Consider the following 144,179-nt stretch of genomic DNA (forward strand, 5'->3'; position numbering starts at 1 on the left):
GAGAAGGATGAAGTCTACTTGCTAGATCAAAAACCTATGTAAACAATTTAACACAAAAAAATGAATCCAGTCATTTTTACTGTGGGCTCCACAGTACAAATAGCATGGAAAGATGCAAGTATTTCCCAAACTACTGAATTTTTTTTCACTGATGTACTGCAATATTAAAATTGGGAACCTGTCCATTCAACTGGGTTGCATTAATGCTGGCTCATATATTCAAAAAAATTGAACACAACTGTACAAACATCCAATTTATTTGGGTGTAATGGGATGGGGAAAACCAATTCAATTGACAGCTTGGTTATGTATACTCCAAGAGATACAAGCTACATTCAGACTAGGACTTAAATTGAAGAATAAACACTATATAAATCTGAATATCTTGCAGAATAGTGGTATAAATAGGATGCACATAGTTAATGGATATGGAGGCACATTCGCTACAGTATAGCCTACTCAATTTGAGTAGCTGATAAATAGCTTGCTTAAATAAATGAAATGTCACTGAACAAATTATTTTCTAACAACTTCCAACATCTAGATTTGCAATCTGTATGCAAATAGGCACAGCTAATTTTGGTGGAGTAAAATTATTTTGTTCTATTCTGTCGATTGTTTTAAACTTAAGTTCAGCCTTAAAAAGACCAAATCATGGTCTGTCCCAAGTGGCATCTGTAGATTTTGACCTCCGATTCTCCGTGCTTTCTCCATCTTTTTCCTTTGTACTGTCCTGTTGTGCAGGAGATTTTGACTCTGTATCCATAGAGGCTGAAAGATAATGGAACAGAGTTCCAGCTGCATGCCATCTGTTTGGAGTGGGTCCTGTGAAGCTGACCTGGCACTGCTGCTGTTCCCCTGCATTGGGAAAGTATCCAGTACACAACTGGCTGCCATAATCTTCGAATACACTCGAGATGGCTGTGTTTGCCGTTCTCAGTCAGTCCCCAAGATGACCTAGCTGCAGACCACAGCATCAGGCCTACTGCTGGGGTGGTTCCCCCGAGCTGATTATTTGGGCATGTGATGGATTGAGAAATTGGTGGGGAAGGTAGACGTGCAGGCTTCCTGTGCGAACAAGTGCCTCTCAGTGACTTCTCAGTCATTCTCATGACTGAATATCAGTACTTGGGGATCTGAAAGGGAGCAGACATCAGAAGGACTGAGACAGGACTGAAGTCCTTATTGATGCAAACACTACAAAACATGCTTAGGTGGTCAAACCTAGAGCCTAAATGACGAGTTATACAAAATTGCATGCAAGTGGTCTGAGCTGTCACCACTCACTCAATTCATTTCACCACCTCATTCGTGGAGTTCCATGGCCCAGTGCACTATATTGAGAATATGCATAATGATTCCCTGTACTGTCCAACATGGTGCAGAGATTGCTGGCAAGCTAGTTGATGCATCAAATAATTGCTAATACACATCCATCAGCCTACTTTTTATAAGGTTGGCCCCTGGAAGTGCCCTCTCCAGTAGAGCAAGCAAGTCCTTCAGGATTGTATCCAGTATCAGAGTGTATACAGTATCACCCTCACTACTGCTTGTGTGTGGGGCAGCTTACTCAATGCAGACCCGTGAAGCTCATTGTCTAAAGTACGGAAAGTGATGATTTCTGAGCTGCTCTTTACACAGGATGTTTTTCCATTAAAGGTTGCCCTCTGTTTTGCTATAGCTGATCTCAAAATCTGATAAGAATCTGGACAGGGGAAAAACAGATAAGAGTTAGCACTTCATGGCACTAGAAAGCAGCAGATGGAATGAGAATTCCATGGCTCACCCATTTTGTCATCTGGAGGGAGGGGGAAAAGAGGTCAACGTCAAAAATGGTGACGACCAAATACCATTTGGGACACTTAGAAATCATAGGAACCCTACAGTGCAGAAGGAGGCCATTCGGCTCATCGAGTCTGCACCGACCACAATCCCACCCAGGCCCTACCCCCACATATTTTACCCGCTAATCCTTCTAACCTACGCATCTCAGGACTCTAAGGGGCAATTTTTAACCTGGCCAATCAACCTAACCCGCACATCTTTGGACTGTGGGAGGAAACCGGAGCACCCGGAGGAAACCCACGCAGACACGAGGAGAATGTGCAAACTCCACACAGACAGTGACCCGAGCTGGGAATCAAACCTGGGACCCTGGAGCTGTGAAGCAGCAGTGCTAACCACTGTGCTACCGTGCACTTCTTCCAGTCTCTCAACCTGTCACACAACAGGCCCAAATACTGCCTCATGGTGCAAACTCCTGCAGCATACCACCTTACTGGGTAAGAAGAGCAGGAAAATGCATGTGTGTGGTTGTTGAAGGGATACCAAGTTTAGCATGGGAAAAGAAAATAAAGCAGTATGCATGGGGAAGAGGGCCCAGTCATTGAGGGTTGCAAGTGCAGAATACACAAATGTAAACAGAAGGAAGCAAATGTGTGGCTGTAATTGGAGGGAGAGCTGAAAAGCAGCTGGAACATGAGTGGCAGTGATACTGGCTATGCAGATTGTAAGAAAGGAGTGAATTACAGTCAAGTATTAGTAAATGGAAAATTTTACATCAGAGGAATGTTGGAAAGTTGAAGCAATTTCCAGAGGACTGTGACATATTTCTGAGTGGTCCCTAAAATAAATAATTTTAAGTTATTGTAAATGTACAAGAGAATTCTGGCAGAGGGAGTATAGCATACATGGGCATACGCTGATGTTAACTTAGAGCAAATATGATTCATGTACAATAAAATGTGTTTTAGTCTTAAAATGTGAAAGCTTGTGTAGTTCTATTGGTTAAATCACAGGGTGTTTGTATTTCTCTTCAAATATCAGTGGCTCTGTCAAGTTATTGAATTTCTTCCTACATTGATGCCAGGATCAGTGTGGTCAGATTCCTGACATTCATGTGCCCTGCTATCTCTGCTCACTGTTGTGTCTGGCTATTTGGGAGTGCACAATGCCAAGTTGCAAGGACCCTGCTCTTCCTTCCTTTTGATCACTTCTTGCACCAAGACTTCTACAGCATTAAGAAACAGAGGGCTGTGTCACCAGACATGTTTTTATGTAAGCACCAGCTGCCAATCACCATCTAATAAAGGCATTTTCCCTTTCATGAGGTGAAGGTTGCCTACCAATTGCTGGATGTCTCATGACCTTATTGGCAAGCTGCCAATTAGCACAAGTTGCATTGACAGCTGCTGCTTACTGTTCACAACCTTGCCCCTCACTTGATGTGATGATCCTCAGGTTAAATCACCACTAATCAGTTCTCCCCTTCAAAGGGGAGAGTGGCCCATGGTCATTTGGGACTATAGCTACTTTACATTTACTATGGGAACAAGGGACAAACTTCAAAACAGCATGCGCTTCACATCATTGCAGGAGGTATAGCCACTTCACATCTGTTTAGCATTGTGAGAAATGTACCTGTATCTGGTTAATGGAACGTGTGATGGTGGTAGAATAATTAGCAGGGCGAGATCATAACAGACTGGGAAGCATAGCCATAAATAGCTTCCTTTTCAATACAGGTTCTGTTATGTATTCAATTAATTTAGCCGTGATATTCTCTCATATCCCATAGATCCTTACAAATTCAGACTATTATTTCATACTAAATTGATAACCATCACGTGCCAAATCTACTGATCATTCATACCACATTTACTCATTAGTAATTTATGATTTTGCAATTTAAACCTAATTTCTGAGTAAGAACTAGCTATCACTGACATTTTACTACAGCTGTACAAAGCCCAGCCACAACTGAAGTACAATTCTGAGCACAGTACTTTAGAAAGGAAACATTGGCATGGGAAAGAGCACAGTACAGATTCACCAGAACATTGCCGGAGCTTCCAGGGTTTGTTTGAGGATAGATTATTATAAACTACGATTATACTCGTGAGTGAATGGGTAATTTGTTAGAGGATTTTTAAGCTTCTAAAGCATTTTGTTGGGACAGGCGAGGCAAAATTAACAATGTTGGCGAAGGAAACTGCAAGGGGTTTAATCTCAAGTCTAACCTTAAATCAGAGACAGGCTACAGGGGAAAAAATTAGGAGACATTTCTTGACACACAAGTGTGATGCACTTTCTGATGAAAAGCATAAGTCTAGCTCAATACAGGATGGATAGTTCTGTGCTTTGGACCAAAGAAACGTGGGTAAAGTTAGGACACAGTGACCACGATCTCAATGAAGAGGAAAGGTCAAGGAGCCGAAGGGTCCATTTTTCCATTCCTACATCACATTATAGTTACTAATCATTTTTCTAATATAAATAATACCGGGTTTCTCACACCAGAGGCAGGGTGCTGGGTAGAGGAACTCCCAAAATGGACATTTCCTTACCCATACCCTGAGATGCTGCTGCAGCAAGTACACTGCCCCATTGTTGCAGTCTGGATTTTCTGATACAAAAACAATCCAGCATAGCAGCAAATTAGGAGGTGGAAAGGAGATAGGAACTTGGTGAATTAAAATCTCTAGTGACGCGGTACTGATTGAGCTGCGGGTTGACAAGTTTTCGGGTCCTGATGGACTTCATCCTCGGGTCTTAAGAGGTGGCTGAGGTAATAGATGCATTGATGTTAAAATTGCCTAGATTTTGGAAAGGCTCTAAGTAGCAAATATAACCTTTCCTTTCAAAGAGACAGACAGAAAACAGGAATCTAAGCCAGTTAACTCTACCTTTGTCATGGGAGGATGTTAGAATTGATTAAAAAGGTTAAGGGCTGGGCATTTAGAAAACACAGTAAGAAGTCGCACAACAACAGGTTAAAGTCCAACAGGTTTATTTGGTAGCAAAAGCCACTAGCTTTCGGAGCGCTACTCCTTCATCAGGTGAATGGGAGTTCTGTTCACAAACAGAAAGACACAAACTCAATTTACAAAATAATGGTTGGAATGCGAGTCTTTACAGGTAATCAAGCCTTAAAGGTACAGACAATGTGAATGGAGAGAGGGTTAAGCACAGGTTAAAGAGATGTGTATTGCCTCCAGCCAGGACAGTTAGTGAGATTTTGCAAGCCCAGGAAAGTCGTGGGGGTTACAGATAGTGTGACATGAACCCAAGATCACAGTTGAGGCCGTCCTCATGTGTGCAGAACTTGGCTATCAGTCTCTGCTCAGCGACTCTGCGTTGTTGTGTGTCGTGAAGGCCGCTTTGGAGAACGCTTACCCAAAGATCAGAGGCCGAATGCCCGTGACTGCTGAAGTGTTCCCAACAGGAAGAGAACACCCTTGCCTGGTGATTGTTGAGCGGTGTTCATTCATCCATTGTCGCAGCGTCTGCATGGTCTCCCCAATGTACCATGCCTCGGGACATCCTTTCCTGCAGCGTATCAGGTAGATAACTTTGGCAGAGTCACAAGAGTATGCACCGTGTACCTGGTGGCTGGTGTTCTCACGCGAGATGATGGCATCCGTGTCGATGGGCATGGAGTCTACGGAAATAGGGCAAACAGGTAGGGAGGTCATGGAACCTTTACAGATTAAAGGGGAGGAGGTGCTCGCTGTCTTGAGGCAAATCAGAGTGGATAAATCCCCAAGACCAGACAGGGTATTCCCACGCACCTGGAGGGAAGCTAGTGTTGAACTTGCAGGGGCCCTGGCAGACATATTTAAAATATCAGTATTCACGGGGGAGGTGCTGGATGATTGGAGGGTGGCTCATGTTGTTCCGTTGTTTAAAAAAGGTTCCAAAAGAAATCCGGGAAATAAGCCAGTAAGTTTGATGTCGGTGGTGGGCAAGTTATTGGAAGGTGTGATAAGGGATAGGATCTACAAATATTTGGATAGACAGGGACTTATTAGTGAGAGTCAACATGGCTCTGTGCGTGGTAGGTCATGTTTGACCAATCTATTAGAGTTTTTCGCGGAGGTTATCGGGAAAGTGGATGAAGGGAAGGCGGTGGATGTTCTCTACCTGGATTTCAGCAAGCCCTTTGACAAGGTCCCTCATGGGAGGTTAGTTAGGAAGGTTCAGTCACTAGGTATACATGGGGAGGTAGTAAATTGGATTAGACACTGGCTCAATGGAAGAAGCCAGAGAGTGGTTGTGGAAGATTGCTTCTGTGTGGAGGCCTGTGACTAGTGTGTGCACTGTAAGAAGTCTCACAACACCAGGTTAAAGTCCAACAGGTTTATTTGGTAGCAAATACCATAAGCTTTCGGAGCAATGCTCCTTCGTCAGATGGAGTGGTCTCTGTTCTCAAACAGGGCACAGACACAGAAATCAAATTACAGAATACTGATTAGAATGCAAATCTCTACAGCCAGCCAGGTCTTAAATGGACAGACAATGTGGGTGGAGGGAGCATTCAACACAGGTGAAAGAGATGTGTATTGTCTCCAGACAGTACAGCTTGTGAAATTGTGCAAGTCCAGGAGGCAAGCTGCGGGGGTTACTGATAATGTGACATAAATCCAACATCCCAGTTTAGACCGTCCTCGTGTGCGGAACTTGGCTATCAGTTTCTGCTCAGTGACTCTGCGCTGTCGTGTGTCGCGAAGGCCGCCTTGGAGAACGCTTACCTGAAGATCCAAGGCTGAATGCCCGTGACTGCTGAAGTGCTCCCCCACAGGAAGAGAACAGTCTTGCCTGGTGATTGTCGAGCGGTGTTCATTCATCCGTTGTCGTAGCGTCTGCATGGTTTCCCCAATGTACCATGCCTCGGGACATCCTTTCTTGCAACGTATCAGGTAGACAACGTTGGCCGAGTTGCAAGAGGAGGTACCGTGTACCTGGTAGATGGTGTTCTCACGTGAGATGATGGCATCCGTGTTGATGATCCGGCACGTCTTGCAGAGGTTGCTGTGGCAGGGTTGTGTGGTGTCGTGGTCACTGTTCTCCTGAAGGCTGGGTAGTTTGCTGCGGACAATGGTCTGTTTGAGGTTGCGTGGTTGTTGGAAGGCAAGAAGTGGGGGTGTGGGGATGGCCTTGGCGAGATGTTCGTCGTCTTCAATGACATGTTGAAGGCTCCGGAGGAGATGCCGTAGGTTCTCCGCTCCGGGGAAGTACTGGACGACGAAGGGTACTCTGTCCACCGTGTCCCGTGTTTGTCTTCTGAGGAGGTCGGTGCGGTTTTTCGCTGTGGCGCGTCGGAACTGTTGATCGATGAGTCGAGCGCCATATCCTGTTCTTATGAGGGCATCTTTCAGCGTCTGGAGGTGTCTGTTGCGATCCTCCTCATCCGAGCAGATCCTGTGTATTCGGAGGGCTTGTCCGTAGGGGATGGCTTCTTTTACGTGTTTAGGGTGGAAGCTGGAGAAGTGGAGCATCATGAGGTTATCCGTGGGCTTGCGGTACAGTGAGGTGCTGAGGTGACCGTCCTTAATGGAGATGCGTGTGTCCAAGAATGCAACCGATTCCGGAGAGTAGTCCATGGTGAGTCTGATGGTGGGATGGAACTTGTTGATGTCATCATATAGTTGTTTCAGTGATTGCTCACCATGACTCCAAAGGAAGAAAATGTCATCGATGTATCTAGTGTATAGCATCGGTTGAAGGTCCTGTGCGGTGAAGAAGTCTTGTTCGAACCTGTGCATGAAGATGTTGGCATATTGAGGTGCGAATTTTGTCCCCATGGCTGTTCCGTGTGTCTGGATGAAGAACTGGTTGTTGAAGGTGAAGATATTGTGATCCAGGATGAAGCGGATGAGTTGTAAAATTGCATCTGGAAACTGGCAGTTGACGGCATTGAGTACTGAGGCCGTTTCAGCAATGCCATCATCGTGGGGGATGCTGGTGTAGAGTGCCGAGACATCCATTGTGACGAGGAGTGCTCCTGGTTCAACTGCTCCATGTGTGTTGAGTTTCTGTAGGAAGTCCGTAGTGTCGCGACAAAAGCTGGGGGTTCTTTGTACAATGGGTTTCAAGATGCCAATACACGAGGCAAACACACTCGGCCGTCCCATCGTTTCAGGAAACGGAACCCTGTGCAAGAACCTCTCCGGCTATGTCGAGGGCATCTTGAAACCCATTGTACAAAGAACCCCCAGCTTTTGTCGCGACACTACGGACTTCCTACAGAAACTCAACACACATGGAGCAGTTGAACCAGGAGCACTCCTCGTCACAATGGATGTCTCGGCACTCTACACCAGCATCCCCCACGATGATGGCATTGCTGAAACGGCCTCAGTACTCAATGCCGTCAACTGCCAGTTTCCAGATGCAATTTTACAACTCATCCGCTTCATCCTGGATCACAATATCTTCACCTTCAACAACCAGTTCTTCATCCAGACACACGGAACAGCCATGGGGACAAAATTCGCACCTCAATATGCCAACATCTTCATGCACAGGTTCGAACAAGACTTCTTCACCGCACAGGACCTTCAACCGATGCTATACACTAGATACATCGATGACATTTTCTTCCTTTGGAGTCATGGTGAGCAATCACTGAAACAACTATATGATGACATCAACAAGTTCCATCCCACCATCAGACTCACCATGGACTACTCTCCGGAATCGGTTGCATTCTTGGACACACGCATCTCCATTAAGGACGGTCACCTCAGCACCTCACTGTACCGCAAGCCCACGGATAACCTCATGATGCTCCACTTCTCCAGCTTCCACCCTAAACACGTAAAAGAAGCCATCCCCTACGGACAAGCCCTCCGAATACACAGGATCTGCTCGGATGAGGAGGATCGCAACAGACACCTCCAGACGCTGAAAGATGCCCTCATAAGAACAGGATATGGCGCTCGACTCATCGATCAACAGTTCCGACGCGCCACAGCGAAAAACCGCACCGACCTCCTCAGAAGACAAACACGGGACACGGTGGACAGAGTACCCTTCGTCGTCCAGTACTTCCCCGGAGCGGAGAACCTACGGCATCTCCTCCGGAGCCTTCAACGTGTCATTGAAGACGACGAACATCTCGCCAAGGCCATCCCCACACCCCCACTTCTTGCCTTCCAACAACCACGCAACCTCAAACAGACCATTGTCCGCAGCAAACTACCCAGCCTTCAGGAGAACAGTGACCACGACACCACACAACCCTGCCACAGCAACCTCTGCAAGACGTGCCGGATCATCAACACGGATGCCATCATCTCACGTGAGAACACCATCTACCAGGTACACGGTACCTCCTCTTGCAACTCGGCCAACGTTGTCTACCTGATACGCTGCAAGAAAGGATGTCCCGAGGCATGGTACATTGGGGAAACTATGCAGACGCTACGACAACGGATGAATGAACACCGCTCGACAATCACCAGGCAAGACTGTTCTCTTCCTGTGGGGGAGCACTTCAGCAGTCACGGGCATTCAGCCTTGGATCTTCAGGTAAGCGTTCTCCAAGGCGGCCTTCGCGACACACGACAGCGCAGAGTCACTGAGCAGAAACTGATAGCCAAGTTCCGCACACGAGGACGGTCTAAACTGGGATGTTGGATTTATGTCACATTATCAGTAACCCCCACAGCTTGCCTCCTGGACTTGCACAATTTCACAAGCTGTACTGTCTGGAGACAATACACATCTCTTTAACCTGTGTTGAATGCTCCCTCCACCCACATTGTCTGTACATTTAAGACCTGGCTGGCTGTAGAGATTTGCATTCTAATCAGTATTCTGTAATTTGATTTCTGTGTCTGTGCCCTGTTTGAGAACAGAGACCACTCCATCTGACGAAGGAGCATTGCTCCGAAAGCTTATGGTATTTGCTACCAAATAAACCTGTTGGACTTTAACCTGGTGTTGTGAGACTTCTTACTGTGCTTACCCCAGTCCAACGCCAGCATCTCCACATCATGACTAGTGGTGTGCCGCAGGGATCGGTGTTGGGTCCATTGTTGTTTGTCATCTATATCAATGATCTGGATGATAATGTGGTAAATTGGATCAGCAAATTTGTTGATGATACAAAGATTGGAGGTGTAGTGGACAGTGAAGAAGGTTTTCAAAGCTTGCAGAGGAATTTGGACCAACTAGAAAAATGGGCTGAAAAATGACAAATGGAATTTAACGCAGACAAGTGTGAAATATTGCACATTGGATGGACAAACCAAAGTAGAACGTACAGGGTAAATGGTAGGACGCTGAAGAGTGCAGTTGAACAGAGGGATCTGGGAATACAGGTACAGAATTCCCCAAAAGTGACGTCACAGGTGGATAGGGTCGTAAAGAGTGCCTTTGGTACATTGGCCTTTATAAATCGGAGTATCGAGTATAAAAGTTGGAGTGTTATGGTAAGGTTATATAAGGCATTGGTGAGGCCGAATTTGGAGTATTGTGTACAGTTTTGGTCACCTAGTTACAGGAAGGATGTAAATAAGGTTGAAAGAGTGCAGAGAAGGTTCACAAGGATGTTTCCGGGACTTGAGAAGCTGAGTTACAGAGAGAGATTGAATAGGTTGGGACTTTATTTCCTGGAGCGTAGAAGATTGAGGGGAGATTTGATAGAGGTGTATAAGATTTTGATGGGTATAGAGTGAATGCAAGCAGGCTTTTTCCGCCGAGGCGAGGGGAGAAAAAAACCAGAGGGCATGGGTTAAGGGTGAAAGGAGAAAAGTTTAAAAGGTAATATTAGGGGGGGGCTTCTTCACGCAGAGAGTGGTGGGAGTGTGGAATGAGCTGCCGGATAAAGTGGTAAATGCGGGGTCACTTATAACATTTAAGAAAAACTTGGACGCGTTCATGGATGAGAGGGGTGTGGAGGGATATGGTCCAAGTGCAGGTCAGTGGGACGAGGCAAAAAATGGTTCGGCACAGACAAGAAGGGCCAAAAGGCCTGTTTCTGAGCTGTAATTTTCTATGGCATGTCTTGCAGAGGTTGCTGTGACAGGGTTGTGTGGTGTCGTGGTCACTGTTCTCCTGAAGGCTGGGTAGTTTGCTGTGGACAATGGTCTGTTTGAGGTCATGCGGTTGTTTGAAGGGAAGAAGTGGGGGTGTGGGGATGGCCTTGGCGAGATGTTAGTCTTCATCAATAACATGTTGAAGGCTCCGGAGGAGATGCCGTAGCTTCTCCACTCCGGGGAAGTACTGGACGACGAAGGGTACTCTGTCCGCCATGTCCCATGTTTGTCTTCCGAGGCGGTCGGTGCGGTTTTTCGCTGTGGCGCGTCAGAACTGTCGATTGATGAGTCGAGCGCCATATCCTTTTCTTACGAGGGCATCTTTCAGCATCTGGAGGTGTCTGTTGCGATCCTCCTCATCTGAGCAGATCCTGTGTATACGGAGGGCTTGTCCGTAGGGGATGGCTTCTTTAAGTGTTTATGAGAGGTGGAGCATCCGTGGGCTTGCAGTAAAGTGAAATGCTGAGGTGACCATCCTTGGAGATGCGTGTCCAAGAATGCAACCGATTCCGGAGAGGAGTCCATGGTGAGACGGAACTTGAGGTCATCATATAATTGTTTCAGTGATTGTTCACCACGAGTCCAAAGGAAGAAAATGTCATCGATGTATCTAGTGTACAGCATTGGTTGAAGGTCCTGTGCGGTGAAGAGGTTTTGTTCGAACCTGCGCATGAAGATGTTGGCATTGAGGTGTGAATTTGGTCCCCATGGCTGTTCCGTGTGTCTGGATGAAGAACTGGTTGTTGAAGGTTGAAGACATTGTGGTCCAGGATGAAGCGGATGAGTTGTAAAATTGCATCTGGAGACTGGCAGTTGTCAGCGTTGAATACTGAGGCAGTTGTAGCAATGCCATCGTCGCTGGGGATGCTGGTGTAGAGGGCCAAGGCATCCATTGTGATGAGGAGTGCTCCTGGTTCAACTGCTCCACGTGTGCTGAGTTTCTGTAGGACATTCGTAGTGTCGCAACAAAAGCTGGGGGTTCTTTGTACAATGGGTTTCAGGATGCCCTCGATGGTTCTCACACCGTGTCCCATCGTATCGGGCAATGGGACACTGTGCGAGAACCTCTCTGGTACGTCGAGGGCATCCTGAAACCCATTGTACAAAGAACCCCGAGCTTTTGTCGCAACACTACAGACTTCCGACAGAAACTCAGCACAACCTGTGCTTAACCCTCTCTCCACTCACATTGTCTGTACCTTTAAGGCTTGATTACCTGTAAAGACTCACATTCCAACCATTATTTTGTAAATTGAATTTGTGTCTTTATATGCCCTGTTTATGAACAGAACTCCCACTCACCTGATGGAGTAGCGCTCCAAAAGCTAGTGCTTTTAACCTGGTGCCGTGAGACTTCTTACTGTTTACCCCAGTCCAATGCCAGCATCTCCACATCATTTAGAAAACCTCAGTAATCGAAAGAGTCAGCATGGCTTTGTGAAAGTGAATACATGTTTAACCAATTCATTAAAGTTCTTTGAAGGAGTAACATGTGCTGTGGATAAAAGCGAGCCTCTAGACGTACTGTACTTGGATTTCCAGAAGGTATTTGATAAGGTGCCAAGAAAAGGTTATTGGGAAAAAATAAAAGCACATGGCATTTGGGGTAACATATTAGCATGGATGGAAGATTGGCAGAGCATGCATAAATTGGCCTTTTTCTAATTGGCAGGATGTTGCGAGTGGAGTCCTGCAGGGGTCTGTGCTGGGGGCTCAACCTTTACAAATTCAATGACTTTGATCAGGAGAGTGGAGTCATAGTAGCCTAATTTGCACACCAGTTGGAAAGTATGTTGTGAAGTGGACATAAGGAGGTTAAAGGGCAAAAGTCTGGGAGATTGAGTATAGTGTGGGAAACTGTGAAGTTACTCACTTTGACAGGAAGAATAAAAAGTACTACATAAACAGAACAGCTGCATAATTCTGAGGTGGAGGGGGATAGAGGTGTACTTGTGTAGGAGTCAAAAAAGTTACCAAGGATTGAACATAAAATTAAGGATTTATGCTTCAGTTACACATGATATTGGAGAGAATACATCTCGAATACAGTATACATTTTTGGTCTCTTTATTTAAGGTTGTAAGTGCTTTGATAACTGTTTGGAGGTGGTTTACTTTGATACCTGGAACGAGCACATGGTCTTAAGTTTGGTTAAACAGATTGGATTAGTTTCTACTGGAGTTTTGAAGAGCGAGGGGTGACTTGATTGAAGTGTATAACATTCTGAATGGTCTTGACAAGGTGGATGTGGAAAGGATGTTTTTCCTTTGTTTGGTGGGGGGAGGGGGGGGCGAAAAGAGTCCAAAACTAGGGGGGCATTGTTTAAAAATAAGGGGTCAACCCTTATTGGACAGAAATGGAGAAATGTTTTTTGGGGGTTGTGCAACTTTGGAATTCTGCCTCAGAAGGCAGTGGAGTCAGGGTCATTGGAGCAGAGGTAGATAGATTCTTGTTGGGAATCTAAATTTAGTGGGGGTAGATGGGAATGTGGAATTCGTAACTGATCAGTGGGCAGAGCAGGCTTGAGGGATCAAATGGCCGACTTCTGCTCCTATGTTTGTATAGGAGGGTAAATGGAAACTTAAACTGCAACTGTTGAGCATTAAAGTAGCTTCCAGAAAGCTGGCATATTTTTGGGTAGCTCTAACAGAAACAATTTTAAGATATTGTAACGTTGAAGAGAATTAAGAGGGAGGGGGTGGGAGTAAAGAGGTAAACCAAGTGCATAGCAGTAGCATAGGGGCAAGAGCTCAGGCTAATGTACTGAGTTTTAATCCCATCATGGCGGCTGGTGGAATTTAAAACAATTAACAAAAATCTGAAATGAATAAAAAGTTAGTGACCATGAAACCATTGTTGATTGTGTAAAAAACCATCCGTTTCCCTAATGTCCTTTATGGAACAAAATCAGTCATTCTTACCTGAGCTGGCCAACAGGCAACTCCAGAAATGGTTGATTCTAACCTGCCTCTGAAATGGCTCAACAAGCACTCAGTTGTATCAACTCCTATAGCATAAAGGGATCGAAAGTGGACAGACCAACCAACATCAACTTAGGTACTTGAAATGACAAACAGAAAACCCAGCCCTGTTGATCCTGCAAAGTCATCTTTATTAACATCTGGGGACTTGTGCCCAAACTGAGAGAGCTGCCCCACAGACTAGTCAAGCAAAAGCCCGAGTCATACTCACCAAATCGTATTTTACAGATAATGTCCAGGACACCACTATCACCATCCTTGGTTATGTCCTGTCCCACCAGAGATGGCAGCACAATTGGGAGGGAGCTGTCCTGGAAGTCCTCAATATTGACTCTAGATGCCATGAAGTCCCTTGGCATGTCAAACATGGGCAAGGAAACTTCCTGCTGCAGACCATCTGCCCCCTCAGTTGATGAACCAGTACTCCTCCATATCAAACATCAACTGGAAAGAACAGAGGTGGCAAGGGTACAGAATATTCTGTGGATGAGGGACTTCAACATTCATCACCAAAAGTAGTTTGGTAGCACCACTACTAAGTTGATTTGAGTCCTAAAGGACATAGCTGCTAGACTGGGTCCATGGCAGGCAGTGCAGAAACCAAGAGAGAAAAAATCTACTTGATCTCTTCCTCATCAACCTACATGCGTAGATAGTATTGGTAACAGTCTTTGTGGAGACAAAGTCCCATCTTCAAACTGAGGAAACCCTTCATCGGGTTGTATGGCACTACCACTACGCAAAATAGGATAGTTTCTGAGAAGTTTTAAAACTGGAGAATGAGGTACTTTGGGCAATCAGCAGCAGAATTGTATAGGAATAGCATCTGGAGCATCAAGGCCCAGGATATCCCCCACTCTACCATTGCCATCTAGCCGACAGATCAACCCTGATTCAATGAAAAGTGCAGGAAGGCATGCCAGGAGCAGCACCAGGCAAACTTATCAACCTGATGGTGCTACATAGGACTACTTGGGTGCCAGAGAAAGCAACATGCAATAGACAAAGGAAAGTAATCCCACAACCAATGAATCAGATCAGAGCTCTGCAATGCTGCCATGTAAAGACATAAATAGTGAACAATTTAATTAACTGGAGGAGACATCTCCACAAATATCCCCATCCCAGCACATCAGTGCAAAAAACAAAAGCGGAAGCAGCTTGAAACCATTTTCAGGCAGAATGACCAAGGCCATCTTGGCCTCCTCTCGAGGTCCCCAGCATCACAGATACTAGTCTTCAACCAATCTAATTCATTCCACATGTGTGATATCAAAGAACTAAAGGCATTGAATACTATAAAGGTTATGGGCCAAAACATTCAAACAATAGGACTGAAGGCTTGCGACCCCATCTATTCCACTACAGCCACAACACTGCAGGGGAAATGACAATATGGAAAAGTGCCCAGGTATGGCCTGTCCACAAAAAGCAGGACAAAACTAACCTGGCCAATTACTGACCTAAAGTCTACTCAGTCCAAAGATGTGTGGGTTAGATTAATTGGCCATGATAAAAATTGCCCCTTAGTGTTAGGGGGATTAGGAGGGTAAATATGTGGGGTATGGAGATAGAACCCGAGTGGGGTTGTTGTCTGTGCAGACTCGATGGGCCGAATGGCCTCCTTCTGCATAGTAGATTCTGTGGTCAGTGACGTAAGGGGTGGTTGACAGTGCTATCAAGAGACTCTATTCAAAATGAAAGTTGAACTGTGCAGTTTCAGTGGGTATAGAAATATACCTGGGTCACAGGAAGTACCGTTCCAGAATTGAAGGGAAGGTTTTCCAGCTTTTGAACTCAAGTCAGCCTTCCTCTTCAAACACAACCCTCATGTTTGGTTCAAACATGGACATAAAGCTGAAATCCAGAGGCTAGGATGAGTGTGAATGCCCTCGACATCAAGGCAACATTTGATACTGTGGCATCATGGAGCCATGAATCAGTGACCTCTCCATTATAAGGTAAGAAGTGGGTACGTTCGCTGATGATTGCACAGCACCATTCAAGACTCCTCATACCAAAGAAATCCTTGGCCATATACAGCAAGACCAGGACAATATTCAGGCTTGGGTTGATAAGTAGCAATTATTATTTGTACTACAGAAGTGCCAGGCAATGACCATCTCCAAAAGAGAGAATCCAACCATCTCTTGACATTCAATGGCATTACCATCGCTGAATCCTCCACTGAGCAGGAACAGAACTGAACCAGCCATATAAATACAATGGCTACAGGAAGCGAGGGGCTGGCAATTCTGTGGCAATTAACCAAGCTCCCAACTCTGCAAAGCCTGTTCATTACTTACAAGGCACAAGTCAGGAGTATAATGGAATATTCTCCACTTGCCTGGATGAGAGCAGCTTCAACAACATAGGCAGTTCAACATCAGGAACAAAGCAGCACGTTTAACTGGCAGCCATCCACCACTTTCAACATTTACTCCCTCCACCAGCAACACAGTGGCAGCAGGGTGTATTGCAGTAACTTACCTAGCCTCCTTCGACAGTACCTTCTATATCCAGGACATCACCTAAAAAGACAAGGGCAATAGATGCATGGGGACACCACCACCTGCAGGCTCCCCTTCAAGCCAGGGCTTGGAATGATAGTCATTCCTTCAGTCACTGGCTTGAATTCCTGAATCTCCCTTTTTAATAGCACTATGGCTCTGTACCTAATAGCACTGTGGCTGCACCAACAGCACATGGACTGCAGCAATTCAAGGCACAGCTCATCAGCTTTCAGGGCAATTAGGGATGAGCAGTGATGCCCATATCCCATTAAACAACAACCTATGTGGGTGCAAGCTAGTGCTAACTTAATTGTATTTGCTTTGTTCAAGACACAAAGTTTGCGTTTTTGTTTAAATGCGTGGTATCTTGTGTAGTTGTGTGTTAAATCACTGGTGTTCATATTTTACATTAGAAGTTAAAAAGTCCCTAACCAGATTGATATAGCAAAATCATAAATACTTTGGCAGGCTGTCGTACAGAAGATCCCCACTTGTCAAATATAGCCAAATCCCTCTTTCAGTATTGCCTCTAGTGCATGCAATGTTTCTTATTGATCTGTGGAATTCCAAACTATCTGCTGCTGCACACACAGGCCATGAACTAGGGCTGTTGCCTTCAAAGAACGAGCCTTAGACTGGGATCTTGCAGTCCTTCCTGCCAGCAGGATCCTGTGGTTCCACCAAAACAATCCTCACCCCCGACAGGTGAGCCAAGCCATACAAAGCGCCATCAACTTCAGTGGGATTGGAAAATTCCACCAGTGAAAAGCTGTCTCTGCTGCAGGAAAGCCAGCTATGGTGAGGCTGAAAAATTTTGCACTTATTATTTTTAAAGCCCTCCACTTTCTTGAAATAAAAAAATCCTGCTGCATGATCAGCAGATAGTGCTGCAAAATAATGAAAGTAATAAGAAAAATGTTAAATATAATGAATTAGAAAAGAATATGGTAAAAGCTTTGCGTTTGGAAAAATTGGTAGTGCAGGCAGAAGAGTTGTAATGAAGATGACAAGGTCTGATAGCAAGTTATTTTCTTGAATCACACAGCAAGGGAGGCCACTCTTGGAAAAAGTATAGCCACATTTTCCTATTCTTTTCCCCATCACCCTATTTTAATTTTGAGTATATATCCAATTCCCTTTTGAAAACAATTAGGGAATCTGCTCTCAGCAGTGCACAGATCATAGGAACTTACTAACAAAGATCTCCATCTTGATCTTTATTCAGTTCACTTAATCTGTGCCCTCTAATTAATGAAATTACCAACAGGGCAAGCAGTTCCTTTCTATGCAATTGTATCAAGACATCTAAACCACTTAAACATGAGAACATGCTAGCTTATCTATTCTCTACACAAAACTGCAGCCTTTCCTCCCTTGTTTCATTCCAGTAAATCTCCCCAGCACCCTCTCCAAAATCTAAAACATCCTTCAAAAACAGGGTGCCTATTATTGGGCTGAATATTGAAGCTACACTTAAACAATAATAAATGTTTGGTATAAACTTCAATGCTTTTGTACTCCACATCCATTGTTAAATCATATGGGATCCTTGAATTAACAGCCTATCAACTTGTTCTGCCACTTTAAAAACATTTGTGCTCCTAAATCTTTGTCGTCTCCATCCCTGCACCTCATTTAATAACGTACTATTTAGTTGATATTACCTTTCATTATTCCAACCAAGCTTTGCTGTTGTGTATGCCCTTTCCATCAGTCTCTCAGCTGCTATGCTCCTCACTGTTTACATCTATATTGCAAATTTGTAGATTACAATTGTGTGCTGTATACTCAAGGCCAGTTAATATGAACAGAGTAATGGTCTTAATACAAACTCCTGCCAGACACCACCAAATACTTCCCTCCAGTTTGAAAAACAACGATTCAGCATTTTTTCTATCTCTTAACTAATTTCATATCCAAATTGACATCGCTCTTCAATTGCGGCATTTTATTAAACGTGAACAGGGAGCAAAGCCTTTTTAGGTGTTTGCAAATTTGAAGGGCAAGAAGGATTTCTGATGTTACAAATAGGTTCCCCACCAGGAAGTCAACCCGACAGTCAGAGAATGAACATAGAAAAGCTACAGCACAAACAGGTCCTTCAGCCCACAAGTTGCACCGAACATGTCCTTACCTACTAGGCTTATTTATAACCCTCTATCTTACTAACTTCCATGAATTTATCCAAAAGTCTCTTAAAAGACCCTATTGAATCCGCCTCCACCACCACTACCGGCAGCCGATTCCACGCACCCACCAGCCTCTGAGTGAAAAACTTACCCCTAACATCTCCTCTGTACCTACTCCCCAGCACCCTAAACCTGTGACCTCTTGTGGCAACTATTTCAGCCCTGGGTAAAAGCCTCTGAGAATCCACGCTATCAATACCTCTCAACATCTTATACACCTCTATCAGGTCACCTCTCATCCTTCGCTTCTCCAAGGAGAAAAGACCTAGCTCTCTCAATCTATCCTCATAAGGCATGCCACCTAATCCAGGCAACATCCTTGTAAATCTCCTCTGCACCCTTTCTATGGCTTCCACATCCTTTCTGTAATGAGGCGACCAGAACTGGGCACAGTACTCCAGGTGGGGTCTGACCAGGGTCCTATACAGCTGCAGAATGCTGGAGGTTGTGGGTCTGGGTGGATTGGGGGGTGGGGGGGGGGGGCGGGGAAAAGAGAGATGTTGAAAGGACATGTTTCGATTGCAGGGTGATTTACAAAGCAGGTACACTGGATCCAATAGACAAGTGCAAACACTTATCTCTTGGTTCCATAAGCCCTTGTTTCTTCACCTCTTCTCACTCCCAATTTATGTTGAGGACAAGTGGACAGGGTTGGAGTCAGGATTCAGAGTTAACATTTTTGACCTCCCACCTGTTTCTGGGATTAAAATTCCCCCATTATCTCAGTTTATCACAACGGCAAACTTGAGACAGTCCTAAATTTGCTCTTTGCACCTGATGGATTTCAAGCCTGATTAGCAGTTGGGAACGCTGCAAAAGATTTTATTGCCAAAATTGGGAGGCAGAAAAATAGAGTAAATGTGATTAGATTTTTTTAATTTAAATTCTGGGGGCGATTATGTTGGTATCCAGTGCAGGTAAAGAAAGCTGCGTGTGTCCTGATGCATTTGGAAGGAGGGATGATGAGTGCGAGTTCCAAATAAACCTGTTGGATCTAAAGTTTCCATTGAGAGATGTGTTTTTTTTTTAAAAAAGCTGTTGAAAGAACATTTGTATTTTTACAGATGTTCTATTAGTGAACAGAAAACAATATTTTTATTGGCCCTGAAAGTAGAGGCAAAAATCCTCAAGTTCAAAGGGTTGTCTGAGGACAATAGAAACCAAGAAGAAAAGGTAATAGATAAAGGAGGATGTTTAACTGAGTGGTGGGATCAACTTCAGTGGGATCAGTGAAAGCAAAGAAGATCAGCTCCTTTGCATGCAAGCTGTTGAGAGTTTTGAATTTGAGGCAGAATAGTCTCTGTACCTCCTTTTGGAATTTCACATCAGGATGGAAGTATTCAAGAGGTCAAAAAGTATACATTTACTAACGTTAAGGTCATTGCCAAGATGTAGTTGTGTGCTTTTGACGGAGCAAATTTTATAGGGGTTGTTCAGCAAGACAGTCTTAACTGTAATTTTAATCGATTTTTTTGAAATAATTCTAATTTTAAAATTCTAGGAGGTGTTCCAGGCTTTTGGGATCAGCAGCTCTTCCTCCTCAAGGATGAGCAGTTTATGATCAGTGAGATAGACCTCACTCTGGGATCTGGCTTGCACCAGTAACACCTACTGTGATAACAACGGCCATAATAAAAAATACAAGTGACCATTAGGACTTTCCTTTTCCATTCCTCTCGGCTTAAATGCACTAAAGCAAGCATAGAGGGATCACTTGGCCAGTCAAGAACACCGAATTGTTTGTACAATTTGCATGATGCGTCATCCTTCATTTCAAAGGTCACAGACAAATTGCATCAGTTGGAAGGCATAATTATAAAATTTCAACTCAAGGGAAGAAGTGATAAATTCCTGGACTTTACTAACTCACTCTTTGTTATGCAGAACAAAGTTAGAAATGGATTTGAATCAGTTTGGAGATCCATCACCATGTTCTCCACAAGGACCGGGGGCAGTGTTGGGACTGTTGCAGTTCACTGTTTTTAAATGATTTAGATGTGGTACTTGGGGAATGCAATTTTAGTCGTCTCACATGATGGGTGGAGGCGGCTTTGGAAGCCACAGGAGCACAAGATTCATGTCCAATTTAACTTAAATCATTAATTACCAAAGGACTCAAAAAGCTGTGCTTCAGTTTCAAGAGGTCAACAGATCAAGTTATGCAAGGCCGGAAGTTGAGGGCTGTTCTTCACCAGACAGTAGTTAGTGCATATAGCCAGCTCATGCGATGAATGTTCTATCATTCAAGCAAGAGCGGGATCGGTTTCTGGCTGGAGGCAGAGATAATTTCTTGCACCGTAGGGATGAACAGTCTCCTGAACTAGCTTCAGTTGACAATGGGGTAAGGAAGGGTTTGTAGTATAAAACTGTAAAATACCATGGATGCCAGAAATCTAAAAACAGAAGATGCTGGAAAGACTCAGGTCTGGCAGTATCTGTTTCAAATCTGTATCCGACTCAAATGTTAACTCTTTCTCTCCCAATAGATGCAGCCAGATCCACTGAACCTTTCCAGCATTTTGTTGTTATTGTTTATAGCACAGAGTTAACATAGGACTGGCTACAGTATCACCCACACAGTGATGCAAGAGAACATGACAGCACTTAGGGGTCAGTGTGGTGTTGGACAGAGCCTTTTTAAAATTCATTCATGGGACATGGGCGTCGCTGGTTGGCCAGCATTTATTGCCCATTGCTAGTTGCCCGAAGGTCAACCACATTACTATGGGTCTGGAGTCATAGGCCAGACCAGGTAAGGGCAGCAGATTTCTTTCATTCCCTCAAAGGACATTCGTGAACCAGTTGGGTTGTTCCGGCAATTCACAATGGTTTCATGGTCATTAGTCGGTTCCTAATTCCAGATAATTTAAAAAAATTTAAATTGCACCATCTGACATGGTGGGATTCGAACCCGGGTCCACAGAAGGTTATCCGAGTTTCTGGATTAATAGTCTAGCGATAATTCCACTAGGCCAGCACCTCTCCTGTGTGTAGAAGCAAGCGTGGAGATAAGGTCCAAGCTAGGAGCTATGTATACACTGACTAGTGGTTAATAAATACTTAACTACAAAGACTACAGATACCCAAAATGAGCTACCAAAACATGCCCAACACAATACAGCATGGTGGCAATGAGTGGCACAACTCGCATCCTTAAGACTCAGAATTAAAATCTTGGAAAATTGAAGGGAAACAAGAAAATAACAAGTCAAAAGAAGAATTCTAACCTTAAGAAAAGCTCAAGGAACAAATGCAAAGAAGGAAATCGCTGGAGAAAAAGATCCAAAGAAAGACTTGGAAGCTGAAGGCAGAATTTAAATTCCTCACTGCAGCAAAATAATTAGTTGAATCCCGTGGAAGCCCAGCTTTAATACTCAGTATGCAGAGTCAGAAGACCTAGCAGGGTGAACCAGAAACTTGAAATTCCTGGACAACACAAGTCCTAAAAGAAGTCAAACACTGCAATGGTCAGAAATTGTTAGAATTGCAGATTAGAGTTGGCATCTGAACATGTATTAGAGCTCCCTCTGAAAACAAAATCACAACTCAATAGGCAGCTTTAAAAACACAGCAGAAGCCAGGATTCGATGCTTCCAAGACCTGAGAACATGGTGCTAAAGCAGGGAAGGCTCAGTTGATTTAGGCAGCCATGGTTGAACAAAATTTAAATGCTGAGATCATGAACGCCCTTACTGTGGGAGTCTGTCAAAACCAGCAAGTGTAGGAAAACCCTTTGTGAAGTATATGGAGGCATCATTCTGGACTTTCAGAACCTCTACTTTTAAATCATGGATCAGAAATGCACTCTTCCAGATCAAGTTGGACTTGGTCCAGATTAATCACAAAATTGGGGACTTTGAAGAAAGATTCCTTAGATACATAGTTGTTTCAGCTCTGGATAGAAAGACAGAAACTGAACAAGTTAACACTGCTGTATTTGATAGAATTGATATCCAATATCCTAATAGCTAGATGAGGAATCAACGAATCATCTGCAAAAGTTGTAGTTTAAAATCATTTGATGCTTATTTTAACTCTTTCAAGGATTAAATTTAATAAGTGTCCAGCAGCAAGGGAGAACATGTCCACTCTAATGGCTGAAATCTGAGTTAATCAGGAATAGAATGGCTGTAGGATCCACGGTTGAGGGACTTATGGTGGGCCTAGACCCATTGGAGTTTGGAAGAATGGGAAGTGATTTTATTGAAACACAAGATCCTGAGGGGATTTGATGGGGTAGATGCTGGAAGAACCACTTAAGACTTAGAAGCAAAATTTTCTAACAGTAGTCAGTATGAGGAATTCTCTTTTCCAGGAAGTCGAGGTTGGGTCATTGAATTTATTCAAGACAGAGTTAGACAAGACTTTTGTCATCTACCCCCATAATCTATCAAAAATGGAGTTGAAACAAGGTCAGTCATGATCTTATCGAAGGATAAGAGTAGAGCAGGCTTGACAAAGGAACAGGAATAGGCCATTCAACCCCAAGTTCTACACTATGTTCTCATGCTTCAAGTGAAAGAAGATCTAATCCTCGAGAAAGCCATCCAGATTGCAAGGCAATCTGAAACCTGCAGCACAGACCCATCTTAAAGAGGAGAGAAAGCAAATAGCGCCACAAAATAAATCCCACTGTCTTAACCAGTGAAACAGCACAGAAACAGGGACACTCCAGACCAGAGGACGCAATACCTTAATTGACCAGCGCAGAGATTATGCCAACACTGGAGCAAAGCACCCCCGCAGGCATGATCAGTGTCTTGCAATTTCAGCCTAATGCTGTCAATATAATTGAATAGGACACTTTGGGAAGCTGTGCAAAGTCAAAATATCAGAACATACAAAAGACCCCATAAAAGGATTCATGAGGTTGAGATAGCACACAAGTACGCTTCTTGGGCAAGGTCAAAAGATCCTGGATTTTCATTCTGGAATGTGGATCTCAAACTTTGGACATGGCAGCCTATTCTATTGAAAGAACGATTTGTGACTCAATGGTTGATGCCACCCACAATACACCCGTACAGAGCAAGAGCAGGAGGCATCAAACTCCTGGTGAAAGTACTCTGCAGACAATACTCAGGTACAAAGAGGAAAAGAATTAGAGACCCTGCTCGTGGTCCACATAAAAATAAGGACTGTTCGCTCCCCAGACAAAAAGCCTATGTCAACCTTGACCATGTCAAACCATTTTCTAAAAAAAATATAAAAATGGGAGTTCCCAGGATTGAGATGACTGAAAAATGCATACAAGATCAGTGAAGGATGGTGCTGAACTCATAGGCCTGTTCATACTGCAGAAGATTCCCCACTTACATCCAGCTGCTGCTGCATTTGCGTAACGACAAACATGAGTCACCTCCCCAGTCACATAACCAACTGCATGGTCTTCCAGGATGGATCCAGTCTTAAAACTGACCAGATCCATCTATATTTGTGTCGATTTGACACAGCTCAAAAGGCAGACAGGTACACCCGATGATCTTAGTGGATGAAAGCCTGACTAAACACCAAGAGCAGAGTGTTTTCAAAACAGTGTCTATTGGCAACTTCCCCTAGGCAAAGGATCCAAGTTACTTGCCACATTCATTACCCTCTCTGGGAGATTCTGCTTCAACTGCCTGCTGTTTGAAATATATCCAGTACAATGTCAGCCATTTTGCAAGGCCTACAGCAGGTCATTTGCCAATTGGACAATATTTTAGTTCATGGCACAACAAGACTCATGGGAGTCCTAGTCATCTGCAGGGCTGACACTGAAAGAGAAAGAAGAGTTTTCCAAGACATTACTCGGAAACTGCCAACCCACTGGAAGCAAAAGAGCTATTAGAGTGTTCCCAATTCCAAACCTTAGAAAGGCCAGGCGCATCAAGAACAAGCATTCACTTGATCAAAACAAACCAACATGCTAGCTGACGATGGCCCATTCCTGCTTACCGCCACAACGGATATTTCATCCGCAGGTGCCGGAACACTGCTATTTCAAGAGCATCTGGACTCAAGTTGACCGGTGGACTGTCACCTTATGTAGTTAGAGAAAGGATGCCCCTCACAATCAAGTGGCACAAGAAACTTTCAGACTATATCATTGGCCAAAAAGGTCACAACTGAAACAGATCAGAAGCCACAGGTCGCATTGCTAGAGGAGGAGCTGGCAAAGATGCCACCCAGAATCCAGAGATTCCACCTTCAATAGTATACATCTAGGACAAAAACCAAGGGAAGACACTTTCCAGGCCATAGTGGACCTTCTGTCAAAAGATGTCGTCAACCTAATTTAGGAGATTTGAAACATACTCCAACTGACAAGGAGCACCTGCAGGTGACTGCAAGTAAAGCCCCAAATATTTATCAGGAACAAACATGAGATGAGGTAATCATCCACATTTAAAAATAAAGCCATTTATGGGATGTGGGCATCAGTGGCTAGACCAACATTCATTGTCCATCTCTAGTTGCCCTCGAGATGGTAGTGGTGAGCTGCCTTCTTAAACTGCTGCAGTCCGTGGGATAGGTACACCCAGTGCTGTTTCCAGGGTTTTGACCGAGTGACAGCAAAGGAACGGTGAAATATTTTCAAGTCAGTGGAGAGTGACTTGGAGGCAAACCTCCAGGTGGTGTTCCCAAGTATCTGTTGCTCGTGTCCTTCTAAAATGGTAGTGGTCTTGGATTTGGATGCCGCTGGCCAAGGAAGCTTGGCGAGATCCTGCAGTGCATCTTGTAGATGGTACACACTCCTGCCACTGCTCGTCAATGGTGGAGGGATTGAATCTTTGTGACAGGAGTAGCAATCAAGCCGACTGCATTGTCTTGGGTGGTGTCAAGTTTCTTAAGTGTTGCTGGAGCTGCACTCATCCAGGCAGGGGGAGAGCATTCCATCAAAACTCTTGACTTGTGCCAGGTAGATGAGGAACTCCTGAAATGTCCTGGAGCTGAAATGATCAATTTCCAAATCAGTACAACCATCTTCCTTAGTGCCAGGTGTGGCTCCAAACAGCAGAGGTTTCCCTAATTCCCATTGACTCCAATTTTGCTAGGGCTGCTCGATGCATACTCTGTCAAATGCTGCCTTGATGTCAAAGGCAGTCACTCTCACCTCACCTATTTAGCTCTTTTGTCCACGTTTGGACCAAGGCTGTAATGTCAGGAGCCAAGTGGTCCTGGCGGATCCAAACTGAGCATCCGTGAGCAGGTTATTGCTAAGTGCCGCTTGATAGGAGTCATCAACAGCGCTATCATTTTACTAATGATCAAGAGTAGACTGCTGGGGCGGTAATTGGCCAAGTTGGATTTGTTCTCTGTGGGTTCAAGACATACCTGGGCAAATGTACACATTGCCAAGTAGATGTCAGTGTTGTCGCTGCACTAGAACAGCTTGGTTAATAGCATGGCAAGTTCTGGAGCACAAGTCTTCAGTACTATTGCTTAAATGTGGTCAGGACCCATAATCTTTACAGTATCCAGTGCCTGCAGATGTTTCTTGATATCATACAAAGGTGAATTGAATTTGCTAAAGCCTGACATCCATGATGCTGCGATATCTGGCGGAGGCCGAGATGGATCATTTTTTTAACTGAAGATTGTGCAAATGCTTCCTTCTCTTTTGCACGGATGTGCTAGGCTCTCCCTCATTGAGGATGGGGATATTTGTAAAGTCTGCTCCTCCAGTGAGTTGTTTAACTGTCCACCATCATTCAAGGCTAGATGTGCCACTACTGCAGAGCTAAAATCTGAGCCGTTGGTTGCGAGATTGTTTAGTTCTGTCTGTTACTTGCTGCTTATGCTATTTGGCACTCATGTAGTCCTGTTCTGTAGCTTCACCAGATTGACACCTCATTTTCTGGTATGCCTGGATACTACTCTGCATTCTACATTGAACCAGGGTTGATCCCCTGGCTTTGTGGTAATGGTAGAGAAGGGAATGTGCTAGGCTATGAGGTTACAGATTGTGGTTGAGTGCAATTCTGCTCCTAGTGGCCCACAGCATCTTATGAATGCCCAGTTTTGAGCTGCCCGATCTGTTCGAAGTTTAGCCATTTAGCACAGTGGTAGTGCCACACAACACGATGGAGGGACTTCGTCTCTACAAGGACTGTGCAGTGGTCACTTCTACTAATACTATCCTGGATAGATGCATCTGTGACAAGCAGGTTAGTGAAGATGAGGTCAAGTATGTTTTTCCCTTTTGCATCACCTGCCGTAGTCCCAGTTTACAGCAGTGTTCTTTAGGACCCGGCCAGCTCAGTCTGTGGTGGCACTACCGAACCAGTCCCGATGATGGAGAGAAAGCCTCCACCCAGACGACATTCTACACCCTTGCCACCCTCAATACTTCCTCCAAGTGGTGTTAAAACATGGAGTACTGATTCAGCAGCTGAGGGGGGTGGGGGAACAGTAGGTTCTCTTCCCAAGTTTGATATGGTGCTATGAGATTTCATGGGGCCCAAAGTCATGATCAGGACTCCCAGGGCAATCCCTTCTGTAACCACTGTGCCACCCACCACTTCTGCTGGGTCTGTCACCATCCTTGGGTAAGATTTGATTAAGTTAGGTTGTTGCTTGACTAGTCTGTGAGACAGCTCTCCCAATTTGGGCACAAGCCCCCAGGTGCTAAGGAGGACTTTGCAGGGGTAGAGTTGGGTTTACTATTGTCACTTCCAGTGCCTAGGTCAATGTTGGGTGGTCTGTCTAGTTTCTTTCCTTATTGTTCCATTTTTAGTGGTTGAATACAACGGAGTGGCTTGCTATACCATTCCTGTGGGTCTGGAGTCACATGTATGCCACAGCAGGTTTCCTCCCCCCGCCCCCCCCAAAAAACGGACGTTTAAAAAAGCCCATCTAGTTCACAAAAGAAATGACAAACAACAATAATTTCATGTTAGACTAAATTCCACTATCTGCCTGGATAGGATTCAAACCCAAGCCCCCAGAGCATTACCCTGGGCCTCTGGATTACTAGCAATGATAACACTGTGCCATTATCTTCCCGTTGCCAACAAGGAGACCAAGCAACGGTACGACGAAACCTTGGTTCAAACAAAAACACTTGTCATTGAAAATCTCCTGGTCTCCAATAAGCAGCTGGTTATCTTTATTTCCTTTTGGCCAGAGATCCTCCAAAAAGTACACCTGGGCATCACCAAGTGCCGGCCATGGCTCAATTTGTCATCTGGTGGTAGGTATTTCCCAGGCAATTGAGAAAATAATTAACTGCCAGGTGTATAAATTGGCCAAACAGAACTGAAGGCAGTCCCTTATCCCCACACAGTTCCCCGCCAGACCCATTAGACATCAATTTATTTAACGAAGCATTCCTCATTGTGGTGGATTACTTTTCCAGATAGGTTGAAGTGAAGCAATTGCACACATCAACAACAGATGCAGTAGTTAAATGACTGAAAGATGCTCCAGGCTGGATGAGATTGTCTGGTAACAGCCCACAATTTCCAAGTGAGTACTTGGCCCAATTTGCCATTATATCCAACTTCCACCACCATAACAGCTCCCCAAGATACCTCAGACAGATAGCTAGGAGGAAGACACCCAGACGCCAGAACAACCTCCAATTCAACAAAGTTCACCTGCAGCAGCAGAGCTAGTGTTCACTCGCCAACATTAGTGAGAAGAAATGGAAGGGCTTGGAAGCCTCCAGACTCTCAAAACCTATGAACTCAATTTGGGGGGTGGTGGTGGGGGGGGGAAGAGAGGAGAGAAGAGGGGCCGTAATGATGCACATACATGGGGATAACTTGCAAGTATTTTAGATAGACAGGGGTCTGGTATAAGGATCTGGCACATTACGGGTTAACGTGGAACTGAGTACAATGCCGCCCAGAGTAATGCAAGAGAACACATGACCACACCTCGGATTAGTGCAGCGTTGGAGGGTACTGTGTAGAAGCATGGCGATATCTCCTAGCTTGGCCCTTTACTGTATCTCCACATAGTTAATAAATCCTGTTGAACTACCCAAGACTACAAGTCCTCGAGACCCACTGAACTACACCCAACAGGGGTTTTTCCCCCCTTCCCCCACAATTGTTCTGAATTTTCACCCCTCAGGAAATTACATGGCCTTCAGACATGATCGGATACAAATGGGTCTTTTGCTGTTCACCACTATAAATCATTATGTTTATATTATTTGATCCTGGGTAGCTGCATCCTATTTTGAATATACAATGAAATATTCAATTCCATAAAGGAGTCTGTTTATCCTGTGATGGAATCAAACAGATTTAACAATTCACGTGCATACTGAATATCTGGAAACAATTAGCTAGAGTTGCTAGATATTTTGATATCTTAGCTGGAGGGTCAGGTAGAAAATTTAGCAGAACTTTCCTTTAAGTGTATCCATGATGATGCCAGTTGCACTTGAGCAGTGAAGAAAGATGAAAATGGAATGAGTATTCAAGTGGAATTAAGGATTTGGAATGAGGCATGTTGAAAATAGGAAGCTGAACTTCTGAAACAATGGAGAGCTTTGAAGTTCATTGTGAAAATACTTCCTGATGAAAAATACTTTGTTAGAATGCTATTGGAATTGAGGTATTTTTAAAATCATCTCCAGAAACTAGAGGAAGTGGCAATATCCGTTAAATGATTTTAAGTACGCCCAACCTGTTTCAGCATTCTCCAGTATTCTTCTCTACCACAATTAAGACATCCATTACAACTCACTACAGATTAAGAGTGGTCATTCTATCACCTTTTCTGTAAGGCCAAGAGTTTGCAGCATATTTCACTGACCTTTGACATCAGCTGGAATATTAATTTTCAACTCCTTTATCAAATCAATTCAGTGTTCTAATCATATGGACTTCAGGTAGAAATCTCAAGAACTGGTCATACAGCAGTCACCATTTTCACTTAAGACCCAAATGTAGAATACAAAACTTCAAAAAATGGTGTACAAAAGGAAATTATGCTCCATGTAATTTAAAATTTTCATTGATGCACGTTTTCAACAGGTACAACTGAGCTCAACAGCAATAGGCCACAAAGTATGTTATTCCATATTTGATGGAGGTTTTGGTTCTGCTGGAGTAAGGCAAGAGAAGAGAGAAGGAAAAAGCTTGCCAATGTAAATAAAAAGATTTTTCCTTTTCCTAAAACTTTCATCTATTTTATAGGACGCACTTTTTCTTCCAAAGGCGAACCCTAGTCAGTTTCTCGGCCTTACTTCCCCGTCCCAGAAGTCTCACAACATCAGGTTAAAGTCCAACAGGTTTAGTTGGAATAGTGAGCTTTCGGAGCACTGCTCCTTCATCAGGTGAGTCACCAATATGGGCAAAAATAATAATGGGCGTTAAAGAAGAATCACCAATATTGGGGGAGAGATTGTTGGCGACTAGCCAGTCTCTGGCAATATTTTGTTTAAACTATTTTTCTAACAAATTTCTATGCTAAACAGCCATTAATTCCAAAATTCATAGCCGTCAAGTTTGATTTCTTGCATGAGAGAGAAAAAAATGACGCTTGCAATCAAAGAAACAGTTTCTAAAGATCATGCTCAAACCCTGGGAATACTTGTAAAGAAAAATCTATTCCTTTGCCTTTGGATACTCCATAGAGTACACGGGTTTCTTTTGCAGTTGCGAGTTTGCATCGTCTTGGGACAATCAAATACATACTGGCAAGAGAATTGGTGGTGTTGGCTTGGGAGTAGTTAAAATGGAATACTTGAGTTAGAAGTGTAGGATCTGAATTAAGACGATAAAAGAATGAAATCAAAGATTTTGTTCTATGGTACAAGGAACCAAAGCTTTCAAAGTTTAAGGTAATTGCTGTCAAATTCTTCCATGCAGGTGAACAATATTGCGCTGAAGGTTAAGGGCAGATCATAGTTATATAACAGTTCATACCACTTATATTACCCGAGAGACAAATCTCCAAGAGGAGATGGTATCCGTGATTGCATCTCAAGTGTTACATTGTTCACATTTCACCAAAATCCTGCACAAAACATCTTCAAATCAATTTTAAAAACTGATGGCATTTTATTCTTCCAGGCCTTTACAAAAGCAATTAATTCAATGTGCAATGCTGCAAGCACTCGAAGCGAGCCAGTACAAAATAGATGGATGAAATGATCTTGAATCAAGCGTGGGGGCATAGCCACAACTACACTGTCTCTTTACCTCCCGAACTGCAGCTTTACCATGTCTTTGAACCAACCCAGTATTAAAATCTGACATGAAAAGTCAGAAAGGAACATAATTCATTCTAGAAATAGGATTTTAAAAAAGTGTACTGCCAAATGTTTGAGGATAAGAAATTTTCAAAAGTACTTCAGATGGGCTATAGGCTTCTCACTGGGTTGTTAATGTTCACTATCATGACACTATGGGAAGTTCCTTCAACATACAAGAACCCTGTATTCCATTAGAGCCTTCAATATAATAACATTCAGACAGAACAGTGGGAGGTTGGAGTTGTTCCCCAAGAAAGATTAAAAGAGGGGTTGGACAACTAAAGCAGAATAGATCTGGGGGCTATGGATTAGAGATTTTAGCAAGAACCAAAAAAGGTATTGGTCTTATGGTTCAAGATTTTATTAAAAGCTCAATTTCACCCATTTATCCTGTTATGTTACATTGAAATCCTCTACCTACCAGTTAAATGTGTACAAAACAAATAATATAGGTTTAGTGTAGCACAAGCAGAGTTATATCCCAGACAGAATTTTAAGTTGTTTCAACTCATTCCTGCAGCAATTAAACTGGAACCCTGCTCACTGGGATATTACCCATTGACAAGATACTCCATTCTCCGTTACCCCAATCCCACATTCCTGGCAAATAAAAGTTGGGTTCAAAGCCAATAATTAGGTGTACTGAACCTTAAAACAAGTTTTCATTCCCTTCAACTTTTGTTTATTGATGTACTGAACATGAAAAAGTACAAATGATCCAAACACAATATAAGGAAATAAACATGTACAGCCTCTTAAATACTCAAAAGAACATACATTCTATTCAACCAATGTAAATTTAGTCATACTTTACAACTTCAAATAAATACAGACTTACATTTTATTAAGTGCTATGATAAACATCGTAAAGTGAAGACCAATTCACATGCTTTCCCACTAAATTTGCTGCATTTGACTAGGCTACAAATAGGCTATAGGCTAGAACATTCATGTTAACTATCGGCCTTAATATCTAACCGAAAGTCTGTTTTTAAAGCTGCACGTGGGTTCTTTTGCAACCTTTTTTGTGCAAGGCCCGAAGATTAGTTCTAGGTGACAGCAACGAGTGGGTTAGCATGAAAACATGGGTGCACACTTTCACGTGCTTCACAGTATATGTACTTCAACTAGGCTGAGAATTTATAACTACAGTATTCAAAAGCAATAGCAAAGATAAATGTACAACTGTTATGCATAGCACATTGCTTGTTCTAAGGGGAAGAGCACATGAGCATTTCAGTTTACACAAAGCAGGACATTTAACTACAGTTATCAGTGCACCTGGTTGAGGACTGCAATTCCACAACCAATTTGTTCTTAGAAGAATAAGTTAAGCTAGATGCTTCTCTGAAAATAGAGTTTTTCAAATTTATTCCTGTTATGATAAAGAACTGCTATATCTCCCCATAGTGATTTAAGCATTAATTGCAAATTTACTTTAACGTTTCAACAGGATATCTTCCTTTTTAGTATGAAAATGTAAGCATATTTGTTCAAACTGTGGCTTTACCCATTGTACCACAAAATGCATATATAACAAAAGCAGTGTCACTATAGTTTTAAAGAGCTGCAACAAGACTATCTACAGACCAACAACAAACAAATCTGATGCACTGCAATTCTGGTCATTAGGACAACAAAACAAGTAAACTTCAAGTAATGTTAATGCAGTCTACAAGAAACAAAAAACATACAAAGCATTCAGGTTCTTTTAACAGCACTTGGCATGTAGTCAAAAACAAAAAGCAGAAAAGGTCCATAACACAAGGACTTATTTACATTACACAATGCTCAGGTGCAGTCTATTATATTTTTGCATTTTCTAAATTTATTCCGACTGCTTTGAAATCTGTATTGCAAAGCAAATCCAATCATTTTTCCACCCAATTCCAGCACAGACAATACAGCAGGAGAGTGTACATCACTAAACACCTTGAGCTTTAACAGAAGGGAATACTTTCAGGAAGAACATATTTCCCCCAATTTTCAATAATTGATATATTTGCATGCACTGTCTCAATGTTAAGCCTCTTTTTAATTCTTGAAATCACAATTAAACGTGAGCCATTTTGCCACAAATAACCAGGATGATCCACTGATTATACAAATGAAACCCACAGTGCCCATTGGTTCTACATCTTGGTAATACAAAGGTCTTCAAGGTAATCTCTACATCACAAGTCTTTCCAATAAATGCCAGCCACTGGAAATTTCCTGGTTTTAATTTTTCAAAAGCTCACTAGATGTCGTATGAAGAGATTCTTAAAGTAACCAAGTCAAAATATTTGTTCCAGGTCCTGTAAAAAGTTTCTCCAAATTTCTTTTATAAAAATAGATGCTTTTTTTTTAAACCCACTTCAGCAAAGAGGCTCTCTCTCTTTGGCAAGGTACTGTGTTACGAAAAGAAAGTTTTTTTCCAAGAACCTTACAATAAGGTATAATTGCAGCCCACCCTTTCCCAATCCAAAATCTTATCAAAATAAAACTTCACTTAACATGTAAATAAAGAAAACAAACGTAAACCAACATCTCTTTGAAACTGATCACTTAAATGCAATGAATTTAAAGGCAAATCAAATACTTGACCAAAATATATTTTCTTCTAAAAAAGGAAAAAGAAATAAAGCCTCACAAATTCACTTTATGTACTGTTTCAAGGCAGTTGTGTAAAAATCTAGGAGTCTTTCTTCCTTCAGCTGAAACAGTTTCTTTTTAAAAGGTTCACCTCCTTCAAAAGGAGGTACTAGAATGTTTTGTGACAGGTAAAAAAACCCTGCACCTCTTGTCTATTTTCAAAACATAAAAGCTATGAAAGAAGATTTAATGCAAAGTTACCAGCAATATAAAACCCTCTCATATTCTTAGGATGCTAAATAGTCATACATCTGTCTTAACACTGACTTACAAAGTCTTTGCACTAGTATATAAAGTTTTGCTTTAACATGTCTTTTTGAATAGCTATATAACAGTTATGTTACATATTAGGCTTTGTGCGTTTTGTTGGTTTTGAAGGAGACCTGCAGTACTCTGTCCCCTAGACGGTATCCATTTAAACTGGCTATTGCCATGGCTGCTTCATCATAGTTGGTCATAGTCACAAATCCAAAGCCTTTACACTTATTTGTGTTAAAGTCACGGATAACTTTCACATTGGTCACTGCACCAAATGGTCCAAACATTTGCCAAAGAATACTCTCATCTGCATCAGGTGCTAAATTGTAAACAAAGATACACCAGCCTGTTCCAGCATGCCCAGGGATATTGATGCCTGCCAAACTGGTCATTCCATCAATGGTCATTGGCGAAAACCTGCCAAAAATTAAAAAGCTACAATGGATCCTCGTACAAGGTTGGAAAGTTGAAATAAAATACAAAAGAGTGACAATCACTTTACATTGGGACACAAGATCAATAAAATTTAGATTGAATTCACAAGAAAATTTGCACAGAATGAAAAGCATTCATTTAAACAAGTTGTATTCCAAACTGGTAAATCATCCAATTTTCACACAATGGAATTGAGAAAAGTGAGTTTACAAAATAGCATTCTGACCTTAGCTTCGAATAATTTAACCTGTTCAACCAAAATTGATTCACTCTCTCAAGACTTGAGGATTACAATTTTTAAATATAGAAAAACAGGAAAAAAATTCACCTCAATTTAACAAACAGCATGACTAGAAAATAGACAATTACCTCTTCACACCGTAAGCCATATTTAGAAGATTGTCCAACCTGCAAGAAACATTTTGCAATTCAGATGTGCATAAACCAAAGCCACACCTCCCCCCCCACCCCCCAAAAAAAGTTTCACATTCATTGCAGAAGATAGGGGGCCAGAATTCTCTGGTCTCGCACACCCTGCTGCCAGCAAAACACGGAGATTTTGGCACTCAAGTCAAATCTCCGTTCACAGTAGCAGGACCAGAGAATCCCAGCTGCAGACAAGGTCAAAGAATTCCAGCTAGAATCTCAACTTAAATACATCTGGTAATCAAAACATTTTGCATTGTTGAATCAATATTAAAAACTGAAGATATTACAGGTTGTCTTCAAAAGCATCCCAACACCCACCTTCAAATAAGGCTCACCATTGTGCTCAACAAAATGGGGTTGGGAGCAAGGCAGGAAAAGGGGAGAGAAAAGGAGAAACCGTGATATATTAAGAAATTGGCACTTTTGTATGCCCAGTGATCTCAGTTATACAAAAAGCCTCCTTCTTAGTTAGTTCTTTGATTAGGTTTAGCTCAAGAGAATAAGCAACAAGACTAGTAAATCAAGTTATTGCTCCAAGCCGATAAGTTTATATATATATTTGTTCCACCTCCATATACAAATGGGATTACTAGTGCAAAGATATTTAGCTGATCAAGATTTACACAGGCCAGCTGGCAAACCAGTAAGAACACAAATTTAGTTTACCAACACAAGATCCAATATGTCAAGATAGGATAGGTTGATCTCCAACAGAGATCCAAGTTTAAAACCTAGAGATTGAAGTAATGTAGATTAGCATAGTCAGCGCTAATCCAAATCAAATGAGAGTTAGCCAATAATTTCACATTTATTTAGTTAAACACTGCCCAAATCCGAAATTACTGATTACAGATAATTCAATATTACTATCAGTGGCTACAAACTTGAAATCCCTAAGCATAGCACCGGTCAGTAAATTGCTGATGTGTTAAGGAAAGTTCAATATTCCTATACCACATCTAGATAGTCATGCCACAGTTGGAGACTTACGCATGTTGCTGAACGATGGTGGTCCTCCAGATGTTGGGCCCCAATTTGTCGGAGGCAGTTTTAGAACCAAATTTTTCAATCAGTTGGGGGGGGGGGGGGGGGGGGGGTGTGTGGATGATACAAGAGGGAGGCTTTGGGAAAACACTTCCTGTAAACTCCAATAACTCATGCAAATCTAGTCATGACTACCACTACTAAATTATGACAATCTGTTTGGACTCCGACTTGAATGCAATATTGTATACAGGGCATATTAAAACCAAGTGAGAGAAAATTTCATCTTTAGTTCGGATGAAGTGCTCAAGACCTACACTAAAATTTCTCCCATTTAGGTATGAAACTCTACACATGCTCAACCAAGCTACTTTCTGAAAAGATGTTTGATCTAAATATTTACTTCGAGGAACTCCATTATTTGAACATGGTTACTTGCACTTCAACCTCAAATGCATTTTTCTATTTTAACAAGCTTCAAGGCATCAGGTCCAAAGAATAATTTGCTCAAAACGTATTTCGTTAGAAATGAAATTGCCAAGTAAAGAACAGACTTCACGACCAGTGACCATCTAACTATTTTATGCACCATTTAATGGAAGACTTATTCTTCACTGGATTTTCCAGTTAAGATCAGTGGTCTGTCACACTGAAGGTGTTAACAAAGGCAACAGGCGACTTTAGGGACCACAGATTAATCAAAGTTCTCAGCTTGAAAACAAGTATGTTTGCCTCGGGTTACAGCAAGGCAATCCGTGCCAAATTGGATTTGGAATCTGTAGTATTACAGTACAACCGTCTTAAATGATACAAGCCATCCAGCATAGCTTAGAGCAAAACCTTCAGAAAATTCTTTCACATACAACATCTCTCGCAAATGCTTGCAGGGAACCTGAAATTATAAATCTTTGCTTTGTGTAAACTTAGGGGCTTCAAAATATTTTGAAATAGCAGAGACTGCTCTATTTACTATTCTTAGATCCAGAGAAGCCAGTTTTAAAAACACCGTCTTCCCATTGAAACATCAGCATAAGGAGCTCAAAATCACTTATGACTTGGTGATCAACCCAAAACATTAAACATTCCTCTCTTCCACCTCCACCCCCAACTACTGACTTGAATATTTTTTTCCCTTGTGTTTCAGATTTTCAGCATCCAGAGTTGTTGCTGTTGTGTTTCCAAAATCTACTGGTTCATGGCAATATGATCCACTAATTCAATCTAGAAATAGAAAGGATAAACTGGGCCAATGCAAACTGGTTCGGATTGTGTGTGCGTTTAGACAAATAAGGTTGGTGAGCTCCAGACACAAGTTTATTATGTGGTATGATGATATGGTGACAACAGTCCTGGTTCAAAGACAGGAGAATTAGAAACCTCATTTTTATTTTCCTGAATACCTTCACAAGGAATAAAAGGGTGACAAAAGCTATTATGTATTCGCATAGCCAAGGGGTCAAACTATATGGTTAGAATTATCAATGGAGAAAGTATTACACTTCTGGAAGTACAACTTGAGGAGCAGCTTTCGCAGGCAGATTGCTAAAATGTGAGATATTGGGTGAAGACTTCAATTATCCAAAAATATAGCAAATTAGTGTAAAAGGGCATAAAGAGTGCTATTCTGAGGCATGTACGAGAAACTTAATGATTAGTGCTTCCAATCCCACAAGAAAAGCAGCACTGGATCTAGCTCTGGGGAATGAAGAGAGATGTGGAGATGCCAGCGTTGGACTGGGGTAAACACAGTAAGAAGTCTCACAACACCAGGTTAAAGTCCAACAGGTTTATTTGTAGCAAACGCAAACGCAAACGCCTTGTGGCTTTTGCTACCAAATAAACCTGTTGGACTTTAACCTGGTGTTGTGAGACTTCTTACTGAATGGAGAGAGTGTCAGGGGAGGATATTTCAGTGGGGAAGCATTTGGAAAGTGATCTTAACACCTGGTTTTGCAATAGTTCTGGAAAAGGCATGAACAATCAGGAGTAAAAACACAACTGGAGGGTGGCTAATCTCAGTCAATCGAAAAGAACCCAGGTGGATTGAAATCAAAAGTCAGAAAGCAGGAATTGAACAATAAAGTTTAGTTCAGGTAGAGTGGACATTGCCATGAGGGGGAAAAGGACGGACAAGGGCATCTGAAATGGTAGGTCGCTGGATGACTAAAGTCAAATGAATATGGGGAGGAAGAAAAAAAGGGTGGCAATGACAAGCTCTTAATACAGAATCAAGATGAATAAAGGATAGGGATCTGAAAAATGAATAAAAAGTATATTGCTTTATATAGCGGGGCGGCACGGTAGCACAGTGGTTAGCACTGCTGCTTCACAGCTATTCCCGGCTTGGGTCACTGTCTGTGTGGAATTTGCACATTCTCCTCGTGTCTGCGTGGGTTTCCTCCGGGTGCCCCGGTTTCCTCCCACAGTCCAAAGATGTGCGGGTTAGGTTGATTGGCCATGCTAAAATTGCCCCTTAGTGTCCTGGGATGCGTAGATTAGAGGGATTAGCGGGTAAAATATGTAGGGATATGGGGGTAGGGCCTGGGTGGCATTGTGGTCGGTGCAGACTCGATGGGCCGAATGGCCTCTTTCTGTACTGTAGGGTTTCTATGATTTCTTTCTATGATTATATACAAAGATATTAGAAGCTATTAAAAGATTTTTTTGAAATATACAAATAAAGCGGTAGACCAAAGCTATAGGAGACAAAAAAATAAAATCTTAGGGAGGCAAAGGACATGGTTGAAGTAGATATAGTGACATTCTAGGGGCAACAGTACAAACGTCAATACTATTGGTACCAAAGGGATGAGATTAAGTACACAAACAAATTCAAGACCGCAATGGTTCAACTAACCACCTTTTGTCAGTCTGCATCCAATCAGACTTGTAACCTCTGGTTTGCAATTCCAGACATATTCCTCCTCAACCCAGTGGAGTCAAAATAGCCTCCAAGTGCAAACACAGAACTACAAACTATATTATAGCTGAACCTGCAAAATAGCAGTACCAGCAGGAAGCAAAGCATAATCAAAAATGTGGAATCTCCGATTTTCTGATATGTATTTGCACAAGAGTGCTGGATCACAATCACTCATACTTTTGCACAATTCAGCCTTACACATCAGTGCACAAATGTGTTCAAAAATGTACACTGATGCATTGGCCCTACCAAAATCATCGCTCACAATCTTCCCATCAGCTGTCACCTTTAGAAATTACCTTTCACAAGCACATCGTTATTTTGCAAGTTCATGATAGACAGCAAATACAAAAGCACACCTTTGAAGGCATCAAGTTAGAAGAGGAATATGTAGAGAATCAGTTACGTACAAGTTTTTTAAAAACATTATTCGAGATCCTCATGATAAATCAGATAAAGCAAGAAATAAAGCTAATTTTATTAAAAAAAACTTCTGTCAGGTAACTAAAAGGTGAAGAAATTAAGCCAAGTCTGAAAGTTCAGGCTCAGTTACACCACAATCAGTCTTGGATGAATCGTGTTCGATCAAACTATTGGCCTGATGCAAGTACTGTGACCATAACTTGTGAATATTAACTCTTACTGCCAAACACTAAATTTGATGGCCTAATGAAACAGAGTTCAGGTTAAGGAGGCTATTCTTAGATTTGATCCTCTGCTTACACGTGTAACATTGCTGCAGCAGCAGTCAATTGTAAAGGGTTATACAGGGCCAGAAACAAGCACTAAGCCATTCAAAAGCATCAGTATAAATTGTCAGCATTACAACGAAGTACAGTGACACCAGATCATGCCCAGCAGGAACATAAATTAAAGCCTAGATTGGCAACTAGGACTAACACCTTATCAACTATTTAGTTTGAGCAAACACTCATGAATAGTTTTACTTAGTTGCAGCAGTAGGAACTAAAATTCTGCCTGTGGTTGTTGGTTGCCACCAAGGATCTATTCCATCCAGATCTTGGAGCTGGGCTTAAAGCACTGACAGAAGTGGAATTAACCAGACACCCACTGGTTAACTTAGGAATACCATAATCAAAAACACTTCAGTCTGAAGTTGGGCGATGTCTCAAAAGCAATCAAGATTTTACAAAAATGAATACTATTAGTAACATGGGAGGATCAATTGAGTAATAAACATTTCCTGTTGTGAATTACAGACAGAAACTGTGAAGGTACACTGGGCTGGCTAGGTAAAGACCATGTGTAGTGTCAAATAGATAGCATCAAATTGCATACTTCTCTAGTGTCTTTTCCTGGATGATACTTGAAGACTAAACAAAAAGAATGATAGTCAAGAGTTGAGATGATATTCTCTACTCAGAACTGGTAGGAAATAAGGCATTAAAATCAGAGGCAATAGCATTAGAACACATTACTGGCAGTAGTCAAGTATGGCCCAATTTTATAACAAAATGGTTGTAAGCCATCATAAAATTATTGCGCTTCAACATAAATTAGCAGGGTATCAAGACTACATCTTTATCCATATTTCACTTTCAACATTTGATACACCTGAATTTACATTATTGTACCAACTAACATCCAGGTGACAGTCACTTGTTCAAAATTGTTATTTCAGCAGTCAGTTTTACTTAATTCTGCCTCTTGGCAAACTCCATGAAGCATTTGCTCTTAATTGGTATTAAACAGCTGCTTTAAATTGCAACAGGGCCTAATGGCAACATTTACATACCTTAGTCTTTGTGCCTGATGATGAAGGGGCCCTGGGTATCGTCTATTTGGGGACTGGTACAGCTGAGATAGGATTGCCTGGTTGGTTTTCTGACTTGGATTGTTGGCAAACTTAACCGTGATTGGTTCTGTGGCACCTGGAGGCTTTTGCCCATTCAAACCTTTGATTGCTTCCTCAGCTTCCACTCTCTTGTCAAACCGAATGAAGCCAACGCCCCTGGACACCCCTTAAAAAAATACAGGCCCAATTAATAATCCATCACCCTTTTCCTCAATTAGAGTTCAATGATCTGAACAATTAGAATTTGCAGACAATGTTAACCATCCAGGTCTTCTGCTGAAATGGCACTGAAAGCAAAACAATTAGAAAAGATACAATTAGGGTTCAGGAAAAACACTAAAGAGCAGCTGGAATCTATAGATTCCTAACTTCACAAACCAAGAATTAATATACTTCATTAAGCCCCACCATTGAGATTTCTGCAGTAGCTCCAAATCTAACTCTTTTTCCTGCAGCAATCAGTACACAACCACTTTTAAAATGTGCTTGTAAGTAATGTCTCAAACAGATCAAAATGTGGTCAATTTAGCAGCACAGTAAATATTTCGTGACATGATCAATTGTCATTTTAGCCTAACAAATTAATGTTTTTCTTTACTTTTGAGATATGAAACTTCTACCCACAATATTACTGCAGGAAAAAAAACAAGTTTCTTTAAATCTCTTTCCCCCTTAGTCAGACAGCCCTCACTGAAACCCAATATGTTGCACCAGGTCCTAGTCAAATCTCAAACTTTCAAATTCATTTCATCTGATTTGGACAAAAGCTAGCTAGCAAAATATGTCACCTTGATTGCATAGCCAAAAATGGATAAAATTCACAGGTGATCGTGTTGCACAAAAAATTGCATTACATTAATTCAACATTCAAATCACAGTCTATCTCTGGACTGAACAGTGCAGAATTTCATGGAGCTAAGACTTCAGAGACACATGCAGACTCTGATGCACCCTACAGATTTGACACAGTTCATCATGCTTCCTTTCTCCTACAAGTTGGCTTTAAACCACAGGTTCCAAACTAATTGCATGGTTAGAAAAGTCCACTGAAAAATAGTGTTGCGATCTACTTCCTTGTATGAAATGGACAAAGCCCATGATAAAGAACACAATGCGCAGCTAAACCCCAAGGCAGGCTGGCAAGATTTACAGTTCAAAGATGGAGTTGAGCCACACAAGGGTGCAACTTCTGTACCTGCCAAAACATGTAGAATGTTCTACAGGTCTGAAGCATCTCCAAAGACTCACGCTCTAAACCCAATATTTTGGTGTTCTGCACTGGAATTAAAATTTAGAGTCCTACACTGGTCACCTTTGCCACCCATGTACTTTAGTGTGATGCAGTCTGACAGGTTCACATCAATGTTATGCTTTGACAGATCCCTCATTAAATGGCAAAGGCAGGGAAGCATGATATATAATGCCCAAGAGATCAAAACCACCTAGAATGTATTCAAGCATAGTGATCACCTAAAACCATGCAACTGAAGTTTACCACAAGTACTGATAAAATGTGTGCAAGTACAGAAACAAATACAGTACTTCAACAGGATTTTGCTTATTTATACCAAAGCACGACAGGTCAAGTTGTATGCATGACCAATGAAGTGCTAATACCTGAAGATTGCATGTTGAAAAGTTCCCCCCCTTTATCCAAGCGACATTGCAATGGTGCTAGAATGCATTTAATTTAGAGATTAGTTTTGCAATGTTCGCCAGGCATTCTGCAGGTTTTTGGAATACCAGGCAAATAGATTGTGGATGTTAGACTGCCACTAAAAATTGTTAAAACACAATGATGAAGGCAAGGAAAAATGTCAGTGATTAAGAAACAAAATTGCATTTATATAGCATCTTTAATGTAGTAAAAGAAATAGCGATACAAGGAATACTAGATTACCTTTGGATTTTAAAAAATCTACTATGTACAACTTCAGGCACCAACTCAATGACAACCTAGACTAGTCAGATCAGCTGTATGAAAATTATTGCATGATGTTAAAAAATTGAAATGCCAAACAAGTGTCCAGGCACAAAAATACCACAACTGCAGAGGCTGGTAACAGTCAGGCATCATTCAATGAGAAGCAGCTACATTCAAACAAGCTCTAAACTGTTGGCTTACAGTACAGATTCTCTATTTACCATGCAAAAGGAGCCTCAAGGGTTTAACAAATTTTGCCCATTTAAGGGCTCATTTAAACTAATGAGTGCGCCCTTATAATGGCGAAACCTCGAGGGCTCCAAAAGGTATAATATTGTAGTCATTGTGATGAACAAATCACCTGTCCCTAGTAAGGTACTCTGGGTTCTGAGCCACATCTCTGTTCAAGAGGCAGGTGAGTACCAAAACTAACAAGTTTAATCCAAGGTACAAGGGAAATAGTTCATACATGGAAATGTCACAAATAATTAGTCTCATTTCCCATTTGTTCAGATCCTGCAAACTTCAATTGTCCAGAGCAACAAAATCAAGAGATGGGTAACTAGCTCAACATTAAAAGTCAGCCGCAAAGCAGGAGATTGAGAATACATTGATGTATATTACTCAATATAGTGACATGCAGACACTGCTGAAAAACAGATTAATGCACAAGAACCATGGACTGAGTGGACAAAGTGGGATGGGATGGACAAAGATGGTTTGGCAAACAACTGGTCATAAATAGGTCAAGAATCTCTACAAAACATGACTTTGTGGCCAATACCATAAAGATGATTGGTATGATAGTCATTTTAGCCACCTGCCATATTCCTCCACTGTCCACCAAGTCAAATTGCCCCACGTCTTAGCCTTTAACTTCATCTATTCTCTCCCTATTGTCCCCCTCCTCTTCCAAAAAAATCCACCCTCAACCCCTCTGTTCTCACTCCTACCCCATCTGCAAAATCCATGAATGTGCACTTATGACCCAAGCTCTGGAATTCACTTGCTAAACTTCTCCACCGTCCCTCTCTCCAAAATAAGTTCTTCACCTTTGAGAATGCTGTCACCTGTCCAAATATCTTACATCAATCACCTGTGTGTTAAAATGCAAGTTGGTGTTTGTTGGCAACTTTATCTTATGGAGCTTTGGGGGAATGCAAGGTAATCTCGGTGAACCTTAATTATAGCCAGGTAGTATACACTTTGGCATGGCAACTTCACTTGATTCACTGGTCATGGCCATACCTTCTCTATTATGCGCTATAAAGATCAATTGTCATTTTTAGCTATAGCTTCCCCAAAAATCAATCCACATTGTAGCAACTTTTCATTTATCAGTGACAATTCTTTTCCTGAAAACAAACAAAATTACTTCAACTTCACCATGATACACAAACAATCTTAATCATTCAATTTGCACTCCTTCCCCTGCAATCTCCAGATTTAATCAAACACCCATATAAAATACAAAAATTCACTTTGCTGGCTCTACCACTCACGGGTCTTATGGCTTTAACCCTTCACTTACAAGTTAAAGACTATAGTCAGAAGATTGGGAAGGCTATAAAAACAAACAGAGGATAACAAAGAGAGAAATAAGGAAGGAGAGGATCAAATATGAAGGTAGGCTAGCCAGTAACATTAGGAATGATAGTAAAAGTTTCTTTAAATACATTAAAAACAAACGGGAGGCAAAAGTAGACATTGGGCCGCTCCAAAATGACGCTGGTAATCTAGTGATGGGAGACAAGGAAATAGCTGAGGAACTTAATAAGTACTTTGCGTCAGTCTTCACAGTAGAAGACATGAGTAATATCCCAACAATTCAGGAAAGTCAGGGGGCAGAGTTGAATATGGTTGCCATCACAAAGGAGAAAGTGCTAGAGAAACTAAAAGGTCTGAAAATTGATAAATCTCCGGGCCCAGATGGGCTACATCCTAGAGTTCTAAAGGAGATAGCTGAAGAAATAGTGGAGGCGTTAGTTATGATCTTTCAAAAGTCACTGGAGTCAGGGAAAGTCCCAGAGGATTGGAAAATCGCTGTTGTAACCCCACTGTTCAAGAAGGGAACAAGAAAAAAGATGGAAAATTATAGGCCAATTAGCCTAACCTCAGTTGTTGGCAAAATTCTAGAATCCATCGTTAAGGATGAGATTTCTAAATTCTTGGAAGTGCAGGGTCGGATTAGGACAAGTCAGCATGGATTTAGTAAGGGGAGGTCGTGCCTGACAAACCTGTTAGAGTTCTTTGAAGAGATAACAAATAGGTTAGACCAAGGAGAGCCAATGGATGTTATCTATCTTGACTTCCAAAAGGCCTTTGACAAGGTGCCTCGCGGGAGACTGCTGAGTAAAATAAGGGCCCATGGTATTCGAGGCAAGGTACTAACATGGATTGACGATTGGCTGTCAGACAGAAGGCAGAGAGTTGGGATAAAAGGTTCTTTCTCAGAATGGCAACCGGTGACAAGTGGTGTCCCGCAGGGTTCAGTGTTGGGTCCACAGCTGTTCTCTTTATATATTAACGATCTAGATGACGGGACTGGGGGCATTCTGGCCAAGTTTGCCGATGATACAAAGATAGGTGGAGGGGCAGGTACTATTGAGGAGGTGGGGAGGCTGCAGAAAGATTTAGACAGTTTAGGAGAGTGGTCCAAGAAGTGGCTGATGAAATTCAACGTGGGCAAGTGCGAGGTCTTGCACTTTGGAAAAAAGAATAGAGGCATGGACTATTTTCTAAACGGTGACAAAATCCATAATGCTAAAGTGCAAAGGGACTTGGGAGTCCTAGTCCAGGATTCTCTAAAGGTAAACTTGCAGGTTGAGTCCGTAATTAAGAAAGCAAATGTAATGTTGTCATTTATCTCAAGAGGCTTGGAATACAAAAGCAGGGATGTACTTCTGAGGCTTTATAAAGCACTGGTTAGGCCCCATTTGGAGTACTGTGAGCAATTTTGGGCCCCACACCTCAGGAAGGACATACTGGCACTGGAGCGGGTCCAGCGGAGATTCACACGGATGATCCCAGGAATGGTAGGCCTGACATACGATGAACGTCTGAGGATCGTGGGATTATATTCATTGGAGTTTAGGAGGTTGAGGGGAGATCTGATAGAAACTTACAAGATAATGAACGGCTTAGATAGGATGGACGTAGGGAAGTTGTTTCCATTAACAGGGGAGACTAGGACGCGGGGGCACAGCCTTAGAATAAAAGGGAGTCACTTTAGAACAGAGATGAGGAGAAATTTCTTCAGCCAGAGCGTGGTGGGTCTGTGGAATTAATTGCCACAGAGGGCTGTGGAGGCCGAGACGTTGAGCGTCTTCAAGACAGAAATTGATAAATTCTTGATTTCTCGAGGAATTAAGGGCTATGGGGAGAGAGCAGGTAAATGGAGTTGAAATCAACCATGATTGAATGGTGGAGTGGACTCGATGGGCCGAATGGCCTTACTTCCGCTCCTATGTCTTATGGTCTTATAGTTGCTACAACTAGTTTCTCAAATGGAATGGATCAGACTGCACCCAGGTTGTATACTTTAGAAATGCAAAGCATGGTGGCATCTATATTGCAAAGACCTCCAGGACAACCAGGTTAAGATGGACTGCAACTTGTTACAATCTACTCTATCATCTTTGTTACTGGACTTGATATTCACCTGAAACACTGTCTGCCTCTGTACTATCTTCAGCAACTCACCTAAACTTGCATGACAAAAAAAAACTTTCCAACCCCACCTCTTCCCATATGATGATCAAGAATCATCCATCTCAAATTACACAACACCTTCCAGGCTGCTCCTTCATAGTTGCCTGGTCAAAGGCTTCGCATTCTCTACCCAATGATTGCAGGAACACCATCAGAAAGATCACCAGCAATTTGGGGCAGTGGTACACCTTCTCAAATTAGTAAATGGACAATAAATTCAGCCATACCAGTCCAACCCACAGAACAAGTAGACAACTGTGCAAGGGGTGGTGGTGGGGGAGGGGGTGATGGCCTAGTGGTATTATTGCTAGACTATTAATCCAAAAACTCAGCTAATGCTCTGGGGACTCTGGTTCGAATCCCAACATGACAGATAGTGGAATTTGAATTCAATAAAAAATCTGGAATTAAGAGTCAACTGAAGATCATTGTTGGAAAAAACCACCTAGTTCACTAATGTCCTTTCGGGAAGGAAATCTGCACTCCTCACCTGGTCTGGCCTACTTATGACTCCAGAGCCACAACAATGTGGTTGACTCAACTGCCCTCCAAGGGCAACTAGGAATGGGCAATTAATGCTGGCCAGCCAGCCACGCCCATGTCCCTCGAATGAATAAAGAAAGTTGTTCCTGTGCAAAGAATCTAAAGTTCAAGATTGCTGAACAGCCAAAATATGAATCAGATGACAATTTAAAGAGACAGCATTTCAATCAGAGGGGAACTCCCAGGGTTAATCCCCAAAACCAAGTTTTTTTTTTTGCATCCCTACCCAACTAGCTTCCATCTGACATGGGGTTCTCCGATTTTATTCCCAAATGCAGATTTAATACAGAGTTAGCTTTTACCCCCTCATTGGCCATTTCTACAAAAGTTGTGGAATGTTTGAACTTTGCACTTGGGGATTCTATATCTGAAGCTTTAATGAAGCATTTCAAAGCCACTGTCTGGCTAGATTCCCACCCACCATTCACTGACGCTATTTTAAGCAACTTGCTACTTTTTGCCTCTCAAAAGTCTTTTATTTCCTAAGCTTTTAATAAATTCTTTAAAAAAACGAAAACACCTCTTCCACTGCACTCAGTAACATCCTAGAAGCCTCCAAAATCTTGAGCACCACCCTCCAAATTTTGCTGGTTTTCAGTTTTTGTAGCTTCACCCCAAGGTAATTTATTAGTCAGAAGGTTTACATTAACACTGCAATGAAGTTGACTATTACCTCACTTCTTCCCACAACTGCAACTTCTAATCGTGTGCGCTGATGCACCTCCTCAGTCAACTTATCCTAATGGAGGGCAAAGTTGCTTTCAGTCAAAAAGATTTGACCAGATTCCAGAAAGCTTTCTGGAGTAACACATTCTAGAACCAAGGTAGTAAGCCATACTTGATTTAGAATGTATAAGTTGTCAAATTAGGCAAACAACAGAAAAGGAACATTTCTAATAATCACATCATAATCAAACGGAAAAGTTTAACCTGATCAAACTTCAGTTAAGAGTCTAGATTTTAGAAACAAAAACAAGAAAACTAAAGGAATATGAAAGAATTACTAAGGGTATCAAGCTTAGTAGTTCTTAATTATGCAGAGAAAGGTGGACAAGAACGGGTTTTATTCTTTTGCAGAATATGGTAATTGCTGGCTAGGTTAGCTTTTATTTGTTACCCATTCCTAACTGCCCCCGAGAAGGTGGTGGTGAGATGCCTTCTTGAACATCTGCAGTCCATGTGGTGCAGGTACACCCACAAGAGTTCCAGGATTTTGACCCCATAACAGTGAAGGAATGGTGATAGTTCCAGCGATGTATTTCCAAGTCAGGATGGTATGTGGCTTGGAGACAAAGTTCCAGTTGGTGGCATTCTCATGGATCTGCGACCCTTGTCTTTGCAAGTGTCATAAAGGTCACAAGTTAGGAAGGTACAGTCAAAAGGAGTCCTAGTGAGTAGGTGGTACACACAGATGCCACTATACATCGATGGTGGATGAACTGCCAATCAAGCAGACTGCTTTGTCCTAGATGGTGTCAAGTTTGAGGATTGTTGGAGCTGCACTCATCCAATTCCATCACACTCCCAATTTCGGCTTTGCGGATGGTGGCCAGGCGTTGGGGGATGCAAGAGGCCAGTTACTCACAGCAGGCTTCCTAGCTTCTGACCTGCTCTTGCAGCCACAGTATTCTCACTTGCTGGAGATATTCATGTCAAACAAGCGTCAGGCAGTGACCATTACTTGTTACTTATCAACCCAAGCTGCACATGGGCACAGAATGCTTCCATAATGTGGGTCTTATACAGAGATTGTAAACAGGTTTGAATAGTTAGTTCTGTCAGCTTTCACACCAGGAGAGGAAAGGGACAACAGATTTAACATTTCCAAAAAGGAAACAAATAATGGAACAAGGACTGGAGCTCACTAAATAAAAGAAACAGTATTAAAGAACATGCACTGAAGACCGAAATCCTAGGAACTAAAAAAAGCTCCCACCCCAGGAAAATGGTGAGGGAAATGCATGGAGATGAATGCCTTCTAGAAGGCACATATGCTAACAAAGGTAAGAGAATCTGGATTATGGTCTGTCCTCAAACTAAAAAGTAATTAGTGGAGAAATGATGATTTAAGTAATGAAATAGAGCACCATATATACAGGTTTGCAAATAAACATTGGCAGAGATGGCACAATAAAATTAAGCATTGATAGATTTAAGCAAAATTATGGCAATAGATTTCAAAGCAGCCAAATACGACGTCATTGGATGGAAAGATGGACCAATTAGAGGTTTTTTAAAAATCCACAACAGGAAAGGGGAGAAATGCATCCCATAGAAGGTGGGAGTGGGTAGAACCTCACCAAAAGGAATAGGTACTAGCTCAATTAATTTTTAAAAATCAGAGATTTAGATCTTTTGCAATGCCAGGGCAGAAGGAATATGCAACCAAGGTAGGTAGATGGAGTTATTGAAGGCTCAAGGGGACACAATGGTCTACTACTGCACACAAAAGCCTTTTAATTGTTCCAAGACAAGCAATACCAAAATTAAAGTACTTTAATTCTTCTATATTTTTATAAAGAACTGGTTTATTAGGACAGAAAACAATACATTAAGAAAACAGTGGTTAAGTGACAATGTCTCAACAAAGGTTAGACAATATTTTCCACTAATCGGAACCCCAGGACTAGAAACCCCAGAAGCAGATCAGATTACACCCACTGAAGATTGTCTTTTTCTTAATCCATTCGTGGGACATGGACATCACTGGCTGGCCAGCATTTATTGCACATCCCGAGTTGCCCAGCTGCCTTCGTGTAACCGAGTAGTTTGCTAGGTTACTTCCAAGGGTAGATGAGAGTCACTACATTGCTGTGGCTCTGGAGTCACATATAGGCCACAGCAGGCAAGGACGGCAGATTTCCTTCCCTACAGGACCAGATGGGTTTTTCCCAGCCATCAGCAGTGGTTTCATGGTCATCAGTAGATTCTTAATTCTGGATATATATATTGAATTCAAACTCCATCAACTACTGTGGCGAGATTCGAACTCAGGTCTTCAGAACATTAGGGGAGTTTCTGGATTAATAGTCTAGCGATAATACCACTAGGCCATTCCTCCCCTTACAGGAGAGGAGATACACACAAGACCGCACTTTCAAAGTTATTTGATGTCAAGCAAGGCCAGTCACAATATCAAGTAAATGGGAATACAATTTGTTCACATCAATAAAAACACTTGGTTAACAGTATAAAACACAAAGATTTAGTCCAGAAAATTTATAGCTCAATCTATCTTTCATCTAAATTTGAAGATTGTAGCACCCAAGAGTGTGACAACTTGAAGAACATTCCTCTCCATTTACACTGCAGCATAACAAATTTTGTTTGCCAATCATATCCAAGTTCTGGAGACTTCACACAGTGCCTATCTGCACACTCCAGACAAGCTACTACTGCATAAAGCTACCTTGAAAACACATTTGTTGTTAAAGAGTACAAGTCCCATTTCTCAGCCTTAAGTCTTGCTTTACATTTCTGCTTAATTTAAAATAACACATTAGCAACACAATAAGGATTAGAACTCTATCCTCTATAGTAGGTTTGAAATAAAGATTATAACCGCTTTAAATTTATTACTTCACCAGCTGTGAAAGCACAGTTCAAACCTGCACCTTCAGGGTGGGAAATGACTGAAGTCAGTGTGAGCTCTTAAATCTATTTTTGTCCATGCATATTTATGAACAGTTCCAGCAGAAAATTACATTTTCTGGCCCACATATCTCAACCTTTGACAAGTCCTGGAGGCAAGATAGTAGGAACTGAAGAATTTCACAACTGCAAGTCTTAAAAAAAAAAGTACAAACAACAGTGGCCACATACTTACCAGTGACCTGGTCCACAAGAATCCTTGAGGTAATTATGCGTCCATATTGGGTGAAAAGTTGTTCCAGTTCTTTTTGGGACATAGTTTTTGGGAGCCCGCTGACATACAAATTTGCATCTCTGATGGAAGCAGAACTGGGACGGGCATAAGAAACCTGAAGAAAACAATTTTGTCCATAAGCTTAAAGAATATCTTTTTGCATGAAAGAGGTGACAGATTTTGCACAAGGAAAATTAACATATTAAATAAAAGCGATCTTGGAAATGAATTATTGCATTCAAAACGACACTAGCATCTCAGGGTGACCTTGTACAAGGCTGGTTAGTTCTATTCAGAGAAATTAAAAACCCTGTTTTTCCAGCTCATTCAGATTTTAACCAGACTTCAAACAATTGGTGTAAAACCAAAATACTGCAGACGCTGAAAACACTCAGCAGCATCTATAGAGAAACAGACTGTTGTTTTGATCAATGACCCCTGCTGAAAGTTTGGCTGAAACAATAACTAACTATTTCTCTCCACAGATGCAACCAGACCTTTACAGCATTGTTTTCAAACCATTCACACAAATTACATTCCAAATGATGCAATAAATATTTACGGCCAACATTTTTACTGATGTAACAGAATATTTGTTCAAGGTCAAGACAGAAAAAACCCTACAGGTTCAGACTACTTTAGGATAAGGGATAGCTGGTGCAACAAGAATTATTTTTGTCTGAGACAATTTACAAACAAATGCAATATCTAGTTAAATTCGTACAGATAATACAATGTCTACCTAAAAATGTATCAGTTTGATGTATCATACAGCAAATGCAACTTCTACATTTAGATCCAAGCCAATGCTGTGATTAATGGGCATGGCATATGTTGTGAAACCATGCATTCCTGTTACATGTCACTGAAATTTACTCATCTAGCCACAATCTGGTTGTGCGAGCTGCCAAAATTTTGTTCATCCCATCAGCAACCTCTCCAATTTTATGCAAGGCTAATAATGCAGATTTTGACTGCTTCCCATCACCAGTTCAGTTCCAAGATACTGAACAGATGTCAGATGACTATTTGAAATAATATTTAAGACCTGGTAAAGATGATTTTGTTCAGTTTTCAACATGTTTGGATTTTTCAACCAAATGCAACTGAGTCAACTACATAATTGAAGAAAATAGACAAAAATAATGGAAGAGTTTTAAGTAACATTTTGTGGCAGCATTGAAGGTTAAAACTATAATTTCCCTTGAAGGGTTTAAGACACCAAGTTGTCAGTCATCCCAACATTTAACAAAGGTCTCGGAGCATCTTGCTGCCAGATAAGTGGAATTAAGCACAGTGACACCAAGGGCCATGAATTTAACATAGAACCAGTACAGAGCAGTTTGAGTAATATTTTTTGTACACAGCCTAATTTCCAAATTTGGTCCATTCAAATTTACAAACCAGGTCCAAAAATTCTCGGACTCAACAGAACACCATATCAATTTTAAAAAACTGACGTGAAGAAAAATCCTGGTCATGTATTCCTGCAGGCAACACAAAATGCTGGTTAGAAAGGGGGCAACATTTGGCAATCGCCACCCCTCATTTGGTCGAGGTGAAATTTGTGATTCTGGGCCTCAAATCATAACAGTCCGTGTGATAATGGTGTCCCTATAATTGAGGCACAGGAAATCTGACCGAATCAGATGGCGAGCTGGTTACTACATAGTATACAGCCTCTGGTCTTACTGTCACATGTGCATCTAATCCAGTTGAACTCATGATCAAGGATGACTTTGCAGGATGTTGGTGGAAAGTGACAAAGAAAATTCACAGGGCCTTTGCTGGAAAGGGACATTAGCAGGCTGGCACTTGTGGTACAGTCGTTATCTCCCATGTTTCGGCCCAAGGCTGACCACATGCTGCTTTATCAGAAAAAAAAGTGGTTAATGGGGTTTAGGCCCCCCACCACCCCCCCACACAGTAATCAATACATAGCCCAATTCCATATCGTCAAATCATGGTGGCCAATGTAGGACAGTTGCATTTTAATGGGTTTAAGAACTTAAATGAACAGGTTTAAAAAAATTATTTGAACACAATTTAAAATTAGAGGATGAAGCTACAAACCTAAAAAGCAAGGAGGTTAGAAATTAGATGATCCAACTTACACTCCACACAAAGCAAAACAGGGTAAGATCACAGAACAAAATGAGAACTTCTCAATACAGGGTGGGAAAAAAAAGACAAGCCAACTTGCACGACATTTTATAGCATCAGGCCATCTAAGCATTTCACAGCCAACAAATCATTTCTGCAGTTTAGGCAGCGATCTCCATTCTAAAAAGTTCTCAAACAGCTGACAGAATGATCAGTTTCAGCTCTTTTAGTTGAGGGATAAATGTTGACCAAGACACCCAAAGAACTCCTCAGACTCCTAGTAAAAATTGTAAGGTTCTACCAGGTTCGTTTTACAACTTCAGCTAGCAGTCAGAAGTGTGCACTGAGCATTAGCATTCTGTGCAATACAGCTATTGCAGAGATTTGACTGTGCATCTTCTTTTGAAACAAACCCAACATGCCCAAGGACCTTTAAAGTAGCAATTTTGGAATTTTTCTACTTGGCCATGGAAGAGCACATTATGCTGACTTAAACTTACAGAATAGTCACATGCTAGAAATAAGAACCAGAGTTTTTTTTTTAAATCAGGCCATTTGGCCTAGTCAGCATTTATCCTCCACTTAAGCAACACACATTTACTCTTCCTGTTCCCAAACACCTTCACTCATCTAGCCAATCAATATTCAGCTTAATATTTTCTTAAATTAATAGCAAATTGCATAGCTGACTAAAATAGCATCTTACAACCAGTTTAAATTTCTAGCATTCTAGGTTCAATTACATGGGTCTTTGTAGACCTAGTTCCACATTTCCGTCATCTGCATGGTTTTGTCAACCTCATGTCAGAAAGCATCCTCGTGAATCTGTTTATGTTAATACCATTACTATAGTTTGGATCTTAATGCTGCACTATACTTAAGTTTTAATATATTCTCATATCGCACCAGATTTATTGACAGCTTAGAAAAAGAGGCCAATCAGCCCAATATGCCCACACAAGCCCCCTCCAATCCTTCACCTAATCCCAATAACATGTCCACATATTCATTCCGTCCTCGCGCTTATCCAGTTTAGCCTTATAAATGCATCTGTACCAATTACTATTTGTGGTGGCGTGTTCCATATTTTAAAATCAAGGAATAAAAGTTCTCCGAATTCCTCATTATTGGCAAGATATTTATAGCCCCAATATTGTTCCTCTACCCCCAACCCTATTGGACCAATGGAATCATTTCAATGTCCAAACCCAAACCCTTCCACAATCTTAAGCCTCTCTCAAAATATTCTCTTTTCAAAATGAAGAGCCTCCAGCCTTTCAGTTAGTATAACCCCTCAGTTCTTGTGTCACTGGTCTTTTTTTTGCCTCTGTGGTGCCTCCTATATCATTTTATAGGATGGGAGAAGCGGTCACATGGCAGACAGTTTAGTCTAACCAAGGATCTGCAAGTTTAACAACTTCTGCTTCCCATTCTACACCGAGTGATAAAACAAAATTTCATGGAGGCTGCTCTTCAGAAATAAAACCAATTAACCTGCCTTTAATGTCCTCTGAACCTGGATCCTTGAATCCTTCTGCGCTTCCACAATATCAAGCCTGCTTCTCGAACATAATTTCTGCCACTATAATCAACCATTCAAGCACTTGACATTGGAATGTCTATTTTGTTCAACCAACAGGTAAAAGCAAAAGAGCAAGCAGCCAGTTTATTTTGCAAGTCAATCCAGAGAGGTGGAAGGGTTGGCCCATCCCCAAAGAGACAGTTGGGAATATTTAGCAATTGAATGATCCAACATGTCCTCAATACAGAGTTAGTCAGGATCAGGGAAATTGTTAGTGGGAAAGTTATACCAGCCTTTTAACAATGATTGTTTTTAAAATTTATAAGGCATGCAACGAAATTAAATTCACAATTAATGAAACATTTACGATTGATGCATGAATGGATTGTAAACAAACTAGCCCAATGATTTATATTTGACCTTCTCGAGAGAGAATAATCAGTCTACCTTTCAGAAGATTGGTAAACCACATAGGGTGGTGCAAGATTACAGTATCCAATTCATTTAACAAAGGATGTCTCCAAGTGGTGGCAACACAGAATTGTGCAGTAATTGAAAACTGATGATAGTAAAAATGTCTGCGTTTGGTTTTAGGTCAGCTGGTCTCCTAAGAGGCTATGGACTACAGTTGTAACTAGGGAAATGTCAACAATTAGAGAACATTCTAACCACAAAATATACTTTATTTGTAAAGGAAAATAATCTATTACAATTAACTGGATTAGGTACCAGCATCAGCTGCTTGCCAAGTCTTGGGTGCAGATTTACATTTCAGTTACTCCGATAGCTCCATCAACTGGATTCAAGTTCAGATGAGCTGGAGATCGTGCCGAGATTTCCAGCACCCCACCCCCAGACTAGTGGCAATAAGATAATTTTTGCAAGTACCTCCTCTTTGGAAAAAAAGCCACATGGTTCACCTCTATTGTAGAATAATCCTCAATTTTGTTGGAAACCAAATGGAGAACAGGCTGACCAAGATTAAGCCAGACTTCTCAACCAAAACGTTTTAAAACAACATGTTTGAGATGTTATGACTTTACAACCTTTGATATACAACAAAAAGTGAAGTATTTAATCGGAACTGCCCACAGCAGAGGAAAAGTAGGTTCATGTAACCCAGATTACAAGTACAAACCAAGATTACTAAATGGGTAATTTCTGAGAAAGAGCTGCATCATACAACTAGGTGGTCCAAAAGGTGCTGTACAAAAGGAACTCCAGGAAAGCTTTTGTGGAAACAGCGAAATGGGTAGTAGCTCCTCTCACCCCACCCACCCCTTCCCTGCCCAAATTGTCTTGGCTATTGACAAGTTTCTCACACATCTCAAATACTGACCACCTCTTTTAAAGGCTATTAGAACTCTTTGGACTAGACCCAGTTTGAGAAAGTACATCCCAAAAATGTTCTGCAATTCTATTCAACCAAGATTGGTTTCCACCAGGATATTTTTGAAATTGTATTTGGAAATACAAAATATAAATCATTCAGGAGAGAGAGAGAGAGAGAGAGAGAGGGGGGAGAGAGAAATGAGAGAGAATCAGGCTATTGAGCTGGATGATCAGCCATGATCATAAAGAATGGCAGAGCAGATCCAAAGGACTTAATGGCCTACTCCTGCTCCATCTGCAACATTTCTATGTTTCTAAGGCAAGTTTAGAAAATATTTATACGCATGGTGAAAAATGAAAAAGCTGCAATGCAAGCATTTCTATACTAAAACAGATGATGATTTAAGACAATTGAAAAATATTAAATTTGTTTTTCCAGCAAATTTTACAGAAGCTGAACTAAGCCTCTATTAATTCATCATAGCACCTAGGGACAGCTGAACCTGCTCAGGAGAGTCAACGCAGCAGCTTGCTGTCCAGGCCTTAACCAGCAATACTCCAACATGAAGGTCACATTTCAAGACATCGTTCTCATTTGGACCATGAGTAGCTATATGAAAAAGGATAACACATTTTAATGTCTTACAGGGACTGGGGCAGCACAGTGGTTAGGACTGCTGCCTCAGCACCAGGGACCCGGGTTCGATTCCCGGCTTGGGTCACTGTGTGGAGTTTGCACGTTCTCCCCATGTCTGTGCGCGTTTCCTCCGAGTGCCCCGGTTTCCTCCCATAGTCTGAAAGACGTGCTGGTTAGGTGCATTGACTCGAACAGGCACTGGAGTGTGGTGGCTAGGAGAATTTCACAGTAACTTCATTGCAGTGTTAATGTAAGCCTTACTTGTGACTAAATAGACTAACTTTAAATTCCAATAATACATCCTTCATTTAAGTCAAGATTTTTATGGCACAAGTGCATGGCATGTTCAAAAAGCACCAAAAAAAATCTAATATGCCAGAAAGTTGAGAACAGCAAATCAAAAATGTTACTATAGCTGGTGTTCCCAGTTGTGTGCGCACAAAAAATAGATCGCACTTTCTAAATCCTCTGGCAATATCTGTAAAACAAAGTAGCTGTTTTGCCCAAAGCAAAATTTCACAAGATAGTGAGAGGAACCATCTACAAGTTCCATCACAGCTTTGTCCCACCCCACCTCTGGTGGGAATAAAGGCCAAAATCAGCATTGAACCAATTGTTCAACTAAGCTTTTACTTTAGAAAGGTCATAACAGAAGGGACCATTCAGCCCACTGAACCCAAGTGGCTTTCTATAGCAATCTGGTTTATTTCCCTCAAGTACCCATCCAATTTCCTTTGAAATCACTGATCATCTCTGCTGGCAGCAAACTCCAGGTCATTACCATTCACTGTTTAAGTTCAAATCTGCATCTCACTCAAAACCTTTTAACCTGCTAGTTCTTCTACAGTCATCTTTTTTCATCCATCTTGTCCAAACCTGCTAACACACCCATTACATCTCACCTCGATAGCCTTTGCGCCAAGAACAACCCCAGCTTCTCCAACTAAACTGTCACCAAATTACTTAACCCTCTTGAATCATGTTAAATCACATCTTGCACCCTCTCAAGGACATTCTTCCTAAAGTGTGGTGCCCAGCATTGGACAAAATCACTGACCTAAACAACTTCAGCACAACTTGCTTTTCAATGAAACCCAAAAGCCTATATGCTTTGCCAATTACTCTCAACATGCGATGCCATCTTCACCTGGTCCCACATGAGCAGCTCTCCAGGGCAGCGAGTCCCTTGTTCCCCCCCCCCCACAAAAGAAAAAGGACACCTCTGCACAAGAGCACCCTCCAGATTTCCTTCTTGGTCCCTGCACAATTGGCTTTCTCAGCCCCTGTCCCCACACACTTTAGAACTGTACTATATAGGTCCATATTGTCCCTCCCAAGCCCTTGCACCAAAATGCATCATCTAATACTTGTATTATAATTCTGCCACTTGTGCTTTCTATAGTCAATTGGCATCATCCTCACTATTTGCCACATCTTCAGGCTTGTTATCTAGAACAATTTCCTAGTCTCTCCCCAGGGGAAAATTTGTAATATAATTGGGACATTTTCTCTATGGCATTATTACAAGTTGTTCCATTTGTCGCTTAAAATAAGTAATGTGTTTGGTGATTGAAAACATCCATCAGACACCAGAAAAATCAAAAAAGATTACATGCAACTACAAGAATAAGTGATGAAGCATACGATAGCCCTTTCACTACACACGGAGAATTACTCGTCGGGTGAAACCTATCTTTTAAACAAGTGTTGGGGTGGGAAAGAAATTGAGGCCCTGCTTGGAGGAAGAAAAGCCAGTATCATGAAATTTGAGGCCTGTAAGGCAAACTTTGCCAAGCTCCAGTGCTTATTGTTCATAAGTATCAGTAGAGGGCGAGGGGAGAAACTTACTCTCAAAAGCTATTGACATGTGTCTCTGACGTCAGCTGCAGAGTATCAATGGGAGAATGCACTAGGCTTTGCACTTGGAGGCAGATTAGGCCTTCCAAGCACAAAACAATAAGTGAAGGAAGAATTACTTGCAGAGGGGCCACCTGAAAGATCAAGGTCGGAGTACTGGATGCCAATATTGTACCATGTGAAAAAGGAAGCACGTCCAGTGTGGGGAAAGCCACGTACTAACTGCAAGAAGCTTAATCACTTTGTGGTAAGTGAAACAACATGGCTGCTAGAAAAATGGCAGATGACCAACACAACATATTGAACACATTGGCATTCCCAAGTCTCAGAAATGGTTTGAGACTACTGGAATGACAGCTGCAGGAGGAGATCAAGTGTCAGATACGCATGTACAACATCAAGACAGTGACCCAAAATGAAGCCCAAGGTAAAGTTAAGGCTGTATGATGGAACACTGCTCACCCCCAAGAGGGCAAACAGAACAGAGAGCTCAATGGGAAGAATGAAGATGTGCAGTTGCAAATCAAACACCAAGTGAAATCCACTCAATTCAGCTGAAACAAGTCCAGACTGTTAACCCTCCATTGCATCAGAGGTTTACACTACTTTGTACGACAAAGCAATTAACCGCTTAACAAATCTTAAGAAATTACAAAGATGTTTTCATGAGTCTTGGATGTCTTCCTGGTGACTATCACCTTAAAATAGATGAGAGCATGAAACCAAGTCAGCATCTTGAAGTTTCAGCTGCCTTAGTTCTGCCTGAAAGACAAGGTAGAAAAGATGGAGGAACAGGAAAGTGACAACTCCTACAGATTGGATTAGCGGCATGATAAAGTGAAACAACTAGGAAAGCTGAATGTATGCACAGGTCCAAAGGGTCTCTATAAAGCTTTGACGAGATCTCCTGACCTTGTGTCAATGAAGGCATTTACCATAACTTACCGGAAAAGGTCTTTATTGCTCTGGGTATGAAGGATGGACACTGGCAAAAGTAGTTGGATGAAAGCAGCAGTTTTCAGATTAGGCGCTGATGTCATTTCGGATTTTTACTGCTCCAGAAAACTGCGCCGACAACATGGAGATAGTCAATATGTTCTCCAGGAGTGGAGGTGACCATGGATGATCTGCTAGTCTATGGGTCATAGAATCATAGAAACCCTACAGTGCAGAAGGAGGCCATTCGGCCCATCGAGTCTGCACCGACCACAATCCCACCCAGGCCCCCACCCCCACATATTTACCCGCTAATCCCTCTAACCTACACATCTCAGGACTCTAAGGGGCAATCAACCTAACCCGCACATCTTTGGAGAAACAATTGAAAGCAGGCCATGATCAGAATCTAGTGAGACTGCTGAAAAGAGCTCACCTGATGAACCTGAAGTAGAAGAAACTGCAACAGGTCATGTAATGATAGCGAAAGAGCGTGGCCTGATCCTGATGAGTGCTGTAGCAGAGATGCAGCAACCAGACTTGAAGGCAGTACAACAATTTGTTGCATTTGTGAACTACCTAGGAAGCTTTTTGTCCACTGGTCAAGAGTATGAACCTCCATGCAAGCTCACAAGATGTTCAATAGTTTTGAGGAATAGAACAAGCAGCTTTCAGTCACATCAAACTAGTGATGATGACGCCAGTGCCGAGGTACCATGGTCACTCTGAAGTGAGATGCCAACGAGAGGACTTGGAGCAACCCTTCTGCAGCAAGAACAACCAGTTGCATTTGCATCCAGAGTGTCAACGCGTGCTGAACAACTGCACAAGAGTAGACTGCATGCCTGATATTGTCTTTGCTTGTGAGCATTTGAATCAGTATTGTTTGGGAAACAAAATGGTAAAATTGGACTACATGTCATTTCAAAGCATCTTTTTTGTATCTATCTGCTCCATAACATCTGAAAAAGGATGTTACTTCATTTGGGGAGAAGATATCATTTGAAATTACAGCAGGGGAAACAAATGTACATTGCATGGCACTTCCTTTGAAGGAAATGGCACACCTTTTGAAGTAGAGTCTGAAATCTTCCAGATTTCAATGAAAAGCAACAACACAGCATGCTTGTGAGACATCAACCCAGAGACATTGAATCTGACAAGACAAGTATCTTGCTCGGATCAAGCAAATTTTGCAAGAGATGCAACTCTAAAGGACAGCCAGAAACCATCAAGGACATATCTAGTGCTATAAGAGTGTGCCCTGAACACAAATGAAGTGACTGTCCAAGATGGCATCTTGCACAAAGGAACTAGAATCATCATCCCAAAGGAGATGAGGAAAGAGATGCTTAAGAGCTATCAAGGAATCAAGTCTAGTCTTGGGAAGGCATGAGAAGTGCTCTACTGGTCAAACAGGAGCAAGGAGATAGAGAACCATATTAGTCAGTGCAGCACTTGTAGTGAACATCAATGACTCATGACATCCCAGACAGACTAAAGACTTGGCTTGGAATAAACCCTTTTCAGTTTCTTTGGAGCCATTTCATCACCATTGACTGCTACGCAGACCACAGTGTTAAATAAGCCAACATTAATGACCAGAGAGATTGTAGAATGCCTACAAGCACACTTCAGTCACTATGGTATTCCTGATATTGTGGCAAGTGACAATGGCCCTCAGTTCAGGAGTGAAGAAGAATTCAGCACATATCACTACACTATCTATCCACAGTCAAATGCAGAGGCTGAGAGAGTGGTGAAAAAAGCTAAAGAGATTTTAAAAAGTCAAGTAGATCCAACACAGGTCTGTACAAAGCAACCTTAGAGTGGAGAAGCGAGGGCATGGAAAGCAGTCCAGTTCAACGACTGTCATGCACACCAAAACTGCTCTTCCAATAGCCAAGACACTGAAGCCAGAAGTAATCAGAGACTTAGTGACAAAAATCAAACTGGAATGATAAGAAAACCAAACTTTTACTTTGATAAAGCTGCCAAGTCATTGCCAGAGTGCAAACATTCAATCCACTCAGCATCAGCCCACTTGGCAACTTGGGACCTCTGCATGAAGCTGTTACTTTGATCGTACAACATGCAAATGAACGACCAGATATACTGTAACAAGAAATATACATACAACTGGAGAAGCTACTCCTTCACAGCTGATGGCACAGATGTAAATTCACCAACTGCACAAGGAACTGAATGATCATCAGTTTCAGAGGTCAACCATTCCCCAACTCAGTGGATTAGCAGCAACTATTACTACGGCAATATCTCTTGCCGCAGCAGTGATATTTCCCAGAGAGGCAACATAACCCCAGGAATGAACAGATACTAAACAGCTCACACATATCATTAAAAAGATTGGAGTGCTTGGAAGCAGATGAAAATGGGTCAGACTGGAATGACCAGTTTCCTGTACATAGGCGATTTTAATTGTAGACCATGCAACCTCAGGCATCATCCTTGATGTATAAAGGATTGAGCAGAAGCCATTTGATCCATCACTTGAGACCTTGTGTCAGGCGTGTGCACCTGAATGTCACACCCTTAGTGGCGGTTTAGATTTGACAAGCAGTCAGGGAACAGGACAATACAATTGAGTCAAGGTCAACCAGGTAAGGAGACTTCCAATGTCACATCCTTTTGCCCTTGCATGGAATCACAAATGGCTGGAACAAAATCCACCTTCATAGCCATCAGTACCGTTTGAGGTTAAAACAGCTTTGATCTTAATCTTTGTAATGAGGTCTTGAACATATGAATTATATACATGAATTGCAACCCATTAAGAGTTAGACAGCAGTTGATTTCCTCATTATCATACAGCACCATATGACAAACCGTTGCGATTTACCCATGTCCAACAGCTATGAAGTACTTGATACAGCTGTAAGTGAGAACAAAGGCTCCCAAGAAGGATGGGCAAATTAACCATGGTACGGTGGCGTGAAAAGGCATATAGTAATGTTAAGGATGGGCAACAAATACTGGCCTAACCAACAACACATTGTATAAATATCTCTGCAGCTCCCAAAGGCAGTGCCCCTTGTCCAGTGTCAGGGTAAGGACATTTCCTCATGGTTGAAGAATTTGAAGCAGGAACAGAATGATCTAGTGGTCATGGTTCACATAGAAAGTTGCCGCCCAACAGCCCACGGGAAGTTGAGGAATGGATATGCAAGGAGATTCTGGACAGGTGTAGAAAAAAAAAACAGGGTTGTTGTAGTGGGAGACTTTAATTTCCCTTATATAGACTGGAAATCCCTTAGGGCTGGGGGTCCGGACGGGGAGGAATTTGTAAAATGTGTCCAGGAAAGTTCTTTGGAACAATATGTTGATAGTCCAACTAGAGGGGGGGCTATACTGGACCTAGTACTGGGGAATGAGCCCGGTCAGGTCAAAGTTTCAGTGGGGGAACATGTGGCAAACAGTGACCACAATTCTGTAAACTTTCGGATAGTCATGGAAAAGGATGAGTGTTGTCCTATGGGTAAGGTGCTGAATTGGGGGAAGGCTAACTACTGCAGGATTAGGTGGCTATTGATTGGGAGAGACTGTTCGAGGGTAAATCCACATCTGGCATGTGGGAGTCTTTTAAGGAGCAGTTGATAGGAGTGCAGGACAGGCATGTGCCTGCAAAAAGGACGGACAGGAAAGATAGAATTCGAGAGCAGTGGATAACCAGAGAAATTGTGGGTCTAATCAAAAAGAAAAACGAGGCATACATAAGGTCCAGGCAGCTAAAAACAGATGAAGCACTGGAGGAATACAGAGAAAGTAGAAAAGAACTCAAACATGGAGTTAGAAGGGCAAAAAGGGGTCACGAAATGTCCTTGGCAGACAGGATTAAGGAGAATCAAGGCATTTTATACATACGTTAGGAACAAGAGGGTCAGAGAAAGACCTCTCAAGAACAAAGGAGAGGAATTATGCTTAGAACCCAAGGAAGTAGGCGAGATCCTAAATGAATACTTTGCATCAGTATTCACAAAGGAGGGGGACACGTTGATTGGTAGTGTCTCAGAGGGATGTGTAGACCCGTTAGAACAAATCGCAATTACAAGGGAGGAAGTGTTAGGTGTTTTAGGAAGCATTAAGGTCGACAAATCCCCAGAGCCAGATGGCATCTGTCCTAGATTACACAGACGAGATGAAATTGCTGGGCCTTTAACAGAAATCTTTGTTTCTTCATTGGACACAGGTGAGGTCCCAGAGGATTGGAGGATAGCAAATATGGTCCCGTTATTTAAGAAGGGTAGCAAGGATAACCTGGGTAATTATAGGCCGATGAGCTTGACGTCCGTGGTAGGGAAATTGTTGGAGAAGGTTCTTAGAGATAGGATCTATACACATTTAGAACTGAATAGTCTCATTAGCTATAGACAACATGGTTTTGTACGAGGGAGGTCATGCCTCACAAATTTGGTTGAGTTTTTTTGAGGTGACAAAAATGATTGACGAGGGAAGGGCCGTGGATGTCGTCTACATGGATTTTAGTAAAGCATTTGACAAGGTCCCTCATGGCAGGCTGGTGCAAAAGGTTAAATCTCAAGGGATCAAAGGTGAGCTAGCTAGATAGGTGGAGAGCTGGCTTGGCCTTAGAAGACAGAGGGTAGCAGTGGAGGGGTCTTTTTCTGATTGGAAGTCTGTGACTAGTGGTGTTCCGCAGGGCTCTGTACTGGGACCTCTGCTGTTTGTGATATATATATATATATATATATATATATATATATGATTTGGAAGATGATGTAGCTGGTCTGATTAGTAAGTTTGCGGACGACAAAGATTGCAGGAGTTGCGGATAGTGATGAACATTGTCAGAGAATACAGCAGGATATAGATAGGCTGGAAAATTGGGCGGAGAAATGGCAGATGGAATTTAATCCAGATAAATGCGAAGTGATGCATTTTGGTAGATCTAATGCAGGGGGGAGCGATACAATAAATGGCAGAACCATCAGGAGTATAGATACACAGAGGGATCTGGGTGTGCAAGTCCACAGATCATTAAAGGTGGCAGCACAGGTGGAAAAGGTGGTGAAGAAGGCATATGGCATGCTTGCCTTTATTGGACGGGGCATAGAGTATAAAAGTTGGCATATGATGTTGCAGTTATATAGGACGTTGGTTAGGCCACATTTGGAATATTGCATCCAGTTCTGGTCGCCACACTACCAGAAGGACGTGGAGGTTTTGGAGAGAGTGCAGAAAAGGTTTACCAGGATGTTGCCTGTTATTAGCTATGAGGTGAGATGGAGTAAACTAGGGTTGTTCCGGAGATTGAGGGGCGACCTAATAGAAGTTTATAAAATTATGAAGGGCATAGATAGGGTGAACAGTTGGAAGCTTTTTAGTAGCTTTCAAGTTCAAAGTAAGGGGGGAGGGGGCAAGGTTCAATACAGATATGCGGGGGACTTTTTTTTTTAAACAGAGGGTGGTGGGGGCCTGGAATGCACTACCAAGCAAGGTGGTTGAGGCAGACACGCTCGGATCATTTAAGACTTATCTAGATAGCCACATGAACAGACTGGGAATAGAGGGATACAAACGGATGGTCTAGTTAGGAACACATTATCGGTGCAGGCTTGGAGGGCCGAAGGGTCTGGTCCTGTGCTGTATTGTTCTTTCGAACCAATGACTAGGTAATAGGAATAAGATTCTGCTGAGCGAATGTGAAGCTAGGGTCCAAATTCTTTTAAAATCTCAAAGGTAATACCAGGGCGGCACGGTAACACAGTGGTTAGCACTGCTGCTTTACAGCTCCAGGGACCTGCGTTTGATTCCCGGCTTTGGTCACTGTCTGTGCAGAGTTTGCACATTCTCCCCGTGTCTGCGTGGGTTTCCTCTGGGTGCTCCGGTTTCCTCCCACCAGTCCAAAGATGTGCAGGTTAGGTTGATTGGCCATGCTAAAATTGCCCCTAGTGTCCGGAGATGCGTAGGTTAGAGGGATTAGTGGGTAAATGTGTAGGAATATGGGGGTAGGGCCTGGGTGGGATTGTGGTCGGTGCAGACTCGAAGGGCCGAATGGCCTCTTTCTGTACTGTAAGTTTTCTATGGATTCTAATTTCTATCGAAGCTATGTGCCAACTGACTGAAGGGACAAAATGTATAGTCAAAAACCGGAATGCGAGGCAGAGGTTTCAATTCATGAGGTCCTCGCTAGTAAGGAAAGTGGTTGCTGTTCCATTGGGATGGACCTCACTTGGCCATGACCAATGTGCAGGTGAAATCAAGTAAGTCGGGCAGCTGCCAAGACTATAATAAGGGATGGGGAGGAAAGGTTAACACTGAAAAAAGTTTGTAGAGCAGAGTAACAAGTTTTTTTTAAAAATCAAGCGTCGTCTCAGGCAGAGACAAGCTTCAATAAAGGCAACATGGTCATGTCTGAAAACGGAATGCACAAACATTTCTAACAAGATAGATTATCACAAATCAAGATCAAGTAGGTTTGATCTTGGAGGAACACGATTGCAAAATGATCAAAATATAGATCCAAATATTTCAGGGTATTTCAGTTTCAGAAAAGATCAGCAGAATGGAAAAGGTGATAAAGGTGAGAAAGGATATTAGTCCCTAGAAGGGGGGGGGGGGGTGGCAAAAAAAAAAAAAAATCAGGATGTAGAAATATTTTTGAAGTAGTTAAAAAATAGCAAGGACAGAAAACATTGGCCTTACCAAGTGTTATAGAATACAAAAATTGGCAAATTAGAGGCGCCATTAATGGGGGTTATACAAAAGGGGATGGGTGGGGGGTTCTAATCTTCATACAGACTGGATGAAGAAAACTGGCAGAAGTAACCTGGAGATCAAGTTCATAAAATGCATCTGAGCTTTCTAGAACAAAAGAACCAACTGGGGAACAAACTGCTTTAAATCTATTATGTAATGTGATGGGTATTATAATTAACAATTGTGGTTTACCTATTGTCAACCCTATTACCTCAGCCTCAAAAATCACTTTTTTTGGACCATCAGACTCTCCCACCCCTGCCCCCCTTTTCCAGTCATTTTACATCAGCCTCAATTTCTCATGCCGCAAATGGATGCTTCACTTACCAGTACCTTAACTGGGTGCAAGAGATCAAACAGATGATCTGAGCTGTGTTAAACAGGAGTTTGAGAGATGCTGTACAAGCAAAGATGACAATCACCCACTCTGCAGTGGTTCACTTGCTTTTCTATTCTGCATAGAAGTCGACCCCCATTTTGTGGGGTTTTGAGGCTTCAAAAGGACAGTCTAGAAGCAGATATCTAGAGTAGTAATCTTTTAGGAGGAACTATCTGGGGAAGAGCAATAATGAAGAATTTCCCATCATTGAACTCAAATGACAGGACATCAGAAATTGGTGTTCAATTTAAACAAAAGCTAGTTACATAGGTATGAGGGACAAGTTGCCTAATGAAGATGTGATGCTTATAAGCAATGACAACCTTTTCAGAAATTACTCTTAAATCTTCACTTTGAGGAATTAAAAACAAAGGAAAAAGTGATACTAGTTAAGAATATGAAAGGAAATGGCTTGCAATGTCGCCAAAACATAGCAAACATGACTGGGAGAGTTTTTAGAATTAGCAGATGATCACCAAGAAGTTAATGGGAGAAAAACAATAATAAACAAGCAGAAAATATAACAGATCAGAAGCACTTCAAAAGTATCAAAAAAAGGATTGAAAGCAAACAGGTCCCTCAAGAAGCAGAGAGAGAGGAGAAATTATAATAGGGAATAAGGAAATGGCAGATGTGTTATATTTGTAACCATCCTCAAAGTAGGCAGAAGACATTCTGGAAATAGTGAGGGGAAAAAAAGGATCTAATGAGAGCAATGATCTTAAAAGGAAAATGAACTAAAAGCCAAGTCATCTGCTCCAGATATCCTACATCTAGCTTTAAGAGAGGTAGCTGTAGAGATGGTACATGCATTGGCTTCGATTTGCAGGTTCTTGAGATTCTAGATTGGTTCCATTGGATTAAAGGCAAATATTCCCACCTGGAATAGTGAGGTAGAGAGAATCAATTGATCAGATAACCCCAGATTTATCACAGGGAAAACTCTGGAATCTACTAGGAGCATGGATACTTTGAAAATCAATGGAGCTTAATAGGATGGAGGGTTATAGGTAGGTCTAGAAGGTAGGGATGTGTTCGGCACAACTTGTGGGCCGAAGGGCCTGTTTGTGCTGTAGTTTTTCTATGTTTCTTCTATTAGAAAGTGTCAACATTGTTCCCCAAAATGGAAAACATTTTCAAATCTATTGAGAGCAACCAGCAGAATAGATAGATGGGCAAGTATACTGTATTTTGATTTTTAAAACAGGCATGAGATAACATGCCACAGAAGGTTAACAGTATTAAAGTTTATTTATTTAGTGTCACAAGTAGGCTTATATTAACATTGCAATGAAGCTAGTGAAAATCCCCTAGTCACCACACTCTGGCACCTGTTCAAATTTAGCATAGCCAATGCACCTAACCAGCACGTCTTTTGGACTGTGGGAGGAAACCAGAGAAAACGTCATGCAGACATGAACAACATGCAGACTCTGCGCAGACAGTGGCCCAAGCTGGGAATTGACCCTGGACCCCTGGCACCATGAGGCAGTGGTGCTAACCATTGTGCCACCATGCTGATTGTTTTCAAAACTCGTATTGCCCCAAACAGAAAAACAGTAGGAATAAAGGTAATTTTCAGGTTACAACATGGAACGATGCTGCAAAGATCAGAGCTTGGGTCTCAGCTATTTAGAAAATGTGTAAATGAAAGGACTATGTGCCTGTTGCTGACAATACAAAACTAGGCAGAAGAACATAAAGCTATAAATATGCCACTTTGCCCACTCAAATAATATGGGGAAAAGTATTATTTTGGTAGTTGCTCTTCTTAAAAAAAGTGTATGGCGCTCACAGGGATTTGGGTGCCTTTGTATACGAATCAAAATTAATGTAGTGAAGGGTAGCAATGTAATGGTCATAGTTCAGTCCCAAAGAAGATTAAATTAAGAGTTCCCACAAGGGGAGGGAGAGGGGAGGCGAGTGAAGCATGTTTGAAATGTAGTCACCGTTGTCAGAACAGTATTGTAACAGTCAAAAATATACGTAAAAGTCTGAAGAACAAATGTAATTTAAAAAGGCATATTTGCCAGAAACTACATTGCGCTTCCAAGCTGAAGACAGTGGAACCCAAATTTAACAGTGGATGCAATAATGGGACTCAAATCTATGACTGCAAAAGTAGACAAGTGTTTGAAAATAGAATTCTGGAGATGAGCAGTGTTGATAAAGTCTAATTGCATGACAGATCATAAAGCAGAACCTAATAAACCAATGAAAATTATTCTTGTAACAAATCAGTGGGGGGAAAACAATAGAGCTGCCTCAATATTTAAAGAATCACAAGGTCTGTAATAAGAAAACTACCAATATGTTGAATAATGGAAACACAAGCAGTAGAGTAATACACCACCCAAGCAATGTGGAACTCGAACGAGAAAGCAAGGGGCATTTTGGTTGCATACAAGTTTAAGGATAAGGATGGAGAGGCCATAATCTTGTGTGGAAAACAAAATGGCATGTGGACCAGTGATCCACCTTCTGCAACATAAATTACAAAGCAGTCAATTGGTCAGAGGTCTGCACCTGCACGAGTAAATGTCAAGTTCTCCCTATTGACAAGTGCTGACAAAAACATTGTTCAAAAGTTGTGATGAAATGCAATGCAGGGCACACATGTTAATGGGTGGTGTGGGGGTCAATTAGATGGATAGCTGGTTAGTGATGCAGAGTAATGCCAAGAGTGTGGGTTCAGTTCCCCAACCAGCTGAGGTTATTCACAAAGAGTCTGCCTTCTTAACCTTGCTCCTTACCCGAGGTGTGGTGATCCTCAGTTTAAATCACCACCAGTCCACTCTTCCCCCCCCCTCAAAAAGGGGAGAGCAGCCTATGGTCATCTGGTACTATGGTGACTTTATCTTTACACTTCTGTTCATAAGGCTGACTGGGAAACTGCTTGTACCACTGGTCAGTCTCTATATTAAAACATAGAAATTGGAAAATTGATCCACTTACTAGAGGTCAGAGCCCACAACAGGAATGGTGACAAACTGAATAGAAAATTTCACATTGCAGCTGCATTGGGCAAATATGGAAAGTGTATAATCAAACATCGTGGTAAATGGGAAACAAAGTTTGAGGACCGAAATAAATGCCCCACTTAAAAACAAATGTACAAATATCTGGTAGCAACACTTAGACTAGCAATTTATCAGGTCATTTCCATGAGCTGTTATGGAAAGTTTGAATCTTTAAATTCACATTTCTGGATTGCCAATATACTTGTGTAGCACGCATGCTTGTTTGTGCACAGGCCTTTTAAATGTTTGGAACACATTTGGTAAGGGGCAGGCTTATGCACAGCCTGCATAGGAACTTTCAACTGGAGAAGAAATAATGGTTGGAATAAAGGTCTGACAAGCAATATTTTGCTCGTCATTTTGGTGGTTGTGATTACAGTGGCGATTTTGAGCCTGTGTTTGCCGCTCTGATCTCAGTGGAACTGGGCTTTGTTAGTGTTGGGGCCCATCCCCCCTCACATCACAGCATGAAACAACACTATACATTTTTTGGTCAGATTTCCCCCTACATTTCTAATGATTACTACATACAAATGGACTACGTAAAAACTAAAAACCAGGAAGAATAACTAAAAGGGAACTTCGGAATTAAAGTTTGGAAATATATATATTGCAGTACTCGGCCTTTTAAGCTTTGAAAAAAATTAAATCCTTAGCACATTGTATTTTGTATCGCCAAATGTGAAGCATGCCTAGAAGGAATTGTAAATCAGATGTAAAAAGGTTGCATCTAAAAATGGAAAAACTTGGATAAAGCAGGTATCCATAATCTAGTTACTTTTTTTGTTTAAAATGTTGTGCAAGGGATCAGTTAAATGCAATTTCTGACCTTTAATTTGTGCCAAACTGCTCGTCTGACATCTGGTCTTGGATGAGCTGCAATTTCCTCCATCTAAACAGTAAAAAGTTCAAAGCCATCATTTTCAGCCCTTGGCTGAAACACTGTTCCCTCAGCACCAACTCCATTCCTCCCACTTCACCGCGTCACCCTTCCCTCCACACCTCTCCAACTTAAAACAGACTTGTTGCAACCTCAAGCTGAACTCTGATCCAATATTTTCTCCATCACAGAAACGGTCTACTTTCAGCTCAACAACAACACGTCTCACCCCATGGACTTCCCTTCCATCAGTCTCCAAGCCTCCTTCAGTAAAGATCAGCTTATGCAAAACTACGCTGCCTGCATCCTATGATAAAAATAAATCCCACTATTGCATCCACACTTCTCATTGATCTATATTTGTTCCCAGTTCATTACCTCAAATTTGTTCATTTCAATCACGGTCTCACATATTCCCATCTCCAACCTACACCAGTCCAAACTTCTGACAGACATTCTCTCTTTTCACTCCAACGGCAACTATGCTTTCAGCTGCCTAGCGTCACACTTCATTCTCTCCTCAAATTCCATCTCTGGCCACTTTTTTGGTCACTTCGTATCTATTTTTGGTGTCTTTTTCCACATGCCACGTGGGATGATTATACACATTAAGATGCTATAGAAATACAAAATTGCTGGAAAAGCAAATATTTTCTAATGAATTGACATTCAATAATGATGGCTGACAAACAAAACTACTTCAGTGGCAAATAGGAGGGAGCAAAGCAAAATGATAAGAGTTTGTAGAATGCAGTTCAGCATTTTGGCTGGATTGTGTTTCATACCAACTTGTTTACATGGTAATGAGATCAGATCTGCAAATCAACACTGCGCTGGACTGATACTAACTGCAAAGGAGACCCAAATGAAGCAGATAAAACTATTGTTGATTTACTGCTATGCCTGGGTTTAGAAAGCCTAAGTCACGACTTTAAGAACAAAGAGGCACCAGCAAATTTGAAATTCTAAGAATACTTGGAACAAAGAGCTATTTGCCCCATCAATACTAACTGATGCTTTCATAATCCATGTATATGACCTCGCTATCAAGATATTACAACTTGACTCATGCCCAGCACGATAGTTTGTTGTCCAGTTTCTGGGCCAAGATTTAAAATGCTTATTAGACATTCCACATATCTGCTGTCCTACATACAAGAAATAGGAGGCGGCTATTCGGCCCTTCAAGTTCCCCATTCAATAAGATAAATTGCAGATTCTTTACTTCACTTCCATCTTCTGACATTATCCCCATATTGGTAAGTTTTGAATTTAGAACCGGGAGACCATGCAACATCCTGATTGAGAAAATTTAGGCAAGAAATGGCTACAAGCAAAGGTGAGAGTTAAACAAATGTGAAGCAATACAGTTTAGCCACACATTGCTACCTTGCACCTCCTTGGGAGCCAGTTTGATTACTATTCAATGAGTTTAAACATTTTTTATTCTCCTGTAAATTGATAGCAGCAAGCATGCAGTTAAGTTACTTCAAGCTTACATTTTTTTCTATATTTAGATAAATTTGGCCAGTCATATACACCAGTCAGACAGAAGTTAGAATAAGGAAATACAAACAAATGGTACTAGCATTCTGTTCCATCATACCTTCTAGACATGCATCTTTACAGATGCTTCAAAAGTATTTTGCAATATTATTGACAAAACTCAATTATCCCAACTTGTGTTTTAGTTGTATGGCCAAATAACCATGGATAAACCTGCTTGCTGCAATGTATTGGGTAAACAACATACAAGAGAAATGCACAAGGATTGCTGAATCTACTTTTAAAAAGTGGGAGCTTCAGTTTTTGTTTGAAGCAATTTAATAATTCAGCTGTCTTCTTTTAAAATACATCTCCCTTCAGGTCACAGGTAGCCAAAGGCAGTGATTTAGCAACCCTAATACAACAATTCACCCACCTGTTGTAATGGAGAAAAATCAACTACAGGAAAGTTACAAGTTATTCGCTAAAGTTGAATTATTTACTTAAGGAAGCAGCCCTCAAAATGTACTGCACTGCTGAATTTATCACTTGTGTTTTCTTCCCCCTCCAAAGCCCTTTTAAAATAGACTTGCTGTACTTGTGAACAGAGATCGAGGTACTGCATCCTGTCCTTTGAAAACTATTGTACGCAATTTCTTTCTCTCCCTTCCCCCTCCCCAAACACCCCCTTCAGTGGATTAACGGTATCCATGCTGAAACTTACTAACCTTCATCCCACCATCTTCTCATTTTTACTGACCAGCATAAAAGTTTATTCAGTACAACAGTATTGAAGTATTGCAGTTTCAATTGCAGCCCCTTTTACTGGGAGGAACCACTGTCTCAGCTTGTTTTGTTCCCCCCCCCCCCGCCCCAAAAAAAGTCAGTCATGCAGTTTTTTTGCAAGTTTTCTCCTGTATCTGTTATAGGTGTATTTTAAAAACAAATGCATCGATCAGTAGGCATTGCGTTGGACCATTTATACACACATACACAATTTGTTAATTTGGTAATTTTAAGACTGGTAACAAACTCCAGGCAAAACCAGCAGCGGTGGCTGGGCTATGCTGGGAAGAGACAAGGTGATGGGCATGATTTCTAATTATTTAAATATCAAATTATTTCTATCTGGCTGTCTACTCAAAGGAATAGCAGCAGAATTAATTGGATTGAACAATGTGATTGCTTCATTATAGTGCATGCCGTGTTGTGGATGGTATTTTCAACTGGGTGCTCGATTGCTTGGTTCACAGTTGGTTATTCATTGCTTATTTGTACTTTTAATTAACCTTCAGTCAACTGGATATTTATAAACTTAAAAACACTTATTATACCAGAGGCTACAAACCAGGTGTGATGTGAAGTGAAACACTTCATCTGGTACTTCAAACTTTGATGACTAATAGTTGCTCTCAGCTCAAGAGTCAAATTCCACATCCAATTTAGGAGCACTTATTTTTGTAGTGAAGAAGCCATTGGTATGGTACTGAATGGCAAGGAAATACTACCATCACATTCAAGTGTGTAACCAAAACACCTCAAGGGGCAAAACTAGCATAATGCTGGTGCAGAATCCATGCAAAACCCCCTACAACTCACTGCAAACTCTCCTCACTTTTTCAGAAAGCAGTTTCCCTTTCTGCAAAAGAATTGCTCCTGTGAAAGAAAGAGCTATCAGCTGATTGTATCGATGCCTACTTCAGTATTGGGACCTTGGAGTCTGATCTAGCTAAGCAAGCAATAGCGAGACAGTAGCCATTTAAAACAAGTTTATTTACTACAAGCAGCTTTCAATATCTGAAAGTTTAAAATGAATTACAGGTAGGTGGCAGGACAATCACCACATTTCACAGAGCGAGGACACTGCCCAGCAGTGTGATTCCACTCTGCAGCACTGCTATTGCATTTCAGGACCATGACCCTGCGAACAAGTGTTGAGAGAGAATGAGGTTAAAGGCAAGAAAATGATTTAACTTCATATTTGGATCAGTGGAGGGAGTTCAATGTGTTTCGGATGGTCATGTGCACTGAAATACAAAAATGAAGTCAATTTTCCTTCCTGCAAGAGGACCAGCTATTTGCAGGAAGCACAGCATTGGTTAGGACAATTGATTTCTTCATGGATAAGGGACAGTTGTTTGTCAGATTTCCTAATGCACCAGAAACAAGCAGAATAAGGTTAGATTATTGGGCAGGCAGAAAAAACAGGGGGAAAAAAAAAGAGAAAATGGAAATGTCCATGCAGACTTTTACAATTCTCAAACATCTAGATGACAGCAACTCATTTGTCCAGAATGAAAGTTGGAAAAATATTTTTAAATGAAGTCAATGCTAGAAAATATTTTAGATTGTGATCATCGTCAGGCCATTGGGATAGTGACAGGCAAGGCCAATTGGACTTCTGGAGAGTTGAAGTTGTCCAAATTAAAAACTGCATCAATAAGAGCGTAATGATTTTAACAGGCCAGTAGATGTCCTGAAGTGTTCCTGAATCCCAAGATTTCCTACGAACCAATGGACACTGCACAGTTATGTCACAACCAATCAGTAAGTCTTCATATTCTTGCATCCTGGATTTTGCTGTTGAGTTCTCTAATCTGTTCACCCTGTACACCAAATGATCATGAGTAAACTTCATTGTTGTGAATTGCAGCCTAAAAGCAAGGAAGCATCCCCTTAAAATGATCAAGGTGCAGTAACTTCCAGTACTACACAAGCCATGTGGAATGGTGGCCAGCATGGAAATACCAGCTGAACATCCATAATGTTTGAATAGTGATCAAATATTTCTGTCACCGGTCAAGGCCACAGAACTGGGTATTGGAAAGATCCCTTAATATACAGATAGTCTTGACTAGAAATGCAAATTACCTAATCACATTGTACTTTTCTGTGGGAATCAGGTTTGAATCTCAAATCGCATTGCACTGAACAGTACTTCCCCCAGATCTGCACCTAATCCCAATTTTAGTTGGTCAATACCAGTCAGCTGAGGAAATAATTTGAAGCCCCTCTACTCCTGGTGCCTTGCTTGAGAGCTGAAGGTACAAGAGGTCACCTACCTGCTTTAGCCAACAATGCATGGCAGATTCATTGAAGATGGAATATAACGACCTCAAATTCTAACCAAAGATTTTACATCAGATCAAGAGAAATTCAAGTTCAGTGTGCAAACAACGTAGCAGCCAAATCTTCGCAGGTTTACCTTTATTGTTTTGGTTTGAAGTCTGAGACCATTTAATGTGTTGATGGCTTTTTCAGCATCCTTTGGGTCCACATAGTTTACAAACCCATAGCCAAGACTCTGACCTGCAGTGAAGTAAACAGTATTGAAGTTAGTTGTGCACTCATTGTCATTTCTATATTAACAGCATAAGTGGACTGTCAAATCACTGCACATTCCAATCACCTCTCCAAACTAACGTTAACTTTGTAGTACATTACAGAAGGCAGTCATTCAACATTGTTAGACCCAATTAAACTGTTTTGAGAATTAGTCTCTCAAACCCAAGACAGTTTAACAATGAATTCTCAAAAATATGCAGACAAGAAAACTGGCATCATTGAAAATGACCATGAAGCAGAATTATAGTAAAGCCCCTTTAAGGAAGGAAACCTGCCGTCCCTTACCTAGTCTGCCTTATGTGCAACTTCAGACCTGCATCAACATGGACGGACTTTAAACGGTGCCCAAGCAAAATAGTTATTGCCACCACCTTCAGGGAAACTGGAGATAGGCAATAAATGCTAGCCTGGTCAGTACTGACCACTTCAAAAAACAATTAAGGATCGTACAACTCCAATCAAATCTTGAACTTATCTTCTGTAGAGTTTACTGTTTTCCCTCCTAGTCCTAGAGTAGCCTGGACCAAGGCCAAAGATTTGGCATTTTTGTAAAAGATCTTGCATAATCACAACTGTTCCTAAATAACGATTCTAACCAAAGCTAGGAGTCCTGCATTTCATTATAGAATCACTAAATCACAATTGTACTCGAGTCAAACTATTAGTCTCAAGTCTGTCATTTCAATTATATTGCACTTAAGTAGAATGTCAGTCATTATTCAGATGATTTGTAAACTTTCACTGAACACTGATCAGAATTAAAGCCATGCAATCATAATTCAACCAAGTCAATGTCTCAAGTCAATCCAAAATAGCTCCCCCCCCTTCTTGTAATGCTTCCCAATTTTAGTGGGAAAGTAAAAACAAGGTAATCGACTATTGAACTATACAAAAGGTAAACTTGAGTGCACCAATAACCTTTGTTTTTGTGACAAAAGTGGTGATCCAGGTTTATGAGGTACCACCTTGCTTTCAGTAAGCTATTGGATAGGGTTCCACCATTTGACGCACAAACTCAGTTTTTCTGCACAAGGCTCCTGATGACTCAGTAAGATTTAAGGCTGCATTTTATTGTCCATCCCTAGTTGCTCTGAAAATAAGCAATATATGTAATTCTGATACATACAAGTCAACCATGTTGACATGGGATTAGAAATGTTTTCCCTGCTTATAAGAACACGTTAATTTGTTCACCATCACCCTTTCAAGCTTGTTTCACCATTCTATTATAATTATGGCTGATTAGTATCCAAGATTCATTCACTTACTTTGGTTTGTGCTAGTGCTTACTTTGGTTTGTGCTAGTTCTACCACCTCATGTCAATAAATGTTTCTCTGGCCCATTCTAACTCCTCTTTCTCTTCCACCGCCCAAAATCCTATCGCCCCTTAGTCTTCTACATTCCAGGGGATACAAGCCTAATTTATGTAACCCCTCTTCATAATCTAACCTGTTAGTGTCTTGCTGAATTCACATTACATTCCTCCAAATGCCTGTTTAGCCCAGGGTTCAATGTCTGAAATTGTATGAAGTAATCTGCCCTGGTTCCACCACATCTATATACGACTTGGCAAATCAAATTACTTGGAACAAGTAGCTATGTTTTTGTCACTTTCCGAAGGAGAGAGATGTACAAATACTTTTCTGGCAACCAAATTATTTGAAAAATGCAACCACCAGGTGTTAATTAGAAAATCTAGGCTAGGAGCACTACTTTAAAGTTTATGGTACATATCTATTCAACTGAACCCGCAGAATCTTGTCCAAGATGTGTTTTTGGAGAAAGGGAAGGGAGAAAAGTGGGGGTAGGAAGAGTGGTTGGTAGTACCAAGCACGAACTGAAGTCGTGTTCCAATGAAACCGAGATCAGTAAGAACTTCAGGGACATCCCACACATGACACCTACTGATAATTACGTTGAAATTACATGAAAACGCTAAGAAAATCTTTCCAATTTTAGAATACTGCACTATGTTACCACCCTCACTATTGGAGCAGTACAGCAATATTTGTGACACAAAAGTGCAGCCAGTTCAAGTTTGGGAATGGATAGGAGATTCTTGACCAGGAAGTTCAATGGCCAACCCTTCCTAACTATGACTTCAACTTCGCTTCTTGAGATCCACAAACATTCAATGCAAACCCATAACTATCTAGTCTACATTTCCCCTCTCACTTGCTTCCTGTGGAGACTCCATTTCATTCTCCCAGCTTCTCAGTCTTTGACACCCCAGGTCCTTTTCATGCACTACTGCTCTCAGCTCTTTACTCCCAGAACCTGGACAGGCTTCCACTCGCCCTCCCCTTCCACACCACCAGCCTCTAACCAACAGATCATCCTCCACCATTTCCCCTAGTGCAATGCGACCAACCACCTTTCCCCTCCCCTTTCAGCATTCTGAACAAAGAGATCATTTAGTTCTATATCCTATACCACTCTTCAAATCACTCCCAACACATCATTCCTTGGGCACCTTTCCATTCAGGAGCAGGAGATGCAACAACTGTCTTGGGCTCTACTTTCCAGATGAACTTACAATTTAGTGCACTGTATTCCCCGTTCACGATGTGGTCTCCGCCACATTAGGGAATACATGAAACAGACTGGTGACAGGTATGATGTGTTTTTATTTGAGTTGGTCTGTCTGGTTTCTTTATCCTTTCATGATGGCTTTTATGTAGCCATTCATACCTCATTTGGACATAAAAGTTATGAAGGTAGATTGGAGAAGTTGGGACTGTCGCCATGTTCAAAATCACAAGGGGTCTAGACGCAGAAGGTAGGGAGAAACTGTTCTCAATAGTGAAAGAGAGCAAGCATGGGTTTAAAATAACTGGTGAAAGCAACAAGGAAACCCCACTTAATGCCATGAGTGGTCATGGTCTGGAATGCACTGCATGGCAGAACCAGGTTCAAAGCATTCAAAAGGAAATAAACTTATCTGAAAAGATAGATTGTACAGGGTTACAGGAAGGCAGCAAGAGAATGGCAAAGTGAATTGCTCATTTGGAGAACCAGTGCAGACAAAGTGGGTGAATCGCCTCCCATGTTGAAACAATCCTGTGATTCTGTTATTATGCCCTTTACCACGCTCTCTAAAAGATTTAATGGTGCAAAGCTAATCTCCACTGCCCTCCACTTTATCTTCCTGGCCCCCTTCCAAAACACTTATCATTCCTATATTCCTTCAGTTCTAATGAAAAAGGTAATTGACCCGAAGCATCAACTCACTCCACAGATGCTCCCTGACTTGCTGTTTTTTCAGTATTTTGCAATACCTGTAATATTTAGCTTTTTTTAAATGAGGTTTTGGGAGAGATGAGGCAGAATAGATAGAATCAGTGCTTGGAAAAGTGAAGAGGAATACTTAGATGGAGAAGACTTAAGTCAGTGATTGAAGTGGAGACTATTTTTAATACTGAAAAATTGCTTAGGTGGGTGGTTGAAGTACAGCTTTAATTTGAAGTAAATAAAGGGCTTCATGTTATCTGTTCTACAGTCTGCACGAGGTCAAAGGAAGGCTTGGTTTATTGAGAAAAGGAGGAAGGAATTTATACTTAGACAATAGTAGCTACCTTGCATCAAGTTGATCTTTCTCTACACCCCAACTATGATTCTAACAGTACATTCTGCACTCTCTCGTTTCCTTCTCTATGAATGGTAGGCTTTGTCTGTATAGCGCGTAAGAAACAATATTTTTCACTGTATACTAATACATGGGACAATAATAAATCAAATCAAAATCAGCGATGTTAGGTCACTGATCAAGTTACTGAGTGGTCTTTACAAAGAAGAGCACAAATAATATCAGAAATGTTCAGGAACAGGAGGTTTAGTGAGGCAGAGGAACTGAAGGAAATCAGTATTCGTAGAGAAAGGGCATTGTGGAAATTGATGGGATTGAAGGCTGATAAATCCTCCAGGGCCTGATTATCTACACCTCAGAGTACTTAAGGAAGTGGCCCTTGAAATAGTGGATACATTGGTGGTCATCTTCAAAGATTCTATAGACTCTGGAATAGTTGCTATAGATTGGAGGGTAGCTAACCCCACTACTTAAAAAGGGACGAAGAGGAAATGGAATTATAGACCAGTCAACATGACATCGGTAGTGGGGAAAATCAAATCAAAGCAGTGTACTCGTTGCAAACCTAGAGACCAAGTCACCAAAAGTTCCAGTGATGTTGGAGGTAATGTGTTTTAAACCAATGAAAGGAAATTGGAATCAAGGATAGTTAATTAGCATTTCCAGATACACAGGTTATATTTCACAATGCTACGGGGAACAGGGGGCAGAGGAAGCCACGGAGATGCACATTACTGGCTTCACTCATGTTGCAGCTATATAGAACCTTAGTTAGGCCGCACTTGAATATAGTGTTCAATGCTGGTTGCCACACTACCAGAAGGATGTGGAGGCTTTGAAGGGTACAGAAAAGATTTACTAGGATGTTGCCTGGTATGGAGGGCATTAGCTATGGAGGAGAGGTTGGTGAGATTTGGTTTGTTCTCACTGGAACGACGGAGGTTGAGGGGCAACCTGAAAGAAGTCTATAATATGAGGGGCAAGGACAGAGTGGACAGTCAGAAGCTTTCCCCCCCCCAGGGTGGAAGAGTCAATTACTAGGGGGCATAGATTTAAGGTGCGGGGGGGGGGGGCAAGGTTCCCCCCCACCCCCCCCCCCCCCATCACACAGAGGGTAGTGGGTACCTGGAACTTGCTGCTAGGGGAGATAGTGGAAGCAGATACCCCTTAAAATTCACTATGGTGTCTTGACAAATACATGAATAGTATGGGAATTGAGGGATATGGTCCCCAGGAGGGTAGGGGGTTTTAGTTCAGGCGGACAGCATGGTCAGTGCAGGCTTGAAGGGCCGAAGGGCCTGTTCCTATGCTGTAATTTTAAATGCTTGTTTATTACAAAACAGTGAACATCACAGACAGAAAGCAATTCTGTGCAGTCAGCAGAGAGAAAAAGCCTCTTGGGCTGCCAATGTGGGAATCTCATTGAAGTTTACAGCAAGTGTTTTAAAAACGTGAAATCCTTGGCAAATCATTCTTTCGCTGTTAACTGAAGCTCAAAAGATGGAGATTGTAACAATACTTCTGTTTAGACAATGGATTAGGCAAATAGCATAATCCAAAGAGAAATTTTACTTGGGTAGCATTTTACTTGGTTAAGGTGGTCTCAATTTCTAAAGAAGGCAACTGCTTACAAACATTTTTTTCTCAAATGGACTGCAGGCCTTGAAGACAAAATGGGAGTTTTCAGAGACACAACAATTCAAGTATTTGTAAACAAAGCACTTTGACATTAACACTTCATGCTGGACCTCCAACCATTTGGTCATCCAAGGCAGATCTCCAAAAAGAATCTTGTTACTGGCTACATAAGTGTTTAATATCAAGGCCAGCACCTGTTCATACCTGAACATTTTTATTCACGTGATGTAAAGCAAACCTACCCAAGTGAAGGACTACGATCCCAAGATATCACACCAGCATTTGTAGCTGAAAACTGCCAAATTTAAAAAAGTGTGTCTTGCTGAAGGGGATCAGTTTCCATATCCAAGAATCCCACCCAACAGAAAGCACAGCACTTCAGATTATCAGGTTTACCAACATAGAGTAGCATTCATGGGATATGGGCATCTATTGCCCATCCATAATTGCCCTTGGTGGTGATGGGAGAGCTGCCTCTTGAACCACTGCAGTCTGTGGTGTAGGTAAACCCGGAGCGCTGTTAGGGAGGGAAGACATTACTTGATACACAATACTTCAAATTGCATATCCACCCTTTTCAAGGGGAGACCTATTCAGTTAGCTTGAAAACAACTTTCAAACATTGAAATGGCCTGGCAAGCATGTCTGGCAAGATGCTCCAATTACACTACAAGGGGCATTCACAGTTATCCAACTCGGAGGATCCTTTTTCCCCAATGATGAGAGAAATCTGTTACAGGTCATTTAAAACCAAATTTCAAATCATGTAACGTTATTCAAGTCTGGATACAATCAGCACAAAAGTGAAACTAAATTCTCTTACTGCGCTTATGGAATTCCAATGTTTAAAAGAGATTGGAGACAAGAGATAAAGCGTAAAATGTCATAAAACAGAGCTTTATCTTTACCAAGGATGTATATGTTGAGAGATTCTCTACCACTTCATGAGGCTACAACTTTTTGTGGCAACGTACAGTTTCAAAAATCAGCACCCACTCTTCTATCCAAAGGAGAAACAAGGTCTGTAGATAACAGCTCTTCCAAGTTGCAGAAACTGATCCAAATCTTTCTTCACCCAACATGATTTTCGGTCCCTACTTTTGAAGTGAAAAGTTCAAGTTAAATTTCACCTTTTTGTTGCTTGAACTTGCACCAGCATGGCCGAATTGGCAGTCACATGACAGCTACAAATTCAAGCACTGCTGTTGGATGCGAGAACATAGATAGATCTAGCACTCAAAAATCTCAGTAATATTTCTAAAATTAAAATGTATTGAGTTTTCCAGAAAATGGGAAGATGAAGCAGTAATGCCATGTAACTTTACGCTTTAGAAACCCCCAGAAACACTATATAATCCACTATCAAAACTTTCAGATGTTAAACTAGGGCACTGTCTCCTGCCTGAGTGATGGAAGAGTACTATAAGATAGTTTAAGACTTATCGAGATAGCCACATGAACGGAGTGGGAATGGAGGGATACAAAAGAATGGTCTAGTTGGGACCAGGGAGCGGCGTGGGCTTGGAGGGCCGAAGGACCTGTTCCTGTGCTGTATTGTTCTTTGTTCTCTTGCTTTGTGAGCAGTTCTCCCTTAACTCAGTACAGAGCATAATGCCATTAGGCAATTTGCTCTGCAGTTTAGCGGCTGAATTTCTTTAGTAATTGCGCTTCAAAAAGCAAATAGTCATGAAGTGCAGATATTTCAGTGGACAAAAGGTGCTATACAAATATAACTTGCTATGTTGCCCTATATGCTCCAAAAGTAGACAACTACGTGCACTGCAGATTTCAAAGATTCAGTACAGACCCAAACCTCAGACAACACTTCCCATTTGTGATTCCCGGTATATAGTCAAGCATAAGCAGTCTAAACTGAGCCAGACTTAAATATTTAAACCAACTGCCATTTTGCTTTTTGCTCATTTCACTACTCAGCAGCTCAGTGTAGGCAATATGAAGTTTGGTTTTTTTGGAAAAATAGAAAACCGAGTATCCCTGTTTATGGTGCTAACCATGCAGAGTACAGCATCACAACTACTTCCTAGGACCTCAGACTTCTTACTCCTTACATATTCTAGCCTCTCCTTTGACAATCAATAGCATTATACATCCAAAATGGCAAGGAATAAAGGAAGAGCATGATCACACATTTATAGTGATCGTAACTACAAGGAATCAGGAATTCATCATCCCTGAAGTTGGGAGTGCACTTTCTTTCAGGGCATTTAGTTGTTATGCCACTAAACTGCAAATACAAGAAATAATTGACAAGCCTGGGAAATTTGACTTGTGGAAAAGATTAATTAAATTTTGTTTCATTATACAAGTTATACACATTAAATGTGAAGTTCACAGCTAGTTTCAGGCACCAGACATTACAGTTTTATTATTGCAGCAAACCTAACCAACTAAATGCCATAACTCAGTTCACACTAATGGAATTTGTGGCTTGTGCCAGAACAATTTTAGTCTGCTTTACATTCAAGTGCAGCTCGTGCAGATTGCTTCAGGGGAAAAAACTGCCCAATCTTTTCATAGTTTAGCACATTAAAATCAATTCATCTACCCATCTCACATTTGCTCAAAATCAATACAATTGTTCAAATCAACCACATGATTTGAACATGCTGCACTGCAGAGTTCTAGGCATCTTTGCCTACCAAACACATTCCTGGCGTTCACGTGAAATTAAAATTCAAAAATAGCTTATGCCACAACCCAATCCAAATGAAGCCAATCTTTATGAATCCCTGCACTGTGGAAGCGGCATTAGGAGCTGGACATCTAGGTTCAATCAGATACTTGCTTCATGTCCCAAGGCAAAAGCTTCTGGTTTCCTTTTGCACAACTTCTGGGAAAAATCTAGGCATCAGTCCGTTTGAACAAATAGTGCCCGACAAACTGTCATCTTGTCCCACATTCCCTTTTAGCCAAGAGACAGGTCAGATTCAATAGCCCATTTGTGCTGCACACTACTCAATGCATTCTGTACCACAATCTCTCCTGTAGGATCAGACAAGTCCACTGTTTAAAAGATGGATCTAGCACTCTAGTATGAGGAAAACCCAAGTAAATCCTTTATAATGAAATGTTTAAAAGCTTACAGAAAATGAAAAGACAAGGGAGTAATGTGAAGTAAATATCAAGTGCTTTAGAAATCCCCAGGAACACATAATCCACTTGTGAAGCAAAGCACCAGAATCTGGAGCAGTCACTATGCGCCTCGGACCAGCATGATGTCGGATTTTGATCAAGGTCTATGGCTATTTGAAACTAGGTTAAAAATTAAACATACTAAGGCCGAATGGTCACCTTCTGCATTCTACATCCCTATCAGTATTTGTGGCAGATCAAACGCAAGCAATAAGTTAGCAGAGATGCGGTCAGGCTTCAACTGGACTAGAAGGATTCATATTAAACAGTATTTTCCTGTTATGAAAAACAGAGGTCAATCTGTGTTCAAGAACAAACAGCAAGTGCAATTACAAAACAGAAAATTCTGGAAACTAGTCAATCAAGATCTTAAAGTTTACAAAGATAGCATGAACCATCAGAATTGGTGACAATAAGCAAGCTTCACGGGGGGGGGGGGGGGATGTGTGTGTGTGTGTGTGTGTGTGTGTGTGTGTGTGTGTGTGTGTGTGTGTGTGTGTGTGTGTGTGGTTAATGGTGTTAATTCCCTGCAAGCACTGTTTCAGATTAGAAAGTGCAAAATATGAATCACCCCCTGCAAATCTTCCAAACCATGAAACAAAACCATCAGAACAATGAGGGTGTACAATAACCCAAGACATGGGAAAGATATATAAAAGGGCATGTCCTGGATTTAGGCTCAAAAAGGTAGTGAAGGCTCACAATACAGATGACAGTCAAAATAAAACTTCAAAAAAGGACAAACGGGAGAAATAAAATATTTCAGATGAAATTTAACTGAAGTGTGAAGAGATGTATTTCAGAGGATGAGTTGAGATGGCTATTAAAAACAATTCTGACCCTTGCTAAGATAAATAAAGGCCTGCAAAAACAAAGGACTTTATACTAAACTTCATTAGGCTCCAGTTAGAGTAATGCATCCAATTCTGGACTCCACAGGGATGTTAAGGCCTTGGAAAGTGTGCAGGGATGTACTAGAATGGTGCCAGGGATACGAGAGACTATGCAGCATGCGCGCAGAGACTAGAGACTGAGGTTGTGCACCTTAGAATCAAGAAGATCAAGAGATTTAATAGAGATGCTTAGAATTATGAAGGGTTTAATAGTGAATATGCAGGTTGGTAATCAGAGGACACAGAATTATTAGCAAAAGAACAAAGATGTCTCAACTTTCAAGAAAATCAATTCAGAGCTATAGAAAAAGAGCCGATGAAAGGAATTAACTGGATAGCGTCTGCCATCCTCCTGTGCCTATCATTTCACAATTCTAATTTTTTTTAAAAACTAAACCATTTTATCTTCATGTGACATTAGTTATGCAAGAGATTAGTTATTGTAAGTTCCTTCAATCTTAGCTTGAATGAAAATTAAAAATAGCAACACAAGTGAACGAATATTCAAATGGAACAATTTAGATACTGTGATTGCCAAATATTGTCAAGAACTTCAGACAAATATGCATCTAAAGTATCTGGGTCAATGTTGTCGAAAACTGTCTGTACTGGAAGTTCTGCAAACGCAGCCATTTAAAAAGTATAACACTGAAGCAAACAGAACATACAACTAAAGTGCCAAGATACCTGTTATTTTGTCCCGTACTAGTTTGCAGGATTCTATTTCACCAATGCTGCCAAACAGGCTTTTGAGCTCCTCTTGTGTCATGTTTTGAGGCAAGTAGTTGACTATTAAGTTGGTTTTGCTGTCCTCTGGCATGGTGTTACTGTCCACAGGTGATGAACAGTTGTTTGTGCCAGTGTTGGTGTTTGAAGGGCCATTTGTGGTGTTATTACAGGTTGGACCATTGGACAGTTGTGTTTCCATGGCAGCAATTACCTGCTATATAAAGATAGATAAGGCAACGTTACCTTTTTGAACTCATTTGAACAACTCATTCAACATAGCCCCAAGACCTTGGTTAAATTATCTTTCAGAAATGGCAAATAACATTTAAAATTTGAAAAACACTAGAATTTAAGCCTGCTCGTGCCTTAACTTACAGTTAACATATAATGAAATGCTATCATAAAGATAAATTTAATATATTTGCTTTCATTCTCAACGCTTGTCACAAATCTAGCATTTGTATCCAGTTTTTAAAGTCTATAACTATATTCCACCACTGCGCACAGGCCAATTGATAAGCTCCAGAAGCGTGTTCAGTAGGGATGAAGAGTACATACAGAATATGACAAGTGGTATTCTGCGTGGATATTTATTTGGGGCCTTAGTTTTTCCACTGTTGAGAGTTTGATATTCAAGATGCAGATAACCAAGTTGGGAAGAACTGTAAGTTATGCAGATGAGAGCAGGAAATTACAAAGGGACACAAGCAAATTAAGTGAATGGGCTAAAATGTGGTGTGTGCTATATCTTATTTCAAAAGGTTAATTTTCTTAACTACAGTGAGAAACAATAAAGTGTGGTGGAGCAGAATTTGATGTCCAGTTACACAAAAAAAAAGCCAGGTACAAAAGGTTAACATAAAAAGCTAATGCAGTATTTGCCTTTCATCAAGGGGGCTGGAATAGATGGGGAGGTAGTTATGCTTCAGTCTTAGAGCCTGGACCAGACCATATTTGGAGAAGTAGGTTTAGTTCCCAACACATCGCAGGGAAATGATTACTGGCCTTGGAGGATGTAAATCCAACAGCATAGGTTCAATGATTTTGGGGACTCGGGAGTTAAGTTGAGGGCATGTGGTTTGAGTTTAGAACACTGGAATCAAAGTATTTACATTACTGAAGGATTCAAAGATAGACAAACCAATACCTCTGGGGAGAAATCCATAGCAAGGTACATCCCAGGCTATCTACAGCAAGGTACATATTTTAAAAATTGCCCTTCAAGTAGTACACTTGGTACTGGGACTACGATGCTAATCTTAGGTCAATTGAAATTTAAGGCCAAGATCAATAGACTTTGTTAAGAATCGGCAGCCAAATTGAGTTACAGATCAACCACCATCTGACTAAATGAAAGATAATCTTATTCCCATGATATTTGAGAAATTGCATGTTGGATAACAGCTACACGACATTGCCACAGATATGGTACATCTAGTTTCCCTGTAAATCAACAGTCTTGTCTTTTAAGAATGTATTTATGACCCAAGTAGCAATAGCCTGTTAATCAATGCAGAATTTCAACTATTCCAAAAATTACTTCAATTTTTAAAACCCCAAATGTTAAAAAGCAACAAGCAAATCAATGCACAGCTGGAAGAATGCAAGATTTGAAATTAACTTAACTCCATAAAAGAATGCTGTGAATCTGTAATGTCGTACAATATCACAAGTAGCCTTCCATGGATTTTATTTTAAAATTCAGTATTTTTTTGTAACTTGAGCTTGATATTTTAGGATCTACCAACTCTAGTTTGAATAGCCATAATCTTCAACATTCTGTAACCATTACTGACGAAAATTAGTTGTTTTACAAATCAATTAAGCTTCAAATTCATAGTTCATTAAAATAAATTAGCTTGAAATCACTCATGCTTCAACTATACTGCAGGATTGCTGGAACTATGCATGAACAGTCGTGCACATTCACAGCTACTAGACCAATGCCATCTGGTGGTGAAACATTGCTGGGTGTTGCTTTACTGTAGCCTATAAATGGTATTTTGATGACAAACCCCGACTATAAATAAGGGTTAATAAAATATCTTAGAAACCAGCTCAAACTAGGACTTGATCAAATACATCAATTGCAGTACCCATTTTAAAATCAAAAGGTTAGTCCTGCAGACATCAAGCTAAATTAGAAATGTAGCATTTGCTGCTGGTAATTTACATTCTGAACTAGATCAAAAATATTAACTGGTTATTATTAGAAATAAATGCCTCAGGTGTTAGAAATGTCTAATATGTCAACATGTTTGTATACAAAAGAATTCATTTTGGCATCTTTTAGCTGAAATCTTCATCCACCTTATTTACTGTATGACACAATGCTAACAGTTCTTCACTGACACTACAGTGTACAACATTCTCCTTCACTTAGTCTGGTAACATCTTTTTTCCCTTTTCACACCTCCACCCACCTTCCCAAAGCCAAAAAAAGTTTTTAAAATTTAATTTTGCTTGAATGGCAATCCTTAAATATACCATCCTATCACAAGACAAAGTGCAGCTTGAAAGCAATTGAATAATTCACATTTGGTGCAGATCAGGGAATTTGGTCAAATCTCTCCACAGAGTCTGTTTACGATTCAAAGACGTGTTCACCCAGGTGAAAGCTCGGCATCAACATGATCTTATTTTTCAATATTTTAAAGATACAGGGATAAGGCCCGTCATCAGTACTTGCAGATGAGGAGTTCTGCACACAATGACGGCAAGCATTCGCAATTGTTCAATTGCAAAAACAGAATTATTTGCCTTCTCTGATGAATGCTACAGTGGAAAATATCTTTAAAAAGAGTACTCCCGTTATCATTTAGAAACAAACTTGTGCATTTCAATATAGGCATAAACCATGCTATCCTCCACCCCTCCATTCTATTATTCTCAATGGGTTTAATATGAGGTGTATCGCACTAGAATTTGCAACACAATAGGGGAATACAAAAGGTTACCAAGAAAAATGCATCAGTACCTGAACAAAAACTATAAGCAACTTTCTGTAAGACGTTCTATTGAGACCCTTCGAAACCAAAGCAAAAGAATGGAATTTGGCAGTGACAATGTGTTGAGCTCAGAATGAAGCTAGTGCCCCCAAGTAGTTCACGCCTGATTAATTTAGAAGTGGTCAAGGTACAAGGCTGAGATTAGGGGAAAGCAGCAGAGTAAATATTCAATTGTGTAATAAAGTTACTAAGATTTTCAATTCAAAGTACATCAGTTTATTCAATTTAGGCATTACACAAATGCTAAGTTCAATACAGTATGTCAGACAAAGTAGATGCAAATTGGAGGTGTTTAAATGATCAACTTCTGTTGAACTAGTATTCCCATACTGTACAGAGCAGAAAATCTGTATAAACTCACTTCCAGCTTGAAGCTAGTTATCCAAGGAAAGTGGAAAAAACCAAACGCCACTAGCTAGATTCAGAAACTTTGCTGTCTTAGAATTACAAAAACACAAAAACCAAAAAGGCTGTAAAAACAAATGCAGAGCTCTTGCAAAAACGGGGTAACCACCTAGACATTTACTGGAATGATTAGGCACATAAAGACATTTGTAATGACAGGTTATAAAATCTATTTTGGTTTGTAGGTGGCAGGAGTAGCATTAGGCCAGAATTCCAGTGAACAGCTGCATTAACCTATGCACTCTACAGCAGAAATAGCTTTCTATCCAACAGGCTATTTTCTCCGAATTTTTAAAAAATGATCATTACATTTCACTTAAGGAAATTTACATTTGAATCGCCACATACCCTGATTCAGTGTTGTAAATATGGGGGCTGTAGTAAATGATTTTAAAATTTCACTCAAATGCTATTTGCAACTCAATCTAAAGGTTAACAGCAGTTAAACATGTGCACCACTACTACAGCAGACATAATACAACAAATCCACTTTCAACAAACCACTGTTATTATACAAGCTCTAATCAGACCATACCAAAAATAGTTGCATTGGCTTCACTTTACATAGAGCTTTTTTTAAAAATATAGATAAGGTCTCATGCTGTTCCAAAAGAACCATAAATGTTTCTGAACCAATTACATTTTTGCAAGACTACAGTACCTATGACAACAAGATGCATAGTAGGTTTTTGGTATGGCCTCAATAAAAGAAATATATCTTAAGTCACTACTGAATTTAAAGAAAAGTCCCACAGACCCCAGTCCAAGGCTCTGCAGCCCACGAACCACTTCTAAGCAGAGTAGCCACATCACACAGTCTGACTGCCATGTTAGTTTGGAGTTGCCGTCTGCAATATGGACACAAAAGAGTACCGTATGTTAGATTAACAAGATAATGCAACAAATCAGTTTACAATGCCTTATGTATATTCAAAGCATGTCCATGCAGTTTGGGCTCAAGACAATTTGAGGCAATTCCAATCTAATCTCATTCTAAAATAATTACATACAGATGAGAATTCCCCATGCACAAGTTAGTATAATGAATCAGCTATTGATGTGGAAGGATATTGACAAAATTGCAGCCAGGCTCTGCAATTTTTAAATCAATACATTAAGAAAACTAAATACAAAATTGTAAAGCACAATATTGTATTTCCACTAGGACAAATCAACTTGGGTGATGCACAAGTGGGTTTCAGCAATCTAGAGCACATGTAAATATCCTACAATTTTAGTTTTAAGCTTGGCCTTGCAAAATAGATCTTTTACATTTATCATACAAGACCATTTGAACATCTACTAAAAAATGTTTTCACACACACTAGGTTCAACCCAGAACCTCGGTCAGTGAAATTCCAGAAAAAAGAGGCATCTGGCTACGACAGCAAGTTTTGCCCTTTATAAAAAAGGACCAACTCAGGCACTACTGGGGAAGATGAATTAAGCTCAGGGGTAACAAACGAATTAATAAATGAGCTAGTTTGTAGTACAGCAACTGATGCATTTACATTAAACACTAACCATCTACTACAGCCTTTCAGAAAGTTCCAACTTTGGATTTGATAGTTTAAAATGAAGTTCAGGTTACACCTTGACCTTGCATCAAAGTTCACAACAAATGGATTCAGGTACTCGTAGTCCTAACTTTCTAAACATTTGGAATTAGCTCAGAATTCCCAACTTAATTATGGAAGTCCCATCAACGCAAGAACACAGCACTGTAGTTCAAAACAACCCACTAACTTCTCAAAGGATACACAAATACAACTGTGCTAGCAAATCCCATATTCGAACAAGTCACATTGAAGAAAGCTAAAAGCACCATTATGCCATGGAACATTGTTAATATTCCTCACTGTATGAAGGCAATACAAAGTTGGGTTGTTCAAACCAATTACTGTATTTCACAACACCTTTTTGCAATGAGAAATGTATTCAGTAATTTAGCATATTGCTCACCTGCCAACGAGTTTGAGTAACAGAAAGAATGTCACTGAGCAGAGCTGCAATTGAAGAACTTCAGACTCAAGCTAGAGATCTGGCATTAGGCAACCTAAAAATGCTCAAGAGGACTGCAGTTCACAGAACTATCACAATCTGTCAGTCAGGACACTAACTAATATAACATCCAGGATTACAAGGAAGAGAAGCTCAAAAAAGTAGTACCATTACAGCAAAAGCTTATTTTGAACTGAAAAAAATCAGGCAACTTTCAGAAACCCAGTTATGTGCTGCATGCAGATTCCCAAAGTTAATACTAGATTCAGCAAAACATTAATGTAGCGTTACAACTAACTCAAGCAGAACAGAGTGCACCCTTTTCTCCCCAGATAGCTTAGTCTGAGTGGATTGCTATACAACTTTAAATAGGCAAAGAATGGAGAAATAATTTCCAGTCATTTTTGATTCTATTTTATCCCAGGATTTACTCATGAAAACTGCCTACTTCATGTGCACTTCCACATTTTAATATTCCAATCAAATTCAGAAGACAAGACAAACCAAAGTCATAAGAACATTTCCTGGAACACATTTAGGCTACTGCATAGATTAAAAGCTTTGCTTGTGGTGGCAGTGAGTTATTATATTTCATGATGCAAACTCAAATAAAACCAAAGTTGATTGATGAAAAGATAAGTAATCCTAAAATTAGCTCATACTAGGCAGAAGTGACAAGATTGTCAGAGGACAGTTGAGTTACAGAACGTAAGTGGGCTAGTACAGTCATGCTCTGAAAGCTGGGTACTTTTTGGCATGATGTGGAGATGCCGGTGTTGGACTGGGGTAAACACAGCAAGAAGTTTAACGACACCAGGTTTGAAGAAGGGGCTTGGGGCTCCGAAAGTTTGTGTGGCTTTTGCTACCAAATAAACCTGTTGGACTTTAACCTGTTGTTGTTAAACTTCTTACTGTACTTTTTGGCAGGCAGTGGAGGGGGGGGGGAAACAGGGGTGAGCATTAGTCATTGACTCTTGTTTCAATATCTGTAATGTCCTCACACCACTGACTGAAGCAGGAAAGTTTATTCAAAACTCATCTTATCAAGATGCAAAACTACCAACTGGATTCCAGACCAAACTCGGGAGACCAATTACAAAGAAAAACTTTGCAACTCTTAGGAGGCAATTTGAGTGTTCCGAAGGTGGTAAATAGAAAACATACAAACACTGGATAAATCCCAATATTGATAACATTCATGATATACATTTTCTTCATCTATACAAACTATTTATCAATTCTCCTGAGAAGGGAGGCTGAAGAGGGGGTAAAAATACATGACAAAAAGTCACCAGATGCACTGTCGAATAGAGATTGTATTTACAAAAATCTGGCAGGAAAAAACAAATGCAGAATACTGCAGTAGAGGGATCCAAGTTAGCACGCAGGTACAGCAAGTACAAGAGGTCAAAGTTTGACTTTCCCAAAGTTTCAAGATGCCCAATTGATTCTACACCCAAATAAAACACCCACACCAAAAATGTGGAATTCCAATCCCCTTTTTCTGACAATTTTAAGCAGGTGAAATTGCAGAGGTGGAGACAAGAGCTGGAATAATTTTGATTCTTCAAAATGATTCCATCCATTTCAAGATCAATATTTGTTCTGAGACTCTAACAAGAGCAAGGATGATGCAAGATATTTCATACAAACTTCAATTTAAAATTTCTGTCCATAACCACTTCCTGCAGCATTCCAAAATTACCATTAAACAAAAATACAATCTTGCTATAAACTAAAACTTGCTTTGCTTCTCTATCACATCTCATCTAGCCAAGACATAGCAAAGAGCTACACTTCCCTAGCCTAACATGAATACTAAGGCTTTATGACCATTTATTTTCAAATTGGTCAGAGCTGCACCTACACTTATGACAAACCCCTAAATGAGTTGGTCAGGCTGGAAATAAGAACGGGGAGGTGGTGAGGACAGGAGTACTAATGTCCTCAATGAAAGCTCTTGGATGTGAAGATTCACCCATAACATTCAAACAATAGGAGAAATCTGGCCATCAGCTCTGTCCAAATGCATGCCAAAGTGGGTGCTTTAGCTGAACAAAAACTTTTTAGATGTACCAATACCAGATGAAAATTCTGATTCCAAAGTCATGAAAGTAAATTTAATTTATTACAAAAATTGCAAAGTTTGAGTGGGATGGAGAAAGAAAGCCATCTTAAAATGGTTTCTTCCTGTATAAATTTAATCAAGATCTCCCAAACCGGCGTGCAGTAACTTCATCAATATTAACAGCACAAGCAAAATGAATGATTATTGAATTCACTTAGTGACAAGCAAGTTATGTCCTCTAGTGGCCAACTCTAAAATGATGTCATGGTGAGGGCAGGTAGACAAACTTGGCTTAACACCTCACTTGAATGCAACACTTCTTTTGACATCGAATTGAACACCATCTGAACTTGGCAAGCTTGTTCCAAATATCTATCCTGACAAGTGCCAGCAAATGCATTCTGGTTGAAAATGCTAGCGGTGCGGACATCAAATCAGTAGAGATTAATCTTTCAAAACTAAACCTGAAATGAAAGTTCCAGCAGGAAAGGCTTCTCCATAAATCTGTGTAGGGTTACTCAATTTCCATTTGTTCCATTAGTCACCAACTTCAGTTGAGGGATTACTTCTTAAAAAAAAAACCAACATTACATTTGCCTGCAGGATTTAATCTTTAAGAAATGTATAATTCTAAAAAGGCATAACTCTGTGACATTGGTTTGGCTGCTAGCTAGTCCTGGAACTAAGTAGCTTGGTAAATGTTGCTGATGTTCCCTCTCCACCCAACCCCCAATAATACCGGAATTTTAAAAAAGCTGCATTTTCATTGTCACACTGCTGGTGCAACATGTACTCCCTTATCTTCCTGCCTCCAACTGAATCAGAGAAGTGCATTGAGCAATTTATCAAATGGAGCAGGGAAGAGAAAGGTGAAAAATCACAAACTTGCCAATTATAGAACAACCATCTAGAGCAATGTTGCCCAATAGACACGGCTGCCCAGTTTCATGTGGTTAGGGTGACACTATTTTGCACATCTTAGTAGAAAACACCTTACAATAGGTAAACATATTAAACATCTGCTATTCAGCAACCGAAGTACAAAACTAATCCCAACTTATTCTTGTCTTACCAAGAGATTCGTACATATGCACACATACTGCACAACTAAGTTAAGATCAAATAGCCAAAACATTAATCTTTTATTCACTAATCAGAAATGCAATTACCCATAATCGGCTAATACATTCAACTTTATTCCGTGTGGCACTTGAGCTTACAAATATCTTGCACAGCACTAAGAGTTACAAATATTAGTTAAAAAGGTATATGGGATATGCACATTAGCCAAAGTAAAATTCTTGCCCCCTTTGTGCATCTGATTAAATTTATCTCCCAAATCTAAGTCAAGGCATAATAATAGCAACTACAAAGATCGGAATCTGGTCATCTCTTGAATCCCTACGCCATGCTCAATTTGTGCTCTTCAGGCCCCAGTACTTCACACATACACTTGCTCTCATTCCATGCAAACGTATTGCAGAATGCAGAAGTGTGTCGTGCCCTGCACTTCAAATAAAAAAAAGGTACTCAAGATCGGTTCTATTTTAGATTCAGACTTCGGTATATCACTTTTACTTCTCAATGCAGCTGGTTCAGTTGCAATGTGTCACCTCCAATGAAAAGAACCAAAGCTTGCATTTCTCCCCCCCCCCCCCCAAAAAACATTTTCCTGAAAAATCACATTACAGGTTGAAATGGATGACTAGTAAAAACATTGTGACAAGTATTTCAAGTAGTTATTGTGTAATCGCATTCCTTTCAACTAATCTAAAAAAAGAGAAAGTACTTTGTTCGAGGTGTGGGTGCAGCATCCATCCCAACTATCCAAAAGAAGTCCAATGCAGATTTAGCAGCAACAGCTCAATTGCAGCTTTCTGGTCCAAAAGGTCCTCACCACTTCTCAAATTTAGTAGTACATTTATCATGCTCATATTCAAGAGTTTCTAGATTTATATTCATTCAGTAAATGGAGCATTTACATGCACTGGTGAAACAGTGGTTATTGCCAAGGAGTAATTTGTTAATTGGGACACATTAGGATAAATGTCAATACCCCAGGCCTGACTAAAAGTCACTATACCAGAACTGAATAGTGCCACAATATGAGAACCAGCTTTACCAATAACCCACCCTTAGACTGTGACCCATTTCAGCCACTATGCAGGATGTAATAAAATTGGCACAGAGGCACACTGGTTAGCACTGTTGCCTCACAGCAAGAAGTTTAACAACACCAGGTTAAAGTCCAACAGGTTTATTTGGTAGCAAAAGCCACACAAGCTTTTGGAGCCTTAAGCCCCTTCTTCAGGGGAGTGGGAATTCTGTTCACAAACAGGGCATATAAAGACACAAACTCAATTTACGTGTTCTTGGAGATCCTCTCCACTTGGAGCCGGCAGTTTGCGGTGTCGATGGTAGTCATAATGTGGAGATGCCGGCGTTGGACTGGGGTAAACACAACACCAGGGACCCGGTTCAATTGTGGCCTCGGGTCAATGTGGAGTTTGCACGGGTTTCCTCCCACAGTCCAAAGGTGTGCAGGTTAGGTTGATTAACTATGCTGAATTGACCCTAGTGTCGGGGGGGGGGGGGGGGGGGGGGGAGATTAGCGGGGTAAATGTGTGGGGCTATAGGAATAGGGCCTGGGTGGGATTGTGGTTGGTGCAAACTCGATGGGCTGAATGGTCTCCTTCTGCACTGTATGGATTCTAGGAATTTATGCAGCAACTTCTTCATCCATATGCTAGATGGCAAGTAGAGAACAGATCAATTAGTGCTGATACATGCCTCAGATGAGGGGTTTTAGGTTATAATCTTAAGCAACTGGTTATTTTGCCACCCAATCTTACACAAGTTTCATTGAAAGCAAAAGCAACTTCTAAGGATTGCCATCAGAAAACATTTTCCAATTTATTTGCCTACAATGCTTCCAAGGGCACTCCACCATGTTAACCCAGTTTATTGGAGAGTGATGGTGTTGGGTCTTGACAGACAAAATCCTCACCATTCATCCCCATAACAGCTGATTGCAACCTTGAAATCTCGGTGGTGCAAAAAAAGTCTCAATACAAACAAAGTTAAATGGCACTTGATTAATCTGTCTTTGCCTGTCAATATGAAGGTATCTGCTTAATTAAGCAATCTAAATAGGACAAGGTTCCTATTTGCACAAATTTAACTTATAATTCAGAAGTAAGCAGCTTAACGTCAAGAACAGACTATCTGGCTCACATTCAGGCTATTCACAATTGCTGCCAATGTTTAATTCACTATGCATACAACCATAAAATCAAATCATGAACAATGGTATGGATTGGTTTACTAAACATCAATTGCCTGAAAAATTATAACTAGTTATAATACCTATTGTACAATGCTATTTTACAAAGCTACCCAAGTAATTTCACATCCATCTTTCAGTACCTTGGACCTTTTATGCAGCAATTTACGACTAAGAATACAGAACTAGTGGGTAGACTCAAGAATGGAAAGTACTTTGCCAGTTCAAATTTACAAGACTAACACAAGAACAGTAGGCAATTAACAAATAACAGCAAACTGAGTCAGGCAACAGAACAGAAAATACACCACTCAACAATGTGCGCTGGCATGTCACATTTCTGATTTTGCTTTGAATTTAGTTGAAGTCAAGACCAGAATTTCAAACCAGCAGCAAGTTCTGTAATGCTACTGCCAAAGAACATCAGTCTTGCGCAATGAGAGAATATGAAAGATGAGAATGCACACATATGCCTCACTGTACCAAGGGAGGGCATAAGGAAAGGATTATGCTGAAAGCAAAAATTCCAAAAATCAAGCTGTGCTAAGTTGTTGGAAAAGTGTTGGATAATACTGCAACATTAGAAATCACAAAATACTAAAGTGCAGTATAATCTGTAATCGAACATTTATACAATTACACAACATCCCAAATTAAACAGATTTAATATTTTACAATATCAATGCAAGCTCTGCATTTCAGCAATTACAGCAGTTCAAGGCAGCAGCTCGTCACAACCTGCTGATAGGCAATAAATGCTGGCCTAGCCAGTGAGGCCTACATCCCATAAAAATGGAAAACAAATTTAAAAATCTGCTCTAAATCAAGAGAGTGTAATTTGTGAAATGATAGGCATGAGAAACAAGAATGAGCAAGATTAAACCCAGCATCTAACAGAGAACAAACCTGAATTTTTGGCCTCTGCCATATTTATGGCATCTCTAGAGTTGTAGCTGCAAAAGCCACATTAGAATGATTGAAACATTACTTAAAAAGTTGTGCCACTTTAAAAAAATAAAATTGTGGTTGTGGCACATTGATCTTTAAGCTTTGATGTTCATTTCAGCAATTTTGTTTCTATTGATCTGTTAAATGGTAGACAGAATATTTTGAATCAAGACAGGAGCTATGGATTTAACATGCCACAGCATTGTGGTTGATTAAATTACAATAGCTCTGCAAGGCTAAAATTAAATGCATACCTTATACACCAGTGATCTCCAGTATTTTTCCACAATGGAAGCCCAATGCAAAAGGATCGATTCCCTCATTTAAGGACTTGGAAAATTTGCTGCAGATAGTTGATGGCACCCTAGTCTTTCATCTATGGAACCCAGCTTTAAATGCAGACAGCTAAGGAGTCACAGCTTATCTTGCCTTAGAAGGCAGCACATTAATCTTTGGGTTGGGTCAGAACATTTCAAATCTTTGAGCTCAATCTATTACAAGTGCAATAACAAGCAAATAGTGCACCGCTGAAATGCTGTACCTTAGATGGAACTTTGAGGATTTCAAGGTATTCCTCAATGTACTATGCACTGGACAGAGCAAGTGTCCCAATAAGATGCCAGCTGTAGCACTAAAGACCTGTGTTACTCCAGAATAGCAGTGCCTTTAATCAACCGTTTTAGTAAAGCTACAGCTGGCATCTAAATGACAATGTGGAAAATTGCCCAGTACGTCCTGGCCACAAAAGCAGAACAAATCCAATCTGGCGAATTACCGGTCCATCAGCCTACTCCACAGTAGCAGTGATGAAAGGAATTATGAGTAATGGTCTTAAGTGCCACTTACACCAATGACAGTATTACTATTGCTCAGTTCGAGTACTGCAGGGCAACTCGATTCCATACTTTTACAGCTTTGGCCCAAACACAAAAAAGGTGAATTCCAGAGGTGCTTCTCTTTTTCATTAATACAGCATGTAACTGGTTTGACATCAAGGATCCCGAGTAAAGCTGAAGTAAATAGGGATCTGGAAAAAGCTCTCAAGTGCCAGGAGTCAAACTAGCACAAAAGATGGTCATTCTTGCGAGGTCAATCACCTTAACTCTAACCTGTTTCAGGAGTTCCTCAAGGTAGCATCCTAGGTTCAACCATTTAAACTGCTTCACCCACCATTAGGAAGAGGTGGGGACATCTTGTTAAACACAAATCATAATTCCCCAGATATAGTCTGTGGACATGGACTACAAGACCACCACATCATTCATGTTTAGGTTAAGTGGCAAGTAACATTCTCACCAGGAAATTGTGGCCAGAGAGTGCAGCAGTTTGATAAATCGTCCAGACCTGCAACTTCTACCATCTCGGACAAGGATTGCAGGCACATGAAAGCAAAGCCCCCAAATCACATCATCTGTATTTGCACATACCATCATGGATGAAAATCCTGGAACTCCGTACCCAGAGTTTTATGGGAGTAGATTCACATGGCTAGTAATGGTTCAAGGCTGCAGATTATTATTTCAAGGGAAACCAGGGATGGGCAATAAATGCTGGCTTTGCCAGTGACACTCATGAACTGAAAGGTGTGCCAAATATTCCTTAACCAATTCTACCTAGAGATCTGCTGTATGCATAATTTCACTAATGTTAAATGATTAAAACATAGCTACCTGGCACTCCACCTCAAAAGGCAATATATGAGCCTACTGAGACATTCCAGGATCAAGATTTTCAAATGAGCGAGAACAATTGGAACTCAATATTTTTGGGGGTCAATTTAAAACTAGTATCAAGGCAAACAACCAAACCGATCAGCAGCTAGTACAATAGCTGTAATCTATGTTTGAATAGAAAGAGCAAAGGACAAAAATTAGTGACTGGCTGATAAAAGTAAAAATAGAAAAAGGAAGCCAAACACTTGTGTAATGGACCGGCAAGAAAATTGATGAATCAATAAAACAAATAGGAGTTGTTTGATCTAATAGCCACTGCAAAGATGTGGTTTCATTGACCAAGGTTGGGAATTAACTATTCCAAGATACTTCACTGAGAGAAAACGTAGAAAAAACAGAAAGGGCAGAGGGGTGAGTTTTGATAATACAGCATGGGATAAAGACATGATGCTTACCATTCGTCTGGATCTAAAAACAACAAGGGGCAGAAAACAATGGAGAGAATAGTGTCTTCATCAGGCAGAATGCAAATCAGGAAATTCAATCTTCAGACTTGGCTTATCATGTATATATGAAGTGATGTAGAGGAAAAGTGTATGGATTGCTTTCAAGATGTTTCCTAAATTAGTAAAAACCAACTAGGAAACAGGCTATTTTGGATCTACTGTTATGCAATAACATGGTTAATTAATAAACTTGTAATAAAAATGTCTGGAGAATGTGATCTGAATATGATTATTAGTGGTACTGTCACTGGACTAGTAATCCAGTGAGTCAGGATAATGCTCCAGGGACTTGGATTCAAATCCTATCACGGCAGATGATGGAATTAAAACCATTGTTAGTCATAAAAACCCATCAGATACATTAATGTCCTTTTAGGGAAGGAAATCTGCTGCCCCTACCTGCTCTGGCTCTCTACTGCCCTCTTGGCCTACCAAGCTACTTACTGTATTCAACACCTACAGATAAAACAAAAAGAAATGACCATCCGGCATCCACCTACACACCAAAACAACAGCAAACTCAACTGTAGAAAGCGGTCCTTATCAACATCTGGGGGTTTGTGCCAAAATTGGAAGCCCTCTCTCAGACTGGTCACCGACCGTCATATCTTACAGATAATGTCCCAGATGCCACCATCATGACCCCTGGGTATGTCCGGTCCCACCAAAATCATACACCAAGTCTGAGGTAGGTAAATCTGAAACAAGGGTCTTATCTGAACAAAGTAAATTACATAGATACGGAGAGATAAGTTGGCCACCGTAGATTGGGAAATTAAAGGGCAAACCTACACTCCTATAAATAACCTCACAAAAACCATGGCCTAACCATGACTAACAAAAAAAACTTAGACCAAAGGAAGAGACTTATAAATATTTCCAAGAGTAGGAAGGATTTTAAAATTCAGAAAATGATGAAATGAGCAGATTGCTCTTGAAGAGACAGTAGACTAGGCCAACATTTCCTCCAATTTAGAGGTGATCTCATAGAAATTTTTTTTTTTGGGTACAGGTAGATGCTAGGGGGATGCTTAGAACCATGTGTCATAAATTTCACTCGACAGTGATGAGAACCAACTTCACTCAAGAATTGGGAATGTTCAGAATTCTCTTACCACACCATCCCGGAGATGTGGATACTTACTTGTAGAGTATGTTCAAGAGCTCCACAAATGTTTAGATGCAAAGGAAAAATCGAAAAAATGGGGGGGGGGGGGGGGGCAAACAGGAAGATGGAATTGGGGCAGAGGATTGGCCACAACTTTATTGAAGGGTGGCGCAGGCTCCAGGAGCTAAAGGTTTACTCCTATTTTATAAATGGTTGGGAGTGCAAGCACAAGTGACCTGTATACATTGTCCAAAGTCACAAACTTTTCACATAGTATTTAATTTATTTTACAATACTAAGATAAGATCAACAGTATTACTTCAAAATACAATTCCTGCAAAACTCAATAGTTCAAGTGACAGATAAAATAGCAAGCCTAAAACAAGGCAACAAGCATTTGCTCGTGCTTCTGCACCCAGCTCAACAAAATCTATATTTGAAGTGTCAGCCATGCCTGGGTATAACAGGTTGAATTCTTTCTTGACTTTGAGGACAACTATAGAATCAAAACAGCAAGTTTCATCAGCTAAGCTGCACCAAAAGAACCGAATACAGTAGTCCAACACTCAATCTTCCAGCAGATGCAATAAGCCACTAAAGCCGAAGTCTATTTAAAAGAGAGGAGTTAAAAGATTGATGAAATAATTTACAAAACTGTATTCCTGTACTGCCGAGATCACAACATGCAGTCGTGCATCAAATAAAAGTTGGGAATGGTATCCTTGAGGTTTGCTTTTTTGAAGGGGACAAGAGGGTCATTAGGCAGACAGTCCTTACACTGATCTGCAATTGGTCAGCTGTGACTAGGTTTACTTTGTTCAATTTGATGTGCTTCTTAACAGTTCAAATAAGCAGTTTCTTCTTCCATATTTTTACATCAACTTGTCGCATTGTTTGCTTGTGATATCCTAAGAGTCTTAATCCTGAAACATGCATGCAAATTCACCTTTCTTGTGCAATTAAACTTCAGCCTTACCAACTCAGTTTCTCCTAACAAAGTTAGCACTTTCTAAAAACAAACCAAGTCTCAAGGCAAATGAGAGATCTGGCTTAGTAACATTTAATGCTTATTAAATAGTATAATACCTCAACAGCTCAAATTCCAAATCCACGTCCTTGTTTTCATATTTTTCCCTAGCCTCATTCCTCCATCCCGGTAGCTTTACAAGCCTTTATTTAAATTTCTTCACTGGCCTCCTGTACATCTTTAAATCATTCGCCACTGGCAGCAGAGCTTTCAGTTGCCAAGACCCTAAACTTTGGTTCCTCCTCCCTAAACCTCCCCATATCTCTCCCTTAAGATGCTCCTAAAAACCCATCTCTGGATTTTGCTCACCCCCAGTATTAGAATTTTTAAAAATATAAATACTTTTAGTAAAATTTCCAAGGATCATCTCTACATGTTAATATTCCTGGGAAACCATCAGTATCTGCATGCTAGATCAAGTGATAACTATTTTTCTAATTTCAGGCAGTAGGTTACAGTTCATAAGCAACATGGCTAAATTGACCATAGTTCGCACTTTATTCCTTTATTGACAGAACATTTATTCCAGCTTGATTTCTATCTACTTGCTAAATGTTAGTTAATGCCTAGCAGTTTAAACACAAATTAATTTGTTTGCTTTCCTTTCCACCAATCCCCCTCAAAGAAATACTTGAGCATCTGGCCATAATGGCCTGCAATGCCAAAATGTCAGTGGTTAACTCAAATTACCATTGTAATCTTGTTATTTATGAGCAACCTACTTACTATCAAACAATTTTCAATGCACATACAAGCATAGATGTCTGCACAAATCTTAAATATCGCAAATTCCTACAGTGCATCATCCAGAGATTCTACAACTATCGCCATTCTGCAGTTGTCATTCTTTTAACTTTTCGCCAAAGCCAAAGTCAGAGATTGTTCCTTTAAGAAACTAACATTTTGGATTCTTTCTACACAAAAACAAAGAACAGGACATTTACAAATTATGTCCTGTTCCTCCCCTCATTGCATATTCATAGCAAACAGTACTTGAATATTTGCTTACAAGGTTTCAAGAGCTCATCTGGATGGATAACTCTTGAATTACATATCTTCCCAGTGGCATCCATTCCTACCAGCACCAGCTAAGCAAGATTGAAATAGAAAATTTAGTCCTTCGGAGTGAAATCTTCATCCCCCTGTGGCCACTGCATTCGGACTTGAGCCAAGCTTCCAAACCCATATACGTGCCAATTTCAGCCTCCAACATTGCTCATCTCTGCTGCCTCAGCTGATCTACTAATGAAGACCTCATTAACATTTTTGACTACTGTAGTGCTCACCTGGCTAACTTCTGATCAACTCATCCAGAAACCTTCAATTCATATCTTAATTTGCAGCAAGTCCTGTACAACAGATTCCAGTCCTTCCTGACTGACAAGAATTTCCTCCAGTCTCACCCCCTCTCCACCTAAACCAGTAATGGGCAACCTAGCTAGTGAGTGGGCCTCTGACATCTCAGTAGGCCACAAGATTTAGATCAGGGTTGTTCACTAACCATGACCCCATGATTAAGCTTAAATACATATTGAATATTTAAGTTATAGAAAACATTTATATAGTAATAGAATCAAATGGAAGGAATACTTACACTTTAAAAGGGAGTGTACAATGTAGTGTGCAATCAGCAGGCAACCCATTTCACCTTCCCTTTCTTTATGCATGCAACACTTGTCATATCAGTAGGAACAAAACTACATGGATGGAAATCAGCAGAATGTGGCAAACCTACATGTGGGGAACAGTCAACAAGATGTCTTGTGGGCCACACTCAGAACGCAAATGGGCTGGAGGCCACCCACCACTGATCCAAACCCCGATGTCAACACTCCAATGTCCTCCAATTCTGGCTTCTTGCATGATTAATATTATTTCACCAGCCTTCAGGTCTAGGCCTGAAGCCCTAAATTTCCTCCCTAAACTATTCTCTCTACCTTGAAAATATTCAAACCCACTTTTGACCGAACCTTTGCTCACCTGTTCTACTGTATGGTATTACGTGGTTGTGTTAAATTTTGTTAGATTGACTGCCTGTTAAGTGTTTTGGAATATTTAGATACTATACAAGTTGGCTGTGTCATGTTATTAGAATTGCACAAATGTTAAGCAGTTTCCAATCTTTTAACATTATACACTTTCCTCCCAACCATGGAACCCAAACATGCCTCTTCCCCCCAACTGCCCGCCCCCCCCCCCCATATCAAGAAAGTGCTGCTATTGCTATCTTATTTAGTTTGTGCTCAAAATACATTTTAAAACAGGACTTTGTGCAGGTGTGCTGAGAACATTTATGCAGTCTTAAGTAGATAAACACTCTGATCTATAGACTGATTGCAAGACTGAGTAGGTCTAATCAATCACTGAGACATGTGCCTTCCACCCACCTCCACAAGGACTGGCCTAAAAAAAAAATCAATGGAAATAATCGCCTCCCTGCCTCTTACTGCACAAAGACTACATAAATTATATCTATTGTTTTGTGGTGGAATGATGCCAGGGTTGGTTCAGTTTTCTCTTCCCTGTAAGTAAGTAGGGACAAATCACAAATGAAAGGCAGAGTAAACTAAATCGACCTACTCCTCTGCACCCATTTTTCCTTCCATGGAAGGTGGCCATTGCTGGCCAATTTTAATTATTTCAAAAACAGTATAAATTCAAATATCAGAATTCAGTGTAATACAGATCAATCAAGTTAAAACTAGTACATATACTTTACTAGAATGATTCCAAAAAATGAAGGATTATAATTACGAGGGTAGACTGGATAAACTAGGGAAGTTAAGAGAACGTTACTTGAAGGTTTAAAATCATGGAGGGTTTGGATTGAGCAAATAAAATTGGGGCACCGATTTAAAGATGCAACATGATGATTAGGACTTAGAATTTACTGCCCGAGAGTGTGGGGTGGATGCAGATTCAATAGCTTTATGGGGAATCGGAAGAGAAAAATCCTAACTGGATAGTTCCCAGAGTAGCATAGACTCTAGAAGCCTAACAATTCTATATCCTATAATGCCACAGCAACATTCCACAATCCAGAAGTTCTCTCTTATTGTAGGATTCATTCCAAAGTTTCTCATTCGCATAACAAACTGGGGGCACAGCGACAGAGAATGAGGCATGAGCAAGAGAGGCACGACTGAATCAGCCAACAGCCTATACTAAAGAGAGAGCATGCTGATTAAAATTTTTGAAGCAGACATACTGAGTACACAGTTCATTTTTTCCAATGAAATTGATTAATTATGGGGACATTAGTGCACTACAGATTAATGCATCCAAATGCTCCAGTGAAAGGGAGAAAAGAGTGACCTATATGGCTAAAGCCACAAGTGTAGAAAATGAAAAGTAATTGAACTGCTTGGGTCAGACTACACCTCGAATATTCAGACAATTCGGATCACAAGTATCTGCCAGTGCTCAAAAGTTCTGCTTTTGAATAAAACTAGATCCAAGTTTAAAATTAAATTCTTGCATTTTAATTGTAAACATTTGATGGTAAAAAGTTTAAATTCACTTAAATCAAGTTATTCTAATATTCGTATAGCAAGAAAATGTTGCAGCTTCATTACGAAATCAATATAGATCAGCAGATTTCCTTCTAAAGCTCATTTGTGCAATGTACCTGAAGCAAAAGTGTCAAGTATATTGGTTAGGCCTATAATTTTCAGGTCACAATGCAATTGAATAGCGCAAACTGCTATACAGTAGAATGGAATAAGAACATAGGTGATGAGCTTCATAGTTTTAACAGTAAATCTGGATGTGAACAGTAAGCGTTAAGACTTTAAAAAGTAATCAAATACTCTACAAATTTAGACTTGTCACACTAATGATAAAGTTTAAATTTTATAACTTTATATACCTAACCCTTCCCCATGTAGGGCAGCACGATCCTCTAAAATGCACTTCACAATTTTGATCATGTCCAGACAGCTGCTGGAAACCTTCAGGAAGTCCATGAATTTGAAAGTCTTGAGATATTCATTATAGGATCCTCAATTATTGATGGAAAACATTTTCCAAAATCTTTGGCTACTATGCAAATACTACACAATTGAAAATGGCACCTTTCAAGATGTTAATATCGAATCTCTGTACCCAGCATGGAGTCTTCTAATGAAGATTTTTACATGAATCAGTAAGCTATATAAAACTTTTATTCCCACTGGAAGCAGGAAAATTGAAGTTATATTGAACGGCTGTGAAAGCTGCATTTGATTTTCATATAGTTCGATCCACCATAGGTGCCTCACTTCACAGCTGAATTATTGGTCAACTAACAACCAAATGCAAGTGCCAGAATTAAGACCACCAACTCCGTACAAGTCTTCAAAATTCAGTTTCTGCTTACAACATGCTATTAAAAGGTTCGGTAGAGATCAATCCCTTCTCCAAAAAAGGAGGAATTTATAGACAGCAAGTTCTATTATGAATAAGATATTTAGCATCCGCATTACTATTTTGTTAACAGCACATTTTCGTTTGCATTCCACAAGTCAAAAAAAGTAATCAGACATGGTGCAGCTGACTACAAGGCCATTTCAGAGCATATAGTGTACCAATTCCAATATAAAGTGACATTCAAGTCTCAACCTTACTGTTATCCCCATTAGTATAGTTACCTACAATTAATTAAGTATCAACATTCACCACACAGGTGAAAGCCACAAGCCAATTAATGAAAATTTGTTCCACATGGCTATCATGGGGTCCCTTTTACAGTGGAGTTAGTTATAGTTCTGCCAGATAAGAAGTTACATTGGATTCAATTCTGCAAAATCAGCTTCTAAAAGGGGTTTCCAGCTTTGGTACATTTTAAAGTCTCAACTTCATGGAAATGCTTTAAACAATTGCTTATCACTGCAGACAGTACAATTGCATTCAACATGCCTGTATTTGGTGTAATAATTGTGCACTGCTGGATAAAGAGAAAATGCTGTAACCACAAACTGTAGTCATCCATGGTTTTATTAATTCTCCTAGAAGGAGAGGGGTTCTATCAGAACCAATGATTTGTGTTTCCAAGAGTTCAGCTATCTGTCTGGGATTAAAATTAATCTTCTTTAAGGCAGTAGATCCTTGGAAATTACAGCCTGAGAATACTTTAGGAAAAATATACTCAAAAAGGAGCCAGCAGGATATAAAGCTTTAAATAAAAGTTGGTTTTGGTTCTGAGTACCACCCGTACCTTACACAAGGGAACGAGAAATTCCAACCTCTGCATCCTATTGTTTTAACCCACTATTCAATGCATTGATTTCTCAGGTGTGAAAATGGAATCGTGTGCAGTGATAAACAAAATCTGTGTTTATAAGGTCAAGATCGCGTCCTCAATCGGAGGCAACGCATTTTGCCCCGTTTCAATCAGATTGGATTAAGCACAAAACAACTCAATAAACAGCCGAGATGGTGTTTGAGAGAACAAGATGTGCAGGACGTGCTTTTCGGTTGACTGACAAAGGAGGAAGCACGCGTGTCTCTTTCCTCCCCCCAAAAACATCCCGATGCACCTTAAAGTCAGCCGCGCTGTTACTATCAATTTTAACTCTTATAGCACTGACGCCAGAGGAGCAAAGCAGCACGTCGGCAGCCAATGTTGCGGGATTGCAACCCAACCCTGGGTAGATTGGGGAGCAGGAAGGAAAGGCAAAGCCGGGGGGGGGGGGGGGTAAAACAGCCTCTTCGCTGCCGTGTGCCACGCCAAATCTCAGTACTACACGCTGCAACATCAACCCATTTCCCTCCCTCGTTTCGTTACCAACTGGCAACCCACCCTACGGTTTGGCGGGAAACACATATATATCCATCCTGGTGTCTGCAGGGGTGACAATGACCGCGCTGCAAACGGGAGGCTGGCGCCCCTTCAGGTCCCCGATACAAGCCGAGCCAGGAATCCCTCTCCTCCACCCACCCACCCCAAAAACAGACAACACTGGCGGGAGGGAAGGGGAAAACCAAAGACAACACCTCCCCCGATGAAGGTTGTATCGATTGCGGGATTTTTAAAAAAGTGACCCATGAATATCGAGTTGAAGGGACAAATAAAATACCGCCCTGTGAAATATTGCTACTATTTCTGCGTAAATGCAAAAAATGTGCACATCAACGCAAAAAAAATGGCTGTGCTGTTTTAAGACCACCTGATGTGAGTAAGGTGCCAGACCCTCCTCGTCCCCACCCTAGAGTTGGATCTCACTGCATTGGAGTTGCCAAGGCGGTTGTGTGCGCGTGAGGGGAGGAAGCACTGATCAAACCGTAGGCAATCCAGCGTTTTTGCCACAGATTTAATGAAAGCAAGCGCTAAGTGCGAATCCCTTCTATTCCCAAGTGACTGCCCAAGATTCACGGTGTGCTTTTCTGCAGGAGGGGGGATGTGGGTGTGAGGGGGTGCGGGGGGGACGGGACACTGATGGATCCTCAACTGAGTGAGACATGTGGCTGAGAGAGAGGTGGGAAAACGTTCAGGAGCAGGCGTTCAATTTCCCCGGGTAATGAAAGCAGCAGTTCTCCCCCACCCCCTTCTCCCCTCCGGATTTCAAGGGAGGGGCTTTTATAAAATCAGCCTGGGGTAAACATTAGAAAACCCGACTCCCGCACGTGTCGACTTCAGCCGAATTGGCCAAGTCAATGCAAGGTCGACGGCTCCAAAAAGGTAGGCGATTTAAGTTCCTTCCCCCCCACCCCCCCATTAACTGTCCCGCAAAAAATGTACCGGTCGGTGTAAAAGTTACCCGAGTCGATCCCTTTATCTATATACGTTTAAATTTGCCAACGTGGTCTCACCGCGTTTTCCTTGCATTACCCACTTCAATCAGAGATCCATTTATCTTTGGTACTACCGAGCCATCGGTTTCCCCCCGACGTTACATTGCGCTTAAAAATAAAACGCGCAATTTAAATTGGAAACTTCAAACCGTTCCCCCACCCCCCCCCAAAACAAAAAAAAATCAAAAAATACTGTGCAAAAAAACCCTGCATTTAGATATGCAGGGAAACGGGAGATCTCACCTATCTTTAGGCAACAGCATCACAGCTTTGCCATAGATATTCCACAGCCTCCAAGTGGAAGATAGGACAAATACACCCAAGAAAAATTAAACATTATAAAAAATGCACTTTGAAAATGCTGCTGTTCTTGACCCTATTACATGCGAGAATAACGTGCATTCAACACCCAGATTTTAATTGCATTTAAGATGGGCTTTATCTTTCCCTTATTTTAAGTCGCTCTGGAAACCTTAACTAGTCAGGTCAATAATCACTATTGGATTGAAGATGTGGGACACGAGAGAAAGCCAACAGTGTTCATATTTACCGGCTATAATACATCTAAAGAAAACGTTTTCCCAAATTACAAAAAAGACATCACAATTGCTGAAATTTCACGTTTTACTGCTGGATTGGCTACTCATTTCATCCCGCTCTAAACTGTTAGGAGGAAAACCAGTTAAATGCAAACCAAAGCACAAGTAGAGCTATCACTTACCTTTTAGCTTGCTTTTTTTTCAGAAAAAAAGGGAGTAGAAAAGTTTAAGTCCTTCTACCAAAAAAAGGAAGATGTGACGCAAAGGGTATTTAATAGTTTCAAATACAGCAAAACCCTGAAGTGAAGACAACCTACAGAAGTAATATTGGATAAAGGGGAAAAATGTACCAAAAGAGGAAAAAAGAAAGCAAAGCAAAACAAAAAAATGCACAAAATAAACTTTAATATTTAAAAAAAATGGGGGAGTCTTGATTAATTGAATTGGCGGGTGGCGTTAAAAGAAAAAAAAGGGGAGAAAAACTTAAAGAAACAATTTTTTTAAAAAAAGGAAACAAAAGAATTAAAGGACGGTCAAAACCGGCTTCCAAATCTTCTTCCCCCTACAACAGAAAGACCAGCTGCATCACGCTGTAAGGAGGTCTGACGCAGATGGGAAATAAGAAGGCGCTTTTTCTGTCACTGGGAGGTGTGTTCGCGCACTCCTTTATACAGCCGAACAACACCCGCAGCTCTCGCACCTCTTGGCCACCTCCGCGCTCACGCGAGCGCCTCAGCACTGTGTGTGGGGCACGCGCTCCTGAGGGCTGCAGGATTGAGGGACGCCGGCAGATAGAGAGCGCGCGGCGGAGGGATACGGTGCTGCCGCCGCCGCGCGCGCGCGCGCGCGCAGCCTGCCCGGGGAGGGCGTTGCTGATTGGTTGGTTTGACACGCACGCTCACCACCAGTCCTCTCCACCGCCCCCCCGCAATCGATCCATCGATTGTCGATGGGCTCTTTGGCCCGTGTCCTTGTCAATCATCAGGGCGCCGGGTTCCGAGCGCGTGTCGGTGCTGCTGCGGGCCTGTCAATCACAGGGAGCAGGGCTGGGATAGAGGGGGGGGGGGAAGAAAGAATCCATCCGCCCGGCTTCTCTGCATCTGCTTGGGGCTGAGCTGAAATCTGCTCCTGTCTATTGCATGCTGAAAAAAAAACTAGCATCCGACTGATTGAAGAAGTGATTTTTATCCCAATCGCCCCCCCCCATCATATACACAAGAGCAAAAAAAAATGTGGATTAACATTGCTCTAAATATTGATTTATTATTTTATATACATCTCAAGTTGAACCACTCATTTTCAAATTTGGTGCAAAGTATTTAGCTCCACTTCAGCTAATTCTTTTGTCTTGTAATGGAACATGCCTTACTGTAGGTAAGTTACTGCTGTTTTTTTTCTTTTCTCTTTCCTGGGTCACTTGTGCTGTCCGTTGTTGACTTCATGATCGTTATACAAAGCCACAGAGTGCACAGCATTTCATGTGATTGCATTTTTTGTATGTTTCATAGTTAACAGATCAGGACTGCCTAAGTCAAGACAGCGCCCGTTTTCCTAATCGAACAATAGGGAACGAGTAAGGCAGGATCCCTCTCCCTGCCAGATAACACTCGTTTTAGTTGTCCTTTCACCGAGGGATGAAATCACGTTTTAAAACCGTACATGCCGCTAACGCTAAAGTAACATTGAAAACGCACATCTAAAATCGCCCTAATGTGCCCTCGATGTGGTCATTTTGTAAACGACAAAAACAAAAAAGTTGTGGGCTCAGAACACTAAAGTGTCCAGGTAACTGGTTATTTTTTTTTCCATGCACCCCGAATCCACAAACAAAAGCAGCAGTTTATGCGAACATTGATGTTAAGAAGGCCGTTAAAGCAGCCCCGCGCCAATGCACAATTCCATTTCTTAATTGATGGTGCACAGCAACGTTCTCCTGCTGCTTTTACGGTACGTTAGATCATCTCAAAGAAATCCCATCAAATCATGACAGGTATGAAAGGGGCTTCTGGTTAACTGCTGGTGATATCACAGCGGGGGTATGACTATTCCTGTAATATTAGGACGGAATAACCTCGTACCGTAATGAGGAAACGAACAAACTTGGCATTGAACAAAACACTAGTGTTACATCTAGTCTGAGAAAACAGTTCTAAAAACCTTCAGTTTATCAACAATCAAGATTAATGCAGACAAAAATACGTAACACTGAGACAACAGCTTGCACTAAACAATAGTGTAATGAGATGGACAATTTTTTATCTCGGGTATAACCAAAGCACAGCAGTTATCTATTCAACCGGATGTTCATTTATACAAGCACAGGAGCTGGGGGAAAAAAATCAAGCCTGGATATTTGTTCAAGACTAACCATGAAATTAATGAATTTTAACTACATCCCGTAGTTTTTTGTAAAACAAAGCGTTAACGTTCACTACACGTTTCCACTATTGATATTGATTCATGTCAACCTGGTAAGAACCATTTGCTCATCCTTAGTGACATTTTCTACTTGGGGAAAACTTAAACAATATTCCTGCTTTTGAAAGTGTTTGACTTACAAATAGTTCTCCCAAAAAATACAACCGCTTGGAAAAAAAGGGCCCCAAAGACAAAATGGCCAGTATTATCCAAAGTGCTCAATTCTCCTGTGTTCAAGATATTAGTAACCTCAGGTGACGATCAAGGGTTTCTTCAAAATGACAAAGTTTCCACTTGGAACACTGGGTAATTTCCAATAAAATAAATTCAATGCAAACCTTCAAATTTAGTTGCATGTACCCATTTCACGTATTCCTTTTACACCAGGATTAAGCGTGTCGTTCATACCTTCTGTACCATAAACTTTTACTCAGTCTCCCCCCACCAATCCTCTGTACTACTCGCCCATTCACGGCGTGTCTGGGCTCTAAGTTATTCCCCATGATGTTTTAAAACACATGTGTTCAAGTACAACACTTAAAACTCAAGTTCACTTTAGTGGAACATCTCATTGTAGAATACTGACCACATTTCCAAGTTTAACTTATACACGTACAGCAGCCTTAGTATCTGTATGGGCAAATTAATTTTTCCATACTTGCGACTGAGGCCACTTCCCTGAAAACCTATTGGTTCGAAAAATACGATAATGCAGGCATTCAAGTATACAGCGATGAGAAATTTAGGAACGTTTGTGCTATCTTATATCGGAGTTGAGGTAGACTTTTTTTAAATAAAAGTTACAAACCTTGGAACCCTTCAAACGTTGTTCACTTTAGTATCACATTCATTTTCGCCTGTGGCAGCCAGATTTCCTATTCCACTTTGGATAGCGAATAGAAAATTGGCCGCTTAAAATACATAGGGAAAAGGTGTGGAACTATATGCACATATCCGCAAAACTTGCAACTTTATTGAATGTCTTGCACAGTCGTGCGCGTCCCAGTGATTTAACGTGCGGATTAGGGTAACAAGTATATTAACCACAACACAACTTGAAATCGCATTCACTTTACGATTAATGAGCACCAGGTGGACCTCCTGCTGATTGAACATTATCAATTGATTTCGATTTAATTCCGTATTCATTAGAACATTGACAAATTATTCGTGCCTCACTTTTAAAAAAAAACATGTGGAGAAGTTGGTACTTACAATTCCGCAAACAGATCCTTCTATGGATGACTCCATCCTCATTTACTAACATTTCCGCATTCAAAAATATTTTAGTCACCCAATTTATTGCGCTTGTAATCGTGAGGAAAGGACCCGAAGGGCGAGATTGTATATTTTGTCAAGGATTGAATGGGTATTTAGAATACCAATTTCCAGGGAGATGTTAAAAAGTTACAGGAGCTAAAGTGAATTATTTTGTGTTGGGGATACCACAGTAAGAATATGTATTAAAACAAATATTCATTAAAAAAAATATACCTTCCTCGCACCTTGCGAAGTAATACGGTTTAACTACATAAATCGTTGCGAGCGAAAAATATGTTCACCACCTGCACTCAACACGATCAAGCTAATAGCTGAAACTGGGAACTAAATGTATAACGAATTGTCAAGGTCAATAGCTTTCAATTGGTTGGTTGTGTGCAGCTTTTGTGATCTCCTTTCAAGTCACTTAGAGCTGAAGTACAAAATGGCGGCAGCATAGACAGGCAGGCTATTTCATTTTGGATAGATAGGCTAGTCTGGCCCTGTGCATTGCAGTCATAACAATGATTGTTATCTAAACAAAAGCAGCAGTGTAGCCAAGCTTTAGCAACGTTAAATATGATCCATTGGCGATACGCTATCAGAATGACAGCCAAAAGAGAATACTCAATACACATGTTCCTGCAGTTATTCTCATATGTTTATATTGCTGTTTCTTCACAAGGAGCCTAAAGCATTTTGCCACAAATTACGTATTTTCATCCGGCACATGAAGGTGCACGTATTATTACCATACATTCAAGCCAACACCTCTGAACTGAACCTGTTTTCTAAAGAACAGAGGGGCTCAGCGACATAAATCACACATACAGGACGTGCACAGTGAAAAATTTGTAGGTTTGCAAATGTGATTAGTATTCAAGGCCACGATCAACAGCTAAGAAGCCTTGCATTGGACATTTAGTATATGCACTTTACCACTTGTACTTGCGGATCAGTAGGATTTTATGCCTCTGCTGCTTAACCCTGGCTATAACATCCAGATGTTTGAGAATGTAATTCCCTGCACTTCCAGCTTTGCTACAAAATAAGGAATCTTGTAATGAATATGATGTTTACAATTTTGTCTTCGTGACAAATTACAACCCCGAGGAATCACATTTAGACTGTCACTTTGACTTTGTTACCCGTATAGACATTTAAGATGTATTGATTACCAATTGTGACCTTTAGCCTGACTGTTAAACGCTTATTTTAAGTAATTAGCAACTGTTTGGCTTGTGGAAAAGCGTCCTACGTCGAGTCAATGCGAAATGTGCTGCTGTTAGTCGATGGCTTATTCCTGGAGCTGGGTAAATATGCATCGTGTAGTACAAATGAAACTAACGTTTTAGTTTAGGACTATATTGTTGTGTGCTGCACAGATCCTAGAAACACACCTGCTTTTAGGGACATTTGCCACAGAAATGCAGCTTGACTGTCAGATAATCTGACACTTCGCTGTTGGATAAAATGTGTGCATGTCGCATGGAAAGTTCTAGCATTGTGAGACAGTATATTACCTGAATTTTATTTAGGGAAGCAATTGTCCAAAGTTTCCTTCTGTGACGGGCACATTTTAATTACAATTAATATTCGATTTTTAAAAAATAATTAGGAGTGTTACGACAAACGGTTAACATTTCGAGAATGCCTTAGTCCTTATGACTTTGCAGTGATTGTTATCGACAGAGGTTTAATTAATTTTCCGATTTTGCATTTAGATTAGTGCAATTCCGCGAAAGATATGCGCAGCCGTTGTAGTGAGGTATTTAGTCACATCAATCAATCAATCATTCTATCAACCCTTTTGTCTTCAGATCAAATGCTTTCAGAAGAGAGCAAGTGATAGCACCGGGGCGTAATAACAAAGCTACACTATATCAAAAGCCGACTAGGGTCCAGCGAGAGGCAGCAGCCACAGGAACAGCTGTCTTATCAGCAGACTGCAGCGATGGAGATGACTCAAGAGGTCCTCCACAGATAATCACTTAAATAGGTTTGCAATGCACCAAACTTCACGCTTGATAAGACCTGCCCATGGTAACAGCAGCACCGATCCAGCTCCTGCTACTTTATCTCCACTGTAAATTAAGAAATTGAAATTCAGGTGGAAAGAGGGAAGGTTTTCCTGGATAAAATAAACGTAAAAGCGATATAAAGGAAACGGATTCGGTTCGTGTAACCACGTCGTTCAAAAGGGGAGTGGACAGAATAAAAGGATTGACACAAATGATTTATTTCCACAGCTGAATCCTTTTCAGTGAGAAATCCAGATAGTTCACTGTTTTTAAACTAATTAAATTCCCTTTTACCTGCACTATTTCAATAACTGAATATAGGTTATCAGTACAAAAAATAGTCGAGACACTTCTGTTGTTAGGCTGCAATGTTGTTGTATTGCCCCCTCCCCTTTCGGTGAATGTTATATATACAGAGATTGAAGTTTTACAGGACGGTTTTTGTCATATAATTTAAATCAATTTTCTCTTTCAGATCATCTATACCTAGCTATTTTCAAAATCAGTCTTGTCTGCATTATGATCCTCCACGAAGCGACAGTGTACGTTAACGTTTGCGCATGTTTATACATTTTTAAAAAACTTTTTTCATGTTGCGCGGGCATAAATTTCGAAGTATATAAAACAGAATGTATCTCGAAGTACAATGCATTCGGAAGATAATTTCGCTCAAGCGGGACAACCACAGAATTAATCTAGATTTAAAGCATCCACGAGTTAGTTTACCTTCAATAAAAGATCGTGTAGATGTCACCATGAATAGGTGGCATTTATGTAGGGGGCGCGAGGCACTATCAAATTCCCAGTCAGATTTAAAAATATGCCAGCTACCGTATTTACTTTTGGATAAAGCAGATTCTCAAGGTCAGATATAACTTTACCACCCTACTAACCACTGAGATTAAGCGTCTGGTTCAACTGATACCGACACACGTAGCCTTCCTCACTGAATTCAATCCACATTATTAGCGTTCTGTTTGCAAGTGTATGTTTCTCCATCAAAAGGGAATAATGTTATATGTGTATACTGAAATATCCTTATGCCATGAAATCGTTCAAAACATAATCTTCAACTTTGAGATATATTAGCTGATGTGTGAAAGTATTTTACATGTTAAATATTTTAAGAGGTTTCAGAAGATAATCGAGGCAATGATTTATTAGTAAATTAGATGATTCCTCGAAGTGACATCACTTGATTTTTTTTGCGTATTTGGAGGAACTCCCTTGCAATGGAAGTTAGTTTTGTATAGAAAGCACATTTCCTCTTGCCACCGCAACCCCTCTGTCCTGTGCTGAGGGCGGAAAACAATATTGCGGGACTGTTGGATTTGAAGAATACAACTTTTTCCTTGCACAGCTCTGATAGATACGACGCCACAGTACCTTCTCCAAAGAGACCACCGCTTCCAAGCTACAGCCTGTGCTTAATAGTGTGCCTCTCTGCTGAATACGGAGATAATGAAGAAGCAAATAAGCTGCTTCATCTAGTGTCTTTGTGGTGTTCTACAAAGCTGCAATCAGCATCTATTTGGGCCTCTTAGACGCAATAATTACAATCATTCGAGTACCTGTTGAGTTAAGAAAAAGTGAAAAGGCATATACCTTACATTTATTTGTAGACTGTGTTGATTACCACAACACGTTTGAGTATCTGCACTAAGAACGCGACTTTTAATAGCAAAATAAAATTGTTCCGCCAGTAGCTGTCAGAATGGTAGGAAGGGAAAGGAACTCCACCCCCCCCCCCCCCCCCCCAATGAAATTTAATCTCAATCACTATGCTTAAAAAGTGCAAATCGCCTGAGAGCAATTGAGAAAATCCATTAAGGAACATTGTCACAGAAATTGAGTTCAAAAAGTCAACTGTGGTTGTTTTCAGGTATTAGCATGTTCTTGTTTTTGTTTAAGTTTTCACATTTCAATCACATCAAAATTGCATCTGGGCAATTGGAGCAGTGTTTCTGAGCAATGCGTAACATGGTTCGGAAATATTTCCCAAAGAGACTGTGATTGAAGACTGGCGGATGGGAGATAATGGGAATAATTGTTGTAAAATGCCTCTCAACAGCCCCAAGTGCTCAGCCTACTCAGTTACTTGGCTACCACAGTTTTCGACGTTAAACCAACAAAGTAACCACCCCAACATCAGCGGAATGAAACGCGACTTAGCTATTATAACCATTTCACTTGGTCAAAGACAGTTAACTTTTGGGTCACCTAATGGGGGAGCAAAATGTAATTGATAGTAAGCGAGAGGACGCCAGTTCCAGCAAGGAATGATTCCAAGAGCTGTCCATAGTTCTGAAAGAACAAGTGAATACCAGTAACCACCAATATCGCCTTTATATTTCCTGGCAGATATGTTTCTGACAATTAACTGTTCCGGAGTGTCAACGACCCCAATGCAGTCACAGAACTGATATTTCATATGCGCATAACTCGAAGAAACATCACCTGATGTCGATTGTAATCTTCAACTTTAAAAAATTGCATATTTATTACGAGCATTACATATTTTAATCGTAACTCTTAAATTTAGTTCATCCGAGCTAATGAATAATTGTTTCACTTTGTTAGAGATAATATCGAAAAGACAGTATCCACCGATTCGTTCAACTTCTTGGTGCGTCCGATTCCTTATACAAAACTACTACAAAGTACTTGCATGCTCGCTTAATCGTTATCTAGTTATCACTGCACGATGATTATCGTCAAATGTCAAAAATCACTTTTTAAAATTAGAAACAAAGTGAAGTTCGGAGTGAAGGTCAAAAACTGAATTGCTTCACCACTAGGATGGCTAAACGGATCCCCACGCCAGTTCAAAGAACACAAAGTTAAAATCGCATTGCATTCATGCTTTCCGTAAGGTTGATGAGATAACAGTGCTGCGGGGGACGAGAATCCTATTGAGGAACCACCACCACCCCAGTCAAAAAAAAACTATCCAGATGAGTTTGCTAGTATTAGAAGTGAAAATGTCTAAGAATTCGAGGAAACTTGCTTTCAGACAAATCCGAGGACTTTATTTTGTATCTATCGACTGTAACCGCATTCATATAATGTAATAACTTGCGATTTTACCCGATTTTCTAATTTGCTTATTCAAAGGAACTCCCTAAGGTTTTCAAATGCGTCATCAAAAGAAGTTAAACACAGTTGGTTAATTGCATGCGAGAATGACCAAGTTGGGGGTTTAAACAGAAACGTTTAATCATTCTGATCAGTTCATCCAGCGATTGATAGAGATATGAAATGCGGTTTGTATCAATTTTTTTTTTGGGGGGGGTGATATGATTTGCATTCAAAAGTATCTTTCTAAATATATTTTGGCGGAAAAAATGACTTTTGGATGTCATTAAAATGAGTACTGAACATATAGGTTTTACTATAAGCCACTGAAAAACTTAATACGGTTCTGGTGTGAAGTTAATTCGCGTATGCAAAAGGCTATTGTGACACAGAAAACAAAACCCGTGCAATGGTATATTCACTGTGGGCTGGTTTCACCGCACAATTGTTTTTAATGTTAGTCTAAACTTTTGAGGCAAAGCTCCGCAGTGATTGATATTTGACAATCAATTCAAGGGCGCCAGTGCCAACGATTCACTTTTATAATCAGACGCAATCTGAAGTTCAGGAGTGGAACAAAGTTTGTTCCTGCATTACTCACAGTATAATCCAACACTGCGATTATAAACATGTAAAAGGGAGTGTTGTTCTGACCTCAATATATACAAAACTATATCGATGAAACATTCAAACGGAGACTGTCAAGATTGGAAACCACACTTGTATGCTAAATTTGCTTAAAGTGTGTTACTTTCCTCCTCTGTCACAAGAGAAAGAAAGCGGCAACAATTAAGCAGATTAGAATCAGGTGATCCAGTCTTCAAACTCCAGGAGAAAACAGAACTCTTTAAGTGATGTAATCATAAGTCTTTCATTAATACAATTCAAGAAAGTATTTACTGTTGGCGACAGGGATATTTATCTTTTTCGGTTACAGTTTAATTTCACAATGCTTTCTCTTATCGCCAAACTTTTCACGTCGTAACCAATAGACCAGTTTGCGTTGCTGGAATGGATCTAGTCAACACCTGGGTCCGAAGTATCATTGTTTCTTTATCGCATTTTAGCCAGATGTATCAGTCTTACACTAATTGAATTAAGGCAACCCCCTTAAATGAAGCCAACTTGTTCAACTCATCGCTAAATAGATGCAAATAAGGGGCTTCCACTTAAAAGCTCTGCTCATACATACTCAGCACCTTAATTAAACTGTTCTACAAGAAAGGTACATTTTAGCCATCTACAATTGAAGGCCTTTTAGAATTAATTAACGGATTGTCGGACGCATTTCATGTGTGAGGACAACTTTAGAATAATAAAAATGCTATTTTTTTTAAAAAGTACCTACTAAACGTTAGAGTTAAAAATAATACATATTACCTCAAGTAACAGAATGCCTATCCTCGAATATTCTACAAGTTCGTGGTAATCAGATGTAGCCATTTTGACGACCTGTGCTGGGAGATATTGATCTAGTCAGTGGGTCCTTGGGGAAGTCTTGATACAATAAGCGAGTGGGTAAAACAGTTGGTTGTACCGGAGAAAAGGGCACGGAATCTCAGTTAAATGTGCCATGTTTGTGAAATTTATTAGCTTTTTTTCCCTCAGACGGCAAACGGCACTCGGCAGCAGCGGTTTCATTTTCCTTTGTAATAGCTTAGTTTAAATGGTCTGATTAGAAGGGAGTTGGATGGCACCATTATTTGTGCAAAAAGCGAGGGAGCAGGTGCAGCAGCGCTGTGGATCGATTTAGCCGTGCACAGATAAAATAAGAAATCAAGGATTTACACATCCTTCTTGGCACCTCTTCACAGCAGGAGAAGATTAGAAGGAGACTTTCATGACAACAAAAAGGGCATAGTTGAATTGTAGACTGGCTCACCTGTTTCTCTGTTAAAGTGCAATAAAAATGATTTATACGGTAATTTTTAGTGTTTATGTTGACATCTAGCTAACACAAACTAGGATGAAATACAATTACGCAATGAAAATGTTAAAATGCTCCAATGTCTTTTTTTTAAACTATATGTTCGTGAACGCAAACAATCGAAGACATGGCTTTGAATTTATTGCCAAGGATTGCATAAATCATACAAAAACAAAATATTAGGGATGGTGGAAATCTAAAATAAAGCAGGAAGGAGGTGCTGGAAATGCTCAGCGGGTCTAGCAGCGTCAGTGGGGGATGAAGCGATCCGTTTCCGGTGGGAGACGTTTCATCAGAGCTACATGGTCACAATTTGTCACTTGAGGCTGTGTCAAGAATTAGTTTAATAACATTACATAACTGGTACTGTAAGTAAGGCGACTTGCATTCTTTTTGTATTAGTTTGATGTACATCTCGGTACAGTTTTCGTAACACGCCTCCAGTTATGCGCGCGAGATCTTCAATAACATCAATCGCTATGTTACTTAGCCAATGCTGAAGGTTGTAATCCGAGCGTGCAAAAAAAAATGCAATCGTTGGTATGGCATGTTGGAGCTTTGAGAATAGTCACTTTGTACTTCCTCTTTGAAGGAGACGGTGTGACAAATACTCTGGGATCATTTACACACTAAAGTAATAAAATCAGCCAATGCTCTTTGTTGTAACTAAGCCTGTCTTCAGAACTACAAAGTTCTTTGGTTTGTCTGGTACAAAACAAAGCAAAATCAAATAAAGCCCATACTGATTTAATATGTGTATAATAGAGTTTAGATAGCAATAGCCTTGATTGTTCTTTCCCCTTGTATGTATTCGAATATCAAGGTATTCGACTAGGAAATTAGAAATGACTGTCTACCTCACAGGTTACTTATTTTACATCCAACGTGAAGTTCTTTTCAATTGTTAGCCAAAGCTGGCACCCATCAGCTGATTAGAGTTTTGTTAGAAGGGAACCCATGGAGTTACAATATCACTCGAAGTGTTAGTATAGTAAAAAACTACAAATACACCCTTCCCATGATATTAATTTATGTTTGGGATAATCTTGATTAGAATAATTGTAGAAATTTATGCAATGAAAGGCATTGAAGGATGCAGACAATTGAAACACTGCCACCCTGAAGCGATCAATAAGCTGTAGCTGACCCAAGTGGGGAAAGGGTGTACATTTATCAATTTTCATTCGCTGATTCTTTAGCTCACAAATGGAAGCCCATTCCCCAACAGTGAGTAGCATAGTCCTTGTGTTGAGAAACCTATTGCTTCACTGGGCAATGTTCACTACCTCCCCTTAAATGTGAGGAGCATTGCTATTGCCATTCCCGTGCCACAAAATGTGATGATGGGAGAGAGATTTTCTCTCTTTGCTATCTGATCTCATGTTTCTGGTATTGGGCTCTGGTAGTATGACATTAAATATTGCCCATCTCCTGAAGTGAAACCAGTTTATGAAACCTCCACTACATGTCATGTGAACAGTCTTAATCTACTCAAAGCTACATCATTAACTGACTTGAGAGTTCATGCTGGCATACTGGTTGCAAAAAGTGAACAAAATTACCTAAATGAACATCGAAGGCATTTAGATTTTCAAACAAAAAGATACATTTCAATGCCTGTGAAAAATAGAGTGGGCAGATTTCCATCATTCTTAACAGTGCTGTTAATGTCGTGCTTGATTTTTTCATTAAACTATAGCTGGCAGCAGTGAGGAGGGATATTCTTACCAATCTCATTCTCTGATTCTTTACTTCAAAAATGGAAGCCCATGTGCCAACAATCAATGACATAATCCAAATATGCATCAATGTAATCCTTTACTGGGCATTTTCTTTTACCCTTCTTTAAATGTGAAAATTATTGTTAGGTAGTGAGTCCCAAAGTGAAATAGTGAATGAGGATTTACACTGTTTGACAGTTTGGCATTATTCATACAAGTGTTGAAAGTTTTGTCTGAAAAGCAACATTTTCTCTGTTGACTATTTAAGTATTACCTGGTAATCCAAGACTTCACTTTAATGCATATTTCATAAACTCCTTTGACATAGAGAATTTATTAACTTTGGGGTAGAATTTGAAAATTAAAGATAGTTTAGAGAGTGGCGAGATACCAAGTGTATTGACCTGCTATCCACACACAAATAGATGCTGCAGATTGTTGCACACTATATTCCTTCAAAAATAATTAAACTTGCTGCAAAACAGCTATGTCACCAATGTTAATGAATTTATCTAAGAGCAACAAAGGATACTATGATGACAACAGATCTGTTCTACTTCATATATATATGATCTCTATTATGTTTTATTTCTATAAAACTTAGGATAAATCAATATTTCATTAGTTTAAATGTGTCCTCTATTTTGCTGGATTTTTGAAACAAATTCTTGTACTCATTTCAAATGCAGCCAGCAATAGAACTGCCTGATCAAAGTATGATCAGAACAAGCTTGATAGGGCTGCTATCCCAGGTCTTTGAAATAAATGCTACATGTACATGAAACTTGAAGGTGCCTGTCACACTTTCTCAATTGTTTCTGAACTGCAAACTAATGCAATCATTGATCCTTTGAAGCAAAATAAATATGTTTTTTGTAGACTCCAATTAAACAGGCCCGAGTTGCTCGGCACTAAGCCAGGTGATCCAATTTGTAAGCCCACAACAATTCTTTCAGCAGTTTGAAGGCCATTCTTGGATTGTTCTCCATATTTGTACTCCTGACACTTAGATTTTTATTCTTTTGGTGAATGACATTTCATGATATTTAAGTTAAGTTTATTTATAAGTAGGCTTACATGAACACTGCAATGAAGTTATTGTGAAAACCCCCTAGTCACCACACTCTGGCACCTGTTCGGGTACACTGAGGAAGAATTTAGCATGGCCAATGCACCTAACTAGCACGTCTTTTGGACTTTGGGAGGAAACTGGAGCACCCAGAGGAAACCCACACAGACAGGGGGAGAACATGCAGACTCCACACGGACAGCGTCCCAAGCTGGGAATCGAACCCGGGTCCCAGGAGCTGTGAGGCAGCAGTACTAACCACTGTGCCACCCTATTTTTCTCTGAAGCTGAATTATAGTCAACAATGTGGCACCGTGGCACAGTGGTTGGCACTGCTGCCTCACAGCGCCAGGGACCCGAATTCAATTCCGGCCTTGGATGATTGTGTGGAGTTTGTGCATTCTCTCTGTGTCTGCATGAGTTGCCTCCAGATGCTGCGGTTTTCTCCCACAGTCCAAAGAAGTGCAAGTTACTTTGATTGGGCATGTTAAATTGCCCCTTAGAGTCAGGGGGTTACAGGGATAGGGCCTCCGTGGGATTGTTGTTGGTGCAGGTTTGATGGGCCAAATGCCTTCCTTCTGCACTGTAAGGATTCTATGGATGGAAATTCGCTTGCTTGAGACACTCCAAACAAGATCCTTGATTGGGTGTCAGGCAGTTCAGGATGTATAACAAGTTCTCTGGGCCCAAACACCACCAATAGCCACCTTCCGCATCAACGGGCAGATGAGATTGGATCTAATTTTTGTGAATAATGAGTGCATCCCAAGACTCTAACTCACAATGTAGTAATGACAGCAGTCCCAATGACTCAGATAAGTTGAAAGAGCAGGCTAAACAATAGCTGTCTGGTTTTACACTAAAAACAAAAATGCAACATGCTAGATTAATTTGGTAATGCAGGAAACCAAAATAATTTGCATTATCGTATCTTTAATGTTGATAAATGTGTCAAGGTTCTTCACAAGAATGTTATCAAAGCAAATTTGACATCCAGCCACATAAGGAGACACTGGGGAAGCTGGCCAACTATTTGGTCAAATAGGTAGGTTGCAAGGAGTATCTTAAAGAATAAGGGAGATGTCGAGAAATGGGAAAAAAACTTTAGGGGAAGGAATTACAGAACTTAGGGTCATGGTTGATCTAGATGGATACTCAAGAGGTAAAATTGAAGGAGTGCAGATATCTAAGAGGGTTGTATCATAGAATCCCTAAAGTACAGAAGGAGGCCATTCAGCCCATTGTGTCTGCACAGACCACAATCCCACCCAGGCCCTATTCCCGTAACCCACATATTTACCCTGCTAATCCCTGTAGGGCTGGAGGAGATTACTGTAATGGGGAGCATGGAGTGATGGGAAGTATTTGAAAATAAGGATGAGAATTTTAAAATTGAAACATTACTTAACTGGGAGCCAGCATGAATCAGTGAGCACAAGTGATGGGTGTATGGGACTTGGTATGTTAGGACACGAACAGCAGAGCTTTTAGTTTACAGTGATCTTAAGTGATCTTAAGTTTACAGAGCATAGAAATTAGGAGGCTGTCCAAGATTAAGTTGGAATGATCACGTCTTGAGATAACAAGTGTATGCATGAGGGCTTCAGCACATCAGGTAGACATCCGTTGGTAAAGCTGTACCTATCAAGATGCTACCAATCAAATTTGTAGACATTGTCACACCTTGTCAAAATATCTAGGGGAAGACTCTTAATAGGCTGCGGACCTGGAGATAGATGTGGTTGCAGAATTGTTCTACCTGTCATAAGGATAATTTTTGTCAGGAAGTGCCGTGGGCTGGGATTAAAAGTGACAAAACCAGTCAGGTATAGCAACCATACTGCAACTGAAACTTATTCTCCCTAAATGTTTGGCTGCCACTTCTTAATATCCTGATACTTTAACCTTGAGATAGACTGCTAATGGCTTCCAATGTTTTTCTGAAGGTTCACAGAATTTTTGTCCCCTGACCCAGTTTTTAATTCTTTTTTCCTGCTAGTTAGGTGCATTGGCCATGCTAAATTCTTCCTCAGTGTACCCGAACAGGTGCCAGAGTGTGGTGACTAGGGGGTTTTCACAATAACTTCATTGCAGTGTTCATGTAAGCCTACTTATAAATAAACTTAACTTAAATATCATGAAATGTCATTCACCAATCCTTTTTAATTCTTTCCAGCTATTCAAACTTTATTTCCACGCAATATTGTTATTCCACAATTACTACACTGTTTTCATTTGTCACAGTTGGTGCTTTGACCTGTAAATAATGATGCAAATGAATTGACTCAGAAAATGTAAGTCATTTGCACTTTCCCATTCAGGTAGGATTAACATTTGTGTTTAACCTGTAAGATATAACTTGCACCAATAAAGGTAAACAGGCCTTGGATAATCTATATATGGCCCATCAAAGGTTACCTTGAATGGAAGACGGGCAAGGAGTATATTTCCTTTTCCACTCTAGTGGGGATCCTCGCTCATAAGAGTGCATATTATTCACTGCACTCACAGATTGCTCTGTTTATTCACATCCTTCAGCCTTTCCCATTGAGTGTACCAGGAATGAAAAAAAAATCTATTCTTCCCCAACTCAGAAAGGAATTGCAAAAATAGACTTTTTAAAATGTTTTATAACCCAACAATTAAAGCAAATTCACAGGTTGCAATAATCTGAGTATGTATTAATGACAAACAATGGCAATGTTACACAGAATGATTGCTAACAAAATAATCACTATTTCATTGAAGGGGATTCCAATTAATATTAATCGCACAGGAAAATTGACTGCCTTCTCCAGATTTTTTAATGTATTTGTTCATAGATGTGGGCTTTGCTGACTAGGTCAGCTTTTATTGCCCATTCCTAATTGCCCTTGAGAAGATGGTGGTGAGCTGTCTTCTTGAACTGCTGCTGTCCATGTAGTTTAGGTGCACCCACAGTGCCGTTATGGAGGGAGTTCCAGGCTTTTGACCCAGTGACAGTGAAGGAACAGCGACATGGTCCTAAGTCAGAATTGTGTGTGGCTTGGAGGGGAATTTGCAGGTGGGGGTGTTCCCACATATCTGCTATCCATGTTTTTCTAGGTGTTAGAGGTCGTGGGTTTGGGTTGCACTGCCAAGAGAGCCTTGGTGAGTTGCTGCAGTGCATCTTGTAGATGGTACACATTGTTGCCATTGTGTGTCCGTGGTGGAGGGAGTGAATGTTTAAAATGGATGGGGTGTCAATCAGGCACACTGCAATGTCCTGGATGGTGAATGGTGAGTATTCCATCACACTCCTGACTTGTGCTTTGTAGAAGGTGAACTGGCTTTGGGGAGTCAGAAGGTCTGTTATTCTGCAGAATTCTCAGCCTCTGACCTGTTCTTATAACAGCAGTATGAATATGGCTGGTCCAGTTCAGTTTCTGGTTAAAGCCAGAACACCCAGGATGTTGATAATGGTGAATTCAGCAACAGTAATGCCAGTGAGTTTCAAGGGGAGATGGGTAGATTCTCTCTTGTTGAAGATGGTCATTGCCTAGCACTGGTGTGGCACAAATATTACTTTGAGTTTTGTTTGGTGTGAACTTAGTTTCAAGGGAGAGGGCACAATATCAGTTGTCCTGGTTAATCTTTGGAAAACAGAGTTCAAGGGCTAAGCCTCAATTCCTGTGGAGTCAGGAGTAAACAGAATCAGCTGATAATCAAGCTTGAGAAAGAGAAAGCTATTAGCTTTTTGGAGCTAGTGGGTAGAAATTCTGAATGATTGAGGATTTTTTGTTTTAAGTTAAGATCACAAAAGTATAATATGTTTTCCAATACAAGATACTCAAACTGCATATTGGAACACCCGATGCTTCTGAATCTGAAGGGGGTGGCACGGTAGCACAGTGGTTAGCACTGCTGCTTCACAGCTCCAGGGTCCCGGGTTCGATTCCCGGCTCGGGTCACTGTCTGTGTGGAGTTTGCACATTCTCCTCGTGTCTGCGTGGGTTTCCTCCGGGTGCTCCGGTTTCCTCCCACAGTCCAAAGATGTGCGGGTTAGGTTGATTGGCCAGGTTTAAAAATTGCCCCTTAGAGTCCTGGGATGCGTAGGTTAGAGGGATTAGCGGGTGAATATGTGGGGATAGGGCCTGGGTGGGATTGTGGTCGGTGCAGACTCGATGGGCCGAATGGCCTCCTTCTGCACTGTAGGGTTTCTATGATTCTATGAATCTAAGAAGATATTTATCTTAATCTGAAATTAATTCTCCCTTTAAGTATTGTATTTTTCCTCATGGTTGGTCAAACCCTGTATTTATGAGTCAGCAACAATTTCAATTATTAAGCTCCTTAAATCCAAGTCTATATCATCTATAAACAGAAGAAGGTCTACAGCACAGCATGCAAACTAAAGTCTCAAAGATAGTGCTGTTTAGCTGAATAAATTATTATTTGCCATTTCAATGTCTGTATCAATCCTTTTGCATTTCCAGCAAATACCTATTTAAAAGTCATTAAGGAAATATGGTCCTTCATGCATTAACAGGTGAGTTGTCTTCGTTTATTTCTGCTTTATTCAGTGCTGAGTCTCTAACAATGTTGGAATAGGACATTCATTCTCTCGGTGATGGAGAATGATGACAACTGAAAATCACGTAATTTAGCTACTAAATCTCAAAGCGTACAAACAAACAGATGGAAAGAGCTTTAACCCGTTTGTGGGTCCTCCACAGGGTTTTCTCTGAAGAACATTATCACAGTTAAGTGTCTGCAATAGCACATCAAGGAACACATCATTGAAATAGATGCAGACCAATCAACAGGTCCTCCACCCCTGGCTCCACCATCTCATACTTTGATACAGTAAACTAGTGACCCATTGCATCAGGACACACAAATATGTCATCAAATTATCTTGTTATATTGCATAATATTATGTAGTTGAACTGGTGACAAATGCTGGAACAAATTGGTTTTATCTTCACACTGTTTTGAAATTAATAGCTTTTATTTTGTTCTATTTTAGCATTTTCTTCAGGACTTTGGTTCTTCTATAATTGACATTCTCTAGCCCACAACATTTTCTAATCTTGGATTCTTCATAGATTGAACAGACTCTGTATAACTGTAAATTGAAGAAATGCTTCATCTTAAGACCACAGAGTGAGTTAAAATTGTACACTTCAACAATATTGTATCCTTATATTTTTAATCAGCCTTTTACAATCATAAATATTATTGTCCATGTATGGCTTTTCAGTTGTTGAGAAACATGCAAACTTTCTTGCAATATTATTGCCTTTTATTGAGTTATACTGACTGTGGGTAACCATGTTTATAACTATTGCTTTGCAACAGAAAGAAACATTTACATGTAGTGGGTAACCATGTTTATAACTATATTGCTTTTGCAACAGAAACATTTACATGTAATATTTTAATCTACTTCGAATAAAATATATATTTTCTTATATACCTTTCAATTTCATCTGTTCCCTTTCTTGCCACTTTTCAACTCCATTTCACATCTGAATGTAATGCTTACCTATTTGCCTCTCGTTGTCTTTATTAATTCATGGGATGTGGGTGTCACTGGGTAGGCCACATTTATTGTTCATCCCTAACAGCGCTTGAAACATTCACATGTTGCACTCTTGATTTGTGAATTTTTAAATAATCTAAATTGAATGGTATAACATAGAAACTACTACATAAAAAAACAAGCCATTCAACTCAACCAATCTGTCTGTTTGGTGTTTATCCTCCACAACTCTAATCCCATTGATCTCATTTCCGTATTCCTTTATTGTATTTTTCTTCAACCATATATCCAATCTATTCTTGTTGCCACAATCTTTGCTTAAATGACTAATGTCTATCATGTATTACACAACCTCACAACTTTGTTTGAATTAAAACAATATTCTCTCTTTCCCGAATCTCTCATTTAATGTTATATCTATATCAGCTGGTTCTAGACCACTCAACCATTGGAAACAGTTTGCTTTGATCTACTCTGCCCCATTGCCTTCAGGACTCACCCCATAATCTGTTGGAATGAAAATAGCCTCAACTTTTCAAGTATATTTTTTCAAATCAGAGAGCAAAAAGAATGCCTTAACCTTTCTTAGCATAATTCATGTCTTCTTTAAACACGGGTCTTAAAACAAAACACCACTACTGCAATCTTATGTTGGTATTTTTATACCAACATTGGCTATTATCAGCTTCAACCAATCAGATTATTTGGAAGGTACAGTTTAAAGCCTGTATAAGCAGATAGATTGGACTGAAACTGACCAGATGTTAATTTAATTTATTAAGCCATAAAATGCAGTAAAGAATTTTCTTGAGAGAGAGCAGTTTTGTTTGTGTGAAAATATTACTTTCTCTAAAACTGGTTGCAGCTGTTTCTTTGAGATAAGGTGCATATTCCCTGGTATGAATGTATTTACTGGCTTTATTTCTGTTACTGTCCTCGTGGAATTGTAAGGTTTGGAAATAAAGTAAGGAGTGGGATTGGAGTGATGTATTTTACTTAATTGGGAACATATACAGAGAAACACACTCAGAATTATGCGTAGACTTCAAAAAGTAAAGTCATTCAGAACATCAGGTATGAGAGAGCAACATATTTCATACACTCATAAAACATACTTCGAATGGCTTCAGTAAAAATAAAAATCACTTTTTGCAATTGTGAGATTTATATTTTTGGACTGTGTTTCTAATTTAGGATAAAATAAAGGGATCGTTTGACCTGTTCTGAAGTCTGACTGAGAACAGGTTGATTGCAGGGGCCTCTGAAAATTAAAGAAAGGCCCAGATTGTTTAGGAGGGAAGAAGGCATAAATTATTCACACATCAAGGCAATGGCAGAAGCATCTCTGTTTACAGTAGTTAGATTGGTAATCTCCAAAGTGCCAGGAAAATACTGAGAATATCAGGTTGCAAACAGTTACATCAATCATGTCATCCTTTCATCTATTAATTGAAAGTTCACATTTCTTTTTTAAAAAGTTATCAATCTCTGTGGGGATTGTAACACGTGAGGACCGGGACCCACCATGGGAGATTTGGTGGACCAGTCACAAACCCATTGACTTTCAGTGGGACTGGACAATCCCAGCAGCAGATGGGACTGGAAAATCCTGCACTATAGCTGACTGCTTTTGTGTAATTCAATAAAGGTGATGTAATAAACAGTAAAATGTTTGAATATTAAAAAACTGAAATCAAAATGATAGAATACGGGAATATACGGATTAGTCAACATCTCTGAAGAGGAACAAAGAAATTATTATGTTTTGGGTATGTACATGTAATCATTGGTCGAATGCTTAGTATACCTGTGGTATAGTTTTGCTGAACACAAACACAATTGTTCTCTGTATCACTTTGTTTCATGGCCTGAATTTCCATGGGCCCGTCACAGAAATTATGGAGAAAGTTTCCTTCTGCCCAACTGAAACCTGACTACAAAGGCGGCACCATGACACAATGGTTAGCCCTGCTGCCTCACATACCAGGGACCTGGGTTCAATTCCGGTCTTGGGTGACTGTCTGCATGGGTTTCCTCCGGTTTCCTCCCACAGTCCAAAGATGTACAAGTTAGGTGGATTGTCTGTGATAAATTGCCCCTTAGTGTCCAAAAATATGTAGGTTAGGTGGATTGGTCATGCTAAATTGCCCCTTAGTGTCCCAAGATGTGCAGACTAGATAGATTAGTCATGGTAAGTGTATGGGGTAATAGGGAGAGGGCCTGAATAAGATACTCTCTGAGAGCCAGTGCAAACTTGATGGGCCAAATGGTCTTTTTCTGCACTGTAGCGATTCTATAGTTACATTTTCCTGGAAGGAGATTAATTTAGTATTAAGGTGAGCTATGGGATATAAGCAGAAACCCAGGTGGGAAATCTGGTCTGGCTGCAGTAGCATAAAGGGCTAGAGGTACAACAGTTTGATTATAATGTGTGGTGTGTGTGAAGGTCTGAAGTAATAAAGGTCTAAGATTTTCAGAGGCTATGGCAAAGACAACACCTTGTCATGCTTCACTGCCATAACTTTAGCAGAATTCTGACAGAAACTTGCCCCTCTTCTGGCAAAATTATGATGGCAGATTGGGAGCAGCTCTGCGGAAATTCGGGGACTAAATTGTTGGCACCCAGGAGAAATGGCATAGAGATAGGCTGTGGAACTTTGGAGGAAGGAGGATTACACTAAACCATCTCAAGCAGTCCATGAATGGCTGTTCTGTGCACAAAATATAGAAAGACTTTGCCAGGTAGCCAAGGTAAGTGAAGGCAGTAGTATCCCTTCAGGTATTGAAATAATCCTAGAATTGTGACTCACCACCACACCATCCAGAATTACACAGTATGAAACAACAAGATGAGTTAATTATTAAACACTGGAAATCCTATCAAGCACTACTGCTCAACACCCCTCGGAGCTGCATATTCTTGCCCAGCCATTGTCGTAGTCCCATGTAAGTTTTCATACAATGTAAGAAGCACCAGAAGAACATGACCATCATGATCAGTTTACACAAACATCCAAGCAAAATGAAAATGCGATAAAAGTAAAATACTACAGATGCTGGAATCTGAAACAAAAACAGGAAATGCTGGAAAATCTCAGCAGGTCTGACAGCATGTGTGGGAAGAAAATCGAGCCAACGTTTTTAGCCTAGATGACCCTTCAGTTTCCAGCCAATATCATTCTTTCTGTACCTTGCAAAGGGGGAAAGCATGCACACAGCCAAAAGCAAAGGGGAATCCATCAGATGCTTAGGTAGACATAAAATAGAACCTTCCAAAAGGATTGGAGAAGCAGTGGACAAAGGAAATGTTGGAGTTCAGGAATGTGGGCATTATTTAGAGTGCAATTTGTTGTCTTCACACCATTACTTACTTGTAAGACTTATTATTGCTCGGTAACAACTTCCAATTTATAAACTGTTGTCTACTCCCTGAAAATTATTGTTCTTTGTGTTTGCTCTCAGGTGTTGGACCTCAGGAAAAAGGAAGATCCGATGAGAGGTTTTGTGGCTTCATAGGGCCTATTCCTGCAACTAACATGCAGGGCAAAGCCGAAGCGACAAATAAAAATGGCCTACTGGAACTCTAACCATTGTTTAAAATGGGAGAATTCATAACGGGGAAAAAAGAAATGGAAGACTTGATTTGGGCAGCAACATTAATTTTTGGGGCCATGTTGTTTTTTGAGTTTCAATAAAGGCTTTAAGAATGGTCAGATTTAATGTACTCAGTGGTCCTTTCTTATTCCTGTATTGACCAACTCTACTGCACTGGCGAATCAGATTTGCTTTCCCAATTTCCAAATCATATGCTGCATTTGCTTGGTGTGTGACAGACAAAAGCAATGATTGGTTTAATAATGAATCATTTAAAACATGCTTTCAAACATTGTTGAAGTAACTTCTTATTTCAAGAGAATAAGCAATTACCAATTCTTTACGATTAGCTAAAACTAAGAAAATAAAACACTAATATGAATATAATTATGCAAAATCCATAGAATACATATACGTAAATGACAAGTAAGAATATCATAAAATAAACAATTAATTGGATTTATACTGAAAATAATAATAGTGTTAAACAATATAGGAATAAGAAACAACCGCTGAGTACATTAAATTTGGTCATTATTTAAGCCCTTATTCAAACTCTAAAAACAACATGGCCCCAAAACTTAATGTTGCTGCCCAAATCAAGTCTTCCATTTCTTTATTCCCCGTTATGAATTCCCCCATTTTTATCAGGGCGGCACTGTAGCACAGTGGTTAGCACTGCTGCTTCACAGCTCCAGGGACCTGGGTTCGATTCCCGGCTTGGGTCACTGTCTGTGTGGAGTTTGCACATTCTCCTCGTGTCTGCGTGGGTTTCCTCCGGGTGCTCCGGTTTCCTCCCACAGTCCAAAGATGTGCGGGTTAGGTTGATTAGCCAAGCTAAAATTTCCCTTAGTGTCCTGGGATGCATAGGTTAGAGGGATTAGTGGGTAAATATGTAGGGATATGGGGGTAGGGCCTGGGTGGGATTGTGGTCGGTGCAGACTCGATGGGCCGAATAGCCTCTTTCTGTGCTGTAGGGATTCTAAGATTCTAAGATCAATGGTTTCATGGTCGTCATTAGACTTTTAATTCCAGGTTTTTATTGAATTCAAATTTCACCCTCTTGTCGTGGTAGGATTAGAACCCGAGTCCCCAGCACTTTACCCTGGATCTCTGAACTACTAGTCCAATGACAATGCCATTCTCCCGTTGCCTTTTTTTAAATGGGAGATGCCCTATTCTGGAACTGTGGTGCTGAATTTTAGATTCCTCCCCCAAAGTGGGAAACATCTTCTCAGCACCTATCCTGTCAAGCCCCTCAAAGTTTTATAGGTTTGAATAAATTCACCTTTTATTCTTCGAAATTCCATAGAATCCCTACATTGCAGAAGGAGGCCATTCAGCGCATCAAGTCTGCACTGACTCTCCGAAAGAGATTCTTACCCAGATCCTATCTCCGTAACTGCATGTATTGAATCTATCTAAACTACACATCCTGGGGCACTAAGGGGCAATTTAGCATAGCCAAGCAACCTAACCTGCACATCTTTGGACTGTGGGAGGAAACCGGAGCACCCAAAGGAAACCTACACAGACAAGGAGAGAATGTGCAAACTCCACACAGACAATCACCCAAGGCCAGAATTGAACCTGAGTTCCTGGCGCTGTGAGGCAGCAGTTGTAACCACTATGCCACCGCCATGCCCCAAATCAAGTCTTCCATCTATCTTGAAGTCTCAATGCTGACACTGACATAAATTGCTACCCATGTAAAAACATAGAGGTGCTAAAATACATCCTACAACACTGATGTCCTGGAGGCTGATGGTCAGAAAACTTTAAAGAAGATGGATTTAAGCCCCAAGTGATCCAAATATTACCGCGGCTTCCAGGAATTAGGAGAACGTGGGCCAGAAATATACCTGAATGCAGAGGTGGACTTGCACTTTTGGGGGCTCCATGCTTTGCCTCCATGTCAGGAGCCTCCCCATTGACATCACTCCCCCTCCTTCCAGTGACATGGCACTCCGTTCCCAGTGACGTCCAGACCTGCCCACCAGCGGCAACAAGCTCTATCCAAAATGACACCAAACCCCACCCCCAAATGATATCATTGCCCTCCTGACCATGCCCACTCTCAGCTCACACAATGCAAGGCACAACAAAGTACATAAATCACCACTTCAATGCTTTTTATCTTATGAAATCAAGCCTGTAATTGATGACTTTGCAAATCAACAGTGCAACATGTAGATTGTGCAGACTGCACCAGGTGCACAAGTGGTGGCTGGTGTCAATCTTTAAGATGGTGGATGGAGGGCCAAACATCTGTGCTGCTTTGTCCTGGTAAGTGGAGAGTATTCCATCACACTCCTGAAGCAGTCTGGGAAGTCAGGAGGTGAGATACTCACTGTTGATTACCCAGCCTCTGCCCTGCTGTTCTCATCCAGTATTTTTGATTGATCCAGTTAAGTTTCTGTTATTGGAGATCTCCAGGTGGTTTATTGTGAGGAATTCAGAAATAGTAATGTTAGTGAATGTCAAGGGACAATGGTTAGATTTTGTCTTCCTAAAAATCCTTATTGTCTGGCACTCGTCAACTCAAACCAAAATGTTGTCCAGGTCTAACGGTAAGTGGGGATAGACTACTTCATTATCTGGGGATTTTAGAATGATACTGAACACTGCAATCATCATTCACATCCCCATTTCTGACTTTATGCTAGAGAGAAGGTCATTGATGAAACACAAAAGGTATTTGGAAATAGGGCCCTGTTCTGAGGAACAATGGCAATATCCTGACACTGAGATGATTGGTTTTCTGGTGCTACACTCAGTCAAATACTGCCATGACATCCAGGATGGTCACTGTTGCCTCACCTCTTGAGTTCAGTCAGTTTGGGTGGAAATCTTCCATCCTGCCTGTGGCGGGTTTCATGATGGGAGGGAATGGAGAATTTAATGGTGGGCAAAATGTCGGAAACACACCGGCATGAAAACAGTTTGCTATTCTTCCAATGATGGGTTAATGGCAGGTTGGTGATTCTGCTGTCCAGTAGCATGAATGCTCTACCTTCGTATCATGAGGTTTGAGGAGTATATCAGGTACATGGACAGTGAGAGCGTGAGTTGAATTCTATTTGGAAATAAAAGTGAGAAACCACCATCTTGCTGTACCACAATAATGGTGCTGATTCAAAACAAAAGTATCAGTGAATCTGATCGGGAGGTCGAGATCACCTATAACTTGTTGGTGACCATTGAGGCCGAGCCTAAGTCTGCCAAGACCTGGTGGACCAAGGTCTCCATGGTGTTTGCCAACCTTCCCATGGTGACCCCAAAGTGCTTGCATGTCAAAGCCATGACATTAGACAAAACATGGACGGACCTCTCTGTCATTCACTCTAGTCTACTGCATGACAGTCAGATCCCTACCTGATGTTCTGCCGCCTGTCGTTGTATCTCCAGCATTGAGTTGGCAGCTGCTTCCAGAGGCTTATCATCTGACTCAGACTGATTGGCTAGCTGGTCTCCAGCAACCCTCTGAGTCCCAGAGACCAGCCTGTCCCTGACTGCTGCAGGAATGTGGCCAAGGTTTTCTCCACAAAGTGAGCCTGATCCTAATCTTGTGCCCCGCCCCGCCAATGTGTGTGTCTCTACGCCAATGGAGGATCCGGGTGAGCGCTGTGACAGTTCTTTCAGAGCTTCCTCTTTGGACATGGTTCTGGGGGCTTGGACTGCTGCTCGGCAGCTTTGTGAGCCTTGAACCGCTGGTGTCGAAAAAAAAGAGAAAGAATTCAGTTGACGCGTCTGAGTAATATAAGACTGTATGTGACTCACTGTGAATGTCAGGATTTGATGAAGTGATGGAGCTTTGATCCATAGGTTGCTGGGAGAGGTTGATCTCTTCTTCCCCACAAGAATGATTCCTCTCCTCTCCAGCCAGCTCGGCTGCAGCCTGCTCGATCTCAGTGAAGGCAATGATATCGACCATCTCTCCCCCAATCTGAGATCTTCCGAGCCTGCTGTGTGCCTGCTTGGCCTGTATTGTGTGCAGTTCTGGTCACCTCACTATAAGAAGGACGTGGAAGCGCTGGAAAGAGTGCAGAGGAGATTTACCAGGATGCTGCCTGGTTTGGAGGGTAGGTCTTATGAGGAAAGTTTGAGGGAGCTAGGGCTGTTCTCTCTGGAGCGGAGGAGGCTGAGGGGAGACTTAATAGAGGTTTATAAAATGATGAAGGGGATAGATAGAGTGAACGTTCAAAGATAATTTCCTCGGGTGGATGGAGCTATTACAAGGGGGCATAACTATAGGGTTCGTGGTGGGAGATACAGGAAGGATATCAGAGGTAGGTTCTTCACGCAGAGAGTGGTTGGGGTGTGGAATGGACTGCCTGCAGTGATAGTGGAGTCAGACACTTTAGGAACATTTAAGCGGTTATTGGATAGGCACATGGAGCACACCAGGATGATAGGGAGTGGGATAGCTTGATCTTGGTTTCAGATAAAGCTCGGCACAACATCGTGGGCCAAAGGGCCTGTTCTGTGCTGTACTGTTCTATGTTCTAAGACAAAAGAAAGGTATGTGATGAAAAGGGATGGAGCAGAAATTGGGTGAAGTGCATGTCCCATGTACGTAGTGAGTCTTCCTCAGAAGTACCAGAGGATGAAGTGTGAGCAATATGATAGATGGGTTATGTGAAAGTCTCCATCAGAGAAAATGTATTGATCCATGTCCCCCACTAATGGTTGTGTGAGCTCCCAGAAGAGAATAGCCATTTGAGTACATGGTGAGAGTTTGACATTGAAGGGAGTTGAAGGATGACTTATTCTGGTGGAGTTGATAAGATTATTCATCCTCTTACTACACTGGATGGTGTTTTGGGCACCATTACCAGCTACACTGACCTATTCTGCAACAATCTCCCAGGCCAGAGACATGAGGCTGATGTGCTAGCTGGAGCCATTCTTGTGATACAGGACATCTTTGTGCACCCATACTCCTCTGATCCAGGCCTTGGGAGTCTGGTAGATGAAATGGGGTGGTCTCTGCTTCTTCAGGCTGCAAGCCTTGTTCTGGTTGTTAGACATCTGTGACAGTCTCCAAAAGAAAGGTGGGCCAGAGAGAGTGAGATTTATGTGTTGGACTAGGGTTTAAAAACAGCACTGAATCTTTGAACCCGCTAGCTGATGGCAGGCGGACAAATCTGCTCCATGGTGATTCTGCCCAATATTTGCCTGTGCATAATGAATGAGCTGCCAAAAACAGAATCTGGCACAAGTTCCCGCCATTCCAGCCAGTGGGTTGGGCACCACCAAGACTGCCCATCACTGCACATTGTATCACTAATGAAAAATTCCACTCATTGTTCCTGTTTGGACCAAGGCTGTGAAGAGATCTTGCGATTAGTGGTCTAGTGGAACACAAACTGAATGTAAATGAGCAGGTTATGGGTAATTAAATGCTGCTTGACAGCACTGTCAGTAACGCCTTCTATCACTTTGCTGATGATTGAGAGTAAAAGGGGCTGTAATTGGCCAGATTGGATTTGCCCTGCTTTTTGTAGAGAGGACATACCTGGACAATTTTCCACATTGTTGGATTGATGGCCATGTTATAGCTATTCTGGAACAGCTTGGCTAGACACATGGCTAGTTTTGGATCACAAGTGTTCAGTACCATATCAAGGATATTGTGGGAGATCATAGCATTTGCAGTTGCCCAGCACCTTCAACCATCTCTTGATATTATGAGTGAATCAATTTGGCTGCAGACTGGTATCTGTGATGTTGAAAACTTTATGAGGAGGCTGAAATGGATCATCCACTTCTGGTTGGAAATTGTTACGAACGCTTCATCCTTGCCGTGCTGGGCACTGCTATCTTTAACGATGGAAACGTTCACATAGTATCTTCCTCATGGTACTTGTTCACCAACATTCACAACAGAATGTGACAGGAGTTCAGAGCTTAAATCTGAACAATTGGTTGTGGGATTACTTAGCTGTCAATTGCATGCTGCTTCTGCTGTTTAGCACGCATGCAGTCCTGCATTATACCTACTTGATACCTGGTCTTTACATACACCTAAGTCACCATTGATGGCTGTTCTTCAATTCGAGGATGATGGGATCTATTGGATCTTCATGTGTGACTGAACAGGTTGATTCTTGGCATGCAGATCTTTGGATATGTGGAGCAGGATATCCCATGAGGCAATGGGATCCACAGTGCACAATTTGCTGCCTTTTCTTTCTCGGTCATCGTTCTGCCTCACCATTGAGACATTTTGATTCAAAGCATATTGCAACTTCATGGACATATTTTCAGCGTTTTGAATGATTGAGAGCAAAGCCACCCCCCCCCCCCCCCCCCCATTCATTAGTGTCAAGGCTGCCATGCTTCTGGGAGAGATTTGTAGTGTTTTCCTTCTCTTCCACTGGAACGTTGGTCTTTTGAGAGTTGAGGAAACATGAATTGGTCGGGGGCGGGGGTTGGGGCAGGGGATTTTTTTGGCCATCCAGACACAGTGTCAAGTACATCATAGTTGCGTTTGCAGGACTTCTGCCTGAATGCTTGTGGGTCTGGCTTTAAGAAGGACGCTAGAGTTTGTTCAACAGTCCTCCCAATGTGGCAGAGTCATTGCTGATGGAATTTATTTTATGTGTCGCTGATACACAGTCCTCATCTCACTGAAGAGCAGGAGTATGGTGAAGACAGCTGCTGTGCACACCATGACTGTTTTTGACTTGTGGAAGTCTTTGTCGTCAAATATTAACAGTTGTAGTTTATAGAGCTGGCATAGCTGATCTGGTGTTGAATCTCATCATTGGTGGTTTCTTTTTGGAGAGGTTGCTGCCGAGGTATGGGAGCATATTCCAGAGTCGCTCCATCAATATATATATATGGGAGATGGAATATTTGGCAGATCAGGTCCAGGTTGATACATGAATTTATTCTGTCAATATTTAAGGACAGGCCAAATCTCTCTTGTATGCAGAATCGAAGAGATTGAGTCTGATGCAGAGTGGGCAATTACATTTTAGTCGTCTTTAAACAATAGATCATGTATGTCTATGACGATCAGTTTAGGTTTGACATGGATGAGACTGAAGTAAAAGGGTTTTCTCTAGGCATGATTCTATACTCACATCAGAGGGCATTTGATCTTTGATGAGGTAAATAGCCACTGCCAGGTAGATAGTAAATAGTATAGGACTATCACACAGCCTTGCTTGACATCAACTAGATTTTGAAGGGGTCTCTTTCAGATCCCCCACTCTAGTCAGTTGCAGGCATATTATCATGGCACAGTTTAGGAATATGATGAAGTTTCTTGGATGTCGAAATCTCTGAAGGATAATCTACAGAATCTTACGATTTACCTAGTAGAATGCAATGACATGTTCCTGGTATTGTTGTCAATGCCCAGGTACATGTTTTATATTGAAAATGGCTTTTTAAAATTATTGGGATGAAACCACTGGTTTACATTTATGATGTGGAGATGCCGGCGTTGGACTGGGGTGAACACAGTAAGAGTTTTAACAACACCAGGTTAAAGTCCAACAGGTTTATTTGGTAGCAAATGCCATTAGCTTTCGGAGCACTGCTCCTTCGTCAGATGGAGTGGAAATGTGCTCTCAAACAGTGCACAGAGACACAAAATCAAGTTACAGAATCCACTTCCGCACACATGAAGACGGCCTAAACCAGGATGTTGGATTTATGTCACATTATCAGTAACCCCCACAGCTTGCCTCCTGGACTTGCAGGCTGTCCTGTCTGGAGACAATACTCATCTCTTTAACCTGTGCTTAATGCTCCCTCCACCCACATTGTCTGTATCTTTAAGACCTGGTTGGCCGTAGGGATTCGCATTCTAATCAGTATTCTGTAACTTGATTTCTGTGTCTCTGTGCACTGTTTGAGAGTACATTTCCACTCCATCTGACGAAGGAGCAGCGCTCCGAAAGCTTATGGTATTTGCTACCAAATAAACCTGTTGGACTTTAACCTGGTGTTGTTAAAACTCTTACATTTATGAGACAGAAACAGCATTCCAATGACTTGAAACTTAAGATGATTGAATATTTGCATGACTGTACCTTACACATTCCAACACCATTAAAATGGAGTCATCCTGAATATAAAATTCCAGAGACAATAACTATGAAGGAGTGTGAATGAACCAACTCCTTACCCATTCACAAAGCATCCAGAGAATCTCCTATATACTCAACTGCGTGTATAAAACATTAGATATAATCACTTCAGTCAATGAACTCTGGCTGAAAAAGGAACCGTCCATAATCTAATCATGTTTAAGTCATGGACCTGGAATCAAATTGCTATGACCATGTTTGGGTAACTGGTCAGATGGTGAGAGGAGATCATATGATGAGTCAACTAACCCTCTTTTATGTTTAAAAACTGCTTTCCTCCCGACCACAAGGCTGAAGCTGAAGGGATGATTAATAAGTAAGACTACTAGGGCTATTTCTCTCTCTCTTGATCTATCCTGCAAGCTGGAGCCCTGACTTTTGTCTGACCATCCATACACTACAGGCAGTGTTTTCTAAGAATTGACCAGTAGCTGCTGTCTTCTTAAGAAAAGATAAATTATCCGTCAACATATTTAAATAATCTCGGCACTATATCCAGAGGGACCATTGAGCTCAACCTGAAACCGTCCAAATCATCCATCTCCAGCAACCATTTAGCATTAACTTGTACTGGTCTTTAAAATGCTGCTTAATCGATCATCCTACTTGGTAACTTATTTGTGGGTGTGAGTGCACATGTGTGTGAAAGTTGGAGCATTATGATTTTATTCAGATCTGGTATTAAATAAAATAAATATGATTCTCTTTTTAAAACATTACAAGGAAACTTCTGTATGTGGGTGTCTTTTACAGTCACAGCTCTGAAGCAGTTAAACACTCACTGAATTGGCAAGCATATCCTTTTTTAAATTCAACCTGTTGCGATCAAACAAGAAGTGGGAAAACAGGGGAGCCGTTCCACCTCTCCTCAACTGGTCATAACAATTACTTTTATCTGTTCTCTCTTCAAAGAGTTCAATAAGGTTTGTCAAGCCCTTTGGAAACCTATGCTGAATGCTCTTTATGATACTTTAGCATTCTAGATGTTTCTCCATTACATCGATAAGCAAGGATCCCATTATCTTTCCTACCATCAATGTTAAGCAAACTAGTCCATAATTTCCAGGACTTGTTCTAGCTCCTTTTTAAAATTTAGGAACATTAGCTGTCCTCTAGTTCTTGGACACTTTTATAATGAATATATATGAAAGAATGACTGCGCTATTTCTTCCCTTTATTCTTTTAATATGTGTAAATGCAATCCATCTGGACCAGGAGTTTTATCCTCTCTACTTGGAACTAATTTATTAAGTGTCTCCTTCCCCTTACCTTTCTATGTAAAACGTCTTGAGATTTGTCTTAATATTTATTATCTGTGTTTAGGATCGAATACTTCTTCTTGTATTCCCTTTATGGTAGAATTGTCATTTTTTGAATAAAATAGTGCATTTGGAGACTGTTGTCAGGACTATTCTTCATTTTTTTGAATTTGCATTTGAGACTCTTGCAGTTATTATTGAGAATAGTGAATAAACGTTACAGCATAGAACAAAAGTTATGACACCACAGAACACAAAATCATACTTCGAATGATGACAAGTTAATCTTTTATAAAACAAACAATGATAACAAATATATCCTTGTCAAGCAACATGAGGAACCTTTTTTAAATGTAATGCTGGCAGATATAAAACCAAATCTTAACAAAATGATTAAATATTGCTGTTCCATAGATTTATTCTTATTTTTGAAAGTTTGGTTTGTTATCTTGTCTTATCTAAACCGAACTGTAACACTACAAAAATCTGTAAACAAAATATCTTGTACATGGTGTGACACATAAATCCGCAGAAGATGTCGGCATAATTTAAAACCAATAGAAATCTTGTAATTCTCACAAAGCAAGGCAGTAACAGACACCCTATGTAAAATAGGTTGTATTGAAGAATGTACGAATAATGTTAACAGATGACTTTGAATAAATCTAGCAAATACAATATCTAGCAATCTATTACAAGTAAAATACAGTAAATGCTGGAAATATTCATCTGGTCAAGCATCATCTGTGGAAAGAGAAAGAAAGTTAACCTTTCAGGTTGATGACCTTTCAACGGAACACAAAGGTAGAAATGTAAAAGATTGCATACAGAGTCAGGGAATGGGAGAAGGAAGGGATTAAAACAAAATAAAATTTAAGTTTAAGTTTATTTATTATTGTCACAAGTCGGCTTACATTAACACTGCAATAGGGTTACTGTGAAAATCTCCTAGGGAAAGAGAAGGTTTATGATAAGATGGAAGATTGGTTGGCGTGGTAGCACATTGGTTAGCACTGATGCCTCATAGCACCAGGGACCCAGATTCAATTTCAGCCTTGGATCGCTGCCTGTGTGAAGTTCGTATATTCTCCCCATGTTTCCTTCAGGTGTTCCGGTTTCCTCCCAAACTCCAAAGATGTGTGGTTAGGTGCTTAGTCATGTTAAATTGCCCCTTTATGTTGAGGGACTATCAGGGTAAATATGTCGGATTACGGGGTAGGGCCTGGGTGGGATGGTTGTCAGTGCAGGCTCGATGGGCCGAGTGGCCTCCTTCTGCACTGTAGGGATTCTAAGATGCTATTTATAAGAATAAAAATATTAATAAGGAGGGAAAATTAGAGCACCACAGAAAGCTAGCCAGAGCTATAAAGACAGATGGTAAGAACCTCTGTAGATACTTCAAAAAGAATAGTGTTGACTATGTGAACACTGAGACTTTTAATAAGTTCTTTGTGTTGCTCTTCACGGTGGAAGACACAAATAGTTTACCGAATATTAGAGATCGAGAGTTGGTGGGAGGTGAGGTCCTTAATACAATTACTGTTACTAAAGAGGTAGTGCTTGGTAGACTAATGGGACTGAAGGTAGACAAGTCCCCGGGCCTGGATGGAATGCATCCCAGGGTACTGAAAGAAATGGCTGAGGTAATAGCAGATGCGTTAGTAGTTGTTTATCAAAATTCGCTGGACTCTGGGGTAGCGCCGGCTGATTGGAAAACAGCTACTGTTACGCCGCTGTTTAAAAAAGGAAGTAGACAAAAGGCGGGTAACTACAGGCCGGTTAGCTTAACGTCCGTAGTTGGGAAGATGCTGGAGTCCATCATTAAAGAGGAAATAGCAGAGCACCTGGATAAGAATGGTTCGATCAAGCAGACGCAGCATGGATTCATGAAGGGAAAGTCGTGTTTGACGAATTTACTGGATTTTTATGAAGATGTGACTAGTGCGGTTGACCGGTGGATGTGGTGTTTTTAGATTTCCAGAAGGCGTTCGATAAGGTGCCTCACAAAAGGTTGCTGCAGAAGATTGGGGGACAAGGAGTTGGGGGTAAGGTGTTGGCGTGGATTGGGGATTGGCTATCTAACAGGAAGCAGAGAGTTGGAATAAATGGGTGCTTTTCTGGTTGGCAGTTGGTGACCAGTGGCGTGCCGCAGGGATCGGTGCTGGGGCCTCAACTGTTTACCATTTACATAGATGATCTGGGGGAGGGGACTGAGTGTAGGGTATCAAAGTTTGCTGATGACACAAAGATGAGTGGGAAAGCGAATTGCGTGGATGACGCGGAAAGTCTGCAGAAAGATTTGGATAAGCTGAGCGAGTGGGCGAGGATCTGGCAGATGGAATATAACGTTGGCAGATGTGAGGTTATCCACTTTGGAAGAAATAATAGTAAATTGGAATATTATTTAAATGGAGAAAAATTACATCATGCTACTGTGCAGAGGGACCTGGGAGTCCTTGTGCACGAATCGCAAAAACTCAGTCTGCAGGTGCAGCAGGTGATCAAGAAGGCGAATGGAATGTTGGCCTTTATCGCGAGGGGGATAGAATATAAAAGCAGGGAGGTCTTGCTGCAACTATACAAGGCACTGGTGAGGCCACAACTGGAGTACTGTGTGCAGTTTTGATCCCCTTATTTGCGAAAGGATACATTGGCCTTGGAGGGAGTGCAGAGAAGGTTCACCAGGTTGATACCGGAGATGAGGGGTGTAGCTTATGAGGAGAGATTGAACAGATTGGGTCTGTACTCGTTGGAGTTTAGAAGGCTGAGGGGTGATCTTATAGAGACATATAAGATAATGAAGGGGCTGGATAGGGTAGAGGTAGAGAGATTCTTTCCACTTAGAATGGAAACCAGAACTAGAGGGCACAGCCTCAAAATAAGTGGGGGCCGGTTCAGAACAGAGTTGAGGGGGAACTTCTTCTCTCAGAGGGTAGTGAATCTCTGGAATTCTCTGCCCATTGAAGTGGTGGAGGCTACCTCGTTGAATATGTTTAAATCATGGGTAGATAGATTTCTGATCGATAAGGGAATTAAGGGATATGGGGAGCAGATGGGTAAGTGGAACTGATTCGCTTCAGATCAGCCATGATCTTGTTGAATGGCGGGGCAGGGTCGAGGGGCTAGATGGCCTACTCCTGCTCCTATTTTTTATGTTCTTATGTGAACATTAGTCCTATAGAAAGCGAGTCTGCAGAATTATTAATGGGAAATAAGGAGATCGCAAATTAATTGAACTGATATTTTGCATCAATCTTCACTAAAGAGGGTAGAAGTTACATTCCAGAAATCTGTAAAACAGGATATGAAACTCAAGAAAATTACAATCACCAGGGAAGTGGCACTCAACAAACCGTTTGAATTGCAGTTTGACAAGTCCATGCACCCTGATGGATTTCATCCCAGTGTCTTAAAAGAAGTGGCAATGAGACAGTTGTTGCATTGTTTTTTTGTTTTCCAAAGTTCACTAGATTCGGGGAAGCTTCCAATAGATCGGAACATAGCTAATTGAACTTCTTTATTCAAAAAAGGAGGGAGGCAGAAGGCAGCAAACTGTAGACCAATTAGCTTAATATCTATCAGGGGGAAAATGTTAAAAGCTATTATTAAAGATGTTATAGCAGGGCTGTAACAATATTGATTACTAATATAGTTATAGGGCTACATTAATATAGGGCTATTAATTATGAATAATTACTATTCACAGCAGCGGGACTGGAGAATTCCAGTCTCAAATAAGGTCGGAGAATCCCGGCCATGATCTTACTAAATGGAGGAGTAGGCTTAAAGGGCTGAATAACTGACCCTTGCACCTAAAACATTATTGTAAGTTTGTATGTTCATATGTATGTTTGTAAACTAGAATTAGTCTGCCCAAACCCATTTCACTTAGCGTATTTAACAATTGCCAAAATTGAAGATTTTTGTTCAATTAATTTTACAGAATTCAAATTAAATTCAAGTGAAAAGGCTTGTCACTGAGTCCCCCAAATGTTTTAAATGCTTTACCATCAAAAATACCATTTGAGGTGGTGCATGGTGCTTTCAAAACTAACATTAAAAATACGCTGCCCTTTGCAGGGAACTGCCTCATGAATTGGTATGACTGTTCACTGTCAAATATCTTGCACTAACAGACTCCGGCAGATTTGTTTAAAAACTCAAAAGCCTGAACAGATGAAGCAATGTTATTTTGTTACTACATATTTTTGTAAACCTGCTAACCAAGGACAGAAAAAACAGATAAAACTCAGTCCGCAGAGAATAGAGTTCCCTTCCATTGATTCATAATAATTTTCTGAGTCACTATATAATTTTCTATCATTAATGGTTTCATTTTGGACAGAATGTTGATTAAGGACTGACTCACCTGCCTCTTCAGTTGTTGCAGAGTCACATCTTCAGGAATGTGAAAACATTGCCAAGGAACAATGTC

At 40.8% G+C, this 144,179-nt stretch overlaps 1 protein-coding gene across 8 annotated transcripts; it reads right to left on the minus strand.

Annotated features, from left to right (window-relative positions):
- Positions 1-33,683: 33,683 nt before the first annotated feature.
- elavl2 (ELAV like neuron-specific RNA binding protein 2) lies at positions 33,684-90,941 on the minus strand. Of its 8 annotated transcripts, none has more exons than XM_078215374.1 (7): positions 90,930-90,941; positions 84,414-84,666; positions 74,316-74,419; positions 50,186-50,339; positions 40,122-40,347; positions 34,399-34,437; positions 33,684-34,011 (listed from the first exon to the last, which is right to left on the minus strand). In XM_078215374.1, the coding sequence occupies exons 2-7, from the start codon at positions 84,652-84,654 to the stop codon at positions 33,684-33,686; spliced, it is 1,092 nt and encodes a 363-aa protein (XP_078071500.1). In that variant the 5' UTR covers positions 84,655-84,666; positions 90,930-90,941. The 8 variants fall into 8 exon arrangements, with proteins under 8 accessions (XP_078071500.1, XP_078071499.1, XP_078071496.1 ...); XM_078215373.1 differs by lacking the exon at positions 90,930-90,941 and adding an exon at positions 88,626-88,709 and having other exon boundaries at positions 33,684-34,029; positions 84,414-84,669; XM_078215370.1 differs by lacking the exon at positions 90,930-90,941 and adding an exon at positions 88,626-88,697.
- Positions 90,942-144,179: the final 53,238 nt, after the last annotated feature.

The sequence above is a fragment of the Mustelus asterias genome, chromosome 6 (assembly GCF_964213995.1).
Source record: "Mustelus asterias chromosome 6, sMusAst1.hap1.1, whole genome shotgun sequence".
NCBI classification, from domain to species: Eukaryota; Metazoa; Chordata; class Chondrichthyes; order Carcharhiniformes; family Triakidae; genus Mustelus; species Mustelus asterias.

What these genes read in the sequence shown, in the direction of transcription:
- elavl2 (XM_078215373.1), bottom strand. Translation starts at nt 88,697, where the DNA reads ATGGCAGTCAGACTGTGTGATGTGGCTACTCTGCTTAGAAGTGGTTCG. An exon ending in TTCAAACCAAAACAATAAAG is followed by an intron (nt 50,340 to 74,315) that starts GTAAACCTGCGA and finishes TGTTTTCTTCAG; the next exon opens with GTTTCTTATGCCCGTCCCAG. An exon ending in ATGGCTTACGGTGTGAAGAG is followed by an intron (nt 34,030 to 34,398) that starts GTAATTGTCTAT and finishes GATCCATTGTAG; the next exon opens with CTTTTTAATTTTTGGCAGGT.